Source organism: Lampris incognitus, chromosome 3 (genome assembly GCF_029633865.1).
Source record: "Lampris incognitus isolate fLamInc1 chromosome 3, fLamInc1.hap2, whole genome shotgun sequence".
Classification (NCBI taxonomy): Eukaryota; Metazoa; Chordata; class Actinopteri; order Lampriformes; family Lampridae; genus Lampris; species Lampris incognitus.
This window is the reverse complement of record NC_079213.1, coordinates 116,482,025-116,611,953: the sequence shown is the minus strand read 5'-3', so window position 1 is coordinate 116,611,953 and position 129,929 is coordinate 116,482,025. Positions and strand designations below refer to the sequence as shown.

General features: G+C 44.6%; 3 protein-coding genes across 3 annotated transcripts in view; 2 read left to right on the top strand and 1 right to left on the bottom strand.

Moving 5' to 3' along the window:
• Positions 1–19,768: 19,768 nt before the first annotated feature.
• On the bottom strand, positions 19,769–57,813 carry med16 (mediator complex subunit 16). The gene is made up of 16 exons (XM_056277280.1): positions 57,720–57,813; positions 56,979–57,178; positions 56,604–56,711; positions 54,318–54,487; positions 46,410–46,691; positions 46,132–46,281; positions 45,867–45,972; positions 45,621–45,776; positions 39,926–40,149; positions 38,805–39,011; positions 35,334–35,544; positions 24,695–24,828; positions 23,205–23,397; positions 21,691–21,907; positions 21,342–21,416; positions 19,769–20,062 (listed from the first exon to the last, which is right to left on the bottom strand). Exons 2-16 carry the CDS (start codon positions 57,115–57,117, stop codon positions 19,942–19,944), a joined length of 2,493 nt encoding a protein of 830 aa, XP_056133255.1. The 5' UTR covers positions 57,118–57,178; positions 57,720–57,813; the 3' UTR covers positions 19,769–19,941.
• A 316-nt stretch (positions 57,814–58,129) lies between these two features.
• On the top strand, positions 58,130–94,025 carry tmem259 (transmembrane protein 259). Its single transcript, XM_056277108.1, has 11 exons — positions 58,130–59,099; positions 61,346–61,651; positions 64,679–64,805; positions 65,818–65,928; positions 69,927–70,049; positions 78,693–78,793; positions 79,224–79,281; positions 79,756–79,839; positions 81,285–81,417; positions 86,590–86,689; positions 91,256–94,025. Exons 1-11 carry the CDS (start codon positions 58,887–58,889, stop codon positions 91,973–91,975), a joined length of 2,076 nt encoding a protein of 691 aa, XP_056133083.1. The 5' UTR covers positions 58,130–58,886; the 3' UTR covers positions 91,976–94,025.
• A 27,760-nt stretch (positions 94,026–121,785) lies between these two features.
• Positions 121,786–129,929, top strand: part of LOC130110698 (uncharacterized) — a 39,971-nt gene continuing 31,827 nt past the window's right edge. Inside the window, exon 1 of the mRNA XM_056277876.1 lies at positions 121,786–121,839. The gene's annotated coding sequence lies outside the window, so the exon portion shown is untranslated. The remainder of the gene's footprint in view (positions 121,840–129,929) is intronic.

The following is a 129,929-nucleotide window of genomic DNA, read 5'->3' as shown; positions in this document are numbered from 1 at the left end:
ATGAAGGTCAGGTGACTCAAAGACATGCAGGTCAGGTGACTCAAAGACATGTAGGTCAGGTGGATCAAAGGCATGAAGGTCAGGTGACTCAAAGACATGTAGGTCAGGTGACTCAAAGACATGTAGGTCAGGTGGATCAAAGGCATGTAGGTCAGGTGACTCAAAGACATGTAGGTCAGGTGGATCAAAGACATGTAGGTCAGGTGACTCAAAGACATGTAGGTCAGGTGGATCAAAGACATGTAGGTCAGGTGACTCAAAGACATGCAGGTCAGGTGACTCAAAGACATGTAGGTCAGGTGGATCAAAGGCATGAAGGTCAGGTGACTCAAAGACATGTAGGTCAGGTGGATCAAAGGCATGTAGGTCAGGTGGCTCAAAGGCATGTAGGTCAGGTGACTCAAAGACATGTAGGTCAGGTGGATCAAAGGCATGTAGGTCAGGTGACTCAAAGACATGTAGGTCAGGTGACTCAAAGACATGTAGGTCAGGTGACTCAAAGACATGTAGGTCAGGTGGATCAAAGGCATGTAGGTCAGGTGGATCAAAGGCATGTAGGTCAGGTGACTCAAAGACATGTAGGTCAGGTGGATCAAAGGCATGTAGGTCAGGTGGATCAAAGACATGTAGGTCAGGTGGATCAAAGGCATGTAGGTCAGGTGGATCAAAGGCATGAAGGTCAGGTGACTCAAAGACATGTAGGTCAGGTGGATCAAAGGCATGAAGGTCAGGTGACTCAAAGACATGCAGGTCAGGTGACTCAAAGACATGTAGGTCAGGTGGATCAAAGGCATGAAGGTCAGGTGACTCAAAGACATGTAGGTCAGGTGGATCAAAGACATGTAGGTCAGGTGACTCAAAGACATGCAGGTCAGGTGACTCAAAGACATGTAGGTCAGGTGGATCAAAGGCATGTAGGTCAGGTGACTCAAAGACATGTAGGTCAGGTGACTCAAAGACATGCAGGTCAGGTGACTCAAAGACATGTAGGTCAGGTGGATCAAAGGCATGTAGGTCAGGTGACTCAAAGACATGTAGGTCAGGTGGATCAAAGGCATGAAGGTCAGGTGACTCAAAGACATGCAGGTCAGGTGACTCAAAGACATGTAGGTCAGGTGGATCAAAGGCATGTAGGTCAGGTGGATCAAAGGCATGAAGGTCAGGTGACTCAAAGACATGTAGGTCAGGTGGATCAAAGGCATGAAGGTCAGGTGACTCAAAGACATGCAGGTCAGGTGACTCAAAGACATGTAGGTCAGGTGGATCAAAGGCATGAAGGTCAGGTGACTCAAAGACATGTAGGTCAGGTGGATCAAAGACATGTAGGTCAGGTGACTCAAAGACATGCAGGTCAGGTGACTCAAAGACATGTAGGTCAGGTGGATCAAAGGCATGAAGGTCAGGTGACTCAAAGACATGTAGGTCAGGTGGATCAAAGGCATGTAGGTCAGGTGACTCAAAGACATGTAGGTCAGGTGGATCAAAGACATGTAGGTCAGGTGACTCAAAGACATGCAGGTCAGGTGACTCAAAGACATGTAGGTCAGGTGGATCAAAGGCATGAAGGTCAGGTGACTCAAAGACATGCAGGTCAGGTGACTCAAAGACATGTAGGTCAGGTGGATCAAAGGCATGAAGGTCAGGTGACTCAAAGACATGTAGGTCAGGTGGATCAAAGGCATGTAGGTCAGGTGGCTCAAAGGCATGTAGGTCAGGTGGATCAAAGGCATGAAGGTCAGGTGACTCAAAGACATGTAGGTCAGGTGGATCAAAGGCATGTAGGTCAGGTGGCTCAAAGGCATGTAGGTCAGGTGACTCAAAGACATGTAGGTCAGGTGGATCAAAGGCATGTAGGTCAGGTGACTCAAAGACATGTAGGTCAGGTGACTCAAAGACATGCAGGTCAGGTGACTCAAAGACATGTAGGTCAGGTGGATCAAAGGCATGTAGGTCAGGTGACTCAAAGACATGTAGGTCAGGTGGATCAAAGGCATGTAGGTCAGGTGACTCAAAGACATGTAGGTCAGGTGACTCAAAGACATGCAGGTCAGGTGACTCAAAGACATGTAGGTCAGGTGGATCAAAGGCATGTAGGTCAGGTGACTCAAAGACATGTAGGTCAGGTGGATCAAAGGCATGTAGGTCAGGTGGATCAAAGGCATGTAGGTCAGGTGGATCAAAGACATGTAGGTCAGGTGGATCAAAGGCATGTAGGTCAGGTGGATCGGCTGGCCCTGTGTGTTGGCCTGGCGGCCTGTCCAGGGTGTCTCCCCGCCTGCCGTCCAGTGACTGCTGGAATAGGCTGCAGCATCCCCGCCACCCTGAAAGCAGGATAAGCTGTTCGGATAATGGATAATGGATAATGGATAATGGATAATGGATAATGGATGGGTGGATGATTCTATTAATGTTTTGTCGTTTAGAGCGGTTGAAGTGAGCCACAGATAGACTACTACTGCTACTACTACTACTACTACTACTACTACTACTGCTAATGCTACTGCCACTACTACTGCTACTACTACTACTACTACTGCCACTACTACTACTACTACTGCCACTACTACTACTACCGCCACTGCCACTACTGCTACTGCTGCTGCTGCTGCTACTACTACTACTGCCACTACTACTATTACTACTACCACTACCGCCACTACTACCACTACTACTGCTACCACTACTGCTACCACTACTGCTACTACTGCCACCACTACTACTACTACTACTACTCCTACTGCTGCCACTACAACTAGTGCCACTACTACTACTACTGCTGCCACTACTACTACTACTACTGCTTCCACTACTACTACTACTACTACTACTACTGCCACTACTGCCACTACTACTACTACTGCCACTACTCCTACTACATTACATTACATTACAGTCATTTAGCTGACGCTTTTATCCAAAGCAACTAATAAGAGCATAATTTCCCATAGTCAAGAGAATTACTAGTCATCAGAGGTCATAAGTGCGTCTTCTCTCTAAACAGGCATCTAAGAGCAAAACTACTACTACTGCTACTACTACTACTACTACTGCCACTACTACTACTACTAGACTAATAGACTGCATGAATAATCTGTGGGGGACAGAAGTTAGAGTGTGTCAGGGTTTTATTTGACCTCGTCAGAAGCAGAAGCGTTGCTCCGGCGGGTTTTCCAGCAGGAAATGGTGGGAATATGTTCTTTTACACCAGAGTTCAGCTCGTCAGGTAAACCAGGCCCACCACACTCTACTGTAGACCATGGGACTGTCTCCTCATTCATCTCCTGTGGTCAAAGGTCATGTCAGATTTAATTTCTTTGGTCTGATTAGGCAACGTATCCCAGGTGAGCTAAAAACCATAGCAACAGGATGTGACGTCACACAGACTCAACACGGAAACACTCCACCGGCGTCACGCTTCAATTCATGGGTACCAAATACGTCACTTCCGAAATGCCCGCCGCCATATTTGTGTCCGTGCGACTTCACAGTTTTCTACTGTGACCGTCATTGCCGTCATGACCGCCAAAACTGCACATTTGAATGAGATAGAAAGAGAGCGATGTTTGGAAAAAGCATCAATTATTGGTAGCGATCCCTATTTATTACCTTCAGCTTTATTTTGTCCCTTAACCTCTGCGAAGCGTCTGCCCCACCTTACTTGTCCTGACATTTATATCTACACAGTGAACCACCAGATCCTCCTCTCTACCCTCGAGGGGCTGGGTGTCACAGGCTCTGCACTCTCAATGTTTGCAACCTACCTGACGGGTTGTTCCTACCCGGTGACATGGAGGGGATGTGTCGGAGCCTCGCAGACTGACTACAGGCGTTCCACAGGGTTCGGTTCTGGGTCCTCTCCTTTTCTCCCTGTACACGACATCCCTGGGTTCTGTTATTCGCTCGCATGGCTTCTCTTACCATTGTTATGCCGATGACACCCAGCTGATCTTGTCCTTACCTCCCTCTGACACACAAGTAGAGACACGCATTGCTGCGTGCTTGACTGACATCTCGGAGTGGATGGCGACACACCACCTGAAACTCAGTCTGGACAAGACAGAGCTGATGTTTCTCCTGGGGAAAGGTTGCCCGCACCGAGACCTGGCCATCACCATTGACAACACCGTGGTGATGCCAACTCGGACTGTGAGGAATCTGGGTGTGATCCTGGACGACCAACTGTCGTTTGCTGCAAACATTTCATCGGTTGCTCGCTCCTGCAGATGTCTCCTCTATAACATCAGGGGGATTCAGCCATTCCTCACCGACGAGACGGCACAGGTGCTCATCCAGGCTCTGGTCATCTCCCGGCTGGACTACGGCAACTCCCTCCTTGCCCCTGGAGGTTAGGATACTGGCGGCTAACAGTGGGTGGGACCGCACAGCGCTTAGGAATGCGTACAGGAGGGGGCTCAGCGATTCCATCAAGGATCTCATTGTTAGAGACCGGCCCTCTTCCTTCAACGAGCTCGTCAATCTCGCTCTCTGGATGGATGAACGGTTGCAGGAGCGGCATCTGGAGCGCGCTCAATGCACCGGAGTCTCCCATAGACCTATCCCCGACCCAACTACCGGTGGGTCCCCTGTTCCAGCATCCCGCAGCCACTCTCCGCCCTCTCAGTACCCCATGCTACCCCCAGCATCATCTGCACCCAGATTGGAGGAGGAGCCTATGCAGTTGGTGTAATGTCCGTAGACGCCTTGTCTTACTGACATAAGAATAATTCAAGAACGAGCCGACTTCGTAGGTTCTTAACTGTGTAGCTTTTACTAGCGTTCATCCGACATACGTACAACCTTCATAACATGCGCTTCTCTAACTTCCTGTATACGTCACACGCACTGCACGTACACCCGTGAGTAGGTCAAGTTAAACACGTGACCTTTCATTCATTACATCTCCCCCTCTAAGATGATTTTCTAACCTGTATATCACCCCCCTTTTCACAAAAAAAATAAAAAATCCCCCACAGTACACAAGTCCATACGCCTCACAAATCCAGCCGGATTGCCGGCTTGCTCACCCTGCCAGAGCGAGTAACATATGGTGTGGAAGTTGGCATTTCTGCTGCTCGGGACTCATCCGTGTTTCCACTCTCCCCTGGAGTGACATGGTCAGGATCCCTGCTGACAAAGGTGAGTGTTTTAGGTGTGGCCAACAGGTGGCGCCTGTTCCTTCTGTAATGTTCACCTTGAGCTGTCTCCACTATGTAGGATCTGGGAGTGGAGCTCTGACTGTGAACAACTGCTGGCATTGTCCATGTTTTCTGTCCATCAAGTTTGGTGAGTACTGCGTCACCCGAGTTCAGTGGGCGCAGTGTCCGCACGCCGTTCCTGCGGTTGTAGTAGAAAGCCTGCCTCGATTTGGCTGCGGCGTCAGCGGTTTTGATCAGTTCCTCTTTAGGCCAGGCCGGTTTCAGGTTATGCTGCAATGTGGGTAAGGTGGTTCTGAGTCTCCTACCCATGAGCAATTCCGCTGGACTGGCTCCAGTGGAAGAAGAGGGTGTAGCTCTGTATGTCAACAGGGCGAGGAGAGGGTCTTCCTGCCTTAATATGCTTTTGGCTATCTGAACAGCCCTCTCTGCCTGTCCATTACTCTGGGGGTAGTGTGGGCTTGAAGTCACATGGATGAAATCATAATCCTCACTGAACCTCCTCATCTCTTCTGAAACTAGCTGTGGCCCATTATCACTAACTACAATTTCAGGGATACCAAAACGTGCAAATGTAGCCTTCAGCCTAGCTACAACCTGACTGCTAGTAGTTGTTGGTAGATTTAGGATCTCCAAAAACCTGGAATAATAGTCAGACACTATCAAGTAGTTTTGCTTTTTGTGCTCACACAGGTCTATGCCAACTTTCTGCCATGGTCTGCATGGGAGCTCACTTGACATTAAAGGCTCTTTTCTCTGTGTGTTCTTGTGTTCTCTGCAGAATTGACATTGGTGTATCTTTGTTGTAATGTGCTCTGTCATTTTGGGCCACCACACTGACTGGCTAGCTCTCTCTCTGCACTTAACTATCCCCTGGTGCCCGTCGTGTATTCTGTCTAAGATCACCTCCCTCATCTCTGTGGGAATGACGATACGACTGCCTCTGATGACTAAACCATCTACCTCAGATAACTCCCCTCTCACCTGATAAAAGTCTCTGACTGTCTCCGGCACTTTATCGACATACTCAGGCCAGCCGTGTCTGATGAAGCCCAACACTGTCTGGAGCTGCAGATCCCCATCCGTGCTCTGTTTTATCTCCTGCATCCTTTGAGGTGTGGCAGGCACCTGGCACACGATGGCATCAATGTGCGCTGCAACATCATCATGAGAAGCACCATCTCCGTAGCGCTGCTCTGGGCCTCTGGAGAGTGCATCAACCACAGCTAAAGTTTTGCCTGGTGCGTATTCAGCCACTGCATTGAAACGCATCAGCCTCATTAACAGTCTCTGGCACCTAATGGGCACATTATCCAAGTCTTTGCTGTTCATGAGAGGCACTAGTGGTTTATGATCGGTGACAAGTCTGAAATTGTCAAGCCCAAACAAGTACTTCTCGAACCTTTCACATGCCCAGACGCTGGCTAAGCACTCTTTCTCGATCTGTGCGTACCTTGTCTCTGCGTCACTCAGCCGTCGGGAGCAGTAGGCCACGGGCTTCCAGTGTTCCCCGTGCTGCTGGAGCAGAACGCCTCCCAGCCCGTAGCTGCTGGCATCTGCTGACACCACCGTAGCCTTAGTGACGTCGTAAAAGGTGAGTACCGGGGCGGTGGCGAGTGCTGCTTTAAGGTCTTGGAATGCTGTGTTCTGTGCAGGTCCCCACAGCCACTCTGTCGTTGCTTTAAGCAGTCCATAAAGCGGCTGACCTACAGTGGACAGCTCTGGGACGTATTTTGCCAAATAGTTCACCATCCCGAGGAACCTCTTGAGTTCCGTCACGTTCTGGGGCTGAGGAAAGTTCTCTATTCCGGCCACTTTGTCCGGGTCAGGTCTGATGCCTGCCTCGTTGATGATATGACCAAGGAAGCGGACTTGTTTCTGTTTGAACTTGCATTTCGCTTGGTTCAGTTTGAGACCTGCTGTTTCAATGACCCCCAGCGCCTCTGCTAGGCGCCGGTCATGGATTTCCTCAGTCTCTCCATGTATAAGGATGTCATCCATGTACACCTCTGTGCCCTCTAGCCCGGTCAGAGTTTCCGGCATCTTTCTCTGGAAAATCTCTGGAGCACTCGTTATACCAAATGGAAGGCGGCAGAAAGCATACCTCCCAAATGGGGTGATGAAAGTGGTGAGCCCCCTGCTGTCTTCATGCAAGGGGATCTGGTAAAACCCACTTGCTGCATCCAACGTTGTGAAGAACTTTGACCCTGCGAGCCTTGGCATTATTTCCTCCATAGTGGGCCGCACGTATTTCTCACGTTTCACCGCTCGATTCAGCCTCCTGAGGTCAGCGCAGCAGCGAACCTCTTTCTTGTTCGGTTTCAGCACCGGCACCATAGCGGCGCACCATTCTGTGGGCTGAGTCACTTTTTCCAATAATACCCTCATTTTCCATGCGCTGCAGTTCTTTCTTAACCAGTGGTACAAGTGGCAGCGGTATCCGTCTGGCTGTATGCACCGCGTATGGCTGGGCACCCTCCACCAGAGCTATTTTCACTGGGTCTGTTTTCAGCAGTCCACTTGAACCGAAAACTCCACTGACCTCATTCATCCGCTTCACTAGACCCATCTCCACTGCCTCTGGACGACTCAGCAGACAGCTGCCTCTCCCCTTGATCACATACACTGGAAAGGAGTATTGTTTCTCCTTGTAGTTGGTTGTGGCTTGAAACTGTCCTATGCAGCTGATGTTTCCACCTGGGCTTATGAAGCATGTGTCAGGAGGTCCCAGTTTTATGTTTGGCTTCAGCTTTTTAAATGTCCCTTGGTTGATAACAGTAGCGTCAGCCCCCGTGTCAATTTTAAAGGTTATTGGTACATCACTTATTGTTAAACTAACAGTCCAATCTTCCTGACTGCTCTCTTTGCCAACTTCTCCCAGAAAGTACAGCTGTTTAACCTCTTCAGTGACTTCTCTCACCGCTTTAGAGTGACATACACGCTCCCAATGTCCCTTTTTATGACACTTGTTGCACTTACTGTTCGTTGCAGGACACTTCCGCTCATCGGTGTGCTGCGTCTTGCCGCACCTCCCGCATTCCTCTACTTTGTTGGTTGCAGGTCTGCTGCCACCATGACGCTGTCCGCCCTTTTTGTTTTGGCGTCCGTCCCGCCATCGGACAACATTGACGTTAGCCAGCTGGGCCTCTGGTTGGTTAGCTTGGAGGCTGAGCTGCTTTGTTATTGCCTCCGCCTGGCGCACTTGTTCAATGACTTTCACCAGAGTAAGGTCCGCTGTGAGCTGGAACTGACGGGAGAGCACCTTATCTTTTATGCCCACTACCAGACGATCTCTGATATGTTCATCCCTCTTGTCCCCAAACTCACAGTGTTCAGACAGCTCATACAATGTCCGGATGTACATCTCCGCTGTCTCTCCTGGCTGCTGGCTACGTTGATAGAAGCCCGCCCTCTCATGGATGATGTTACGGCGGGGAATAAAGTAGTCGTCGAACCTTTTCAGTACGATATCATAGTCCACTTTATCACCCTCCGCCGCGAAGTCAAACGAGCTGAATATCTTTTCAGCCTCGCTGCCCATTGCATAAATCAGCGAACTCACTTGAATCTCCCCGTCGTCTTTATCCAGCTGTGTCGCGAGCCTGAAGCGCGAAAACCGTTGTTTCCACTCCGGCCATTCAACGGGGCAGTCAAACTTGAATTCACTCGGCGGATTAAACTTCGGCATGACCGCTCGTGTTCCGATACACAGACTATTCTGACACCATGTAATGTCCGTAGACGCCTTGTCTTACTGACATAAGAATAATTCAAGAACGAGCCGACGTCGTAGGTTCTTAACTGTGTAGCTTTTACTAGCGTTCATCCGACATACAACCTTCATAACATGCGCTTCTCTAACTTCCTGTATACGTCACACGCACTGCACGTACACCCGTGAGTAGGTCAAGTTAAACACGTGACCTTTCATTCATTACAGTTGGGTCGGTCACGGCTTCCACTGGAGGAGCGATAGCAGAGGATGTGTGACCGACTCTGCCTCTACTGTGGGGAAATTGGGCCATTACATCCGAGCTTGCCCGACTCGCCCACAAAGACCAGACTCACTAGTGGGTGGGTGGGTGAGGGGGGGTGGTCCTAACGAACTTGACCCCCCCTGCCCCAGTCCAAAAAGAAGCACAACCGGTTGTTTCCTGTCACTCTCACCTGGGATAAGGAATCACTTTCTGTCAGCGCACTGTTAGATTCGGGGGCAGAGGAGTGTTTGATTGAAATCTCGCTGGCCCGGCAAGCCGGCATTCCACTCGTCCCCCTTGACTCCCCTCACAGCCAAAGCCTTGGATGGTCGTTCACTCGGTAGGATTACGCACAGCACAGCTTCTCACAAGCTCACTCTTTCGGGTAATCACGTAGACTCCGCGTCTTTTGGTCTTGCCCACCCCTGCAGCGCCCCTAGTGTTAGGTAGACCGTGGTTGGACAGGCACGATCCCCACATTTCATGGTCCACTGGGCGCATATTGAGTTGGAGCGTTGCGTATCATGCCAACTGCCTTCGCGCCGCTCTCTCCGTCCAGTGGCCCCAGCCCCGGCTCTCTCCCCAGGATCTCACTGGTGTATCCTCTGTCTATCACGATTTAGCTCCCGTGTTTAGCAAAGACAGTGCACTTTCCCTTCCCACTCACCGTCCCTATGATTGCGCCATAGACCTTATTCTGTCCCTCATTATATTTTCATATTCGTTAGTTTGTTTATTGATAGTTAAAATAGATTTGCTCTACCGGTGTCAGGAAGCTGAGGTTATTTCCAGTTCTGTGGTCAATACTCCCACCTAGTGGTAGAAAAACTGACGTTACAAGTAAGTTGTGTTTTGGTAGCCATTTTGATTTGAGCATAGAGTGGACGGATAGTGATACATGTGTCTGTCTTTTCCTTCGTGTACTGCTCTTGACACGGGATAATCTGTAAGTTCACTGCCAGATAATGAAGTTTTGTTATATATTCTAGCTTTATGTAGATAAATGACTCGAGTTTCATCCTTTTATACTGCATGCACATGTTCGGATAGCATGAGCTAACTGATTGCTAACTTACCGTAACCTAGAATGTCATTAGATGTTAGCTGTGCGCATAGCAAAATTATTTTACCGTTACATCTTTGACGTACCTGTTATTAAGAAAATGGCTTCTATTGGTTATGGAGAAGAATGTAATGATCTGATGTGGGGTTTATGTATGTCTACACAGAGTAGTCTGTTAAAATATCTTTATTTTTTCTGTCTGTTACAGTTTTGCAAAATATGGTTTCGCAGTAAAAGCTCTAAAGAACTCAACACGGTCTCCCGAGTACTTACTGGGGCCATTTGTTTAGCTCGCTGTCTAGGCTATGTAGAGGCATATATCTGAGGGCAGAAGAGACCTCCTCCCGGGGCCGCCCTTCCCACCGGTCGGTTGTATAACCTCTCCGTCTCGGAGAAGGAGTCTATGCGCAATTATATTAGAGTTCCTGGCCTCAGGAATCATAAGGCCCTCGTCGTCCCCGGTTGCAGCGGGCTTCTTTTTTGTGGTGAAGAAGGATGGCAGCCTAAGGCCCTGTATAGATTATTGTCAGTTAAATGACATCACTGTTAAAAATAAGTATCCACTTCCCCTTATGAGTTCCACTTTCGAGCCACTCACTCACGCCATGGTGTTCACTAAATCAGACCTACGCAGTGCGTATCATTTGGTGCGTATTAGGGAGGGTAACGAATGGAAGACGGCCTTCAACACGCATCTAGGGCATTTCGAGTACCTCTTCATGCCCCTTGGCCTCACCAATACCCCGGCCGTCTTCCAAGCGCTGGTCGACAAAGTGTTGCGGGACATGCTTAACACGTTTGGGGTGGACATCCTCGTGTTCTCCAGGACAGAGGAGGAACACCACCAGCACGCCCGCCTGGTCCTCCAACGGCTGCTGGAGAACAGGCTGTTCGTGAAGACCGAGAAGTGCGTGTTCCACTCCGCCTCCGTGGAATTTCTCGGCCCCATTGTGGTGAAGGGGCACATCCGCACCGACCCCAGGAAGATCCGAGCGGTGGAGGAGTGGACGCGTTCTACCGACAGGGCGCAACTCCGGCGCTTCCACGGGTTCGCCAATTTTTATTGGCACTTCATCAGGGGGTTCAGCCGAGTGGCTGCCCCCTCACTGCACTAACCTCCACCCTCCGCCCCTTCTCTTGGACCCCGGAGGCGGAGCCCGCTTTCTCGGCCTTGAAGGGACTGTTTACGATAGCTCCGGTTTTCTCTCTCACCCTGAACCGTCCAAGCAGTTCATCATGGAGGTGGACGCATCGGACATGGGAATCGGAGCTGTCCTCTCCCAGCGGTCGGAGGAGGACCATAGTTCCCCCATGCGCCTTCCTCTCCCGGTGTTTCAGCCCAGCAGAGAGGAATTATGACATCAGCAACAGTGAGTTGCTGGCGGTCCATGCCGCCCTGGAGGAGTGGAGACGCTGGTTGGAGGGAGCGAAGCAGCCGTTTGTTGTGTGGTCAGACCACAAGAATCTGACCTACATGCGAACGGCGAAGAGGCTTAACTTACCTCGGCAGGCGCGCTGGGCTGTCTTTTTCAGCCGGTTCAACTTCACCTTCACCTTCCACCCGGGTTCCAAGAACGTCAGGGCAGACGCCCTCTCCCGCCTGTTTCCAGAGGAGTCCCCTGATGCACCGGACACGCCTGACACCATCCTTCCCCTAGCCCGGGTGGTGGTTGCCTTCACCCGGGCTATAGAATTGGTGGTGAGAAGAGCTCAGCGCGCCCAGCCCAACCCAGGCAACGGACCCCGGAATTGCCTGTTTGTGCCGTCCACCATCCGGTCCCAGGTGCTGGAGTGGGGACACTCCAGCCGGTTCGCCTGTCATCCCGGCGTCCACCGGACGGTGGCCCTCATCTGCAGACGCTTCTGGTGGCCCACTATGGAGGCGGAAACAAAGAAGTTTGTGGCCGCCTGCCCCACCTGTGCCCACAGTAAGGCTACCCATCGCCCGCTGGTGGGTCTCCTGCACCCCCCCCCCTGTCCCCGGTCGACCTTGGTCACACATTGCCTTGGATTTCATGACTGGCCTCCCTGTGTCCGAAGGTAATGATACTATCTTGACCATTGTTGACCGGTTCTCTAAGGTTGTCCATTTTGTCGCCCTTCCCAAGATCCCCTCTGCGGCTGAGACGGTGGACCTCCTCGTCTCCCATGTTATCCATCTCCATGGGATCCCTCAGGACATAGTCTCCAACCATGGTCCCCAGCTCAATTCTAAGGTGTGGCAGGCCTTATGTAAGGGGATTGGGGCCACGGTCAGTCTCTCCTCCGAATACCATCCCCAGACCAATGGGCTGGCGGAGCGGGCCAACCAAGCCCTGGAGGCGGCCTTGTGTTGTCACCACCAGCAACCCCACCTCCTGGAGCAAGCATCTACCCTGGGAGGAGTATTCCGAACACCATGGAGAGTTCTGCTACTGGTTTGTCTCCCTTTGAGTGCTCCCCCGGTTACCAACCCCCTCTGTTTCCCTGTCAGGAGTTGGAGGTGGCGGTCCCATCCACCAGGGCCCATCTCCGCTGGTGCCATCACATCTGGAAGACTGCCCGGGCCGCTATGTTGTGGGCCACAGAGTGGTCCCAGCGTGGTGCCAACTGGCAGAGGGTGCTAGCCCTGGCCTATCGTCCTGGCCAGAGGGTGTGGCTGCTGGCCCAGGACCTCCCTCTCCTGACACTCTCCCAGAAGCTGGCCCCTCGCTACATCGGTCCCTACACCATTGACCACATCATCAACCCCTCCGCGGTACGTCTCATCCTCCCTACCTCACTTAAGATCCATCCTGTGTTTCATGTCTCTCACCTCAAACCGGTAGCCTCCAGCCCCTTGTCTCCCCCTGTCCAAGCTCCTCCGCCTCCCAGGGTCCTCCACGGGGGCGATTTGGTCTGGGACGTCAACTGACTGCTCGCCGTTCGCCACCAGGGCCGGGGTTACCAATACCTGGTGGACTGGGGTGGTTACATTCCCGAGGATTGCAGCTGGGTGCCCTCATCCTACGTGGCCGACCCCGCACTCCTTAAGGAGTTCTATTGGGCCCACCCCAACGCCATCGGACGGTTGCCCGGTGTCTCCCGTAGGAGGGGGGGGGGTCCTGCTGTGGTTACACCATCCCGAGCTGCCTCCCCGGCACGTTCAAGCCACTCCCCCAGCTCGGACGTGCCGGAAATATCCGAGCGCTCGGTTTGCGCTCTGAGGAGATGAGCGCTGCACTGCACCAGGTGTTTTCCATCATCTATCAGGCAAGCCTGCGGCCATCGGGCAGCTCTCTACAGGAAGCCTCCCAGAACACCTCTCTGGGCTTTGACATACTGAACCCTGCGACCCTCCCTCTGCGACTTCCACGGCTCCTCCGCTCCTCGTCCCCAGCGACCTTCACGTTTTCCCCGGACCTCTCCAGCGATCTCTCTCCCTGGACCCCCTCCCTTTGGACTTGACTTCCTGGATCTTAGACCTGGACTTCCTCGGACAACCCCTCGCTCTACGGATACGGACTTTGGTAGCAAGGCGCGTGCACATCGTCACAACAACCCCCACCTGAGATTCCTCTGTTATCATCCCTGTGGCAGTGTTGTTTATTTTCCTGCATTAAAATCGCCTTTGTGTTTTCTCGCTGCTCTGTGTTTGTCTGTCCTTTGGATTTCGCTACACTGGCCTCTGGTCTTCATTCATTATATGTAACAGTTTAGGTTGCTTTTGTATTAAAAGTAAACTCTATTACTGTTGGTTCATTTAAAGCCAAATACAGTAAGTCCACAGGTTACAGTAAAGGTCACATTTATTACCTTGATGTATCAGTTTTACATGCGACTACTGCCTGTCTATTCTGTGGGGACCACAGGTGGGCAAATATTACAAAGAGCACAGCAAACTGTTACCCTCTTGTCAAGGGAGGTAGGTTGTCCTGGAGTGGCTGCTTGGCAGAGAGACAGTGGAATGGTGGTCTGAAGGATGGTGTACTTGTTCCTGACCAGGCTGATGACTCTTTCCACATGGATCCTAATGGCAGCCAGTCCCCTTGTTGCTTCTAGTTCCAGTGGATGCAGTTGCTGCTTGCTTTTGGTGAATGCTGGTATTTTCAACTGTGCACAATACAGGCCAACCGTATCTTTGACACTGAAGCCTCTATCTGTAAGAACGACATCTCCTGGTGACAGTTTCTCAAGATCTCCAGTTTTCTGTGATGTGCTTGTCGCTTGTGTGTCCACCCCAGCCGTTTGACACAAAGGATATAACACCCTGTGGTGTTGTTGATATCAGGTATTTTACAGTGTTGTGATGCTTGTCCTGAGAGCATGTCTGTGCACGAGCTCTCAAGTCCTTTGGCTTCTCTATAAATATTTCAAAACAGTCAATGAAAGAAGTGCAGTTGCTATAGTTATCCCTGAAACAGATGGGCAGACTGACCTGAATTTGTTCTTTTGATGGCCAAAATATTAGCAGCGACAGTCTAACATACATGACATCTAATGTACTATTAAATAGTCTGGCAACACTTGTCTTAGACATACGAAATAAATAGACAAAAAATAAATAAAAAATAGCGGTAAATTGAGCCTCATTCTCATCAATGTTAAAGCTATGAAAGGGAGTCAGTCTTGGACTAGCTTTCAGAAATCCTGACAGTTAAAGACAACCATTAATTTAGCATAGCTTGGAAGGCCGGTGAGTTCCTGTACCATTTCATAATTTCCTTTAAATGCCTCTTCGTTAAAAGAAAGCAGATCCGCGTTGTCCTTTAGACTATGAACCTCTGCTCTAAGTCGAGCACACTCATTTGGTAATGCTCTGACTGTAGCTTTGCAGGCTGCATTTGAGCATGGTGCCACGATGCCTGGGCTATGAGGGGCTTGAGAGCAATGGTGCTCACAGCCTGCCTGTACTCCCATGGTGTTGTTGGTGTCATCACTGGTGCTGGAAGGGGCCATAGTCTCGTGGTCAGTGTCACTGCTAGGGGCCAAAGTCTCAGTCCTTTTCCATTTCATCTGCTGGGTATGCTCAAACCTACTGTTGGCATGGATGTTTTTCTGCCGCTGTCCAGCTAAAGTGTGTGCAAACAGGCTGGGTACATAATCAGGGCTTGTGGGGTTGTCATTTTTTCTTTCTAAGCAGACAGAGAGGCAAGAATGGCAGAATATTACATGTGTGCATACCATCAAGATATTGACCAACCTGAGCAAGGTACTCTCCCTTTCATCTTTTTCTCTCAGACATTTTTCTCTCTTATTCACCTTTATGCTGCAGGTAAGTACTGTAATGTATATTTAACAAGAAGGGTGATCTCAGCACGCATCTGCTGATCGGCAGTCCGGTGCTTCTCAGTGAGGACAAGCATCAAGGTAGAGAGGAACACTGGAGCAACCCGGGCAGTTGAAGCCTTTTTATTAAGGAGCAAGTGAAAGAAGGTGCTTTCACTTGCTCCTTAACAAAAAGGCTTCAACTGCCCAGGTTGCTCCAGTGTTCCTCTCTACCTTACTGTATATTTGACCAAGTGCAGCGGTAAGGAAGGGTAGAACTACTGGGTTTAATAATACTTTCCATTTTAAAAAATAGCTGGGCAAGTTATTAGTGTAATGAATCTAACCATTACTTCTTTTCCCTCACATGGGCAAGATAACGTTAGCTAGCTTACTACACAATTTGAATAGTTAGCTAACATTAGCATAATGTATGCAAAGAAAAAGCTTATGTTACTGATGTAAGCCTTTTCCTGGCAAAGGGGGCTAAAAGATATAAATAATAATTATCTAAGTTAAAGGCAAACGTAACTTACCGGTGACAAAGTGTTGACTGCACAATCTGGACTCAGATCTTGGCTGCCAGTGGTCCCTTCTGACTGAAGCCAGCCATTTATTCTTCTGACTGAAGCCAGCCATTTATTCTTCTGACTGTTTTTGTAGTTTGGTTAAAGAACACATCTAACCAAACTACAAAAGCAACAAAACTACAAGAACACGTTTAACCAAACTACAAGAACACATTTAAAAACTACAAGAACACACTTAACCAAACTACAAAAACACAACCAAACTACAGGAACACAATTTATAACCAAACTACAGAAACACAACCAAACTACAAGAACACGTTTAACCAAACTACAAAAACACAACCAAACTACAAAACCACATTTAACTAAACTACAAAAACACAACCAAACTACAAAAAAACCAAACTACAAGAACACATTTAACCAAACTACGAAAACACAACCAAACTACAAGAACACATTTAACCAAACGACAAGAACACATTTAACCAAACTACAAGAACACGTTTAACCAAAGTACAAGAACACGTTTAACCAAACTACAAGAACACAACCAAACGACAAGAACACGTTTAGCCAAACTACAAGAACACATTTAACCAAACTACAAAAACACATTTAACCAAACTACAAGAACACATTTAACCAAACTACAAAAACACACCCAAACTACAAGAAAACATCGAAACTACAAGAACACATTTAACCAAACTACAAGAACACAACCAAACTACAAGAACACATTTAACCAAACTACAAAAACACAACCAAACTACAAGAGCACGTTTAACCAAACTACAAGAACACAACCAAACTACAAGAACACATTTAACCAAACTACAAAAACACAACCAAACTACAAGAGCATGTTTAACCAAACTACAAGAAAACAACCAAACTACAAGAGCACGTTTAACCAAACTACAAAAACACAACCAAACTACAAGAACACATTTAACCAAACTACAAAAACACAACCAAACTACAAGAGCACGTTTAACCAAACTACAAGAACACAACCAAACTACAAGAACACAACCAAACTACAAAAACACAACCAAACTACAAGAGCACTTTTAACCAAACTACAAGAACACAACCAAACTACAAGAACACAACCAAACTACAAGAACACAACCAAACTACAAGAGCACGTTTAACCAAACTACAAGAACACAACCAAACTACAAGAACACAACCAAACTACAAGAGCACGTTTAACCAAACTATAAGAACACAACCAAACTACAAGAACACAACCAAACTACAAAAACACAACCAAACTACAAGAGCACTTTTAACCAAACTACAAGAACACAACCAAACTACAAGAACACAACCAAACTACAAGAACACAACCAAACTACAAGAGCACGTTTAACCAAACTACAAGAACACAACCAAACTACAAGAACACGTTTAGCCAAACTACAAGAACACATTTAACCAAACTACAAAAACACATTTAACCAAACTACAAGAACACATTTAACCAAACTACAAAAACACACCCAAACTACAAGAAAACATCGAAACTACAAGAACACATTTAACCAAACTACAAGAACACAACCAAACTACAAGAGCACGTTTAACCAAACTACAAGAACACAACCAAACTACAAGAACACATTTAACCAAACTACAAAAACACAACCAAACTACAAGAGCACGTTTAACCAAACTACAAGAACACAACCAAACTACAAGAACACGTTTAGCCAAACTACAAGAACACATTTAACCAAACTACAAAAACACATTTAACCAAACTACAAGAACACATTTAACCAAACTACAAAAACACACCCAAACTACAAGAAAACATCGAAACTACAAGAACACATTTAACCAAACTACAAGAACACAACCAAACTACAAGAGCACGTTTAACCAAACTACAAGAACACAACCAAACTACAAGAACACATTTAACCAAACTACAAAAACACAACCAAACTACAAGAGCATGTTTAACCAAACTACAAGAACACAACCAAACTACAAGAACACATTTAACCAAACTACAAAAACACAACCAAACTACAAGAGCATGTTTAACCAAACTACAAAAACACAACCAAACTACAAGAGCACGTTTAACCAAACTACAAGAACACAACCAAACTACAAGAACACAACCAAACTACAAAAACACAACCAAACTACAAGAGCACGTTTAACCAAACTACAAGAACACAACCAAACTACAAGAACACAACCAAACTACAAGAACACAACCAAACTACAAGAGCACGTTTAACCAAACTACAAGAACACAACCAAACTACAAGAACACAACCAAACTACAAGAGCACGTTTAACCAAACTATAAGAACACAACCAAACTACAAGAACACAACCAAACTACAAAAACACAACCAAACTACAAGAGCACTTTTAACCAAACTACAAGAACACAACCAAACTACAAGAACACAACCAAACTACAAGAACACAACCAAACTACAAGAGCACGTTTAACCAAACTACAAGAACACAACCAAACTACAAAAACACAACCAAACTACAAGAGCACGTTTAACCAAACTATAAGAACACAACCAAACTACAAGAACACAACCAAACTACAAGAACACATTTAACCAAACTATAAGAACACATTTAACCAAACTACAAGAACACATTTAACCAAACTTATAAGAACACATTTAACCAAACTACAAGAACACATTTAACCAAACTACAAGAACACAACCAAACTACAAAAACACATCCAAACTACAAGAAAACATCGAAACTACAAGAACACATTTAACCAAACTACAAGAACACGTTTAGATTGACTGTCGGACTTCCGGCTGCTAGCTAGCCATTAGCTTAGCCTGCCCCGCTTCATGGGCTAGCCGTTTGCTTAGCCTGCCCTGCTTCCACGTCCTGTCAGAATATATTCTTTATATTCTGGTGATTACTTGCACTAAATCTATGGACACATATACACCATCAACAGCATATAATTACAACATTTTACTTCTGATGTTGAAAAAGAGTCAAAGTATTTTGTGTATTGTAGGGTTTATGCAGATGTCAAGTAGAATTCCTGGTCACATGTGAACTTCCCTGGTGGGAAACAAATATAATGAAATAATGTGACAAGAGGAACACAAATAAAACCTCATTAGTGTTAATTAACCAGAACAGGAAGTTCAAATGACTGACAGGTGACCGCTGTGCTGTGTGGAGCAGGTTTGGTTCTGGACCTCCATGATGCAGCCTGCCTTTCTGACTAGGATAACACAAGTAGAGGAGCTTTTAGTCACAACTGGATCCAAAAAGTTTAGAGCCATAATCTGAATCCATTCTTACCCATGATAAACCGGTTTAACTTGGTGCAGGAAGTGGTTTCGAAAGAACACGTGCTGAACAAGGTGTGGTCACGTTTAACCCGTCTCCAGTCTAAATGGCTTGAAAAGGATTAAAACCGACCGAACCCCACATGCAGACACCAGAAAACTGCACGGTTCTCTTTCTCCAAGAGCTCTTGACAGACGTGTGTTGGCCCTGTGTGATGGCCTGGCGGCCTGTCCAGGGTGTCTCGCCTGCTGCCCAGTGGTTGCTGGGATAGGCTCCAGCATCCAATGACCCTGACAGCAGGGTAAGCGGTTAGGATTATGGATGGATGGATGGAGACTGATCTAACCATCATCCGACCAGCAGCTCTGCTTTTCCACTGCTGGCTGTGGTGCCAACTTGCCCACAGGAAGACTTTTCCACAGCTCACCTTTACTGGACGACTTCAGGTTTCCTCTCGACAGTCACACACTCAAACAACACACTCCAACAACAGGGCTCAGGTCAACGTTTACTTTTTTGAAATTGATTTTACTCCAAAAACATCTCACAAGAAACGGCTGCTATTTACATGTAACAACAAAGGCTAAATGTGTGTGTGTGTGTGTGTGTGTGTGTACAGAGCTGGGCAGGAAGCCGTGTTGTGTGCACAGGTGGAAGGAGTGTGTACTGTCAGGTCAGTGGGGGGGTATTCTCCTCCACAGACCCCCACACAGACAGTTCTTAATCCAGCGCTGCTCCCACTGCTTCATGGCATTGGTTTTATTGGGAGAACGCAACATCGTCACACAGCCACACCTAGAGAGACAGAAACAGACACAGAGAGAGCGAGAGAGAGGGACAGCGACAGAGAGACAGAAACAGAGAGAGAGACCGAGAGAGCAAGAGAAACAGACAGCGAGAGACAGAGACACAGAGAGAGAGAGAGGGACAGCGACAGAGAGACAGACAGAGAGAGAGACCGAGAGAGCAAGAGAAACAGACAGCGAGAGACAGAGACACAGAGAGAGAGAGAGGGACAGCGACAGAGAGACAGAAACAGAGAGAAAGTGAGAGAGAGAAACAGACAGAGAGAGAGAGAAACAGACAGAGAGAGAGAGACAGAGACACAGAGAGAGAGAGAGGGACAGCGACAGAGAGACAGACAGAGAGAAAGTGAGAGAGAGAAACAGACAGAGAGAGACAGAGACACAGAGAGAGAGAGAGGGACAGCGACAGAGAGACAGACAGAGAGAGAGACCGAGAGAGCAAGAGAAACAGACAGCGAGAGACAGAGACACAGAGAGAGAGAGAGGGACAGCGACAGAGAGACAGAAACAGAGAGATAGACCGAGAGAGCAAGAGAAACAGACAGCGAGAGACAGAGACACAGAGAGAGAGAGAGGGACAGCGACAGAGAGACAGACAGAGAGAAAGTGAGAGAGAGAAACAGACAGAGAGAGACAGAGACACAGAGAGAGAGAGAGGGACAGCGACAGAGAGACAGACAGAGAGAAAGTGAGAGAGAGAAACAGACAGAGAGAGACAGAGACACAGAGAGAGAGAGAGGGACAGCGACAGAGAGACAGAAACAGAGAGAGAGACCGAGAGAGCAAGAGAAACAGACAGCGAGAGACAGAGACACAGAGAGAGAGAGAGGGACAGCAACAGAGAGACAGAAACAGAGAGATAGACCGAGAGAGCAAGAGAAACAGACAGCGAGAGACAGAGACACAGAGAGAGAGAGAGGGACAGCGACAGAGAGACAGACAGAGAGAAAGTGAGAGAGAGAAACAGACAGAGAGAGACAGAGACACAGAGAGAGAGAGAGGGACAGCGACAGAGAGACAGAAACAGAGAGAGAGACCGAGAGAGCAAGAGAAACAGACAGCGAGAGACAGAGACACAGAGAGAGAGAGAGGGACAGCGACAGAGAGACAGACAGAGAGAAAGTGAGAGAGAGAAACAGACAGAGAGAGAGAGAAACAGAGTTTTTTTGTTTCCTTCTGTACACTACATCCATTCTTATAGTGGGGGGGAATGGACTGACCAATCAGACTTATTGGAACGGGGGGGGGGGTAAGAGGGGGACACTGACCTGGTACAAGCCTTGCTGTCCTCGGTTGGACACACCCCCATATGGAGACATCGCAGGTTATCCATCTTCTGACTCCTACACACACACACACACATACACACACACTTCCTTAATAACGGTACCATGTTCTTCTTCCCCGGTCAGGAGACTAAAAGCTGCATCTTTCTGACCTGGGTCATCATCACTCCCCACTCCGTCTATTTTACAATAGAGACACTCTGACCTTTAACCCCATCGGGTTATTTCTGAGGTAATGCAGCTGAGTTCAGGCTGCATGAACGAACTGACAGGGTATACATTTCAGAAGACCCTATCATCCATCGTCCTGCTCTCTTGCTGTGGTGTCTACCTGGAGAAGATCTCCACCTGTCCCATGGAACTCAGGCTGGGTAGGGAGTACGGTTTTCCAAACTGGAGTCTCAGTGGGTGCTTCCCCTGTAGTTTGGTGATTACTCCGTCGTTGACAGGAAGCCAGTCCATACTGGGGACCAGTAACTGACTGGGCAGCAAACAGCACTCATCGACCAGACTTTCATCAGGCTCCTGGGGGGGGACCTCATCCCGGGCTGACAAAGGAGCACATTCATTTCAATTCACACTGACCAGACAGACACCAGAATGAATCAACAACCACAGTGTGGTCCATGATGGGTCATCTCCACGGCTCCATCAGAGCAGCAGGAAGGATGAACCCAAACACAGAGACAAGCAGACAGATCATTTAGACAGACAGACAGACAGACAGACAGACAGACAGACAGACAGGAAAAACCTTCAGACAGACACAATCTTTGACCCGGGATCAGACTACAGGATATTTTTGTCTTTCACGATGGTCACCATGTCAGATTAAGTAATCATGGTGCCATAAGTTCTTGCCGTGTCTTGTCTGGGAGACTGGCAGTACTACAAGTATGACCCGGACTAATCATACATGCTGCCTTCCACCATCTTGCGCGAGTTCATAGGTCGTCGGGGAGGAGGGTCAAGAAATGGTCAGTCATGGCCACAGAAGCGCTGTGTGTGATGCTCGTGGTCTTGTGTTGTGAAAAGAAAAAAAAAGGATTGTGGATGCTGTTGCGGCTAGTGCTACCACCTAGCTTAGCTTAACCAGCTGCTCACCAGGTTGCTGAAGTTCTTCCTCTGCTATTTCTCACCAACATTTATCTTTTTTGACTCTGTCATGGTCCTCCCTCGAGGAAACGTCAAAAGGGCAGGGGTATTGTTGCTTCTGTTCCACAAACTTTTCCTGGGTTTCGTCGCTCCACCTGACAACAGCAGCAGCAGCCCCTCTTTCTCTTGCCATGTCTACATGTGGGCACCAGAGGGCACTCTGTCATCCTACTGGTCAGCGTCAAGGAACACGTCACAGAAGACGTCAGCCTGGGCAGGAAAATACAAAGGATTCTGACATGCTACACTTTCCATCGGGGTGTGGTGGGGGGTCCCAGATGCCACATGGCTGTTCTTTGGTTATGTCCCACTACACAGGGTAAAGACCCCCGTTCATCATTCCCCACATTCATAATCGGGACTGAGGCTGGAAATTGGTCGGTGACGTCAAAATCGGGTCAAAATCGGGCTGAATTCGTGTAGTCTGATCCCGGCATTAGACAGACAGAACCTTTAGAAAGAGAACCTTTACACAGGCAACAGAACTTTCAGACAGACTGACAGAACCTTTAGAAAGACAGAACCTTTAGACAGAGACAGAACCTTCAGACAGACAGAGAGATCATTTAAACAGACAGGACCTTTAGACAGAAACAGAACCTTCAGAAGAACAGACAGAACCTTCAGAAGGACAGACAGAACCTTCAGACAGACAGACTGACAGACAGGCAGTGGTTTCAGTCTGCTTACAGCAGAGCCAGAGTTTGGTGAGCAGGCGGAAGAGGAGAGACATGCTGTCCTGGCTGTCGGAGGTGGCCACATAGATGGGCAGGCAGCCTGGCTTCAGCAGGCCCCAGATGCGGATCATCACCATCATTTCTCGGAGCATGCCCAGAGAGGAGCCATCCCGCAGGAAACCGAAGCCTGGACGCACCATGGAGCCCTGAGGAACCAAACAACCATCCAGTGAGGTGGCCATCACAATGGACATGTTTACAAAGTGAGGCCTGCTGTACTGCTTTGTTCCTGATCCCCTTCACCATGAACACGTTTGGCAGTGGCGCTGTCTTGTTGCTAGGCAGCAACAGACCCACCTGTCAAACACCTGTGTGCCAGAGCTGGTGATGAAGTGGATCAGCCTACATATCTCCCCCCCCTGGCTTATATCATTAATTCTTACTGTTGTTAAAAAAGACACCTGCAGCATGGAGCGGGAGGACACACGCTCTTAGCTCTCCTGCAAAGTACAAGTAGGTAAACCACTGATGGACACCGCCTCCGCCTGCTTTTCTTTACTGTAAACAGCTAAGCCCCGCCCCTTCCCCCCTCTCATTGGATAGCAGAGAAAAAGTGGTGGTGACGTCGGAAGCTTTCCAGCTCAGGTCAATATTTTTAACTTCTGCCACTCAGGTCATTTCTCCAAAAACCTGATGCACAAAATGTGTGGCGCTCAGGGCACATAAATGGCTAGCAAAATGTTCTCACACCCGTAGAAAACCATTAGACAAGGCACCGCTCACTGCCAAAACACATCCCGTGTGATGGCAGCCTCAGAGGTCCTGCTGTTTCTGCACCGTGACTTTTCTTCATTCTAATCCACCCAGCACACACGTCAGGACAGACACTTGTCACACTTCCTGGCGGCTTCACTGCCATGACTGACACGAGCGGCAAGCTCAGTGAGCTGGTCCAATCACAGCTTGGGAGGCTGAGCATGTGGTTGACACACAAGATGGTGGAAAAAGTCAAGTCAGTTTTATTTGTATAGCCCATATCACAAATTATACATGTGCCTCAGGGGGCTTTACAGCAACACAACATCCTGTACTCAGACCCTCACATCGCATAAGGAACAACTCCTTAAACCCTTTAACAGGGAGAACAAACAGGAAGAAACCTCAGGGAGAGCAACAGAGGAGGATCTCTCTACCAAGACGGACAACGTGCAATGATGTTGTGTTTACACAATTTACACAATACAACATTGAAAGAGGATAACTCAGTTATAATGGAATTATAAAATATATGAAGAATATGATGAGGAGGATGCCAAGCAGTGTCCAGAAGCCACCGGAACAACCCGGGACCCGAGCCACACGACCAGCATCAGCAGCTCTACGAGCTCCTCATCACCTGGCCAGTACCATCAGCAGGTACACAAAGTTTAAATGTTTGACACCAGCTGGGATTTAGCGAGCATTGTTTCAGCAAGCGGGGCCCAAGCACGCTGACACACTGACCTGATTGGGCAGGTTGGCCAGCAGGTAGAGGACAAAGTCTCCCACCCACTGGATAAGCTGCTGCAGAGACTGGAGCGGCGGGCCATCCAACACAAACTCCTCTGTTTTCAGGTTGATCATCACCTTGTCAATATCTACGGAAACACAGAGCGGTCAAGACACAAACATGACTTCAGTAAAAGTGGACGAGGTCATTCCCTGTAGAGGACGTCTGAGGGGCAGCTGCTCAAATATACATGTAGGCACAAAGGCAAGAGACAGAGGAAAAGGGCTGTTGCATCTTTCTTTCTTTTTTTTTGGATTTTCCCTTTTTCTCCCCAATTGCACCTGGCAAATCCCCCCACTCTCTGAGCCATCCCAGTCTCCACCCCCTCTGCCGATCCGGGGAGGGCTGCAGACTACCACATGCCTCCTCCTGCCGATCCGGGGAGGGCTGCAGACTACCACATGCCCCCTCCTGCCGATTCGGGGAGGGCTGCGGACTACCACATGCCCCCTCCTGCCGATTCGGGGAGGGCTGCAGACTACCACATGCCTCCTCCTGCCGATCCGGGGAGGGCTGCAGACTACCACATGCCTCCTCCTGCCGATCCGGGGAGGGCTGCAGACTACCACATGCCTCCTCCTGCCGATCCGGGGAGGGCTGCAGACTACCACATGCCTCCTCCTGCCGATCCGGGGAGGGCTGCGGACTACCACATGCCTCCTCCTGCCGATCCGGGGAGGGCTGCAGACTACCACATGCCTCCTCCTGCCGATTCGGGGAGGGCTGCAGACTACCACATGCCTCCTCCTGCCGATTCGGGGAGGGCTGCGGACTACCACATGCCTCCTCCTGCCGATCCGGGGAGGGCTGCAGACTACCACATGCCCCCTCCTGCCGATTCGGGGAGGGCTGCGGACTACCACATGCCTCCTCCTGCCGATCCGGGGAGGGCTGCAGACTACCACATGCCTCCTCCTGCCGATCCGGGGAGGGCTGCAGACTACCACATGCCTCCTCCTGCCGATCCGGGGAGGGCTGCAGACTACCACATGCCTCCTCCTGCCGATCCGGGGAGGGCTGCAGACTACCACATGCCTCCTCCTGCCGATCCGGGGAGGGCTGCAGACTACCACATGCCCCCTCCTGCCGATTCGGGGAGGGCTGCGGACTACCACATGCCTCCTCCTGCCGATCCGGGGAGGGCTGCAGACTACCACATGCCTCCTCCTGCCGATCCGGGGAGGGCTGCGGACTACCACATGCCTCCTCCGATACATGTGGAGTCACCAGCCGCTTCTTTTCACCTGACAGTGAGGAGTTTCACCGGGGGGACATAGCAGGTGGGAGGATCACGCTACTCCCTCCAGTTCCCCCTCCTCCCCCCCAAACAGGCGCCCGCCCCGACTGACCAGAGGAGTTGCTAGTGCAGTGACCAGGACACATACCCACATCCGGCTTCCTACCCACAGACACGGCCAATTGTCTGTAGGGACGCTCGACCGAGCCGGAGGTAACATGGGGATTCGAACCGGCGATCCCCGTGTTGGTAGGCAACGGAATAGACCGCTACACTACCTGGCGGCCCAAGTAATTGTTTTTAAACATTTCAATAATTTCTCCACAGTTCAAAGACATGGAGGTCAGGTGAATCAGCCACACTAAATTGTCCCTTGGTGTGTGTGTGTGTCAGCCCTGTGATGGCCTGGTGATGGACTGGCGGCCTGTCCAGGGTGTCTCCCCACTTGCTGCCCAATGACTGCTGGGATAGGCTCCAGCATCCTGCAACCCTAAGTAGGATAAGCGGCTTGGATAATGGATGGATGGATACTTTTCTCATGCATTTGTTGGAAAACTGGTGCTCCTCGGCCCATCTTTGCTCCTGAAGGAGCAGGCCTTCCTGGTTACTGCTTTTGCACCAAATCATAATTACGTCACCTGTTGACATCACACGTTTCAAATCACACCCTTATTTAATAATCAAATAAAGATGAGGTAATGAGGATGACGTAATGAGGTAAAATAATTATTCATTCATCTTCACCTCTTCTCCGGGGTGGGGTCGCGGTGGCAGCAATCTAAGTAGGGCACTCCAGACCTCCCTCTCCACAGCAGCGCCCTCCAGTGCCTTCTGGGGGATCCCAAGGTGTTCCCAGGCCAGATTGGACATGTAGTCCCTCCATTGAGTTCTGGGTCTACCCCAGGGTCTCCTCCCAGTTGGCCGTGCCCGGTAAACCTCCAAAGGAAGGTGCCCAGGGGCCATCCTAATCAGATGCCCGAACCACCTCAACTGGCTCCTTTCAACACGAAGGAGCAGCGGCTCTACTCCGAGCTCCCTCCGGATGGCCGAGCTCCTCACCCTATCTCTAAGGCTGAGCCCAGACACCCTACGGAGGAAACTCATTTCAGCTGCTTGTATCCACGATCTCACCCTTTGGTCACTACCCAAAGCTCATGACCATAGGTGAGGGTTGGAACGAAGATTGACTGGTAAATTGAGAGCTTTGCCTTCCGGCTCAGCTCCCTCTTCACCACAATGGTCCGGTACAACGTCCACATTACTGCTGATGCTGCACCAATCCACCTGTCAATCTCCTGCTCCATCCTGCCCTCACTTGTGAACAAGACCCTGAGATACTTGAACTCCTTCACTTGAGGCAACAACTCATCCCCAACCCGGAGGGAGCAATCCACTATTTTCTGGTAGAGAACCACGGCCTCAGACTTGGAGGTGCTGACTCTCATCCTGGCCATTTCACACTCAGCTGCAAACCGCCCCAGTGTGCGCTGGAGGTCGTGTTCTGATGAAGCCAACAAAACCACATCATCTGCGAAGAGCAGAGATGCAATTCTGAGGTTCCCAAAACAGACACACTTCTCACAAATACTTTTACCTCAGTACGAGCTCTAAATTACCCCATCCCCAAATGGCAGGACTGGATGTTTACATTTACAAATGAAATGAGGCTGACCAGACAAAACAAGACATATCTTGTGTTCATACAAGTCAAAGTACATTAAGAAATCACTTTTTTTTTTAATTTCCATACCGTCCCAACTTGTCTGAATTGGGTTTGTAGTTCCAGTGACAGGGTCTACATAATGTATTCTGTAATATTACAATGAGCCGCTTTGGTCCATGAGGGCACGAATGAGTCCAGAACACCCTGGAGTCCAGAACACCTTGAAGGTGAATTCAAGTCCTGTTGTGTGTAATCTGACCTGTGTTGCATTCTGCTAGTGTATGTTACTGTATTGTGTTGTGTTCTGGTAGTGTATGTTACTGTACTGTGTTGTGTTCTGGTAGTATATGTTATTGTACTGTGTTGTGTTCTGGTAGTGTATGTTATTGTATTGTGTTGTGTTATGATAGTATATGTTATTGTATTGTGTTGTGTTATGATAGTATATGTTATTGTATTATGTTGTGTTATGATAGTATATGTTATTGTATTGTGTTGTGTTCTGGCAGTGTATATTACTGTATTGTGTTGTGTTCTGGTACTGTATGTTACTGTATTGTGTTGCGTTCTAGTAGTGTATGTTACTGTATTGTGTTGTGTTCTGCCAGTGTATGTTATTGTATTGTGTTGTGTTATGATATTGTATGTTATTGTATTGTGTTGTGTTCTGCCAGTGTATATTACTGTACTGTGTTGTGTTCTGGTAGTGTATGTTATTGTATTGTGTTGTGTTATGATAGTATATGTTATTGTATTATGTTGTGTTCTGGTAGTGTATGTTATTGCATTGTGTTGTGTTCCGGTAGTGTATGTTACTGTATTGTGTTGTGTTCTGGTAGTGTATATTACTGTACTGTGTTGTGTTCTGGTAGTGTATGTTATTGTATTGTGTTGTGTTCTGCCAGTGTATATTACTGTACTGTGTTGTGTTCTGGTAGTGTATGTTATTGTATTGTGTTGTGTTATGATAGTATATGTTATTGTACTGTGTTGTGTTCTGGTAGTGTATGTTATTGCATTGTGTTGTGTTCCGGTAGTGTATGTTACTGTATTGTGTTGTGTTCTGGTAGTGTATATTACTGTACTGTGTTGTGTTCCGGTAGTGTATGTTATTGTATTGTGTTGTGTTCTGCCAGTGTATATTACTGTACTGTGTTGTGTTCTGGTAGTGTATGTTATTGTATTGTGTTGTGTTATGATAGTATATGTTATTGTATTATGTTGTGTTCTGGTAGTGTATGTTATTGCATTGTGTTGTGTTCCGGTAGTGTATGTTACTGTATTGTGTTGTGTTCTGCCAGTGTATATTACTGTATTGTGTTGTGTTCTGGTAGTGTATGTTACTGTACTGTGTTGTGTTCTGGTAGTGTATGTTATTGCATTGTGTTGTGTTCCGGTAGTGTATGTTACTGTATTGTGTTGTGTTCTGGCAGTGTATATTACTGTACTGTGTTGTGTTCTGGTAGTGTATGTTATTGTATTGTGTTGTGTTATGATAGTATATGTTATTGCATTGTGTTGTGTTCCGGTAGTGTATGTTACTGTATTGTGTTGTGTTCTGGCAGTGTATATTACTGTACTGTGTTGTGTTCTGGTAGTGTATGTTACTGTATTATGTTGTGTTCTGCCAGTGTATGTTACTGTATTGTGTTGTGTTCTGCCAGTGTATGTTACTGTATTGTGTTGTGTTCTGCCAGTGTATGTTACTGTATTATGTTGTGTTCTGCCAGTGTATGTTACTGTATTGTGTTGTGTTATGATAGTATATGTTATTGTATTATGTTGTGTTCTGGTAGTGTATGTTATTGTATTGTGTTGTGTTATGATAGTATATGTTATTGTATTATGTTGTGTTCTGGTAGTGTATGTTATTGTATTGTGTTGTGTTATGATAGTATATGTTATTGTATTGTGTTGTGTTATGATAGTATATGTTATTGTATTGTGTTGTGTTCTGGCAGTGTATATTACTGTACTGTGTTGTGTTCTGGTAGTGTATATTACTGTACTGTGTTGTGTTCTGGTAGTGTATGTTACTGTATTGTGTTGTGTTCTGGTAGTGTATGTTACTGTATTGTGTTGTGTTCTGGTAGTGTATGTTACTGTATTATGTTGTGTTCTGCCAGTGTATGTTACTGTATTGTGTTGTGTTCCGGTAGTGTATGTTACTGTATTGTGTTGTGTTCTGCCAGAGTATATTACTGTATTGTGTTGTGTTCTGGTAGTGTATGTTACTGTATTATGTTGTGTTCTGCCAGTGTATGTTACTGTATTGTGTTGTGTTCCGGTAGTGTATGTTACTGTATTGTGTTGTGTTCTGCCAGAGTATATTACTGTATTGTGTTGTGTTCTGGTACTGTATGTCAAGGCGGCCCAGCATATCACCGGTACCCAGCTCCCAGCCATAAAAGACAATAATCACAAACGCTGTCTTCAAAGGGGTCTGAGCATCAGCAGAGATCCCACCCACCCCAACCATGGACTGTTCTCCCCCCTGCGCTCTGGGAGGCGCTACAGGAGCCTCAGAGCCCGCACTACCAGGCTCAAAAACAGCTTCTTTCCACAAGCTGTTGCCCACCTGAATCTGGCTACCCACTGAATGTCTGTAGATATTTTTAAATATTTTGTACTCCAGCTCTCTTTTTTAACTTATTTTTAGCTTTGGTCCTCATGTGTGTATATCTTATACTGTGTTTGCTGTGTTTGTCTGTGTCTGTCTTGCACTGATTGGTGAAGCCACAGCCCTCATTTCATTTTTAACATGTGCCTGCACATTGTTTTTAATGACAATAAAATTTAATTGAATTGAATTGAATTACTGTATTGTCTGTGTTGTGATAGTCTATGTTACTGTATTGTGTTGTGTTCTGGTAGTGTATGTTACTGTATAGTGTTGCGTTCTAGTAGTGTATGTTACTGTATTGTGTTGTGTTCTGCCAGTGTATATTACTGTATTGTGTTGTGTTCTGGTACTGTATGTTACTGTATTGTGTTGCGTTCTGGTAGTGTATGTTACTGTATTGTGTTGCGTTCTAGTAGTGTATGTTACTGTATTGTGTTGTGTTCTGCCAGTGTATATTACTGTATTGTGTTGTGTTCTGGTACTGTATGTTACTGTATTGTGTTGTGTTCTGGTACTGTATATTACTGTATTGTGTTGTGTTCTGGTACTGTATGTTACTGTATTGTCTGTGTTCTGATAGTGAATGTTACTGTATTGTGTTGTGTTCTGGTAGTGTATGTTACTGTATTGTGTTGCATTCTAGTAGTGTATGTTACTGTATTGTGTTGTGTTCTGGCAGTGTATATTACTGTATTGTGTTGTGTTCTGGTAACCCAGCCACTGAGGATGCACAAGCCAGTGCATTCTTAGTGCCGGTCCCAAGCCCGGACAAATGGGGAGGGTTGCATCAGGAAGGGCATCCGGCGTAAAATCTTTGCCAAATCAAATATGCGGATCATAAATAAGATTTCCATACCGGATCAGTCGAGGCCCGGGTTACCAACAACCGCCACCAGTACTGTTAACCAGCAGGGTGCCGGTGGAAACTATGCTACTGTTGGGCGAAGGAGAAGGAGAGGGGGAAGGCATGTCCAGAGGCAGCTAGAGAGGAGGAAGGGTAGGGTTTGTGGAGGTGAGAGTTGGAACTTTGAATGTTGGTACTATGACTGGTAAAGGGAGAGAGCTGGCTGACATGATGGAAAGAAGAAAGGTAGGCATACTGTGTGTGCAAGAGACCAGGTGGAAGGGGAGTAAGGCCAGGAGTATCGGAGGTGGCTTCAAACTCTTCTACCATGGTGCGAATGGGAGGAGAAATGGGGTAGGGGTAATTCTGAAGGAAGAGTATGTCAAGAGTGTGCTGGAGGTGAAGAAAATGTCAGACAGAGTGATGAGTATGAAGCTGGAAATCAGAGGTGTATTGCTGAATGTTATCAGCGCATATGCCCCGCAAGTTGGGTGTGAGATGGACAAAAAAGAAGAATTCTGGAGTGAGTTGGATGACGTGGTGGAGAGGGTACCAAAGGAGGAGAGAGTGATGACTGGAGCGGACTTCAATGGACATGTTGAAGGGAACAAAGGTGATGAGGAGGTGATGGGAAGGTATGGAGTCAAGGAGAGAAATGTGGAAGGACAGATGGTGGTCGATTTTGTGAAAAGCATGGAAATGGCTGTGGTGAATACATATTTCAAGAAGAGGGAGGAACACAGGGTGACGTACAAGAGTGGAGGAAAGTGCACACAGGTGGGCTATATCTTATGTAGAAGGCGCCATCTAAAAGGGATTGGAGTCTGCAAGGTGGTGACAGGAGAGCACATAACTAGGCAGCATCGGATGGTGGTCTGTAGGATGACTTTGGAGACCAAGATGAGGAAGCGAGTGAAGACACAGCCGAAGATCAAATGGTAGAAGTTGAAGAAGGAAGACTGTTGTGTGGAGTTCAGGCAGGAGTTAAGACAGGCACTGGGTGGTAGTGAAGAGTTGCCAGGTGGCTGGGCAACCACTGCAGAAATAGTGAGAGAGACAGCTAGGAAGGTACTTGGTGTGTCATCAGGACAGAGGAAGGAAGACAAGGAGACTTGGTGGTGGAATGAGGAAGTACAGCAAAGTATACAGAGGAAAAGGTTGACAAAGAAGAAGTGGGATAGTCAGAGAGATGAAGAAAGTAGACAGGAGTACAAGGAGATGCAGCGTAAAGCAAAGAGAGAGGTGGCAAAGGCAAAGGAAAAGGCGTATGGTGAGTTGTATGACAGGTTAGACACTAAGGAAGGAGAAAAGGACTTGTACCGATTGGCTAGACAGAGGGACTGAGCTGGGAAGGATGTGCAGCAAGTTAGGGCGATCAAGGATAGAGATGGAAATGTGCTGACAAGTGAGGAGTGTGTGCTGAGAAGGTGGAAGGAGTACTTTGAGGGGCTGATGAATGAAGAAGATGAGAGAGAGAGAAGGTTGGATGATGTAGGGATAGTGAATCAGGAAGTTCAGTGGATTAACAAGGAGGAAGTGAGGGCAGCTATGAAGAGGATGAAGAGTGGAAAGGCAGTTGGTCCTGATGACATACCTGTGGAGGCATGGAGGTGTTTAGGAGAGATGGCAGTGGGGTTTTTAACTAGATTGTTTAACACAATATTGGAAAGTGAGAGGATGCCTGAGGAGTGGAGAAGAAGCATACTGGCACCGATTTTCAAGTACAAGGGTGATGTGCAGAACTGTAACAACTACAGAGGTATAAAGCTGATCAGCCATAGCATGAAGATTAGGGAAAGAGTAATAGAAGCTAGGTTAAGAGGAGGAGAGGTGATGATCAGCGAGCAGCAGTATGGTTTCATGCCATGAAAGAGCACCACAGATGTGATGTTTGCTTTGAGAATGTTGATTGAGAAGTATAGAGAAAGCCAGAAAGAGTTGCATTGTGTCTTTGTTGATTTAGAGAAAGCATACGACAGGGTGCCGAGAGAGGAGGTGTGGTATTGTATGAGGAAGTCAGGAGTTGCAGAGAAGTATGTAGGAGTGGTGCAGGATACGTATGAGGGAAGTGTGACAATGGTGAGGTGTGCGGTTGGAATGACAGATGGGTTCAAGGTGGAGGTGGGATTACATCAAGGATCGGCTCTGAGCCCTTTCTTGTTTGCAGTGGTGATGGACAGGTTGACGGACAAGATCAGGAAGGAGTCTCCACGGATGATGATGTTCGCGGATGACATTGTGATCTGTAGCGAGAGTAGGGTGCAGGTGGAGGAGAGCCTGGAGAGGTGGAGGTATGCACTGGAGAGAAGAGGAATGAAAGTCAGTAGGAGCAAGACGGAATACCTATGCGTGAATGAGAGGGAGGACAGTGGAATGGTCAGGATGCAAGGAGTGGAGGTGACGAAGACATTTGAGTTTAAATACATGGGGTCAACTGTCCAAAGTAACGGGGAGTGAAGTAGAGAGATGAAGAAGAGAGTGCAGGCAGGGTGGAGTGGGTGGAGAAGAGTGTCAGGAGTGATTTGCGACAGAAGCGTACCAGCAAGAGTTAAAGGGAAGGTTTACAAAATGGTTGTGAGACCAGCTATGTTGTATGGTTTGGAGACAGTGGCGCTGACGAAAAGACAGGAGGCGGAGCTGGAGGTGGCAGAGTTGAAGATGATAAGATTTTCACTGGGAGTGATGAAGAAGGACAGGATTAGGAACAATTATATTAGAGGGACAGCTCAGGTTGGACGGTTTGGAGACAAAGCAAGGGAGGCAAGACTGAGAATTGCTTGGACATGTGTGGAGGAGAAATGCTGGTTATATTGGGAGAAGGATGCTGAATATGGAGCTGCCAGGGAAGAGGAGAAGAGGAAGGCCAAAGAGGAGGTTTATGGATGTGGTGAGGGAAGAAATGCAGGTGGCTGGTGTGACAGAGGAAGACGCAGACGACAGGAAGAAATGGAAACAGATGATCCGCTGTGGCGCCCCCTAACGGGAGCAGCCAAAAGTAATAGTAGTAGTAGTGTTGTGTTCTTGTAGTGTATGTTACTGTATTGTGTTGAATTCTGGTAGTGTATGTTACTGTATTGTGTTGCACCCGTGTTGTGTATGTTACTGTATTGTGTTGCACCCGTGTTGTGTATGTTACTGTATTGTGTTCTGTCAGTGTATGTTACTGTATTGTGTTGCACCTGTGTTGTGTATGTTACTGTATTGTGTTGAACCTGTGTTGTGTATGTTACTGTATTGTGTGGTACCTGTGCTGTGTACGTTACTGTATTGTGTGGTACCTGTGTTGTGTTCTGGTAGTGTATGTTACTGTATTGTGTGGTACCTGTGTTGTGTTCTGGTAGTGTATGCTACTGTATTGTGTGGTACCTGTGTTGTGTATGTTACTGTATTGTGTTGCACCTGTGTTGTGTATGTTACTGTATTGTGTTGAACCTGTGTTGTGTATGTTACTGTATTGTGTGTTACCTGTGCTGTGTACGTTACTGTATTGTGTGGTACCTGTGTTGTGTTCTGGTAGTGTATGTTACTGTATTGTGTGGTACCTGTGTTGTGTTCTGGTAGTGTATGCTACTGTATTGTGTGGTACCTGTGTTGTGTATGTTACTGTATTCTGTGGTACCTGTGTTGTGTATGTTACTGTATTGTGTTGTACCTGTGTTGTGTATGTTACTGTATTGTGTGGTACCTGTGCTGTGTACGTTACTGTATTGTGTGGTACCTGTGTTGTGTTCTGGTAGTGTATGTTACTGTATTGTGTGGTACCTGTGTTGTGTTCTGGTAGTGTATGCTACTGTATTGTGTGGTACCTGTGTTGTGTATGTTACTGTATTGTGTTGCACCTGTGTTGTGTATGTTACTGTATTGTGTTGAACCTGTGTTGTGTATGTTACTGTATTGTGTGGTACCTGTGCTGTGTACGTTACTGTATTGTGTGGTACCTGTGTTGTGTTCTGGTAGTGTATGTTACTGTATTGTGTGGTACCTGTGTTGTGTTCTGGTAGTGTATGCTACTGTATTGTGTGGTACCTGTGTTGTGTATGTTACTGTATTCTGTGGTACCTGTGTTGTGTATGTTACTGTATTGTGTTGTACCTGTGTTGTGGAAGTTACTGTATTGTGTGGTACCTGTGTTGTGTTCTGGTAGTGTATGTTACTGTATTGTGTTCTGGTAGTATATGTTACTGTATTGTGTTGTGTTCTGGTAGTGTATGTTACTTGTGTGGTACCTGTGTCTGTGTTCTTGGAGCAGATCTCGGTCAGTCGGTCTCCAGGACTCTTGTCTGGGGTGTTCAGGACGTGAGGTCGGAGGAGTGATTTGAGGGTGGAGCTGATGGCAATGAGGAGGAGTTTGGCATGGAAGTCACAGGCACGCGCCGCCGTCGCAGAGGACAGTTTACAGAGAGACGCCTTCACTGCCACAATCCGGGTGGAGAGAACCTGTCAGGACAGACACACACAGGCTGCTGACTGAGCCGGACATGTGTGTGTCTGTTGGTGTGACCGGTAACACTTAACAACACACACAGCTTCCACACCGTGCAGCAGAACCTTCCCTCCCTCTGGAGAAACCAGGAGAGGAGTATTCCCAGAAGACATCGGTACTCTGTTTTCCAGGACACATCCTGAATCTGCCGGTTTTACTGCGTGTGTGTGTCCCATAAGGCGAGTGTTTGAGCTCCATTCAAAGTGAATCAGTCGCCCAGTGCTGTGGTGTCAGCACCTTCCTCACCACCAAACAACAAAACCTGGCTGAACCGAGTTTTAGGATACTGCAACATGCAACTGTAGTATCTGTCGACTGTAGTATTGTAGTACCTGTCTACTACAGTACATGAGACAACAGTGCGTACATAGAACAGCCCTACCATGTACCTGTCGACTGTAGTATTGTTGTATCTGTCTACTACAATACATGAGACGACAGTGCGTACATGGAACAGCCCTACCACGTATCTGTCAACTGTAGTACTGTAGTATCTGTCGACTGTAGTACTGTAGTATCTGTCTACTACAGTACATGAGATGACAATGCATACATAGAACAGCCCTACCATGTATCTGTCGACTGTAGCACTGTAGTATCTGTCAACTGTAGTACTATAGTATCTGTCTACTACAATACATGAGACGACAGTGCGTACATAAAACAGTCCTATCATGTATTTGTCGACTGTAGTACTGTAGTATCTGTCTACTGATACCATCATCTTCTTCACAAATTTTATGTCCATTATAATTCTGTTATCCTCTTTCAATGTTGTATTACGTAAATTGCGTGAACACAACATCCATTGCACGCTGTCCGTCTTGGGAGAGAGATCCTCCTCTGTTGCTCTCCCTGAGGTTCCTTCCTAGTTTTTCTCCCTGTTAAAGGTTTTTAGGGAGTTTTTCCTCATCCGATGAGAGGCTCTAAGGACAGGATGCTGTGTTGCTGTTAAGCCCACTGAGGCAAATTTGTAATTTGTGATATTGGGCTGTACAAATAAAATTGATTTGATTTGATTTACTACAACAGTACATACATAGAACAGCCCTACCACATATCTGTCGACTGTAGTATTGTAGTATCTGTCTACTACAGTACATGAGACGACAGTGCGTACATGAAACACCCCCATCATGTATCTATCGACTGTAGTACTGTAGTATCTGTCTACTACAATACATGAGACGACAGTGCGTACATGAAACACCCCCATCATGTATCTGTCGACTGTAGTATTGTAGTATCTGTCTACTACAATACATGAGACGACAGTGCGTACATGAAACACCCCCATCATGTATCTATCAACTGTAGTACTGTAGTATCTGTCTATTAAATTACATGAGACAACAGTACATACATAGAACAGCCCTACCACATATCTGTCGACTGTAGTACTGTAGTATCTGTCTACTACAATACATGAGACGACAGTGCGTACATGAAACACCCCCATCATGTATCTATCAACTGCAGTACTGTAGTATCTGTCTATTAAATTACATGAGACAACAGTACATACATAGAACAGCCCTACCACATATCTGTCGACTGTAGTATTGTAGTATCTGTCTACTACAGTACATGAGACGACAGTGCGTACATGAAACACCCCCATCATGTATCTGTCGACTGTAGTACTGTAGTATCTGTCTACTACAGTACATGAGACGACAGTGCGTACATGAAACACCCCCATCATGTATCTGTCGACTGTAGTACTGTAGTATCTGTCTGCTACAATACATGAGACGACAGTGCGTACATGAAACACCCCCATCATGTATCTGTCGACTGTAGTACTGTAGTATCTGTCTATTAAATTACATGAGACAACAGTACATACATAGAACAGCCCTACCACATATCTGTCGACTGTAGTATTGTAGTATCTGTCTACTACAGTACATGAGACGACAGTGCGTACATGAAACACCCCCATCATGTATCTGTCGACTGTAGTACTGTAGTATCTGTCTACTACAATACATGAGACGACAGTGCGTACATGAAACACCCCCATCATGTATCTGTCGACTGTAGTACTGTAGTATCTGTCTATGAAATTACATGAGACAACAGTACATACATAGAACAGCCCTACCACATATCTGTCGACTGTAGTATTGTAGTATCTGTCTACTACAGTACATGAGACGACAGTGCGTACATGAAACACCCCCATCATGTATCTGTCGACTGTAGTACTGTAGTATCTGTCTACTACAATACATGAGACGACAGTGCGTACATGAAACACCCCCATCATGTATCTGTCGACTGTAGTACTGTAGTATCTGTCTATGAAATTACATGAGACAACAGTACATACATAGAACAGCCCTACCACATATCTGTCGACTGTAGTATTGTAGTATCTGTCTACTACAGTACATGAGACGACAGTGCGTACATGAAACACCCCCATCATGTATCTGTCGACTGTAGTACTGTAGTATCTGTCTACTACAATACATGAGACGACAGTGCGTACATGAAACACCCCCATCATGTATCTGTCGACTGTAGTACTGTAGTATCTGTCTATTAAATTACATGAGATGACAGTGCGTACATGAAACAGCCCTACCACATATCTATCGACTGTAGTATTGTAGTATCTGTCTACTACAATACATGAGACGACAGTGCGTACATGAAACAGCCCTATCACGCATCTGTCGACTGTAGTACTGTAGTATCTGCTGACTGTAGTACTGTGGTTTCTGCCTACTACACTACATGAGACGACAGTGCGTACACAGAACGGCCCTACCATGTATCTGTCGACTGTAGTATCTGTCTACTACACTACATGAGACGACAGTGCATACATAGAACAGCCCTACCACGTATCTGTCGACTGTAGTACTGTAGTATCTGTGTACTACAATACATGAGACGACAGTGCATACATGAAACACCCCCATCACGTATCTGTCGACTGTAGTACTGTAGTATCTGTCTACTAAATTACATGAGACGACAGTGTGTACATGAAACAGCCCTATCACGCATCTGTCGACTGTAGTACTGTAGTATCTGTTGACTGTAGTACTGTGGTATCTGCCTACCACAATGCATGAGACGACAGTGCATACATAGAACAGCCCTACCACGTATCTGTCGACTGTATTACTGTAGTATCTGTGTACTACAATACATGAGACGACAGTGCGTACATAGAACAGCCCCATCACGTCTAGCTGACCTGCTGTAACGCCTGGTTCTGCCTCATGTATTCTTCATGCAGCTTCTCCACCAGGTTGTGGACCATGCCAGGCTGCACGTGGAGCAACACGTCCCACCAGTCGTAGCCTGTCACCATGCAGTACTCCAATAGAAATAGTAGGTGGCGCAGTGTGGTGTTCATGTCCAACATCTGACCCATAGAGGGCGACACCCTGAGCATGTGTAGCTGTGGAAGAGAGACGAGAACATTGAGAGAATGGCTTCTGGTTGACAAGGATGAGAATGTCAGACCACTGCGAAGCTCCAGTCTGTCGTTTCTCCCTGAGAATTTACACCCAAAACAATGACCAGCAAATGTTCCATGAAATGAAAAATGTCTTTCTTACCTGCACTTACTTCACATCTATTCAAAACTATGCTCCAGGAGTTATCAAATATGTGGCCCCCTGCACTTGTGGATGTGCACTAACAAAAATGTCCAGTGAGTGATTGAATGAATGGAGTGACAGTGAGAGAAGACGAGTGATCTTCTATCACCAAAGTAAAATGAGCCATCAGCATATGGATGTCCCATTCTAAAAATGACTGGTAATTATTGATTATCAGTCAAATCAAACTCCCTCCCCTCACAAAATCCAACCTAACAGTTACCACATTCACAAACATCATGCTGCAAGAGTTTGCAGTACTCCAAATGCCATTTCATGGGACCTTTAAAACTATAAACACCAAGTACCGCCACCCTCCTAAAGCAGATGTAAAGCATTCAGAAATGATTTCAGCTGTGGTTGTGCCAGATGTTTCATAAAAATGACAACATGGATAGTCATCATCATCACCATCTGGGAGGTCAAAGTCCATATTTATGATGATGCGCAATCAAAGGCTACAATAATTTTCTTGTCCACGTTATGGAAATTACGCAGTGAAAGAAAACAATTTAAGCACTTATTTTGCTTTGAAAACCTGGACTAATCACCGGATTGGAGTCAATTACTTTTCAAAGTTAGCTCCATCAGGCCTGATCCATCTCCTGTGAAATTACATAACGCCTATGTAAATTCCTTCCACCTGGTGAAAAACCAGTTTCGAAGGACTAGCTGGGATTTATCTAAGCTGTGGTGTCTTCACATCCCCCACCTTGCCATGGTTGTCCACCCCAGTAAGAGCCAGGGAGGTCCAGGAGAACTGCAGGGCTTTGAAGTGGAGGGCAGGGCTTCCGGTTCGCTGGCGTTTGATGGCGGAGTCGTCGTTGGGTCGCTGGCCGGGTGCAGACGGCGAGGAGCCATAGAACACACCCATGGTGTGGAGAGAAAGACGATGTAGGATGTGGATACTACCATCATGGAAGGCCAGGGCTAAACCTTGGGGAGAAGAGGGGATTATGGGAATGGAAAAGTACCTGTAGTCTTGGTTTGGACAATAGTAGAGTTTGGAGTGATTCCTGGCTGCTTGGTGCGAACATAAAGATATGGGCTTCAGAATCTCGCTATCCATAAGCCAAGATAAAATGAGGACAAGTGTTATGGGCAAAAACTGCGACTGAAGACGGGCGTCATCCCCATCTTCTGATACTCTGTCTTAACAGAAGGCCTGGAAATATTGTCCTTGTGTGACAGCTCACGAGCAGTCTCGTTATGCCATTTCTCGGAAGCATGTGAGAGACAGACCAGAACCTCTTCCAACACCCCTAGTCTATACCTTACCCATCAGTCAGAGGCTCTTAAAGGCTGCGAGCTAAAACTAACAGAAGAATTAAAATCATCTCCAATAAGGTCTTGGCTCAGACAACATAGTGGATCCCCTATCTGACAGCTAGAAAACCATACTGGCTCACAAATACCAGTCCTTTTAAAGGTGCTATATACAATACGACATTCAGCACCAGCATCTCAGACCAACACACAACAACCCAAACCCTCCCTTCGCGTTCCACTTCCCTTCCCCCGCTCTCTTGGCTCTTTGGTTATTTCACGTTCTTGGCTATTTCTTTGGTTGGAATATTGGTTTTTACAGTAGTTATTTTATGAACATCAGTAATATATTCAGCTGGGTAAGGAGCTACTTCTTGGATCTGCTGAGTGAGCTAAATCCATAATGAAATTAATAGCTTGCTAGCTATGCTGCTAATACTAGCTTCCTCACATGCCCCAACTAAAAGACTAAAAAATACAACCACATCACACCAGTTCTTACATCTTTGCACTGGCTTCCACCTGGCCAGAGAGTTGAATTTAAAATTCTTTTACTGGTCATTAAAATGCTAAATGGCTTGGAGTCAAAATATCTCCTAGATGATCTTATTCTGTAGGAACCATCAGGAAGCCTTAGAGGCTGTTTACACCTGGCATTAACATGCGTCTTGGGTGATCCAGTCTCAAGCAGACAGCTCTAAGTACAGGTGTGAATGCACCCAATGTGTCCTCAACGCATCTTGAGAGCCAATCACTCAGGCCACATTCGCAGGTGGCCTGGGATGTATTGGTCCACATCGTGTTTGAAGTGTAAACCCACATGTGTCCCAGGCCACACTGAAGGACTGCCTAGTTAAAGCCTCTTCTGGGTTTCGTTTAGTTGTTTTTTTACCTCATCTGTAACTTCCGACGCACAACTATGGAAGAGCCCCCGCCCGCTTCCACATTCAAGTTCAACTTCAGGTTCAAGCTCATTTATCCACCACAGCACACAGCCCAACCCTCTCAATCCTGCTGGAATAATCCGAGTCTGAACTGACGTGATCGGTTCGAGCCTGACAGAGTTTGGTTTGAGAATTATAAACTCTGGTGTTCAAACATTTACATGTTCCCACATAACGAGTTTTAAGAATGACTTTCAACTTTTGCTGTGTATTTTGAGCACAAAATGAAAGAAGACAAACAACGGGAGCCGGACGCTCCTGATTCACTCAACACATCATTTGTCTCCATCTGCTGCGTCCATACCGTTGTAATAATGTGAAAATATTTACCCACAATATACTGTTTCTTAAATGCAACATATCAGGTCAGGGGTCTGAAGGCTTTCAGACAGATGTACATAATCATCATCATCATCATAACGGTAACTTTTATTTACAGTTTATTTACACAGCATTTTTTAAAAAGCTGTTGTGCGTCACAACAAAGTGGAATGGAAATAAAGAAAAGGAAAAGGTAAATGCCTGTTGTGTCCACTCCTCTCTCCTCACTGCAAATGTGTATGAAATGTGCTATATACAGTTAGGTCCATAAGTATTTGGACAGTTACACAATATTTGTAATTTTGCCCCTGTACACCACTACAGTGGATTTGAAATGAAGTATCTGAGATGTGATTGAAGAGTAGACCTTCAGCTTTAATTTCAGGGGTTGGATAAAAATATGGCATTAACTGTTCAGGAATTACAGCCATGGATATACTGGGTCACCCATTTTCATAGGCTCAAAAGTAATTGGACAAACAAACATCACTATGATTATAACAATTATATTTAATGTTTGGAGGAAAATCCTTTGCAATCAATGACTGCCTGAAGTCTGGAACCCATCAACATCTTCAAATTCTGTGTTTCCTCCTTTGAAATGCTCTGCCAAGACTTAACGGCAGCTGCCTTCAGTTGCTGGTTGTTTGTGGGTCTTTTGGCCGTTAGTTTGATCTTCAGCAAGTGAAAAGCATGCTCAACTGGGTTGAGGTCAGGCGACTGACTTGGTCACTGATGAATATTCCACTTTTCTGCCTTGAGAGACTCTTGGGTTGCCTTCTCAGGTTGTTTTGTGTCATTACCAATCTGCAGTGTGAAGCGCCGTCCTCTCAGTTTTGTGACATTTGGCTAAATCTGAGCACATGGTATATCCTTATAAACATCACAATCCATCCTGCTACTTCTGTCAGTAGTCACATCATCAATAAACACCAATGACCAAGTTCACCTGGCAACCATACATGCCCATTTCATAACACTATCTCCTATCTCCATCATGTTTGACAGATGATATGGTATGCTGAGAATCATGAGCTGTTCCTTTTGTTCTCCACACTTTTCCTCTTCCCATCCTTCTGGCACAAGTTAATCATTGCCTCATCTGTCCAAAGAACCTTGTTCCAGAACTGGGTAGGTTTTCAGAGGTTTTTAAACACAGTCTAATCTGGCCTTCCTGTTCTTAAGTGACACCAGTGGTTTTCACCTTGTCGTAAACCCTCTGTATTTATTTTCATGCAGGCGTCTGTTGATTGTAGACTTGGACAATGATACCCCTACCTCTCAAGAGTGTTTGTGACTTCACTAGATGTCGTGAATGTGTTTGTCTTCACTAGGGAAAGAATTCTGCGATCATCCACTGTAGATGTGTCCCGTGGTCTTTCAAGCCTTTTGGTGTTGCTGAGCTTGCCAGTGCATTCTTTCTTTTTAAGAATGTACCAGAATGTTGATTTGGCCACTCCTGAAGTGTTCGCTATCCATCTGATAGAGTTCCTTTGCTTTTTCAGCCTAATGATGGCCTCCATCACTTGTATTGGCACCTCTATGGACTTCATGTTGAGAGTTCAGATGAACAGCTACTATATGCAAATGTAAATACTTGGAATGAACCCCAGACCTTTTATCTGCTTAATTTGTCATGGACTAACGATGGAAAAGGTCTTACTTGCCCATGAAACCACTTGTTAGTCAAGTGTCCAATTACTTTTGATCCTCTGAAAATGGGGTGACCGTATATAAAACTGGCTGTAATTCCTCAACGGTTAAAGCAATATTTTTGTCCAACCCCTTAAATTAAAGCTGAAAGTCCACACTTCAATCACATATTGGTTAATTCATGTCAAATCCACTGTGGTGGTGTACAGGGGCAAAATTACAAATATTGTGTCACTGTCCAAATACTTATGGACCTAAATGTATATATATATATATACACTCACCGGCCACTTTATTAGGCACATCTGTCCAACTGCTCGTTAACGCAAATTTCTAATCAGCCAATCACATGGCAGCAACTCAATGCATTTAGGCATGTAGACATGGTCAAGACGATCTGCTGCAGTTCAAACCGAGCATCAGAATGGGGAAGAAAGGTGATTTAAGTGACTTTGAACGTGGCATGGTTGTTGGTGCCAGATGGGCTGGTCTGAGTATTTCAGAAACTGCTGATCTACTGGGATTTTCATGCACAACCATCTCTAGGGTTTACAGAGAATGGTCCGAAAAAGAGAAAATATCCAGTTAGCGGCAGTTCTGTGGGCAAAAATGCCTTGTTGATGCCAGAGGTCAGAGGAGAATGGCCAGACTGGTTCGAGCTGATAGAAAGGCAACAGTAACTCAAATAACCACTCATTACAACCGAGGTATGCAGAAGAGCATCTCTGAACCCACAACACGTCGAACCTTGAGGCAGATGGGCTACAGCAGCAGAAGACCACACCGGGTGCCACTACTGTCAGCTAAGAACAGGAAACTGAGGCTACAATTCGCACAGGCTCACCAAAATTGGACAATAGAAGATTGGAAAAACGTTGCCTGGTCTGATGAGTCTCGATTTCTGCTGCGACATTCGGATGGTAAGGTCAGAATTTGGCATCAACAACATGAAAGCATGGATCTATCCTGCCTTGTATCAACGGTTCAGGCTGGCGGTGGTGGTGTAATGGTGTGGGGGATATTTTCTTGGCACACTTTGGGCCCCTTAGTACCAATTGAGTATCGTGTCAACGCCACAGCCTACCTGAGTATTGTTGCTGACCATGTCCATCCCTTTATGACCACAGTGTTCCCATCTTCTGATGGCTACTTCCAACAGGATAACGCGCCATGTCATAAAGCTCGAATCATCTCAGACTGGTTTCTTAAACATGACAATGAGTTCACTGTACTAAAATGGCCTCCACAGTCAACAGATCTCAATCCAATGGAGCACCTTTGGGATGTGGTGGACCGGGAGATTCGCATCATGGATGTGCAGCCGACAAATCTGCAGCATCTGCGTGATGCTATCATGTCAATATGGACCAAACTCTCTGAGGAATGTTTCCAGTACCCTGTTGAATCTATGCCACGAAGGATTAAGGCAGTTCTGAAGGCAAAAGGGGGTCCAACCCGGTACTAGCAAGGTGTACCTAATAAAGTGGCCAGTGAGTATATATATACATATATATATATATATATATAGTTTTTTTTCCGAAATCGTCAATGGTGTTATTAGTGCTCAACTAATGAGCGGAATATCAACTCTCTCTCTTTCCTGTATGTGTTTATATATATATATATATATAAACACATATCAACACATATCAACACATACATACAACACACACACACACATATATATATAGGTTCCCTTGTCTGTACAGCAATGATGCGTGGGTCAGGGTTTAATACCCGCAGCCACCCGACCCGTTATGAAAGCCAATCAGCCCCGCCCAACCCACTAAAATACGCGTTAATTACCCACCCTAACCCGCCCTGCCCGCCTAGAGAAAGAGAGAGAGACAGAGAGCGGGAGAGAGAGCGCGAGAGAAAGTGAGAGAGCGAGACAGTGAGAGTGAGAGAAAGCGAGAGAGAGAGAGAGCGAGTTAGAGAGAGCGAGAGAGGACTAGTAATGCACAGCCTAGCCTATAGCACACAGTTTCTGTAAGTTATTTATAACTTACTCTGAGCACTGCTTTGTCACTTTTTGACCCACCCGCCCAGACCCATGATATTTTCTAGTGAGCTTACGCAAACCCGCCCGACCCATGGGTCGGCCTGTGCCATCACCACTGTACAGGCATTGTTAAAGCAGCAGTCCTAAAGATTTACATATAACACATGTCCTTGATGACACTTCCTGAGACAGGAGGCCAAGGTAGCGTCTCTGCTCCTTACCGAGCCCAGGGCAGAACTTGGTGTCAGATGCCACCTTCAGGTCAGTGTTGGAAATGGAGATGGGCAGTTTGGGCAGCGCCACAGCGGTTACTCGGTCCAGGTCGTTTGTGGCCGACAGGATTCGCCACTTCAGGATGGTCGGCTGTTTCTCACCAACTATAGAGAAGTAATCTTTCAGTCATATGAGCAGTGATACGATGGCTGAACTGGTTCCTGTAATGGCTTCACTGGCTTCACTTGACTTACCAACAGGTGAGCGGTGTTGGAAGATGTTGTTGACAGGAAGTCCCTCCTTCCTTAGGGACCAGCACTCCACAATACTGCCACTCTGACTGGAGGCACACAATAAGACCTAACACAAGTACATGCACACACACTAATTAAGGTTTTAATTTTATGCCAAAACCTGGCAAAACACAGCTCAACTTACTAACATTTGGCCACATACACACATACATGCAAACACACATACACACGCAGACATACACACAGGGGTTGGGAGAGGTCTGACCTGTTCAGAATTCTCTCTGGTCAGAAACTTGAGGTGTGTGACGGCAGGGTATTTGTCTCTCCTGACGGGGTCAGTGGTGCAGCGCATGAAGAGCGAGGGTAACAACTCGGTGTCGATCCTACACTTTTCATTAACCACACTGACAACTACCTGGATGGACACACACACACACACACACACGCGCACACATATTGTTTTTGTTAATCAGTGTGAATCTATGAATAACTGCAGATAATGTTTTCAGCTAGCACACGAGTTACATAAGTACCGGCTGTCACCTTGTAGAACTGCACAGGGGAGGAGCTGCTGCCATCAGTGGCTGCCACCACAATGTTGCCTCCTCCGGTGAAGGCGATGTCAGCCAGCGCCACGCGGCCACGCAGACGACACAGACTCTCGCTAGCACTTAGCAGGGCGCCGCTGGGCTTCAGTAGGGAGACGGTCACCAGTCCGCTGACTGTCACCGCCAGCCAGCCTTCCATTGGTTTCCCCCCAAATAAAGTGAGCGAGGGGGAGAACTTGACCCGTGAGAACTTCTCACCAAAGTTGGTAGAGCCTGACTGGAGTTTGGGAGAGGAACAAAAATGGATAAACACAAGGCATGATTAAAGTCTGTTGGTGCTAATGGGCAGGACATTGAAACCATTTTAAGGCTGACCTCTGACCTCCCCTGTAAGTGAGAAATTTCATGATTGTCATCGATGCAGGATCCTTTTCTTTCATTTCACTTTTTATCTATTTTTGGGTAGCTGAAATCATTAAATAATACTAAATAACAATACAAGTGGTAAATACAACTTTTAACAATGAGGGCAGGGCTGGTGGTTTCTGCTTGCCATCCGCAGCTCAGGTCCCATGACTGCGGGTGCGCCCTGTGCCTGCACCTAAAGGTAGGCGGTGGGGGTGCACCTCGGAGGTGTGGGCCCGGCTTGATCTTTTGGGAACTGGTTTGTGCTCCTTGGGGTGTCTGGGGCTGTTGCTCTGCAGGCTCCTGGCCCCCCTGTGGGCTTGGTGTTCCTCTACGGTTGCAGTGCCTTGGGCTCTGGCTGTTCTCTTGGTCGTGGGATGTCTGCACGACTGCGGGGCCTGTGGGTGGCTGCAGATCCCATTTGCTGCTTGGAGGCACTACGATAATTCACGGATCTCAGACACTAGAAATGATTGGGCTTAATTCCGTGCACTCACAGGTGGACACTTCACATACACATAGGTGGACTTGTCACATGCAGATACACACCACTAGCATCTGCTGTACATACTCCCTAGAACATTCTGGATTACATCCTTCTTAGTCCTCTCTCACCCTTTTCCCCCTCATCTTCTCCTCTATCGCTATAACTGTTATCCGAACTGATAAATTTAATTATGTTTTACCAAACATGTCAGCGTCTGTTTCTATGTCTATGTCTTATCAGATACATATTATTTTTCGTTTCCTTGTTTCACTTGTAGTGACTGTCCCCCTCTTCGAGAAGCGATGCTTATTGGTTGTTTAGCTGATCAAACACGATGAACAGGGGGACCAGTGGCTGCTACAAATCTTCTGGATCATCTTGCCCATCCCTGGTCCAGACGAACTGATTCAACTTTCTGAGAGTTGTCGATTGTTATTATTACTTGATGAAATTGGTGTCTGTGTCTAGCAGGGCCAACGACCAGCACCTCAGAAAATTGTGACATCCAATTTTTCACAGCACCCAAGCAGACTTCTAAATTAGTCATTTGAGAACAATCATCAGCCCTTATAGGCACATACAACTGAGTATCATCCCCATAGAAATGGAAATTTATTCCATGACTGCATATAATTTGGCCAAGAGGTGAAATATCAAAAGAGAAAAGTACAGGGCCAAGATCCGAGCCATGAGGTACACCATTTTTAACATCAGGGAATCAAATTTGAAGCATTATTGGCCTGTCCAGTTAATGTCAGCACAGATGTAATTGCCTCTCGCCATATCGGTCCCTCCACTGTAGCTGCATTTGGCCAGCAGCTGCCTGAAGTCTTGGCTCCTTTCACTGTGGTAAATGACTCTGTTGAAAATTTCACTAGTGACTTAAATGTGGCCCTCTCCAGTCTCCTCGATTCAGTTGCACCTCTCACTACCAGAGCTAGGGCAACTAAAGAGGCCTACACCCTGGTTTAATGACGAGACACGTGCTCTTAAGCGGACCTGCAGGAGACTGGAATGTAAATGGCGAAAATCAAAATTGGAAGCTTTTTACCTATTGTGGCACAAGTGTTTATTGAAATACAAGCATGCTTTATCTACTGCAAAAACATCGTATCTCTCTCACTTAATAAATATAAACATAACCCCAGATTTCTCTTTGACACTGTATCTAAACTTACTAAAAAGCAGTCGTCTATTAGCTGCTCACCATTCACAGCCCATGAATTTCTAGATTATTTCTGCAATAAGGTTGATGAGATCTAAAACAAAATTAGTTCTTTAACTCCATCTACTCCTGCAGATCCTGTCTTACTACATTCATATCTACACAATGAGTCACTGACAGTTCCAGTTATTACAGCTTTTGAGACTATCTCTCTGACACTCTGACTAAGTTCGTGTCAGCTTCTAAACCAACTGCTTGCCTACTTGATCCCTTACCAGCAAAACTTTTTAAAGATCTCTGGCCTTTTCTTGGGCCTACAATGCTAGACATTGTTAATTTATCTCTTACTACTGGCATTGTTCCCAGCAGTTTTAAGACAGCTGTGGTTAAACCTCTACTTAAAAAACCGCACCTTGATCCAGGGTCTTAATAACTATTGGCCAGTCTCTAATCTTCCATTCTTCTCTAAAGTACTAGAGAGAGTTGTGTATCAACAACTTTTGACCCATATAAAAGAAAACGATCTATATGAACCTTTTCAGTCAGCTTTCAGGCCCTGTCACTCCACTGAAACTGCTCTGACCAGAGTGGTAAATGATCTTCTACTGGCGATCGACTCTGATTACACCTCTGTGCTTCTACTACCGGACCTCAGTGCATCCTTTGACACCATTGATCACTGTATACTTTTAGATAGATTAAATTGTAATTTTGGTGTCTCTGGCTTAGCTCTCTTGGCTTAAGTCCTACTTATCTGGAAGAACACGTTGTGTCTGCTATAATAATATATCAAAATTTTCTGACATTAAATATGGTTTGCCTCAGGGCTCAGTACTTGGCCCTCTACTTTCCTCTCTTTACATTACACCTCTTGGCCAAATTATACGCAGTTATGGAATTAATTTCCATTGCTACGCTGATGATACTCAGCTGTATGTGCCTATAAGGGCTGATGATCATACTCAAATCCCTAACTTAGAGGCCTGCTTGGCTACTGTGAAAAACTGGATGTCACTTAACTTTCTGCTTTTAAATTCAGATAAAACCGAGATGCTGGTCATTGGCCCTGCTAGACACAGACACCAATTTGATCAAGTAACGATAACAATCGACAACTCTGTGGTTTCACAAAGTGTGGCAGCCAAAAATCTTGGGAGTTACGTTTGATCCCAGCCTTTCCTTTGATAAGCACATTAAAGAAATCACCAAGACTGCCTTTTTTCACTTACGTAACATAGCTAAAATTCAGTCTTTTCTCTCCATGGCTGACGCAGAGATTCTAATACATGCATTTGTTTCATCCAGACTTGATTTCTGTAATATTCTGTTCTCAGGTCTGCGACATTCTAGTACTAAAAGTCTTCAGATGGTTCAGAATGCTGCTGCTAGAATCCTAACTAAAACTAGGAAATTTGACCATATTACACCAATTCTTGCCTCCCTTCATTGGCTCCCTATCCACGTTAGATCAGAATACAAGGTGCTTCTGCTGACTTATAAAATCCTAAATGGGCTTGCCCCATCTTACCTATCTGATCTCCTTAAACCTTACATGCCATCTCGAGCACTTCGTTCTCAAAATACAGGGCTCCTGTGTGTACCCCAAGTTAAAAAGAAGTCAGCTGGTGGCAGGGCCTTTTCCTATCGGGCTCCATTGTTGTGGAATAACCTGCCTGCTGCCATCAGACAATCAGAGTCTGTTGAGTCTTTAAATCCAAACTTAAAACTCATCTTTTTGCCTTAGTTTACAATTAGTTGCCTTTAAGTTGGGTGCTTCACAAACTGTACTGGATGGAGGGTTGGTTTTCTGTCTCAATGAATTTACCAACCACTGTTCTGCCAACGAGATTATCGAGTATAGATTACAGAGTATAGATTATGACGAATTGATGACTTAATTGATTATGGCTAATGACTATTGCAAACTGTTCTCTTCTCTAACATGTCTTTTCTCTCTCTCTGAATGATGTCTTCTCCTTTCTCTTTTTCTGTGTGTGAATGGTGTCATGTGAGTCTCTCTTGCGTGCATGTGCAGTCGGTTCTCCTCCCAGGTCTCCGTGGTGATGGTGGCTGCCATTTGGATGCTGCCTGCCCTTCCTCTCCTCACATAAGTTTTTTTTTTATTACATGATGATGCTGGTCGCGTGACTTGGGTCCTGGACTGCTCCGTTGGCATGTGGACACTGCTTGGCATCCTGTGCATCATGTTCTTCATAAATTTTATGTCCACTATAATTCTGTTATCCTCTTTCAATGTTGTATTATGTAAATTGCGTGAACACAACATCTATTGCACGTTGTCCGTCTTGGGAGAGAGATCCTCCTCTGTTGCTCTCCCTGAGGTTTCTTCCTATTTTTTCTCCCTGTTAAAGGTTTTTTTTAGGGAGTTGTTCCTTATCCGATGAGAGGGTCTAAGGACAGGATGTTGTGTTGCTGTTAAGCCCACTGAGGCAAATTTATAATTTGTGATATTGGGCTATACAAATAAAATTGATTTGATTTGATTAGAGAATTTCGATGAATTATTATGGCAGACACAGTGTTCTTCCAGACAAGTAGGACTTAAGCCAAGTGAGAGCAAAGCCAAAGACACCAAAATTACAATTTATTCTGTCGAATAGTATACAGTGATCAACTGTGTCTGTCAGAGGCTGCACTGAGGTCCAGCAGTAGAAGCACAGAGGTGGAGTCCATAGCAAGTAGAACATCATTCACCACTCTGGTCAGAGCAGTTTCAGGGAAATGACAAGCCCTGAAAGCTAATAGAAAAGGTTCATATAGAAGTTTTCTTTTACACGGGTCAAAAATTGTTGATGCACAACTCTCTCTAGTACTTTAGAAAAGAATGGAAGATTATCAATTACGCTTCAATATCAACTCGCTCTTCAAAAAAAGGACACGCTATGTCTGCAGGCTTCAGTTAGGAGGAGAAACTCAAGAGTTAGTTGAAGAAAACCTGCCAGCGAGCAGGTTAGCTTCACAAAATATGTTGCCATAGTAACTGACTCAGAATTAAGCTGATCTGACTTTCTGAAACGAAAAACCCAGTTTCCTTCAACTCTGAGTCAACTAACCGAGTTTTCACAAAACCCGCTATCTGAAATAGGGTCCAGGGCCTTTAACTTTCCTGCTGTTCTGATTGCGCAGCAGACGCCTTACTTAATGCTCTCCAATCACAAAAGGTGGACTCAGGGGGGCTTCCACTGTAGGCAGACTCTGTTGGCAGATTGACGTTTTATCAAAAAAACAGTAGAATTCATTAAGTTAATCAGGAAGCTTGGGGTCATCATTACAGGCCAAGTGTTTGGCCTTATAGTTGGTAATTTGCCTTAAATTTAATTTAATAATTTAAATTATTCAATTTAACAGAATTTTAAAATCGATTCTAGTTTTGAAGGGGAGCCAACGCAGAGATCTAAGAACAGGTGTAATGTGTTCATACTTTTTTAGTTCAGGTGAGAACACGTGCTGCCGCCTTTTGAATTAACTGTAGTTGGCACACAACTGATGTTGGGAGGCTGGTGAATAGTGCATTATAGTAGTCTAGTCTACTTGTTTTAAAGGCATGGATTAATTTCTCACAGTTTGGATTTGATAGAAAGCCTCTTAGTTTTGAAATGTCTTTAAGATGGTAGAAGGCTGAGTTTGTGAGATGATTGATGTGGCTCTTAAAATTCAGATCACTGTCTCATGATTACACCAAGATTTCTAGCTTCACTTTTGCACTCCAGAGACAGAGAGCTGAGATGACCTGCAATTCTCCGTCTCTGAGTTTTTGCACCAAAAATAAGTATTTCTGTTTTGTCTTTATTCAATTGTAAGAAGTTCTCTGACATCCAAGGATTAATATCATCAATACACTGAGTTAGGGAATGTATGGGATCTAGGTCATCAGGAGATAGGGATAAGTACAGTTGTAAATCATCTGCATAATTATGGTAATTCACTTTGCACTTCCGTATTACATGTATGAGTGGGAGCATATACAGATTGCACACCAAAGGTCCAAGAATCGAACCTTGGGGTACCCCACACATTATACCCACTTTGTCCGAGAAAAAGTCTCCAATAGACACCAAGAACTGGCTGTCCTGTAAGCATGTTCTAAACCAGTTGAGGACTGGGCCAGAGAGGCCAACCCATTTTTTGTAATCTCTCTATAGCAAAATATCATGATCAACGGTGTCAAAGGCGGCACTGAGATCCAGGAGCACAAGAACATTATTTTTTTAGAATCCGTGTTCATATGCAAAAAACTTTGCAAATTTTGTGTATTGCATTCTCTTTTATTAGCTCTTTCAGTTAAGTGTTGACTGCCGACCAGAGAAGTGTGGGGGGGTACTATCCTGAGACTTGAGACTTTAGTATTACTTCCCCAGAGGGAGCTCTAGGCTCCAGGTGTTTTACCTGTCCAGGTAGTCTATATAAAGAAGAAAAAGATAGGTGTGTCTGTTCTCTCTCATTTTGTTTGTTGAAGCTGCCAAAGACAAGTAAAGCGGGGTGTCCGGGTAGCGTAGCCGTCTATTCCGTTACCTACCAACATGGGCATCTCCGGTTCAAATCCCCGTATTACCCCGGCTTGGTCAGGCGTCCCTACAGACACAACTGGCCGTGTCTGCGCGTGGGAAGCCAGATTGGGGTATGTGTCCTGGTCGCTGCACTAGCGCCTCCTCTGGTCGGTCGAGGCGCCTGTTCGGGGGGAGGGGGAACTGGAGGGAATAGCTTGATCCTCCAATGCGCTACGTCGCCCTGGCGAAACTCCTCATTGTCAGGTGAAAAGAAGCAGCTGGCTCCACATGTATTGGAGGAGACATGGTAGTCTGCAGCCCTCTCCAGATCAGCAGAGGGGGTGGGGCAGTGACTGGAATGGCTCGGAAGAGTGGGGTAATTGGCCAGATACAATTGAAGAGAAAAAGGGTTTAAAAAATAAAAGACAAGTAAAGCTAAAGAAAAGCTACTTCTGGAGTCCTGAGTCCTCATTGATATTTTTTTGGATACACTTTGTTAAGGTTCTTGTTCCGTCTGTGGACAAAGTAATGGTCTTCTTGTTTGAGTTTGGTAGCTTTCATGTGTCATATTACTGTAATCCCTGCACAGTCTCTGGAAGACAGTTTATGAGCGATCAATGTGTTTGCATCCGGGTGTTTTGAGTTAAATGTCTCGGTGCTATTGGGGGTGGGGTCGCGAACACCAACCTGATTATTCTGCAGGGTCACGACTTGAAAAGGTTGAGACCCACTGCTTTAAGTTATAGATTTAGTACCAGATTAGTAAAGGTTTTAGTGCTGAATTCTGATCTTGATAAGTACCAGCCCAGCGTGGCTTGGTGGCACAGTGCTTGCACTGTTGCCTTACAGCAAGAAGGTCCTGGGTTTGATTCCCGTCTGGGGCCGGGTTGGCACTGTGGGAGTTGCATGTTCTCCCCAGCCCTGTTGGTGTGCAGTGGCTGTTTGTGTGTACTCTGCATGTTCTTCCTGTGCTTAGGTGGGTTATCTCTTGACTAGGGGCCTTTCTGTGTGGAGTTTGCACATTCTCCCCATGCTCACATGGGTTTCCTCCAACATCAAGAAGAACCCCAATAAAAACATGTAGAACGCTCTACTGTCATGTCTCTGACCACGGCATGGAAGTCCACCTGGAATTGGTCCCCAGGCGCTGAAGAAAAGGGTTACCCGCTGCTCCTTTCTGCCCCTGGAGGAAGGACAGCAGGATGGGAAAATGCAGAAGGAACGTTTCTTCAGCCACCACTCCCTGCATGCGTGCATGTGTGTTCTAGCGTGTAGCTGTATGACGAATAGAGTTTCTCTTCTCGCGCTAAAGGATATAATAGCAGCAAAAGCGTTTACCATCTCCACATGCAGAGCCAGCTTGACTCCATTGTGCAGCCAGGACAGCGCTACGATGGGGTCTCCCTCCACTGAGCTGCCTAGATTGCTCTCCCAGCTGTTCACCAGGTGGTCTGCCATTGCCCAGCACTTAATCTGTCCATCTCCATCCGCAGAGAGCAACCTGGAGCCTGGAACACACACACAAACAAGCATGTATGTGCACATACACAGTATTATAAATTACAACAAAAATAATCGACTAACAAACACACAAAGGTAAATATAACTCTTAGGAATCACGGTCATTAAACATCAATTCATTAAAATGGCATGTTGTTTTCTAAAAAAATTAAACCAAGATAAATCATGTTAAATCTTTTTCCAACCTTAATGTGAAATTGCAACCTATAAAATTCAAGTGAAAAACAATCAAACATTTTAGGGGAGAAAAGAAAAACACAAAACTAACAATCACCTGGTTGCATAAATGTGCACACCCTTTTATAATCGGGGGATGTGGTTGTGTTCAGAATTAACCAATCACATTCAAACTCATGTTTAAATAGTAGTTAGTATACACCTGCCATCAATTAAAGTGACTGTGATTAACCCCAAATAAAGTTCAGCTCTTCCTGTAGGATTTTTCTGACATTTTCTTGTTTGCATCTAACTGCAAAAACCATGGTCCACAAAGAGCTTACAAAGCATGAATGAGACCTCATTGTTAAAGGTATCGATCAGGAGAGGGGTACAAAAGAATGTCCAAGTCATTAAATATACCATGGAACACAGCGAAGACAATCATCAACAAGTGGAGAAATTATGACACAATAGTGACATTACCAACAACAGGGCTTCTCTCCAATATTGCTGAGAAGACACAGAGAAAGCTGGTCAGGGAGGCTGTCAAGAGGCCTATGGCAACATTAAAGAAGCTGCAGGAATTTCTGAGAAGTACTGGTTGTTCCCTACATGTGACAACAATCTCCATATGTCTGGGCTATGGGGTAGGGAGGCAAGACAGAAGCCTTTTCCCACTAACAAAAACATCCAAGCCTGGCTAAATTTAGCAAAAAGACATAGTCTCCAAAAACCATGTGCTATGGTCTGATGAAGCTGAGGTGGAACTTTTTGGCTATAATTCTAAAAGGTATGTTTGGTGCAAAAACAACACAGCACATCACCAAAAAAACACCATACTCATGGTGAAGCATGGTGGTGACAGCGTCATGCTTTGGGGCTGCTTTTCTTCAGACAGAACTGGGGCTTTAGTCACGGTGAAGGAAATCATGAATAGTTCCCAATGTTGGTGCAAAACCTTCAGGCATCTGCTAGAAAGCTGAAGATGAAGAGTAATTTCCCCTTTCAGCATGACAACGATCCAAAGCGTACATCCAAATCACCCAAGGAATGGCTTCACCAAAAGAAGATTTGGAATGGCCCAGACCTGAATCCAAATGACAATCTGTAGGGTGACCTGAGGAGGGCTGTGCACAAGAGATGCCCTCACAATTTGATGGACCTAGAACGTTTTTGCAAGGAAGATTGGGAAAATCTTGTCATGTCAAGATGTGCCAAGCTGAGTGCTGTAATAAAATCAAAAGGTGCTTCAACAAAATATTAGTTTAGGGGTGTGCATACTAGTGCTGCACGGTAAACCGGTACTGAAAAAGTACTGCAGTAGAGACTAGACTTGAAGAGATGGCAGCAGCTTCAGCAACACCTGAACTTGTTGACAAAGAGGGGGCCCGAATTGGAATATGGAGAAATTTCAGCTTTAAAGTGGACGAAAAAGGTGAGCCCATAAACACAGCAGCGCCTCTGTGCAAGCGCTGTTTTAAAGTGTGTCTCGCAAAAGGAGGCAACACGTCAAACATCTGTCGGACAAACATCCCGACCTTTTCAAGGAATTCAAAGACCGACAGGTGATAGTTGATGAGTTCACTCCCCTGTTATGTCCATGAAAGAAATAGATTGAAAAGCCTCTCCACAGTACTAATATATATACTCATATATAGCCTACATATTTGTGTAGTGCTGAATGCATCGTCCATGATGTCATATGCAAATAACGGTGTCGGAGACACTGTCACTTAACTGCGGAGAGACATTTCGATCCTACATATGCACCAAGCTAGCAAGCCAGTCATCACAACATCCCCTGTACCCACAACAGAAATTAATTAATGCACACATGCATCTCTATATAGTGAAGTCACAAAGATTGTTTTATACAGAGAGATTTGGCCATTGCCAGAAAAGAGTCAGGTGCAACAGACATGACATGGGACATGCAAGTCCCACCTGCTTGGTCCCATTCCAGACAGGAAATGACCTCAGCATGCCCTGAGTTTATGGAGTACACATCCCATGGATGTTCGGTGTCAATGATGTGGATCATGTGGCTGACATCTGAAATAAAAAGAAATCACTATCAGAATAACTGGCACAGCCTTAATATAAGACCAGAACAGCAGAAGCCATCCTCTCAATTCTAAAGCACACAGCTGGGACACCAATCTGAATGTTTAAAAGAGAAAAGCTTCCAAATCAGTAACGATATCTCCATGTTACGCGACACATCCATTTTCCTATATCACTTTAAATTAATCTGGTAATATCAAGCTGTGACCTGAATTTAGGTTAGAGAAGCTATTCAACAGACTTGCAGAGTCATACCTTTGTCGTCCTCGTCATTTTTTAAGTCGGTGGTAAAGGCCACCAGGTTTCTGCAGGACCAGGCACACACCAGTGGGATGGATGGACAGTGGTTACTCTTGGGCCTTTTTTCCCACTCACACACATAGGCAACCTCCATCTTTCAGCCAGACGCAGGAAAATGTTCTGACAAGACAGTGGTGCCCTGGCCCCTAAACGCTCTTTTGTTAAAACAGACGTTTCATTTAGATGACTATGATTATCTTATTCCAGGAGTGTTCTAATGTATATTCAGCTATAGAATAGAACATTATACTTTATAGTTTACATTGTATTTCAACATCAAAATTGCTGATGTACTAAAATCTACATCAATACAAGCTAAATAATGTGAGCTACCTATAAGAAAAAATACTTAATCGTTTGGTAATATTTCGAAAAACACGAATCTACCCTTAAAGGTTTAACTCTATACATGCAGGATTTTGTCATTGTTATACAACCTCTAACTTGACCAACTAGCTAGTTAGTTAGTTAGCGAGACGTTGAAATGAACCTCTTTCTCACATAAAGCTGGTGGTAAGCTAACAATCAAATGTGCAGCTCAAACGAACCAAAGTGAAGTCTGAATATTTCAAAGAAACGTCCAGCGACAGCAGTCTGACCACTGCAGCTAAGGCCGCTAGCCTCTAAACTTTCCATAGCGGCAACTTATCAAAACACACGTCGGGCCGTAGAACATAACAAAGTAAACGTCCTTACTCAGCGACTAACTAGGCGGTTAGCTGTAGAGATGTCCGCGCACAGCTCCGCAGAGAGACGAAGAAGCGAAGCTTTCCGGACATCAAACACATCGCCCCGCTTCCGCTATTCATTGAGCAGAACGAGGACCCCAAAAAGCACATGGCTGTTTCATTAGGTGCCTGTATGAGTTGTTGTTTTTTCTGAAGTTGTCCAGTATCCGATAAAATGCTTTTTTGTTTGAATGCATGTATTATAGTTTCCCTAACATTATCAAAACAGTCCTCTTCATTCCAGAGCTTTTATAGTTTAATTTAGCGTCATATTAGAAGGCCCTTACAGACATTCCCCGGGAGGTCCTCTCCTGTCGCGCCGTTGTTTTTATGGACATCAGCAGTTAGCTTCTAGCTAGCTAGGCAGGTTCGTGTGTAGCTGGCCGAGACAAATGAATAACAGCGGACCAAAGAATTAACCACGCCAACCTGTTTGCATGAGTGACGAGCCTGAGATAAAACGGTTATGCCCCTGGAGGCTGAGTCTGGTTAAAGTCAGCTTCTTCCTCGTACGTTGCTAGCTAAACAGCTAACAGTTGAAGATCGACGTGTGTGCTCATTGAGAATCGTTAGTCTCAAACTAACTAACTTGTACTAATTAGTATGTAGTAAACCGTTTACCATGGCGCAAGGCAGCTGCACACAACCTAGGTAGTGTGCGTCTCCCATCAGGCGGGGTATAAATGTCATGTTATTAACTGTTGACTATTGATACAGGTTAGGTTTACAAAGGTTAACTAGGTGTATTAACTAGAGACAGGTTGGGTGAGGAGCAGAGGAGCAGAGTCGGCTGTTCAACACGCCAGACCTCCACCGAGATGTGTTGCACAGATCAAATCTGTAGTTGATTTGTGGACTACAACTCCACCGTGTCAGGCCTCGGTTTACAGACGGCATCGCCTCATCCCGGAGGACGCCTGCACTCCAGTTTATGGGGTCATTTACTACCTTCACCAACCTCCGTTCAAGCTGACAGCTTTATCTTTGCTTTTAGCAAACCTGCAGTTTGGTAAACCAATGCTTTCCGTCCGGGACATCCTTACCTGGAACTTGTAGTGCCCCTATTCACTACGGACCCAAATTAGCTGCGATAACAAGGTAGCACTCCTGACCACAGATAAAGCCTAGAGATAAAATGTCAGAAAATCAGGGCAACGGGAACAACAACGTTCCCCTCAACAATAATGTCGGGACGAACAGGATACGGAACCCCAACATCAACCAGAACCCACTCATCAATGTCCGAGACCGACTTTTTCACGCCCTCTTCTTCAAGATGGCAGTGACGTACGCCAGGTTGTTCCCACCATCTTTCAGGCGGATCTTCGAGTTCTTTGTCCTGCTGAAGGTAAGAGCTTCTCTCTGGGGAGCTACAATGCTCCCTGCATTTGATCGGGTTGTTGTTAGTGACAGATGACACATCGTTAAAGAAGGGAGGACGATATGGGTAAATGTCAGTTTGAGACATGTTCTGGTGGGGAATAATTGTAACATGGGGGTAGTAGCGAAATATGTGTGACTTGGAGACACTGCTGACATTAGCTCAAAGATTGATGTAAAGCGTTAGTAGAATTATTTGTAATGTATTAAAAGCTGATACCAGTACCAGCTAAATGCTGCTAAATTTTGCTGATCATACAGCTTTAGTTTTGCAGGAGGTGTGTTTCATTCATGTGTCATTGGATGTCATCATATGATGCTGTCCCCACTAGTGCATGTAAAATGCCAGTGCGAGTAGGGGTCTGTTTTCATGTGCAGATTAGGTGTTAACCAGTCCTGCAGAGTTAGCTGCTCGATCCCTGCCAGCTCATACTTGGGTTCAGCAGATTAGCAGAAGCCATACCTTGGGGCTTTTCTTTAGCCCTGCTAGATCAACAAAAACACTTGCAGCTGCCAGATTCAAGCAGCACAAAGATCAGTTCTATATCACAGAAAGTTGAATCAGTTCATCTGGATACATTTATTGAGAGAAACGTTTCATCATCATCTAACTGACCTCTTCAGTCTAAACTGACTTGCAGGTATCCCCACCCTTATAATTCAATTCAATAATTGCAGAGAAACCCAACTAAACCAGCCCTTTCAAAATGCTTTCTCTCAGTTATATCTGTTTGAAACCAGTTACATACACGTTCAATATGACTTCTGTGTTACATTTTGATCACCTGCAGAGTAAGCGCCCTAAACACCCATGGCCTCTTCAAGCTGGGGCAGTACTGTGGAAACAGAATCTTTCCTCAAGAAGAAAAGAAAGAAGAACGCCAATTTATTTTGTCTTAGTATGGTTACAACGAATGTGTTCTCTGCATTTAACCATCCTTTTGTATAGGAGCAGTGGGTAGCTCCAGCGCCCGGGGACCAACTCCAGTTCTTCTTTCCATTGCCTTGGTCAGGGGCACAGAGAGGAGTATTAACCCTAAGATGCATGTCTTTTTGATGGTGGGAGGAAACCCACGCAGACACGGGGAGAACATGCACAGAAAGAACCTGGGACGGCCGGGGGTTCGAACCCAGGACCTTCTTGCTGTGAGGAACAGTGCTAACCACTGTGCCACTGTGTTGCCCATGTGAACTAGTTAGACTTTGACTGTGGAACCAAATAAACAAATATTTTTAATCAATGAGAACCTCTTGGTGAGTGTTCTGAGTGAAGATGCAATCATGGATATCCTGCAACTTCACTCCCTCCTTCTTCTGACAGTCTGTACCAAACAGCTGATTCGAAATGAGGTGGAATAGAGCTTTGGAATCTCATCTCATCTCATCCTACCTCATCTCATCATCAGCTGCTTTTCCGGGGTCGGGTCGCGGTAGCAGCAAGCTAAGTAGGGAACTCCAGACGATGTCCCTCTCCCCAGCAATGCCCTCCAGCTCCTCCCGGGGGATCCCAAGGCATTCCCAGGCCAGTCCCTCCATCGAGTTCTGGGTCTACCCCGGGGTCTCCTCCCAGTTGGATGTGGCCATGTACCTCCAAAGGAAGGTGCCCAGGATACATCCTAATCAGATGCTCAAACCACCTCAACTGGCTCCTTTCGACGCGAAGGAGCAGCCGCTGTACTCCGAGCTCCCTCCGGATGTCCGAGCTCCTTACCTTATCTCTAATGCTGAACTCAGACACCCTACAAATCATCTGGAATCATTTTAATTTAAAACCACAAGTTCCATGTTCCCACCCAAACTCCTCGGAATGCCTTCACGTATGTTTTGGTGTTAATAAACAGCATGCATGCAGTTAGAGAATTGTTACATTGTGTTTTTTAGCTTGGGTGCCGGATCAGATCTTTTCCATTGAGGTCAGGTTAATGCGAATTTGTTATGGCCATTTTCTGAATCCTCTCTCTGTGTGACAGACATGAACTCGGTAGAGAGACCTGTGCACCTTAAAGCTCAGTTTTAATGTGGAGTTTCTGTCAGGCTCACCCTGTCTCACACTGGATACTGATGCTTGGCCAAACTGGGAAAAGCATAAAGGCTAAAGAGTTACAAAATCCACATTTACTTTTTCACCAGCTATGTCTAACTAATGTTTCTCTCTGGCCCTAGACATAATCTTCATCATGAGACTGTCTCTCTGTTTCTTTCTTTTTCCTTCAGGCTCTGTTTGTGCTCTTCATCCTGGCCTACATCCATATTGCCTTCTCTCGCTCTCCTATTAACTGCCTGGAGCCGGTCCGGGAGAAGTGGCCCCGTGACGGCATCCTGCGGGTGGAGATCCAGAGAAACTCCAGCCGTGCACCCATTTTCCTGCAGTTCTATGAGACCGATGGCTTCCAGGGTCTGGTGAAGGAGGCAGAGCGCGAGCTGGAGCAAGAAGGAGGACTCAGCCTGGCAGCACTGCAGCAGGAGGAGGAGGAGGAGGAGGAGATGACCATGGAGCTGTTTGACAACAGCTCCGTGCAGGTGAAGATGTTGAGATGCTGCCACAGGTCTATTACTGATAGAATCCTTTTCAAGTTATGTAAATATTCCAAAAAACCATCTATTGAACATTCAGAAAGTAATCCCTACCTTTTTACACTTTGCTTCCTGTGACGTCTCCAAATAATGCTTTCAAATAATTTTCCTTCTTAACTAAAAAAACGATTAACTCAACACATTTGTGAAGCAAAGATATCATTTGTTCAAAATTTGTAGTCTCCTATAACAATATTTACTGGCCATTAGCAGCAAGATTTGAGATTTCTTGTGTTTGTCCGTGGGTCGCCTGCTCTGCCGTTAGATTTTACTTCTTTTTTTTCTTCTTTTTTTTCATCTCTCCAAGCAAATTTGTTCCAAATCTGTAGCGATGGACAGTGCTATTCAGGATGTACCACAGATTTTCAGTGGGATTCCAGTCTGGGCGTTTGGTGGGCCATCTAATGCCCCTTTTCCACTACATGGTACCGGCTCAACTTGACTCGACTTTTTCATTTTCCATTAATGGAAAGTACCGGCATTTTGGTGACTGTTACCACTTTTCTGGTACCACCTTTGTCGAGGTTCCAAAAAAACTGGAGCGGGTACCAAAATCAGTGCAACCCAGCTACACTGAGGGGTACTGTTACGGTGATGGAAAATTACAATCTCCGAGTTGAGTCGAGCCGGTACCATGTAGTGGAAAAGGGGCATAAGAATTACAACCTAATTTTCTAAACAATTCCTTGTTCTTTTTTCAGGTGTGTATTCTTTGGGTCCTTGTCTAGTAAGGGTGTGACTATTCAGCCTGTCTGTAGCTCTCTTACAGACTGAAATAGGTTGTATGTATTTAGCTCCATCAACCTTAACTTTTATGGCAACAAGCCAGTCACTCCTGTTGAAAATTGAAACCCCATAACATGATTGCTGCAACATCTACTACTACTACTACTACTACTACTACTACTACTACTGCTACTACTACTTTCGGCTGCTCCCGTTAGGGGTGGCCACAGTGGATCATCTGTTTCCATCTCTTCCTGTCATCTGCATCTTCCTCTGTCACACCAGCCACCTGCATGTCCTCCCTCACCACATCCATAAACCTCCTCTTTGGCCTTCCTCTTTTCCTCTTCCCTGGCAGCTCCATATTCAGCATCCTTCTCCCAGTATACCCAGCATCTCTCCTCCACACATGTCCAAACCATCTCAATCTTGCCTCTCTTGCTTTGTCTCCAAACCGTCCAACCTGAGCTGTCCCTCTAATATACTCATTCCTAATCCTGTCCTTCTTCATCACTCCCAATGAAAATGATTGCTGCAACATCAAATGTGAAAATTGTTACTAGTACTTTGTAAAATTTAAAAAAAATAGTGTTGTGACAACCCTAATTTGTATGGAATCCCTTGTACATCCACATGAAATATATGAATATTCCTGTATCATGAAAATAATAAAGGAAAGCCATCAAGTTTTCCATGGAGGCTTCAGAGAGGGCTTCCAGATTGCTCTGGACCAGAAGGAGTGATCTGTAGGCCAATGCTGCTGGGACACAAGCCAGGGGCTGATCAACCCTGGCTGGGTTGCCTGAGCGAGGGTGTATGATGTTGAAACACCCGAAACACCCGAGAACCTCAGCAAACATCACTGTGATGTGTCCCAGTGCATCCTAGCATGTATCTTCAAATCAATCATATGAAGAAATGTCGCCATATGCTTTTTAAATGAGCCAGTAAATTGAAATGATTCAGTTATAACATAGTACTGCATTTATTGAAGAATATCAGTTCAACATACTCATTTTCACAATGATATTATTACATTTAATTTGGTGTTTAGTTCATAATAACAGCTTTTCAGTATCACAGCCAGCTGTCCCATCATACTCTGTGTGTGTGTGGTTAGCCATCTCTTATTCACAATGAATGAAGGCTTCAAGCATGGCGTCACCTTAATTTGTTTAGGAGAGGAGCATTGATGCTCCAAACGATGGAAACACTTTTAGGTCTTCACCTGCTGTTCTTCTCTGGACTAACAGGTCTAGCAGTGTGTTGGCAAGGGGTTCACATTCCTCTTTTTGGTGCTTCATATGGTCAAGTTCACGCTCAGTGTGGCTATGAAAGAGACTGACAGCTGCAGTCACTGACTCCCATAATCCCGCTGGACAGCTAGTTTTTAGATGTGCACCTTCACCTGTTTGGGATCTGGGAGCAACCCAGATGTTGTGCTGCTGTAGTACGAATCTTTTTACTGCCAAAGCACAACACCTTTCTCCTCGGCTCAGTCATGGTGGTATGATTTGTACTGTTAGGAAATACACTGGAATATTGGTTTACTTGCTAACAAATGCTGTGCCTGCGGTCTCATCAAACTAGCTTACATTGTATGCTGACCCATAACGCTCACCCGCATCACCACCTCAAAGCAGCGTTACACTCCCTTCGCTTCAGCCGTCGGTGGGCGGTGCCCAGTCTGACCATCTCATGACCATGCACGTAAATAACAGCAGCTTTATGATGTGTCACAGATGATCAGCAGATAAGAGCCATCCTGCTGTCATGAAGACCAGAGGAGTGGTTGTGGAACTTCAAGATCAAGTTGTTATGGGGGGGGGGTGTTATCAAAAGACTGACAAAGATTTGAAACTCTCGAAGAAGAACTAGTCATACAATTTAATCCATCAGGTTTCAGTTGTATGACTTGTTTCTGAAGGCTTTCCAACTTTGTGTGTAGCTTGTTAAATGTTCAGTGTAACCTGACTATACGAGGCCGTTTAAGGTTCTGGTGCTGCCTTCCTGCACAGGAAACTGAAACCTGACCGCTTAGAGAAACACACATCTGTACATGAACGTTTAAGGTTCTGGTGCTGCCTTCCTGCACAGGAAACTGGAACCTGACCGCTTAGAGAAAGACCCATCTGTACATGAATGAACTTCACAGGAAATGTAGGCTAACCTTTTGCTTTCCTGCTCCGCTCATTCTCTCCCCCTTGCCCCCCCCTTCTTCCTCTCTCGCTTTCTCTCTCGGCCCAGTTTGAGCTGGACATTGAGCCTCGTCTGAAGCCACCTCTGATTGGAGGAGGAGCCCGAGGAGCAGCAGGAGGAGGGGGAGGTCTTAATGACAGCCAGGACCTCTCCTTCGGTCAGGCCCCCACTAAAGGTATGAGACCGTGGAGGTAAACCCAGTACGCTCCTCCTCTTGCTCCTGCCTTCTATGTCTTCCCCAGACTCAGTAACACTCCATCCTCCACCACACTGTCATCAGCTCCTGACCTTTGAACTCCAGCAGTCTCTCGCAGGACTATTTCAACGTTTGTTCAAACACTTGAAAATGTCAAGACGATTCACGATATTCTCCACCTCCAAACAGTGTCAGGAGTATGGCTATCTGACACAACAGTACCTCTAATAGTACTAACATAGTACCACAGTACACACTGATACACATGCTACACAGACGACAGTACCTCTAACAGTACTAACATAGTACCACAGTACACACTGATACACATGCTACACAGGCAACAGTACCTGTAAAAGTACTAACATAGTACCACAGTACACACTGATACACATGGTACACAGACAGCAGTGCCTGTAACAGTACTAACATAGTACCACAGTACACACTGATACACATGGTACACAGACAACAGTACCTCTAACAGTACTAACATAGTGCCACAGTACATACTGATACGCATGGTACACAGACACCAGCAGGTTAGGACGATCAAGGATAGAGATGGAAATGTGCTGACAAGTGAGGAGAGTGTGCTGTGAAGGTGGAAGGAGTACTTTGGGGGGCTGATGATGGGCCGGGGGCTTTGTGTGGTTTGGCAGATTTAAAACCTTACCCATGTCAGCCTCTGTCCCTCGATGTCTTAACTCGTTGAGTGAGTGCCCATCAAGGTTCGGTGTATTGTGTGGTGGTCCTGAGTCACACTCAAAGCGGCCATAGAACCTTTTCAGGTCATCCGGGAGTGAAGCGGTGGTGTTGGTAAAACTGCCCGGCTTGGGTTGGTAGTACGTTATCGCTTGCAGTCCCTGCCTGCACCTGGAGTCCCCACCATGTACTGCTGTTCTACTTTATCCTGGTGTTGTTTTTTGCCTGACTTGACGGCTTTCTTAGCGCATACCTGGATTCCTGTGTGTGTGTGTTTGAGTTACAGTATGGCCTCAAGAGGAGTATATCGTAGAATATTCTCTGGAGTATGGCTTCCTGCGTTTGTCTCAGACCACCAGACAGCGTCTCAACATCCCAGTCATGGTCGTCACCCTGGGTAACTATACAACTAGACACTATATAGTTCTTTACAGTTGGTAACCAAGTAATTATTGACAGTATGACTTTAATTATACAACTAATTACTATATACATTTTTGTTTAATTAGTAACTGTTTAACAAGTAGCTCTTGCTTGCTAGTACTTACTAGTTACTGTAACTATTTAACTAGTAAACAAGCCTTTAAAATATAACTAGTAACTGTGAATCTAGTAACTGTATAACCACTGTATAACAAGTAACTATATATCTAGTAACTATTTGACAAGTCTTACTATATTTACTAATATTAATCATCCTGGGTACCTATAGACCCTTTTCATCATCACTGTATAATTAGTAACTAAACATAGCACAAAAGTAAGGAAATGTGTGTTTGGTAGATTATCTCTTTGTTGTAACGATGCTTCTTGGCAATAAATCTTCTATCAGGCAGCTGATTGTCAACACCTGGGGTACCAGAAGCTCAAAACAAGAGTCAGTAGCGACAGCAAAATAAGCTGTTTGGCATTGGCAGAGAAGATTTGGCAAAATTTTCATGGGCGCAACCCACATACTCAGCTCTGGTGCTCATCCCACAAATGCATGTTCCTTACACATGTGGCCCCATTTAAAAGGGAATTAAACAGGCTTTCCAACGGTATAAGATTTATTGCCAAGAAGCATTGTTACAATAAAGAAATAATCTACCAAACACACATTTCCTTACTTTTTGTGCTAAGTATATGTGATGGCAGCTTCAGAACTAGTAACTATATAACACGTAGCTGTAGAACTTGTAGTTATTAGTAACTATATTTCTATGTTTTGTATGACTGGTAACTGGATAGGTTAACCTGGGTAAACCACAGACCTTTTTCACCATCACTGTATAACTAGTTGCTTTATAACAGTGCTCTGAAAAATTATTTGCCCCCTTCCTGATTTCCACCATTTCTGCATATTTGTCACACTGAATGGTTTCAGATCTTCATAAAACTTAATATAGAACCTAAGAAGACACAAAATACAGGTTTTAAGTGATCATTTTATTTATTGAAGGAAAAAGGATATTCAGCACCCACATCACTCATGTGAAAAAGTAATTCCCCCCTGAACTTAATAACTGGTTGGGCCACCTTTTAGCCGCAACAACAGCAACCAAATGCTTCCTATGATTGGAGATCAGTCTGTCACATTGCTGTGGAAGAATTTTGGCTCCCTCTTCTTTGCAGAATTGCTGTAATTCCGTGACACTGGAGGGTTGTTGAGCATCAACTTCTCATTTAAGGTCCTGCCACATCATCTCGTTGGGGTTCTAGTCAGGACTTTGACTAGCCCACTCCAAAACCTTAGTTTTATTCCTTTTGAGTCATTCTGAGGTAGATTTGCTCTTGTATTTTGGATCATTGTCCTGCTGCATGATGCAATTACACTTCAGCCTCAGATCATGGACTGATGACCAGACATTCTCCTTCAGAATTTTCTGGTAGAGAGCAGAATTCATGGTTCTTTCAATGGTGGCAGGTCTTCCAGGCCCAGAAGCAGCAAAGCATCCCCACACATCACACTACCACTACCATGTTTGACAGTTGGTATGTTATTATTGTGAAATGCTGTGTTTGCTTTACAGCAGACATAACGAAAGCCACTTTATTTTGTTATGGTACAGTTACAACGATTGTGTTCTCAGCATGTAACCCATCCTATTGTATAGGAGCAGTGGGCAGCTGCAGCACCCAGGGACCAACTCCACTTCTTTCCATTGCCTTGCTCAGGGGCACAAGCAGGAGTATTAACCCTAACATGCATGTCTTTCTGATGGTGGGAGGAAACCGGAGCACCTTGAGGAAACCCACACAGACAAGTGGAGAACATGCAAACTCCACACAGAAAGGACCTGGGACAGCCTGGGGTTTGAACCCAGGACCTTCTTGCTGTGAGGCAACAATGCTAACCACTTGGCCACCGTGTTCCCAGGACGGGACCCGTGTCTTCTAAAAAGTTCCACTTTTGACTCATCGGTCCACAGAACATTATCCCAAAAGGCTTGGGGGTCAGCAATGTGCTTTTTTGCAAATGTGAGATGAGCACTAATGTTTCTCTCAGTTAGCAGTGGTTTATGCCTTGCAACTCTCCCATGAATTCCATTTTTGCCCATTCTTTCTTATTATCATTGCTACTCTCTGTTTTCTGGTCTTCCAGCTAAACAATCCATAGATTACAACTTATTCAGAACTCAGCTGCACAAGTTCTAACCAGGACAAAAAAGAAGACCCGATAACGCCAGTCCTCTGAAACCTTCATTGGCTACCAGCGCTTTCACAATACAATTCAAAATCCTCAAAGCACTCGCTGGTCTGGCTTCTCCGTACATTTCAGACATGCTGTCAGTTTACAATCCCAGCAGATCTCTGCGGTCACAAGGTGGAAACCTTCATGTGCCAAGTGCATTTTCAAAGTCTGCTGAGATGGCATTCAGTGTCTGTGCACCTAAAGTCTGGAACAGTTTGCCTGCTGATGTGGAACTTGCTCCAATACGGTTCTCTTTTAAAACCAAACTAAAGACCTTCCTTTTCAGTCGAGCATTCTCTTAAATGAACACACCATATTTGTTCAGTTTGTATGCTGTGTTTTTGCTGTTTTCTTTTTTATGTAAAGCACGTTGGACTGCTTTTGTATGAGGTGGTGCTATACAAATAAGATTTTAAAGGAATTATAGTTGAATCATGAACAGTAACCTTAGCTGAGGCTAGAGGCCTGCAGTTCTTCAGATGTTGCCCTTAGTGTTTTAGTGACTTCCTGGATGAGTCGTCGCTGTGCTCATGGAGGAATGTGGTAGACTGGCCATTCCTGAGAAGATTCACCACTGTTCCAAGTTTTCTCCATTTGGAGACTATGGCTTTGTAACCCTTTCCAGACTAATGTATCTCAACAACTTTTTTTCTCATCTCTTCTTGAATGTCTTTTGATGGTGGGATAGTGTGCTGCTTGTTGAGAGACCTTGTAGCCTCCTTCACCTTGATGGTAAGCCTCCTTCACCTTGATTGTGATGTTCCTTCACATTGATGGTGAGTTTCCTTCACCTTGATGGTGAGGTTCCTTCACATTGATGGTAAGGTTCCTTCACATTGATGGTGAGATTCCTTCACATTGATGGTAAGGTTCCTTCACATTGATGGTGAGGTTCCTTCACATTGATGGTGAGGTTCCTTCACGGTGATGGTACGGTTCCTCCACATTGATGGTGAGGTTCCTACACAGTCATGGTAAGGTTCCTTCACAGTGATGGTGAGGTTCCTTCACAGTGATGTTAAGGTTCCTTCACATTGATGGTGAAGTTCCTTCACATTGATGGTGAGGTTCTATACAAGTCGTGTTTACATTCAGCAGGGCTGGCAGTCATCAAGCCTGGGTGTGTCTGCTCTAACTGAAACCAATGATCAATTAAATTTGGCTAATTGGTTGATTGAGTAACTAAGAGGGCAATATTTTTTCACCCAGGGTCAGTTAGTATTGGATAACTTTTCAAAAACTGAAATTTGCATTCAGTCGGGTTCTCCGTCTCATATTACATTTTATACAAGGCAAATTTGTCATTTGTGATATTGGGCTATACAAATAAAATTGATTGGATTTGATTTTGATTTGATTTGATTTGATACAAAGATCTAAAACAAGTGTGACAAACATGCAGAAATATAGACATTCAGGATGGGGAAAAGTACAAAATATGTTTTCATGACACTATGTTAACTGCAACAGTGCCAAACATATAACTTATTCATTATGAAACTAGTAACTATAGTTTAAATACTGTAACACCACAGCTACAAGCATTTAACCAGGAAATGAACACCGTTCTGCAGCAGAAAGCAGGATGTGTTTCACATGTTTTTGTCTGAAGACAGTAAAGATGAAGAGCATTGAAAAGATGGGTGCACTAGCATTCTCACAACTAATGCGATCGGTTCCCCAGGCTGAGGTTCACTGGTGTACTCTCTTGTTCTGTGCAGATCCCATGAAGGACCAGTGCTTTGGAGATGGCTTCAGCCGCTTCCTGCTGGACGAGTTTTTGGGATACGATGACATCCTGATGTCCAGTGTAAAAGCCCTGGCTGAAAGTGAGGAGAACAAAGGTATGTGTGTGTGTGTGTGTGTGTGTGTGTGCGTGCATGTGTGTGTCTGATATAGTATATATATTATAAAATGTCATCACCACCTGAGGACAAGTTTGTAGTTTAGTTATGATTGGCGAACGCCCGTCCTGTCACCACTCCACTTTGACTTTGGACGCTGTCGCTGATAAAAATAATACAATACAATAAATAAATCCCCGCTTCTGGTGCGAGAAGGTGGCGGCGCGAATTCACGTTTACAGCGGCCTCGTCCAGTACCAGTGTAGGAGGATGGCGGCGTGAACTTATTTTTTGGCAGCCTCACCCAGTACCGATGTGGGAAGATGGCGGCACGAATTTATTTTTTGGCGGCCTCACCCAGTACCGTCCATGCAGTGTCTTTGTCCACGTCTGCGTCTAAGTTTGTTTCTTCATTTGATGGCTGGGAGAGTTGGCGCTGGATCAGCTGGAAGAGCTTGGTCTGCTGCATCCTGTGGGCCCAGGAACCACGGCCCTGCCCAGAGCTGCACATGAAGAGGAAGCACCGAGGGTGGTCTGACAGGACGCAGAAGCGGGCCAGGCTAAGCTAACTGCTAGCCCATGCAGACCAACAGTCCAACAGTCATCCTGGCGTTCGCTCTCTTGGACAGTGAATTTTTTTATTCTTTTTTTTTGTTGATATGTTGGATATGGGCGGCACAGTGGTGCAGTGGTTAGCGTGGTCGCCTCACAGCAAGAAGGTTCGGGTTCAAGCCTTGAGGTAGTCCAGCCTGGTACTCTGTGCAACCTCTAAACTGTGCACAAAAGTTATTAGGCTGACAGGCCCAGAAGTATGCGAGATTAGCATCAGACAAGCACAAAAAAAAGTGTTTATCCTGCCATTATAAGACTTTTTGGAGCACCCAAGTCAATTGAATGGGAAATATGTGCTTAAGTTAAAAACTTTACCTAATAAAAACATTTTGCCTGCCAGTCTGTGGATGTGCAGCCTCCTAGGTGGACCCTCGCACGAATGTGACCGAATCTGATATGAACTGACACTTTTCAAAAAGAAAAGATTTGCTATGCGACCATTTTGGTCTAAACCTGTCTTTATTTTCCTAATATAATAAAACTGGGTAAACCGTTTACCCTCGCACATGCACGTCTCACATATACGGTTGACTCAGATCAGGCAGCAACAAGAATATGCAACACTTCCTGTTTTGACTGTAACCTAGAGGAAGGTGTTCCTTTATAACTTTAGCATTTTTTAGATTATTGGAATTATTTTAATAACGTTTGATCATATCGCTGCTGGATCTGAGTCAACCGTAGATATGAGTCATGTATGTGCATGGTTGACTCAGATCGGGCAGTGACGGAGAGCGGCGTTGGTCGAGCGAGCTAGAAAGTGAATGAAGAGAGGGAGTGGCGATCGCGAGAACAAACATGTTTCAAAGATTTTGAATCACTGCAACAACGAGAGGTTGTTTCTCATACAGCCATAACTGTGCAAAAAACATTTTAGGCTGATGGGTCTAGTAGTATGCAAGATTAGCTGTGAACAGTAGATCCCTCTACTGATCCCCAGAGGGGTTGGAGCAGTGACCAGGACGGCTCAGAAGAGTGGGGTTATTGGCCGAGTGCAATTGGGGAGAAAAATGGGGGGGGGGGGGGGGGATTGGCTGTGAGGGTCATTGAAGGCAGCTTAAAAAGTTTGTGAAGCTTTTAAAAGGAAATAAAAACCAAGAAAACTTCCCCCTAAAGAAAACTGGTTTGATGATGGCACAAAACAAGACAAACTTTTAACAGGATCAGCCAGGAAACAAAGACATAGGATGAAGATATCAATTATTATTATTATTATTAGTCAAAAGTGAAAATACTAGAATTGGCTATTTATCTATGAAAAATAATCAGAATCCTTGAGACTTCCCAAGATGAACCGAGGAATCAACACGGCCCATCAAATCTCCTGGAGGTCCTGAGAGCACATTCAGACCAGGAGCTGCAGAGGCCAGGACTCAAACCATTTAACCTGCTGTGTGTGTGTGTGGGGGGGGGGGGGTGTCCAAACTGGTCCATGACACTTAAGTCCAGTCCACTGCTGTTCAGTACTGGATGAGAATGGAGCCGGCTCGCCATATATAGTATACATATATAGTAAGTATACATATACACTACCGTTCAAAAGTTTGGGATCACCCAAACAATTTTGTGTTTTCCATGAAAAGTCACACTTATTCACCACCATATGTTGTGAAATGAATAGAAAATAGAGTCAAGACATTGACAAGGTTAGAAATAATGATTTGTATTTGAAATAAGATTTTTTTTACATCAAACTTTGCTTTCGTCAAAGAATCCTCCATTTGCAGCAATTACAGCATTGCAGACCTTTGGCATTCTAGCTGTTAATTTGTTGAGGTAATCTGGAGAAATTGCACCCCACGCTTCCAGAAGCAGCTCCCACAAGTTGGATTGGTTGGATGGGCACTTCTTGCGTACCATACGGTCAAGCTGCTCCCACAACAGCTCAATGGGGTTCAGATCTGGTGACTGCGCTGGCCACTCCATTACCGATAGAATACCAGCTGCCTGCTTCTGCTCTAAATAGTTCTTGCACAATTTGGAGGTGTGTTTAGGGTCATTGTCCTGTTGTAGGATGAAATTGGCTCCAATCAAGCGCTGTCCACTGGGTATGGCATGGCGTTGCAAAATGGAGTGATAGCCTTCCTTATTCAGAATCCCTTTTACCCTGTACAAATCTCCCACCTTACCAGCACCAAAGCAACCCCAGACCATCACATTACCTCCACCATGCTTAACAGATGGCGTCAGGCATTCTTCCAGCATCTTTTCATTTCTTCTGCGTCTCACAAACGTTCTTCTTTGTGATCCAAACACCTCAAACTTGGATTCATCCGTCCACAACACTTTTTTCCAGTCTTCCTCTGTCCAATGTCTGTGTTCTTTTGCCCATCTTAATCTTTTTCTTTTATTGGTCAGTCTCAGATATGGCTTTTTCTTTGCCGCTCTGCCCTGAAGCCCAGAATCCCGCAGCCGCCTCTTCACTGTAGATGTTGACACTGGTGTTTTGCGGGTACTATTTAATGAAGATGCCAGTTGGGGACCTGTGAGGCGTCTGTTTCTCAAACTAGAGACTCTAATGTACTTATCTTCTTGCTCAGTTGTGCAACGCGGCCTCCCACTTCTTTTCTACTCTGGTTAGAGCCTGTTTGTGCTGTCCTCTGAAGGGAGTAGTACACACCGGTGTAGGAAATCTTCAATTTCTTAGCAACTTCTCGCATGGAATAGCCTTCATTTCTAAGAACAAGAATAGACTGTCGAGTTTCAGATGAAAGTTCTCTTTTTCTGGCCATTTTGAGCGTTTAATTGACCCCACAAATGTGATGCTCCAGAAACTCAATCTGCTCAAAGGAAGGTCAGTTTTGTAGCTTCTGTAACGAGCTAAACTGTTTTCAGATGTGTGAACATGATTGCACAAGGGTTTTCTAATCATCAATTAGCCTTCTGAGCCAATGAGCAAACACATTGTACCATTAGAACACTGGAGTGATAGTTGCTTGAAATTGGCCTCTATACACCTATGTAGATATTGCACCAAAAACCAGACATTTGCAGCTAGAATAGTCATTTACCACATTAGCAATGTATAGAGTGTATTTCTTTAAAGTTAAGACTAGTTTAAAGTTATCTTCATTGAAAAGTACAGTGCTTTTCCTTCAAAAATATGGACATTTCAATGTGATCCCAAACTTTTGAACGGTAGTGTATAGTATACATATACAGTAGACATATATGATACATATATAGTATTCATATATAGTAGCGTCTGAAATTAGTTTCCTCCGTACGGTGTCTGGGCTCAGCCTTAGAGATAGGGTGAGGAGCTCGGACATCTGGACGGAGCTTGGAGTAGAGCTGCTGCTCCTTCGCATCGAAAGGAGCCAGTTGAGATGGTTCGGTCATCTGATTAGGATGCCTCCTGGGCGCCTTCCTTTGGAGGTTAACCGGGCACGTCCAACTGGGAGGAGACCCAGGGGAAGATCCAGAACTCGCTGGAGGGACTACATGTCCAATCTGGCCTGGGAACACTGTAGGATCCCCCAGGAGGAGCTGGAGGGTGTTGCTGGGGAGAGGGACATCTGGAGTGCCCTACTTAGCTTGCTGCCACCGTGACCCGACCCCGGAAAAGCGGCTGAAGATGAAATTAGATTAAATATAGTATACCTATACAGTATACATATATAGTATACATATCGTCACCTTCTTAAAATAATGGCCTAAGTCATATTTTCAAGTTTTTCAAAAAACAGAATGAACTGACAAATTTTGTTTCAGTTTATTATGTTTTTTGAAAAACTTGAAAATATGACTTAGGCCATTATTTTAAGAAGGTGACGATATATAGTATACATACGTATATAGTATACATATACAGTATACATATATAGTATACATACGTGTATAGTATGCATGTACAGGATACATATATAGGATACATATACTGTATACATATGTATGTAGGATACATATATAGGATACATATACAGTATTATGTTGTTCGTCCGTCGCAGCAACGAGGATCATCTAGTCATCCTGTAGGGGCCAAATTCTGTGGATGCGAAGATGGCTGGTTAGTCTAATCTGCGCCATGAATGTTCTTTGGCAGTGTGGGCATGGGATAGTGGGAGTAGCTGGAGGGTTGCTGGCATGGTCTTTCCTGGCCTGCCTGCAGCTCTCTGCTGCAGCAATCCTGGCAGCTTCATATGTGTTTGCACCATTTCGGACAGCTGCACGCCACTCTCCTCTGTTCAAAGCTTTCTGTTCCCATGTGTCGTAGTTGATGGTGAAGGCCTTTAACGAAACCTTCAAGGTGTCTTTGAAACGCTTTTTTTTTACCACGATGGGAGCACTTGCCTTGCTTGAGTTCGCCATATAACAGTTTCTTTGGGAGCTGGTGGTCTGGCATGTGAACTACGTGGCCCACCCAACAAAGCTTAGATGCATGAGGATGATGTGTATACCCGGCAGTCTTGAGCGAGTGAGGACCTCTGTGTCAGGGATCTTGTCATACCACTTTATGCCAAGAAGTTTTCTGAGGCATGTGGTGTGAAAGTGGTTTAGTGTTTTTGCATGGCGTTTGTAAACTGTCCATGTTTGTAAACTGTACATATACAGTATACATATATAGTGTATATATACAGGATACATATACAGTATACATGTATGGTATACATATACAGGATACATATATAGGATACATATATTGTACACATATACAGTGTGTATGTATGTATGTGTGTGTATGTATATATATAGGATACATATACAGTATACACATATAGTGTACATATACGGTATACATATGCCATTATACATGTACAGTATACATATATATGGCATGTATATAGTGTGCATATACAGTATACATATATAGAGTACATATACAGTATATACATACATATGATACATACATATATCATGTAGATATACAGTATACATATATAGGATACATATATAGTGTACACAGGCTCATACCCACTAGCCTGCGCCTGTGTACCACAATGAAAGGACATAGAGCAGACAGAATCATAGAGAAGGCACAGAATCAACTCCTGAATGAACGAGTGAGACAGGTCCATTTCACTATTGAAGGGCTGAAGGAGAAATCTGACCAACTACTCCAGCAAATAACATCCCACTTGCCTGGTGCAGTCTTGGAGAGGATCACTGAGTTCACCAAGCCGAACTATCTCAACACCACAAAACCAAAGAAAGGCAGACAAGGAAGTTTCAAAACTTACAGCGACGAACCAACAACACTAGCCAATCAGATATACTTACCTGGAGACAAAAGACAGAACATCCCACACGAAACAGAACGCAGAACAGATGGATCAAGAATCTGTCGGACAAGGTACTTTCACAATCAGAGAAGGAGGTCTTAGCCAAAGGACTGAACTTCGCCATGACACCCAAACAACTACCTATAGTTGACCTCATCACATCCACAGAATCAGCCATAAGGAAAAACAAGCTAACGGAAACCGAGGCGGAACAGCTTAGGTTAAAGGTATCAGCAGCTCTGTCCAGTGCGAAACTCCCTCCTTCCAACCTAACCATGGAGGAAAGGAAAGCCGTGAAGCCCTGAGCAAGGACGAAAACATCACTATCCTTCCAGCAGATAAGGGGAGATGCACGGTTATCCTCAACACAACAGACTACCACGCCAAGATCACGTCATTACTCAGCGACACCGACACCTATGAACCTCTGAGACGCGATCCTACTAGTGGTTACAAGAGGAGAATAATAGAATACCTACAGAAACTACAGAAAGGAGGAACCACTGATCGGATACAATACCACCGTCTCTACCCACAAGATAACATTCCATGCATATATGGACTCCCTGAGATCCATAAAGATGAAACCCCCCTCAGGCCCATCGTCAGCAGCATAAACTCGGTCACGTACAACATTGCCAAACATATAGCCAACATCTTGACCCCTTTAGTGGGCGAAACACCTCACCATATCCAAAACTGACTTTGTGGACAAGGTCCAAGGTGTAAAACTGGAACCGGATGAAACCATGGTATCCTACGACATGACCTCGTTATTCACCTGCATCCCAACCATGGAGGCTTTGGAAACTGTGAGGCAACGTTTGCTACGGGACGACACCCTCCACGATAGGACCAACCTCAACCCAGACCAGATTTGCCAACTACTGGACCTTTGCCTGAACACTACATATTTCCAATTCAGGGGTCAGTTTTACAGACAGAAACACAGCTGTGCAATGGGCTCACCAGTATCTCCCATTGTGGCCAACTTATATATGGAAGAGGTAGAACACAGGGCCTTGAACTCCTTCAGAGGAACACCTCCGAGCCACTGGTTCAGATATGTGGACGACACATGGGTCAAAATCCAAACACAAGAGGTGCAGGCGTTTACCAAACACATCAACTCAGTGGACAAGAACATTAAGTTCACAAGGGAAGACGTAAAGAACAACAGTTTGCCCTTCTTGGACTGTGACGTCCACATTAGGGAAGACAGGAGTCTCCACATTGGGGTTTACAGAAAACCTACACACACAGACCAATGTCTGCTTTTCGACTCACACCACCCTCTGGAACACAAACTGGGCATCATCAGAACTTTGCAACACAGAGCTGACAATGTGCCCAGCAGCACTCAGGCCCAACGAGAAGAACACAAACACCCCTGAGGGGAGCTTTAAAAACCTGCGGCTACCCCAGTTGGACCTTTGTGAAAACTGCAACACGTTCCAAAAAGACCAACCAGGTGAGCGACGAGGAGAAAAGGAACAGAAGGAAGAGCACAGTCATCCCGTATGTTTCTGGGGTCTCCGAGAAACTCAGGAGAATTTTCAACAAACACCGCATCCCGGTATACTTCAAACCCAGCAACACACTCCCACAAAGACTGGTTCATCCCAAAGACCGTGTACCACACACCCGGAAAAGCAATCTGGGGTATGCTGTACAATGCAATGAGGATTGCACTGACCTATACATAGGAGAAACCAAACAACCACTACACAAACGGATGGCCCAACACAGAAGGCCAAACTCCTCAGGACAAGACTCAGCAGTCTATCTACACCTAAAGGAGAAGACACACTCCTTCCAGGACAGCAACGTACACATTTTGGACAGGGAAGATAGATGGTTTGAAAGAGGGGTGAAGGAAGCCATCTATGCGAAACTGGAAAAACCATCCCTCAACAGAGGAGGAGGTCTGCGACACCACCTATCTCCCACTTACAATGCCGTCCTTTCATCTCTACCCAGGAGACTCAAGAAGCCTAGCCTCCAAGACCAACAGTCGCTCACTAACGGCTCCAACAACTCTCATGACCACTGAACAAGGAAGTCGAAACTAACACCCCCAACCACCGTCGCTGCTAAACAAATGCAAATCCATAGCTCCGATGGCGATGGGCGCGGCTGGACATCGGAGCACAGGAGAGCCACGCATATCAATAGCTCCGATAACGACGGGCGCGGCCAAACATCGGTACACAAAAGAGCCACTCATATCTATAGCTCTGTTAGCAACAGGCGTTGGTAAACATCGTATCACACATCTATAGCTCTGACAACGACTCCTAGAGGATAAATGCTGAGTCTCATCAGCAGCCAGTCAGACTAGCTTGGTCTAGTCAGAAAGGCACCAACTGAGGAAGCCTCTTGGATGAGAGGCGAAACGTCTTCACGGATATATACCAAGTCCAGTTGCACTTGATTCAACTCCTTTGGATAACCATGACCTGGATGAATGAGAGCATTCACAGACATACCAAGTCCAGTTGCACTTGATTCAACTCCTTTGGATATATAGTGTACATATACAGTATACATCTACAGTGTACATATATAGGATACATATATAGTATACATATATATTGGGCTTGTTGTAAGACATTTTTTAAAAGCGTTGGCCTGTATGTCTTTAAAAGAAGAGGCCATATGTTCCATGAATTGCAGCCAATGACAATCAATCATTCAATCAATCAATCAATCACCTTCATCTGTAGCACATGTGGGACATGAACGTGTAATGTGATGTGCTTTACATGAGAACAAGTAAAACTGAACATCCTCCTTGTCATTGCTGCAGGGTTCCTGAGGAACGTTGTGTCAGGAGAACACTACAGGTTTGTCAGCATGTGGATGGCTCGCACCTCCTACCTGGCTGCCTTCGTCGTCATGGTGATATTTGTAAGGAGGATTTCTCTGCCAGCCTCATTTAAACAGCTCCCAGTCAGGATTTAACTAGTAGCCTTGACTCCATACTGGGGATACCATGACAGCCAGCAACACAGTGAACGACAGTCCGTTTTAATGTTATGTTTCACTATCATTCATGTACAGGAGGTGACATATGAAGATGGTTTCCCCTCATGTTTTACTGGACTGGTAGAAAAGAATGAGAAGTGATTTTCACAATGACTTTATATATATGTGTGTATATATATACGTATATTCTAGTGTTGTCAAGAGAGAGAACAGAGGACAGAGAGAATGGTTTAGTCGTAAAATAGATGAGACTGAGGCGGTGTGTGTGTGTGTGTGTGTGTGTGTGTGTGTGTGTGTGTGTGTGTGTGTGTGTGTGTGTGTGTGTGTGTGTGTGTGTGTGAGAACTCTGCAGACTCTTTCAGTGTCCATGCTGCTGAGATATTCTCACCATCAGATTTTTGTCTTCATCGGTGAGCTGACCCTCCTTACATGACCTCATTTTACTGGTATACCACCTGTTTTAATCAGTCATCATGGTGACCAGGAGACAGACTGTCTTGACGGTGTCATCATGGTGACCAGGAGACAGACTGTCTTGATGGTGTAATCATGGTGACCAGGGGACAGACTGTCTTGACGGTGAGATAGGCTGTCTTGATGGTGTCATTATAGTGGCCAGAAGACAGGCTGTCTTGATGGTGTCATCATGGTGACCAGAAGACAGGCTGTCTTGACGGTGTCATCATGGTGACCAGGAGACAGGCTGTCTTTACGCTGTCATCATGGTGACCAGGAGACAGACTATCTTGACGGTGTCATCATAGTGACCAGGAGACAGACTGTCTGACGGTGTCATCATGGTGACCAGGAGACAGACTGTCTTTATGGTGTCATCATGGTGACCAGGTGACTGACTGGATCCTGACTGTGTTCTCTAATCTCAGTTGACCTGCTGCAGATGTTAGAGATGAACATGACCATCGCCTTCCCAGCAGCCCCTCTGCTCACTGTCATCCTGGCTCTCGTTGGTAAGCCTCGCTTCTTGTCCTCCTTCAGGCAATCAACCAGTCAGTCAAACTTTTTTCATAAAGCACATTCTTTTTTAAATTTTCCTTCTGTGAAATTCATCAGAAAAGTTGCTGGCCTCGACATGGCCTCGTCTTTATCATTTGGCTTTCAAGGTTTCTTCATGTTTCAGACAAACCGGTTTGTACAATGCGTAATTTCACCACATCAGACTCATGGTTTCGGTCATTTATACCTTTATCAAACTTGCTCAGTTTGAAGGTGTGGTGAGAAGCTGTCCGTCATAGAGAGGGGTGGGAATAGAAACAGTAAGTGTTTGTAGTTGCAACCTAAAGAGTCGAAGAAATGCAGATAAAGACGAGCACTCGAGTTTTTTCTCCAAGCTGTTCGTGGCAAGCGGTGATTGGTGGTGTAAGTAGCTGTGTGAAGAGTGAAGAGAAAGAAGGTGCTAACCTCTTGAAACACTGCTGTCTTCACACCTGAAAACACCTGCTGTCGTTTACATGTGCTATAACCCCGCCCCCCTTGCGTCCAGTCGGTCTTTCCTGAAAATGTTATAACGCGGAAGTTGCAGAACAGCAGATGAGGAGTTATCATGTGGCCAAGTTTCTGATAAACAGAGGAAATCTAAGTTGGACTCTAATAACATAAGATTTATCTGATCACTTTTGGGTTTTAAGCTTCGTATATTTAGGTGTCCACATAATATACCCTTTGGCTTTGCTCTCTGATCCCAAATAATTCTCGCGTTGTTTACCCTTTGAAAGACTTTCCACTTCCGGTTCATTCAGATTGCCCTGTTTACTGACCTGCACTTGTTTTTATTGTTCATGTGTTTGTGAGGGGTTGTCCTACAGTCATTACCACTCAGTTGGACATTGTATGGGCTCACATGTTTACAGCCACTGTTGTTGCTCGTTGGAATCGCTGAAGATGTTCTCGTTCTTGCCACATCAAGACCACTGATGTGTCCTGGTCGCTGTACTAGCGCCTCCTCTTGGCGGTCGGGGTGCCTGTTCAGGGGGGAGGGGTATCTGGGGGGAATAGCATGATCCCCCCCAGCGCTACGTCCACCTGGCGAAACTCTTCACTGTCAGGTGAAAATAAGCAGCTGGTGACTCCACATGTATGGGAGGAGGCATGTGGTAGTCTGCAGCCCTCCCCGGCTCGGCAGAGGGGGTGGAGCAGAGACCGGAAGAGTGGGGTAATTGGCCAAGTACAACTGGGGAGAAAAGGGGGACCCCCCCCCCAAAGAAAATATATATAATAGGAGGTATCAAAAATTAGATTTGTGGAATGTAAATCTTCAGGTAGCTTCAAATCCTGATCCTGTAGATATTTACACATATTGAATCATAAAATGTTTAATAATGACTTCTTAATGAAATGGATTCATATCATTTTAGAAAAAGTGATCATTATGAAAATTGTTATATGCTGTGTTCAGGCATGGAGGCCATCATGTCCGAGTTCTTTAATGACACCACCACAGCCTTCTACATCATCCTCATCGTCTGGTTGGCTGATCAATATGATGCAATCTGTTGCCACACCAACACCAGCAAACGCCATTGGCTGAGGTAAGTCCTGTCCTCCCCCACAACACCATCAATTACAGACAGGACTGACTAAGATGGAATCTGCCACCGACCACAGAGGAGGCTGAAGAGAACCTGGATTCTTGACTGGGTTATCGATCAGAAATAGTCCGTCTGTTGTCTTGATGAATGCTCAGATGCATCCCAGACAGTTGAATCAGTTCATCTGGACACAAAGTTTAGTGGGAGAAACATTTCATCATCATCTAAGTGACTTCGTCAGTCTCAGCTGACTGTAAGTATCCCCACCCTTATAAACAGTACAGTAGCACAGTTGTTAGCTGACCGAAACTGGTCACCCAACACAGGTTTCATATGCAAATTGCCGTGACCATTAACTAGAGTTTCAATGGCCATGTGTACTATTCACAGAGGGTTGAGGAATAGTTGCAGTCACGGCATTATAAGATGGTGACAGATGTACTCTTAGCCCCCCCCCCCCCTCGGTTCAGGGATGGTCGTTCCCTCTTTACATATTAGATGGCCTCTTTGACTCCTCATTCAAACCAGTGTTCCTCCCTATCAAGGATGGTCACATCCTTATCTCTGAAAGAGTGGCCACTGGCCTGTAGGTGGTGTAGACTGTGGAGTCCTGGCCTGTAGATGGTGTACACTGTGGAGTCCTGGTCTGTAGATGGTGTAGACCAGTGTTTCCCAAACCAGTCCTCAAGGAACCCCTATCCTGCAGATTTTCTTTGCAACCCTGAATAGGTACCTGTTTGTAGTTATTCAACCAATCAGCAATGAATTATGTCAGCTGTTGCACACTTTGCAAAATTAAGTGCTGTGAGATGATTGGTTGAGTAAGTACAGACAGGGCTACCTATTGCAGGGTTACAATGAAAATCTGCAGGATAGGGGTTCCTTGAGGATTGGGTTGGGAAACGCTGGTGTAGACTGGAGTTCTGGTCTGTAGATGGTGTAGACTGTGGAGTCCTGGCCTGTAGATGGTGTAGACTGTGGAGTCCTGGCTGTAGATGGTGTAGACTGTGGAGTCCTGGCCTGTAGCTGGTGTAGACTGTGGAGTCCTGGCTGTAGATGGTGTAGACTGTGGAGTCCTGGCCTGTAGATGGTGTAGACTGTGGAGCCACTAGCCTGTAGATGATATAAACTGTGGAATCCTGGCCTGATGTGTTAGCTCTCCTGTGCTGTGTCATCCTCTTGGCCAGCGTCTGTTTAGTTTCCCCAGTGTACAAGTCACAACAATCCTCCTGGCACTTAACAGTGTACACTATTTTGCTCTGTTTGTGCCGGGGGACCTGATCCTTGAGGTGGACCAACTTCTGGTGCAGTGTGTTTTGGAGTTTGAAAGTAACTGAGACGCGTTTTTGGAAAATACAAGTCTCAACTTTTCCGACACTCCCACCAAATACAGAATCACCACTGGTTTACACTTAGACAGCTGTTGTCCTTCTCTCTTCGATCAGCTGGTGCACTGTTTGGGGTCTTCCTGGCTTTGACAAACGCCCAGTTAGGATAACCACACTTAACCAGGACCTGTTTAATGTGGGATTTCTCCCCTTCCCCGGCCGCTGAAAAAATGAAAATGATGACAGCAAAATCCAACCCAACACTAGAGAAATATTGCCCCCCCCCCCCAAATACAGTGGCTTGCAAAAGTATTCAACCCTCTTGATAGTCATCATTAATTTCTGGATTATAAAAGACACTCATACATCTGGTCCTGACTGTTCTGATGGCGTCTGGACACTGCTTGGCATCCTGCGCATCATATTCTTCATAAATTTTATAAGTCCATTATAATTGTGTTATCCTCTTTCAATGTTGTATTGTGTGAATTGCGTAAACACAACATCCATTGCACATTGTTCGTCTTGGGAGAGAGATCCTCCTCTGTCCCTGAGGTTTCTTCCTATTTTTTCTCCCTGTTAAAGGTTTTTTTTTAGGGAGTTGTTCCTTATCCGATGAGAGGGTCTAAGGACAGGATGTTGTGTTGCTGTTACGCCCACTGAAGCAAATTTGTAATTTGTGATATTGGGCTATACAAATAAAATTGATTTGATTTGATTTCCTGAACAATATTGTTTTTGTGAACCCATAAACTCTACCAGCACGTTCCCACAGCCAAAATAAGTTACGTTTCACTGACTTTATGTAAATAAATTAAAAAGTAAAATATAGTGCTTATAATATAGAAATATAGTGCTATAAAATAGAGATGCTGGGTGTATTGGGAGAAGGATGCTGAATATGGAGCTGCCAGGGAAGAGGAGAAGAGGAAGGCCAAAGAGGAGGTTTATGGGTGTGGTGAGGGAGGACATGCAGGTGGCTGGTGTGACAGAGGAAGATGCAGAGGACACGAAGAGATGGAAATGGATGATCCGCTGTGGCGACCCCTAACAGGAGCAACCGAAAGTAGTAGTAGTACTAGTAGTAGTAGTGGGGGTGGTAGTAGTAGTAGTGGTGGTAGTAGTAGTTGTGGTAGTGGTGGTAGTAGTAGTAGTAGTAGTAGTAGTGCTTGCATAAGTATTCAACCCCTTGTGCTCTGAAAGTTCCAAGTTTACACAAATGACAAATTATTCCTAAAATAAACCCATCAGGTAAACACAATTGGACCTAATTAGTGTGCAGCTGTAGATATTAAAGTACCGGTCTGGTTTATGGGTATAAAAGCACTCTGTTTAAAGTTCATTAGCCAGGCGTGAACTCCATCAGAACATGAAGACAAAGGAGCAGAATACTGAAGTAAGACACAAAGTGATTAAAATGCAGAAGGTGGGAAAGGGATACAAAACAATATCCAAGTGTTAGGATGTCCCATGGATCACTTGGATCCATTGTCAGAAAGTGCAAGTTGTGTCACACCACCCAGACGCTTTGTAGGACAGGCCGTCCCTCAAAGCTAAGTGTCCGAGCAAGACGTGGGCTGGTGAGGAAAGCCACAGATGATCCTGCAGTCACTTTGAAGGCGCTCCAGAGGTCAGTGGCTGAAACTGGAGTAAATGTGCATGAGTCAACCATATCACGGCTCTCCATAAATCTGGCCTGTATGGGAGGGTGGCAAGAAAGAAGCCGTTGCTCAAAACTGTGCATATAAAACCATGCTTGCAGTTTGCTACCAAGCACAAGAGACACCCAGTTAGGATGTGGGTAAAGGTTTTGTGGTCAGATGAGGTGCTTTTTGGCCAAAACTCAAAGCGTTATGTGTGGCACAAACCTAACACTGCTCGTGCCCTAAAAAACACCCTCCCTACAGTGAAGCATGGCGGCAGCAGCATAATGCTATGGGGTTGCTTTTCAGCTGCAGGCACTGGGAACCTTGTTCACATTGAGGGAATAATGGATGAAGCTAAATACAGGGACATATGGAGGAAAACCTGTTGCAGTCTGCCATAAAACTGATGCTTGGGAGAAGGTTCACCTTCCAGCAGAACAATGATCCTAAGCACAAGGCTAAAGCAACAATGGCATGGCTCAGCAACAAAAAGGTGAAGGTTTTGGAGAGGCCAAGTCAAAGTCCAGACCTCAACCCAATTGAAAATCTGTGGCACAGACAGAAAATCGCAGTCCAGAGGCACCATCCCACCAACCTGCAAGACCTGTTCAAATTCTGCTAAGAAGAAAGGGCAAAAATTACTCCAGAAGAATGTGTAAAGCTTGTACATACTTACCCCAAGGGAATCATGGCCGTTACTGCAGCAAAAGGGTACTCTACACAGTATTGATATGTGGGGGTTGAATACTTATGCAAGCACTATATTTTAGTTTTTAATTTATTTACATAAAGCCAGTGAAACATAACTTATTTTGGCTGTGGGAACATGCTAGTAGAGCTTATGGGTTCACAACAATAATGTTGTTCAGGACCAGATGTATGAGTGTCTTTTATAATCCAGAAATTACTGATGACTGTCAAGGGGGCTGAATACTTTTGCAAGGCACTGTATCTGTACAGGGTGTAGAGGTCCAGTAATCATTACTGTTGGCATTTGAATCATATATATTTAGGGGCGTCCGGGTACCGTAGCGGTCTGTTCCATTGCCTACCAACACAGGGATCGGCGGTTCGAATCCCTGTGTTACCTCCAGCTTGGTCGGGCGTCCCTTCAGACACAATTGGCCGTGTCTGCGGGTGGGAAGCCGGATGTGGGTATGTGTCCTGGTCGCTGCACTAGCGCCTCCTCTGGTCGGTCAAGGAGCCTGTTTGGGGGAACTGGGAGGAATAGCGTGATCTTCCCATGTGCTACGTTCCCCTGGTGAAACGCCTCACTGTCAGGTGAAAAGAAGTAGCTGGTGACTCCACATGTATCGGAGGAGGCGTGCGGTAGTCTGCAGCCCTCCCTAGATCAGCAGAGGAGGTGCAGAAGTGACCGGGACGGCTTGGAAGAGTGGGGTAATTGTCCGGATACAATTGGGGAGAAAAAGGGTGGGGGGGAATCATATATATTTTGCTGTTTTACTTTCAGAGTTAAATCATACATGTTTTCCTGTTGAGCGTTTCAACATGGCTGTTCTGCTGTCAGCATTTACGTCCCTGACCAGGAAGAAAACGCAGTGCGGGAGGCGAGCTGGCTGGTCTTATTGGATGATGTTCTTCTTGAAAGAAAATGCAGCGCGGGAGGCAAGCTGGCTGGTCTTATTTGATTATGGTCTTCTTTAAAGGATGATTTCATTTTTTACAACCCGGGTCTTGATTTCATGTCAGTTACGATGTCATTTTACTCACCCGGCTTCATTCTGTAGACTTTGGACATGGGACCACCACTGGACTCAGCTTTACAACATGAGCATCAGACATGTTTCAACAAGTTTAACCCAATTATCGAAACTACGTATTTGAGAGTGAAAACCGAAACGAAAGTTAAAAGTTATTACCTGAAGTGTGCAATACTACCAAAGCTGAGTGACATGTGTGATTGTCTTGATGCTCAGTCTGGGTAAGAACATCTGCAGGTATCCCCACCCTTACATACCCGCAGTCAGCTGAGACTGACGAGGTCACTTACATGTTGCTGAAACGTTTCTGTCAATCAGCGTTGTGTCCGAATGAACCGAGCCACCTTTCTGTCACACACAGACACACGTCCCACAACACACCGTTGTAAAGAGTTCTGTGTACTTGGTTGGTTCTGATTGGTGAATGTCTTTATGAATCATCTGACGGGTTGTTTTATTCCTGTTGCTCTACTGCAGATTCTTCTACCTGTACCACTTTGCCTTCTATGCCTACCACTACCGCTTCAACGGCCAGTACAGCAGCTTGGCCCTGGTCACCTCCTGGCTCTTCATTCAGGTCAGCCCATGTGACTTCCGTTAAAGAACACAGCCATCCATCGGAAAACAGGACCAGACATTAGACAAGACCAGCCATTAGACCGGACCAGACATAAGACAGGACAAGACATTAGACCAGACCAGACATTAGACAAGACCAGACATTAGACAGGACCAGACATTAGACAGGACCAGACATTAATAATAATAATAATAATAAATTAAACTTATATAGCGCTTTTCTAATACTCAAAATCGCTTTACAATAAACGGGGTGAAACAAGACGACAGATAAACACAACGCAGACATACAGGGGTGGGTGGGAAGGAGGGCTACGAGAGGGAGAAGTGGCAGCCACACACAACGCCAGCAGTGCTCTCCCACTTGGACAGATACAAAAGGGAAAGAAAAACAAACATCATAAATCACAGATGAACTCTGAAGAAGTGAGTCCCGACCAATGACCTGAATGTGGGCAGACCGCAGCAGTGTCCGGTGTGCTTGGGGAGGGAGTTGAGGAAGGGGGCAGGTCGAGCACTCGGTCCCCAGCCTGCCCCAGACCAAGGGTGGACGAGAGGACAGGGGGCACGAGAAAGCAATGGAGAAAATGTGTGTCTTGAGACGGGATTTGAAGAGTGAGAGGGATTCTGAGTCTCTAATGATTTGGGGGAGTGAGTTCCAGAGCCTGGGAGCTGGCCTGGAGAAGGCTTGGTCTCCAAAGGTTTGACCTGGGGGTAGAGAAAAGGGAGGCTGAGGTGGATCTGAGGGACCGAGAGGGTTGGTAGGGGGTGAGGAGGTTGGTATGGTATGGGGGAGCCAGTTTGTGAAGGGCTTTATAAGTATCCAAAGGAATTGAATCGAGTGCAACTGAATTTGGTATATATCCGTTATAAGTAAGAACCAGGATTTTGTAATTGATCCGGTGGGAGATGGGTAGCCAGTGGAGGTCTTTTAGGACTGGGGTGATGTGGTGCCAGGATTTGGTGAAAGTTAAAAGTCGGACGGATGCGTTCTGGCCCCATTGGAGTCTGTTGATAGAGCCAGCACTGATGCCATAGAGGACTGAGTTGCAGTAATCAAGGCGGGAAGAGATGAAGGCATGGATCAGTATCTCAGCAGCAGGGTCGTGTGAGAGAGGATCTTATTTTCGCAATGTTATGAAGGTGGTAGAAGGAGGATTTGACCATTTGGCGGATATGTGGCTCAAGGGAGAGGGTGGGATCAAGGATCACACCAAGGTTGCATGCCTGGGAGGAAGGGGAAACAGTAGTGCCATCAATGGTGAGTGCAAGGTTGTTGATTTGGCTGAGAGTGGACGTGGAGCCAATGAAGAGGACTTCAGTTTTGTCACTGTTGAGTTTGAGAAGGTTTTGCTGCATCCAGACTTTAATTGCAGACAGACAGTAGTCGATGTGAGAGAGGGGTGGATTGTGAGGGGATTTGGTGCTGAGGTATATCTGGGTGTCATCAGCATAACAGTGGAAGTCCAAGTTGAAATGGCAGAGAATCTGACCAAGAGGGAGGATGTAGATGATGAAAAGGAGTGGGCCGAGTACAGAACCTTGGGGAACACCTTATGTGACTGTGGATGGAACAGAGGAGTAGTTGTGAAGTGAGATGAAGTGTGACCTGTTGGGGAGGTCGGACTGGAGCCAGCTTAGTATGGTGCCTTCAATACCGACATCTTTCAATCTGGTGAGCAGGATGTTGTGGCTCACAGTATCGAAGACTGCACTCAGGTCGAGAAGGATGAGGATATTAAGGGCTCCAGTATCAGCAGAGGTGAGGAGGTCATTAAGTACTTTAAGGAGTGCAGTTTCAGTGCTGTGGAGTGGGCGAAAACCAGACTGGAGGGGTTCGAGTAGGTTGTTGGGAGTGTAGGTAGGTTTGGAGTTGTGTGGCGACAATGCGTTCCAGGGATTTTGAGAGGAAGGGGAGGTTGGAGATTGGCCGGTAGTGGTTGAGGCAGGATGGATCAAGACCGTATTTCTTGAGAATTGGGGTGACAGCGGTAGTTTTGTAGGCAGTGGGGACAATTCCATGGGACAGTGAGGAATTGAAAAGGTTGGTGAGGTAGGGGCATAGGGCAGGGAGGCATTTCTTCGGTAGGGGGGTGGGGAAGGGATCAAGGGAGCAGGTTGTGGATTTTGATGAGCTGATGAGTTCAGAGATAGTGGTAGGGGCAACTGGAACAAACCGGGAGAGGCGGCGATCAGGGGGAGGGGTATGTAGGTCAAGAGGAATCGGGAGAAGAGGGGCCGGAGTAGGTGCTGCTGAGTCAGATGCAGGGGACAGTGATTTGTTGATAGCGGCGATTTTGTCTGCAAAAAATTGGAGAAATGAGTTGCATTCTTCAGCAGTAGAGTTGGAGAGGGCATCGGCATGGGGCTTGAGGAGGTTGTTTACGGTGGCGAAGAGGGTGCAGGGGTTACGGTTGGAATCATTAATGTTGGTGGAAAAATAGGCAAACTTGGCGGCAGTGAGGGTATCCTTGTAGGCAGAGAGGTGGAGGTTGTGGGCTTCTTGATGTACAGAGAGAGACGTTTTCTTGACGAGTCATTCCAGTTGGCGGGCAGTCTGTTTCATTGTGTGGAGCTCAGGTGTGAACCAGGGTGCAGAGGTGTTGAAGGAGACTGTTTTTGTTTTGAGAGGGGCCAGTGTGTTGAGGGAGGCAGACAGAGTGGCGTTGAGGTGATTGGTGAGATCATCAGGTAAGGTAGAGGCTGGTTCCAGGGGGAGAGCAGTGGAGAGCAGATCAGAGAGTTGAAGGGGGTCAATAGATTTAGTATTGCGGAATGTTATTTCTCTGAGGAGGTGTGGCCGAGGGGTTGTGGATGGAATAGTAAACTGGATGAGATTATGGTCTGACAGAGGAAATGGGGATGAATGGATGTTGTATACCAGTAGATTGACAGCGCAGACCAGGTCAAGGATATGGTCTTTGATATGGGTGGGGAAAGTGACGTGCTGGGTGAGGTTGAACTTGTCCAATAGAGTGATGAATTCTGATGCAAACTTAGAGGGGGGTAAATTAATGTGGATGTTAAAATCACCAAGCAGTAGTAAGTGTGAGGAGAGAGATGAGGCTATTGTGAGGAGTTCAGAGAGGTCAGACAGGAAAGATGGATTTGGTCTGGGTGGCCGGTAGATGAGAATGACAACCATTGAGCAGGTTTTAAAGGCGAGGAATTCAAATGATGAGACGGTGGGGAGTGAAAACTCAGTGGTCCTGAAATTCCGATTGAATAAAACATCAAGACCACCTCCACGACAAAAGGGACGGGGTCTGCAGATGTAGCCAAAACCAGGGGAGGATGCTTCGTTGAGGGAGAAAAAGTCGGCAGGTTGTTGCCAGGTTTCAGTGAGCAGGAGAAAGTCAAATGAATTATCAGTGATTGTTTCATGTAGGATAAGGGCTTTGTTATTCAGTGATCGGGTGTTAAAGGAGGCAAGGTTGATGGAATGAGAGGGCAACGTAGTGGGGGCATGCTGGAGAGGTCTAAGGTTGTCCAGGTTAGCAGTGCGGGGAGGTGCAGTGGAGGTGGGACGGTGGGAACATAGGGTTTGGATTTGGGATATCGTATCGGGGTTAGTGGGAGGATGTAGATGGCGGGAGTGTCTGGGGCCGCGATGAAGATATTGGCGGCAGTGGAGGATGCCAGCATGGAGGTGCGTGCAATAGAGGATAGCCGGTAGTTTTTGTTGAGGGACAGAAGTTCATCAGGAGAGTAGTGTAAGGGAGGAGGAGGGAAGCTAATAAAAAGGGAAAACGGTATTCTATGTAGTCGTAATAAGGGGGGTAACGTAAGTAAAAACAGAAGAGGGCAGAGTGTTGGTTCCATGAGACGGGTGGGTTAATAACATTGGAAACGTAAGCGGGATAGCGCAGAGTACGGATGGGATGGGGCTAGCTACTCATGATAGGAAGGGGAGTGCCGCCAGGGATGGTGATGTCCAGATTACGCTAGTCCCAATTGATGATGGTCCAAAGAGGGATAGTGTCCAAGGTAACTGAAGGCAGAGACAAAACACCACAAAGGTATTGTTGTTCGACGTGTCGCCTTGTGGCCATCTGATGAGGATCGCGGCTTTTGAGCAGTGCCAGGCCAACTGATGGCCAGACATTAGACCGGACCAGACATTAGACAAGACCACATTAGACAGGACCAGACATTAGACAAGACCAGACATTGGACAGGACCAGACATTAGAAAAGCCCAGACATTAGACAGGACCAGACATTAGACAGGACCAGGCAGGACCAGACATTAGACAGGACCAGGCAACAGACAGGACCAGGCAGTAGACAGGACCAGTCAGGAGACAGGACCAGACATTAGACAGGCCCAGGTAAGGAAAGGCTCTCCTTTTGGTCCTTGGTTCATAAAGTGAAGTTTGTGATTTCTGTCATAACAGTTTAATTTGAAGTAATCTGGTTGGTTTTGTACAAATCGAACAAAGATTTATTTGAAAGAAGTGCTGCAAGAGACAAACACAATCATTATTTAGAAAAGCATGTCCAAGATATCTGTCTATCCCCCCCCCCTCTCTCTGTCTCCCCCCTCTCTCTGTCTCTCCCTGCAGCACTCTATGATTTACTTTTTCCACCATTATGAGCTGCCAGCCATCCTGCAGCAGATCCGGATCCAGGAGATGCTGCTTCATAACCAGCAAGGGGCGCATAACAACCTGAACAACAACAACGCCGCCCCCAGCAACTCCTCAGCTGCCCAGGCTGCGGATCCCTCACCTGCAGCCCAGCCAGAGGTAGGCAACACCCAGGCAGACCCCCAGAGCGACCCTCAGGCCTCCATCCAGAGCCAGGCCCTGGTGCCAGCCCAGCCCAGCAACCTGCTGGCATCCTCTGCTGGTGAGGAGGTCCGCTCAGAGCTGGACTTGATGGCCCAGACGGCAGCCATCATCACCGAGGCCCTGTCCTCCTCAGCCCCCAGCCCCATGACAGAGAGAAGCGACGGGGCGTCTGCAGGGGTGTCAGCAGGGGGGGAGAGCTCTGCCATCAGCGTTGTGGCTGAGATCAGGGTCGGGGGGCCGGTGGAAGGAGGAGAGGGGGGCGAAGGAACAAACATGAGTCTAAACTTAGTGGCAGAAGAAATGAAATCCACTGGAGGCTCCAATAACAGAAGCACAGATGATTCAGCCACGCCTCCTCCACCCAGTCCTCCCATCAGAGGGCTTCAAGAAGCAGGGGCATGTCCTCAAGCTGTGAGCCCAGACTCCTTCCAGACAGACTGCCCCCCCCCACAGATCCCTGCTACAGACTGGGACCCCTGCCCCCCCTCCTAATACCACACACACACACACACAGGTTGCAGTAGAGCGGGGTGTGGGGCAGGGAAACGAGTAACAGGACGCTTGAAGCAAAAACGTTTTTCTTTTTAGTTTTCCTGGCGGAGGAGAGGAGGCTGCATCACTCCGCCATGCTGCCGTGTTCTGTCACTACGCTAAAACTTTTTTCTTTAGTTTTCCTGGCAGAGGAGAGGAGGTTGCATCACTCCGCCATGCTGCCGTGTTCTTTCACTACGGTAACGGCTGTTCTCCCTGAATACCTGACGAAGATGTGAAACATGGAGCGGGTATCAACTCCTCCTCAATAAAGAGGGATTGCATGATGTGTGAGTGGAGGTGTGTGTGTCTGTGTCCGCGTGTGTGTGTTTGGGGGGGGGGGAATCAGCAGAGATGTCTCCATCACTGGTCCACTTTACTAGCTGTTAGCTTAAAATTAACTCAAGCAGTCCAATCTTCCTGCCTTTAGCTAGGTAGTCCACTTACCACCTGTCATCTTAACCACTGGACTCCCTGTCAGACAGTACCCTGCCAGACATCACCCCGCCAGACGTTACCCCGCCAAACATCACCCCGCCAGACGGTACCCCGCCAGACATCACCCCGCCAGGCGGTACCCCATCAGACGTTGCCCTGTCAGACGGTACCCCGCCAAACATCACCCCGCCAGACGGTACCCCGCCAGACATCACCCCGCCAGGCGGTACCCCATCAGACGTTGCCCTGTCAGACGTTGCCCCGTCAGATGGTACCCTGTCAGATGGTACCCCTGTCAGACGGTACCCTGTCAGATGGTACCCCGTCAGACGGTACCGTCAGACGGTACCCCGTCAGACGGTACCCCCGTCAGACGGTACCCTGTCAGGCGGTACCTCCCTGTCAGATGGTACCCCGTCAGCTAACCAGACATCAACACACATTCTCTCCATTCTAAACTCTTGGGTGTAAGCCAGTGAGACTTAGCCCGTCTCTGGTAGTTCTGGTTTCTCTACAGACCAGCTGTGTTAGCCGTCTGTGGTAAACAGGAAGACAGGATCTCTTATCGAGACCTCACTGTCAGCTTGTGGACTCTCGAGTCCAGCTTGTAAAGCTTCCACAATCTGGTCATAGGTAATTCGAGTTCATGAACACGCTGAAAGTACTTGGCCTTGTGGGAACAGCTGTAGCGTAGTTAGCGTTAGCTCTGTCAGCGTTAACAAGACGCCACGTGTCCTCACGCTGATGCCGAAAATATATGTCCTTGCGGGAACAGCTGTAGCATAGTTAGCGTAGTTAGCGTAGTTAGCGTTAGCTCTGCCAGCGTTAACAAGACGCCGCCTGTCCTCACGCTGATACCGAGTTTCATGTTTCACTTCAAAACCGACACGTCACATCCAAACACCATGCAGTTTGACTTTTCAGGTGCGTTGCCAGCCAGTCCAGCGACACACATAACTTCATACGAGCAGGTTAGGAAGCAACTCAGTGTGTGTGTGTGTGTGTGTGTGTGTGTGTGTGTGTGTGTGTGTGGTCGTCATGTGCTTTGGATTTGCAGAAGTGGATTCTTATTGTTTGATATTCTGGTAGGTTTGCCACAGCAGCCAGAGTCAAGTGTCTCTGATAGAGAGGGCAGCACTGACAAGGGATGACTCTCTTTCCCTCTCTGTCTCGCTCTCGCTCCCTCTATGTCTCTGTCTGTCTCTTTCGCTCTCTGTCTCTCGCTCTGTGTCTCTCCCTCTCTGTCTCTCTCTCTCTCTTTCTGTCTCTCTTGCTCTCTCTCTGGCCAGACAACTTATTTTGAGAATGCCTTACATAGATTTTTCCAGACTCTATATGTAACATCAGAGTCCTGACCGGAGACCCAGGAAGGGTTGTTGTACTGCAACACAGAGGATTATGGGATATTTCACAGACTTGGTGACAGAACTAAACTCCATATATGAATGTGCCTCCGTGCTGCTGTGTGAAAGGAAAATAAATCAACAGTCGCTTTCATTCATTGTTGTCGATATAAAGATGATGAGCCCCATCAAACTGTATTTAACCGTCAGTAAACACATGCAGAAAAGAATGTGCCCGTCTCATCATTTCTGGGTTTGTGTGTCAATCATTGGAGAACTTGTTTTATAATGCTGGTCTCTGTGATATTCAACTTTCAATAAAGAACTGGTTAAAAATCCAGATAACATAACCAAGCATGTAGAGGAGCAGACTTAAGGATAGCAGGGGATGCCAGTCGACTTACTGTCAGGACAGCTGAGAATGGAAGATGAAGTGTGATGGGGGCCCTGTATTTTATTCCTTTCTCACCCACACCTCACACAGGTGTGGTGGGGGCCCTGTATTTTATTCCTTTCTCACCACTACACCTCACACAGGTGTGGTGGGGGCCCTGTATTTTATTCCTTTCTCACCACTACACCTCACACAGGTGTGGTGGGGGCCCTGTATTTTATTCCTTTCTCACCACTACACCTCACACAGGTGTGGTGGGGGCCCTGTATTTTATTCCTTTCTCACCACTACACCTCACACAGGTGTGGTGGGGATCCTGTATTTTCTTCCTTTCTCACCACCACACCTGTGTGAAGTGTGGTGGGGATCCTGTATTTTCTTCCTTTCTCACCACCACACCTGTGTGAAGTGTGGTGGGGATCCTGTATTTTCTTCCTTTCTCACCACCACACCTGTGTGAAGTGTGGTGGGGATCCTGTATTTTCTTCCTTTCTCACCCACACCTCACACAGGTGTGGTGGGGGCCCTGTATTTTATTCCTTTCTCACCACCCACACCTGTGTGAAGTGTGGTGGGGATCCCGTATTTTCTTCCTTTCTCACCACCACACCTGTGTGAAGTGTGGTGGGGATCCTGTATTTTCTTCCTTTCTCACCACCACACCTGTGTGAAGTGTGGTGGGGATCCTGTATTTTCTTCCTTTCTCACCACCACACCTGTGTGAAGTGTGGTGGGGATCCCGTATTTTCTTCCTTTCTCACCACCACACCTGTGTGAAGTGTGGTGGGGATCCCGTATTTTCTTCCTTTCTCACCACCACACCTGTGTGAAGTGTGGTGGGGATCCCGTATTTTCTTCCTTTCTCACCACCACACCTGTGTGAAGTGTGGTGGGGATCCCGTATTTTCTTCCTTTCTCACCACCACACCTGTGTGAAGTGTGGTGGGGATCCCGTATTTTCTTCCTTTCTCACCACCACACCTGTGTGAAGTGTGGTGGGGATCCCGTATTTTCTTCCTTTCTCACCACCACACCTGTGTGAAGTGTGGTGGGGATCCTGTATTTTCTTCCTTTCTCACCACCACACCTGTGTGAAGTGTGGTGTTGATCCTGTATTTTCTTCCTTTCTCACCACCACACCTGTGTGAAGTGTGGTGGGGATCCCGTATTTTCTTCCTTTCTCACCACCCACACCTGTGTGAAGTGTGGTGGGATCCCGTATTTTATTCCTTTCTCACCACCACACCTGTGTGAAGTGTGGTGGGGATCCTGTATTTTATTCCTTTCTCACCACCCACACCTTTGTGAAGTGTGGTGGGGATCCTGTATTTTCTTCCTTTCTCACCACCACACCTGTGTGAAGTGTGGTGGGGATCCTGTATTTTCTTCCTTTCTCACCACCACACCTGTGTGAAGTGTGGTGGGGATCCTGTATTTTCTTCCTTTCTCACCACCACACCTGTGTGAAGTGTGGTGGGGATCCTGTATTTTCTTCCTTTCTCACCACCACACCTGTGTGAAGTGTGGTGGGGATCCCGTATTTTCTTCCTTTCTCACCACCACACCTGTGTGAAGTGTGGTGGGATCCCGTATTTTCTTCCTTTCTCACCACCACACCTGTGTGAAGTGTGGTGGGATCCCGTATTTTCTTCCTTTCTCACCACCACACCTCAGTTGGAGCATTGACCACATTTCAGACATGGTGGATGTCTTCAGTCAAGACATCTGTCTTGTGCAGCATCACGTCCGCTGATGTGTTGAGGTGGAAGGCTTTTTTAAAGGACTGGTCCTCATGACTGGAAGCAGACTCCATGATAGTCCGTCACCTTTTTATAGCACGTGAGGCCTACAACGGTTGTGTCTTCTGCATATTTTATTATTTTCACAGAGCTACCCGTAGATGTGAGGTGGGTGGTGTAAAGTGAGGAGAGCCAGGGGGAGAGAACACAATCCTGAGGAGCACCTGTACTGAGGGTAAGAGGGTGCGAGGTTAGGTTATTAACCTTCACCCTCTGTGGCCTGTTCCACAGGAAGCTCTGAATCCAGTGGCATATGGCTGGGTCAATGTTCATTTCCAAGAGTATGGTTAAAGAGTTTGAGTGGTTTGATGGAGTTGAAGGCGGAACTAAAGTCTATGGACAGGATGTGTGTGTGGGTGTTTGGTGATTCCAGGTGTTGCAGGGCATGGTGCAGGGCTCAACAGACCGGTTGGCTTGATAGGCAAATTTGATATGGGTCCATCATTGGGGAGGTGCAAGATTTCAAGTGTGACAGAATGATGCGCTCAAATGCTTTCATGGCCACAGAAGTTAGGGCAACTGGTCTGAAGTCATTAAGGCAGGTGATCTCTGAGGACTTTGGCACAGGATTGATGGTAGGGAGTTTGACGCACTGTGGGACTGTACATTGACTTAGAGAGGTGTTAAATATGGTGGAAAATATTGGGGCCAATTATGCTGCACAGTGGCTCAACAAAGCAGGACTGATGCCGTCTGGCCCTGCTCTTTCCTAGTGTTCAGCTTCTTGAATGTTGCTCTCACCTCATCCTCCTGGAGGCAGAAGGGTGGCATTGGAGTAGGAGTAGGGGGGAAGTCTGGTGGAATAGGTTTTTCAAACTTTGCATAAAGTTATTTAATTTCTCTGGGGGGGATGGTCATTATCTGCAGGGGAGCAAGGGCGTTTGTTGTAATCTGTCATTTCCTTGAGTTTTTTCCCATATTGCTCTGGAGTTACTGGAAGAGAATTGTTGTTCCAGTTTTGTTGCGTAGCTGGACTTTGTTTTTCTTATTGCAGCACACAACCTATACTTGGCTGCTCTGGACTGATCCCAGTTTCCGTTTTTGTGCGCCCAGTTCTTTTCTTTGTCTAGGAGGTGTGATTGTTTGGGGAACCAGGGTTTTTATTGCCGTACAATGTCAGGGCTTTGGTAGGGATGCACATTTCCTCGCAGAACGTGGTGTATGACGTCACTGTGTCAGTGAGTTCATCGAGGGAGTCGCCAGCTGCACTAAATATGTTCCAATTAGTGCAGTCAAAGCACCCTCCAAGCGTTTCAGTGGCGTCCATGGACCAGGACGTGGCAGGTCTGGGGGGTTTCTTGATGGGTTAAGCTTGTGTGTGTATTTCGGGATGAGGAGTAACACGGCGTGGTCGGACCTCCCAGGGGAGCCCTCGGGAATGCACGGTAAGCGTCTGAAACGGAGATGCAGCAGCGACCCAACGTTTTGTTTTCTCTGCTATGGCAAGCGGCTTGTTGCTCCTAGCTCGGTAGTTCGAGGGACAGGTCCGTATGGTTGAAACCCCAACCCTCACACGATGACAGACGTGTGAGGGTTGGGGTTTCCACAGGGGAAATGTTGGCTAATGGCTGCGTCAGCACCGGCTTGGGGTGGGGGTAAACACCACTAACACGGTGGAGGTGAACGGTGTGGGGAGGTGACGTGGTCTGCGTTGGTCTCAAGAGCAGCAGCGAGGAAGGAGTGTTGGGTCGTTACACCAGCGCTGATGACCACGAGACAAACACCTCCACCTCGCCACTTGTGAGGAGGTGGTTTGCCCGACCTGTGGCTGTGCAGAGAGGGAAGCCGGGGGGGGGCGAGGGGGTGCCGCTGGACCAGGGCCCGGTTGATCCAGCCATGTCTCGGTGAAGCAGAAGGCTGAGCAGTCTCTGTCGGTCTGTGTTAATGACTAAAGCGCCTCCATTTTATTTGTGAGGGATGGCACGCTGGGCAGGATCAGTGCCGTAGTGGGGGCCGATAGGGCCGCCTCCCGAACCTGGACAGAACCCCTGTTCTCCGTCTCCCTGTGCTTGGTGTATTTCCCCAGGGTGGTGATCCAGTGTTGTTTACAACCAGTATGTCCTCTGGACTGTTGGCAGGTAGTCCCAAATGTAGTCCTCCTGATGTACAGCAACTCCTCACGGTTGTGTTTCCATACACGCGATGCTTTTCTGACATAAAACACTGACGAAAGTGCAAGAAACAGCAGCAGAGCAGGAACCGGGCAAGCCTGATGGCGGCCATCTTGATGACATCCTTCTCCCAGTATACCCAGCATCTCTCCTCCACACATGTTCAAACCATCTCCATCTTGTCTCTCTTGCTTTGTCTCCAAACCGTCCAGCCTGAGCTGTCCCTCTAATATACTCGTTCCTAGTTCTGTCCTTCTTCATCACTCCCAACGAAAGTCTTATCATCTTCATCTCTGCCACCTCCAGCTCCACCTCCTGTCTTTTCATCAGTGCCACTGTCTCCAAACTATACAACATAGCTGGTCTCACTACCATCTTGTAAAATGTAATAACCTCCAAGAATGAAATAGTGAGACCAAGGTGAGGGGTAAACTAGGAATATGTTTACTGGGGTAACCGGCAGACACATACAGGGTATGACTATACTCTTCGCTGGCCTAGAGTGTTCTGACTTCCTTACTAAGTCACACTGGAATTAGCCTAGTGCTCCACCTAGTGGTTGAACCAGAATATAACATTCCCTCCCACTTGAGATAAAACATAAGAATTGTAAGCAAAACTACCAGTTTCTCTAAGCTAAAACAATAAAAGAAAAACAAAACTCTCACATGGCCTATACCTTGTCTATCTCCTTCTGGTTGATTTGAACTAAACAGTCACCATTTACCACGCAATTCGCTAACAATGATGCCACCTTAAAACAGGTATTATCTCCACATGTAGCTTAGGTAAATATCACCAGGTACGCATCATTTATTGTCAGTCTTTCAGGTGGCTTGGCAGCTTTGTGAGTCTTTTTGTACGTTGGACACTTTGAGTGGCATCACTGCCCCCTTTCACTTGTGCAGTATCTGGTGGCTGCCTCTGGGCACTGACCTAAGTTTCTGACTCAGAGCTTGGATTTCCTCCAGTGGGTTGTGGTTGCCCAGGGAGATCCACTGGTTGTGGTGACGCCACAATGGCAGTACCGGGAGCATGGGTGCTGGGCTCCTCGAATACATCCAGCCCTTCTGCTGTCTCTTCACGCCTGGACAGGATCTGGTCAACATGTCGGCGAACCACTCTACCATCTCCCAGCATGACCTTATATGAGACAGCACCTGTTTCTGACACAATGAATCCTGGGACCCACCTCGGTCCGTGGCTGAAATTCCTTGTCATGACAGGGCTTTCTGTTTTCTTTGTCTGGTTTCTATTTTCCTGTTTAGGTCTGGGTGTAATAAGTCCAGAGTGGAGCGCAGCTTCCTCCCCAACATCATCTCAGCTAGGGAGAGACCTGTGGTGGACTGAGGTGTTATCCTGTAGCTGAACAGGACCCCTGACATCTTAGCTGACAAGCTGCCCTCAGCGTTTTTTTTTTTAAATCATCTCTTTAAATGTTTGAACAGCCCGCTCGGCCAGTCCAGTTGACAACGGGTGGTAGGGAGCAGCCGTCACATGCACTATTCCGTTTTTTCTCATGAATTCTTTAATTTTGGTATGAACAAAACGTGGCATTGTCACTCACCACCATTTCAGGGATGTCCTGGTTGCTGAAGCTCTGGCGCAGGCAGTCTATGGTAGTGGTAGATGTGACGCTGTTCACAGGATACACATCTATCCAGTTGGGGTGTGCATCGATGATTATGAGGAACATTTTCCCCATAAATGGTCCTGCATAATCCATATACAGTCTCCTCCTGGCTTGTCAGGCCACTCCCAAGGGTGGAGAGGAGCGGCTGCTGGTGCCTTTCTGTGTGCCAGACGTGCTGCATGTTTTGACTAGGTTTTCTATGTCCGCATCTAGCTTTGGCCACCATATATAGTAACTCCGTGCCAGGGCTTTCATCTGGGAGACCCCAGGATGGCTTTGATGAAGCTGCTCTAAGGCCATTTCTCTGGCTGGCTGTGGAATAATCACTTGTGTTCCCCACAACATGCACCTATCCTGAACGCTGAGTTCAGCCCCTCTCACCTTGTATGGTGCAAAGTCCCCCTCTGTTTGATGTGGCCACCCCCTTACCACATATTCACGTACTCTGGCTAGTACTGGATCTTTACTTGTCAGTGCCTTTTCCTGTTCGGCTGTCACTGGTGTTGTGCATCAGCACTCTGTCCTCCGGCGCAGTGGTGATGGGCATGTGCTGGAGGGGCAGTCAGCTTAAAGCATCTGCGTTGTTGTGGTCTTTCCCCACCTTGTAGACAATGGCATATTCATATGCCCTCAAGGTCACTGCCCACCTCTGTACTCGTGGTGTGTGGAACAGCCTTTACTTCACTGAACAGGGAGAGCAGTGGCTTATGGTCTGTGCAAATGGTGAACTTACGACCATAGATGTATTTGTGGAACTTCTGCACCCCAGACATTACTGCTAAACCCTCTCTGTCCAATTGGGAGTAATTTCTTTCCGCTGGTGTCAGAGTTCTGGACATAAACCCTATCGGTCCCTCTGTTCCATCTCTCATTTTGCGAGACAGCACCGCTCCGACCCCATAGGGTGATGCATCGCATGAGAGGATGAGCTCTTTCTATCTGTCGTAGTGCACTAGCAACCTGGAAGACTGCATGAGTTTCTTTGACCATTTGAATACGTCCTCCTGGTCTTTTCCCCACTCCCAGCGTGCGTCTTTTCTCAGGAGTGAGTGGAGTGGTAGTGGTGCCAACGCTGTTGACAAGTTGGGCAGAAACCTGTTGTAGTAGTTCAGCAGTCCCAGGTATGCCCTCATCTCTGTTACATTAGTTTGTACCGGTGCTTCCTGGATTGCTTCTACTTTGTTTTTTAGTGGGTGGAGTCCTGTTGCATCCACTCTGTGACCCAAGAATTCAACCTCTGTTCTCATGAAGGAGCATTTGGTCCTCTTTAGACGCAGGCCTGCAGCATCCAGTCTGTGCAGCACTTCTGCCAACGTCTCCAGGTGTTGTCGGTCATTGCAGCCTGTCAGGAGGATATCATCTAAATACACTGCCACGTTTGAAACCCCCCTGAAGCACTGATTCGATAGTTCGCTGGAAGATAGCTGGGCTGGACGACACTCCGAAAGGCAAGCGTGTGTATGTAAACAGCCCCTTGTGTGTGTTTATGGTCACCAGCTTCTTTGCTTCCTTATCTAATGGAGTTTGTAAGTATGCATGGTTCATGTCTAGCTTTGTGAGTTTCTTTCCTCCTGCCAGATTGCAAAGAGATCCTCCATCTTCGGGATTGGGTATTGCTCTAGCTTGGATACTCTATTCACCGTCAGTTTATAATGGCCACATATTTGGACTGAGTTGTTGGGTTTCTGTTCTGGCACTATGAGCGCTGCGAATTCTGCATATTTGACTGGCTCAATGATTTTCTCTTTTAACAGCTGGTCTAACTCTGCTTCAACTCTCGGTTTCATGGCATATGGCACAGGTCTTGGTTTGAAAAATCTTGGTGTCGCCTCTTTGTGTACATGGATCTTAGCTGGGGGCCCTTAAATGTACCGAGTTCCCCCTTGAACACATCCTCGTGTCTCGCCAGCACCTCCTGTAATGTCAGCTGGTTTCCTTCCCCGACCTGATTTACTGCCACCCTCCAGTCTATGTTCAGGTCTTTTATTCAGCCCCTGCCTAACAGGTTTGGTCCTGTGCCTGAGACTACAATGACTGGGAGCTGTTGTGTGACACCCCTGTGTTGTACAGTGACTTTGGCAACCCCTAACACCTCTACTCTGGCTCCTGTGCAAGTTTTGAGCTTCAGGGAACATTTCTCTAATTCTGGAACTTTTGTGTTGTTGTCCCATATCTTTGAGTATTCTGACCTTGTCATTAAAGTTACACTGCACCCCGTGTCAACCTCAAAATGTACCTCTGATTTATTCAACTGCAGCTGTAATTTGATGGGGGGCACTTTTGGTATTTTCTCCGAAACACTGAACATTGTGAACACTTCCTCTTCATCCTCTTCTTCTGCTTCCCATGTGTCAGCTTGTCCACTAATGTGATGTGCTCCATGACTCATCCTTACTCCGTTTTTGGTTCCCCCCTTCCCTTTGAACTTGGGTTTCTCTGGGGGTGAGGTAACCCGACACGCCCTCCTTATGTGCCCTTGTTTTCCGCAATTATGACACTTGTCATTTGCAAAGCGACACTCACTTGCCATGTGGTTTCCCCTGCATCTGTAACACAGCCGCCGTTGTTCGTTCCTGGAACGAGCGTGTTTACTTTGTGCACACTCGTCTGGGCTGAGCCTTGCTTCCCGCTTCCATCAGCACTAGTAGTGTCTACACATTTCCCTTGCAACTCACCGACATCCTTCTTTGCGGTCTCAATGGCTCGAGAGAGGGTCAATGCTTTCCCAAAGGTACTAAGCTCAGTCTCGGATAATAATCTACGTTGGATGCAGTCATCATTCACGCCACAGACCAGCCTATCCCTTAGCATTTGCGTCAGATTGTCCCTGTAATTGCACTCCTGAGCTAATGAGCTAAACTTCGTAACACTGCAACAAAGTCCATAAGTGACTCACCCTCGTGCCTGTTGAATTAAATTTAAACCGCTGCACGATCTCTGATGGCCTGGGTTGAAATGCGCTTTCAGCAAGTCCACAATGTCCTGGAACGATTTCCCCCTGGCAACACCGGACTGAGGACATTTCTCGTCAGACTGTATGTTTGGGCACCCATGGAACTGAGCAAAATGGTCTTTTTGATGGCTCCATCGGTAATCTTATTAGCAATAAAAAAAAATGTCCCAAGATTTCCACATATTCCTACCATGACTGAGACTCGCTCTCAAAAGCAGCAACCGTTCCCACCGTCGCCATGTCCCGTCTCACGTAGCGGCAGCCACGTGCTAGCTAGCCGACTTCACTGGGTGCTAAAACGTCCAGGAACACCGGATATCCTTGTTTTTCCAGGATTCCGTTTACCTCGTCGCCAGATGTAATGACCTCCAAGAGTGAAGTGGTGAGACCAAGGTAATGGGTAAACTAGGAATGTGTTTACTGGGGGTAACCGGCAGACACGTACAGGGTATGACCTTACTCTTCGCTGGCCTAGAGTGTTCTGACTTCCTTACTAAGTAACACTGGAATTAGCCTAGTGCTCCACCTAGTGGTTGAACTAGAATATAACATAAACCTTCCCTTTAACTGTTGCTGGTACCCTTCTTTCACAAATCACTCCTGACACTCTTCTCCACCCTGCCTGCACTCTCTTCTTCACCTCTCTTCTGCACTCCGCGTTACTTTGGACAGTTGACCCCAAGTATTTAAACTCATACACCTTCATCACCTCTACTCCTTGCATCCTCACCATTCCACTGTCCTCCCTCTCCTTCACACAAATATCCTCTGTCTTGCTCCTACTGACTTTCATTCCTCTTCTCTCCAGTGCATACCTCCACCTCTCCAGGCTCTCCTCCACCTGCACCCTACTCTCGCTACAGATCACAATGTCATCCACAAACATCGCAGTCCACGGAGACACCTGCCTGATCTCGTCCGTCAACCTGTCCATCACCACTGCAAACAAGAAAGGGCTCAGAGCCGATCCTTGATGTAATCCCACCTCCACCTTGAACCCATCTGTCATTCCAACCGCACACCTCACCACTGTCACACCTCCCTCATACATATCCTGCACCATTCCTACATACTTCTCTGCCACTTCCGACATCCTCATACAATACCACACCTCCTCTCTCGGCACCCTGTCATATGCTTTCTCTAAATGGGCGGCACGCTGGCACTGTGATTAGCGTTGTCGCCTCACAGCAATAAGGTCCTGGGTTCGAACCCCGGGGTTGTTCAACCTTGGGGGTCTTCTCAGGTCGTCCTCTGTGTGGAGTTTGCATGTTCTCCCCCTGTCTGTGGTGGGGTTTCTCTGGGTGCATCGGTTTCCCCCACCATCAGAAAGACATGCATGTTAGGGTTAATACTCTTTTCTGTCCCCTGAGCAAGGCAATGGAAAGAAGAACTCTATGGCATCAGTGCTAGCTCTATCAAGAGACTCCAATTGGTCCAGAACGCATCCGCCCGACTTTCAACTTTCACCAAATCCTGGCACCACATCACCCCAGTCCTAAAAGACCTCCACTGGCTACCCATCTCCCACCGGATCAATTACAAACTCCTGGTTCTTACTTATAAAGCCCTTCACAAACTGGCTCCCCCGTACCTCACCGATCTTCTCTCCCCCTACCAACCCTCTCGGTCCCCCAGATCCACCTCAGCCTCCCTTCTCTCTACCCCCAGGTCCAACCTCCGCAGCTTTGGAGACCAAGCCTTCTCCAGAGCAGCTCCCAGGCTCTGGAACTCACTTCCCCAAATCATTAGAGACTCAGAATCCCTCCCACTCTTCAAATCCCGTCTCAAGACACACCTTTTCTCCATTGCCTTCTCGTGACCCCCCCCCCCCCCGTCCGCTCATCCACCCTTGGTCTGGGGCAGGCTGGGGACCGAGTGCTCGACCTGCTCCCTCCCCAAGCGCATCATACACTGCTGCGGGCTGCCCACATTCAGGTCATTGGTCGGGACTCACCTCTTCAGACGTCATCTGTGATTTATGACGTTTGTTTTTCTTTCCCTTTTGTATCGGTCCAAGTCGGAGAGTACCGCTGGCGTCGTGTGCGGCTGCCGCTTCTCCCTCTCCTAGCCCCCCTTCCCATCCCCCCCTGTATGTCTACTCCCCCTTCCCATCCCCCCCTGTATGTCTACTCCCCCTTCCCATCCACCCCTGTATGTCTACTCCCCCTTCCCATCCACCCCTGTATGTCTGCCCCCCCTTCCCATCCACCCCTGTATGTCTACTCCCCCTTCCCATCCACCCCTGTATGTCTACTCCCCCTTCCCATCCACCCCTGTATGTCTGCTCCCCTTCCCATCCACCCCTGTATGTCTACTCCCCCTTCCCATCCACCCCTGTATGTCTGCCCCCCTTCCCATCCACCCCTGTATGTCTACTCCCCCTTCCCATCCACCCCTGTATGTCTGCTCCCCCTTCCCATCCACCCCTGTATGTCTACTCCCCCTTCCCATCCACCCCTGTATGTCTACTCCCCCTTCCCATCCACCCCTGTATGTCTGCTCCCCCTTCCCATCCACCCCTGTATGTCTACTCCCCCTTCCCATCCACCCCTGTATGTCTGCCCCCCTTCCCATCCACCCCTGTATGTCTGCTCCCCCTTCCCATCCACCCCTGTATGTCTACTCCCCCTTCCCATCCACCCCTGTATGTCTACTCCCCCTTCCCATCCACCCCTGTATGTCTGCTCCCCCTTCCCATCCACCCCTGTATGTCTGCTCCCCCTTCCCATCCACCCCTGTATGTCTGCCCCCCCTTCCCATCCCCCCCTGTATGTGTGTGTGTGTGTGTGTGTGTGTGTGTGTGATGTGTATGTGCTGTCTGTCTTGTTCCACCCCGTGTACTGTAGTGGGAGAGAAGCGCCATGTCAGATTCGTGTGTTGTTAAACAGCTGGTAAGCGGCGGGCAAGCAGCCAGTAAACAGGCAGTAAGCAGGACATCAGCAGCAGGTAAATTGATAAATCGTGTGAATCAGAAAGATGAAGGGGTGCGAGTCAAAAGACCCAAAAGTTTGATTGTCAGAGATGTTAGCTTGAACATAGTGATTTAACAAAAAGAAGTAAGCCGTCCCCCCATGGGAGCTAGCAGCCAATCACATCACGTCACGTCACGTCACGTGACGTCACGTCACGTCACGTCACGTCACGTCCCTTTGATTTGTACAGCCCAATATCACCAAGTACAAATGGGCCTCAGGGGGCTTAACAGCAACACGACGTCCTGACCTTAGACCCTCTCATCGGATGAGGAACACCTCCCTAAAATAAACCCCTTTAACAGGGAGGAACACTAGGAGAAACCTCAGGGGGAGCAGCAGCAGAGGAGGAGGAGGAGGAGGAGGAGGAGGAGGAGGAGCTCTCTCCCAAGACGGACAGCGTGCAGTGGATGTTGTGTTCACACAGTTTACACAACACAGCACTGAAAGAGGAGAACAGAATTATAGTGGACTTATAACATTAATGAAGAACATGACGCACAGGACGCCGAGCAGTGTCCACGTGCCAACAGAGCAGCAGTCCAGGACCCAAGCCACGTGACCAGCATCATCAGGTAAAACCGGGTTAGCCAATAAGAATGAAGGAGGGGTGGGACCAGAGGGGTCTACTTTGACAAAGCAAAGAACCAACCAACAAAGTGAACGGGCACGTGTCATCAAGTCCAGTTTAAGCCAGTTATCTGAACCAGGTCTGTGGAAGTGGAGGTCAAAGTTGAGACGTGACGTGTCCAGTATGATCGATGGTGGATGACGTTGCTGATCTACTTGCCGGTTCCGCCTGCAGGAAGTAGCAGCCTATACTTACCGTACGTAGTAGTGACATCATAAACTAGCCGGCCGGGCCAGCACCACAGAGAAGTCCTAGATGATGGACACAGTCTGACTGACACACTAGGGGGCGCTGTTGTTTAAACACTTGTCTGATAGGACGCTGCTGTGAAGCTGAGCCCAGCGGTGGTCCATGCCCAACACCTCCTGAAGGAAGCCGTGAGTAACATGAGACCATAACTGACATGAGTGATGGAAGAAACTATGACCACAACACCTTGGCTGCAAAAAACGAGAAGGAAACCAGAAGAAAACCCCCAGCTAAACCTAAACGCAGACTCGTGCTCTGAGTCACGCTTATCCAGGCGGCTGTGACGTCAGAGCTGAGGGGCGTCGCTGACCTGCTACAGGTTCCCTCCCTTCCATTCATTAGGTCGTGACGCCTTGTCGAGCTGTACCTTTACCTTCCAAAGGAGCGAGGGAGGTGAGAAAGGAGCCCGGGGAGGTGAGAAAGGAGGGAGGGAGGTGAGAAAGGAGCCCGGGGAGGTGAGAAAGGAGCCCGGGGAGATGAGAAAAGAGCCCGGGGAGGTGAGAAAGGAGCGAGGGAGGTGAGAAAGGAGCCCGGGGAGGTGAGAAAGGAGCCCGGGGAGGTGAGAAAGGAGCGAGGGAGGTGAGAAAGGAGCCCGGGGAGGTGAGAAAGGAGCGAGGGAGGTGAGAAAGGAGCCCGGGGAGGTGAGAAAGGAGCCCGGGGAGGTGAGAAAGGAGCGAGGGAGGTGAGAAAGGAGCCCGGGGAGGTGAGAAAGGAGCGAGGGAGGTGAGAAAGGAGCCCGGAGAGGTGAGAAAGGAGCGAGGGAGGTGAGAAAGGAGCCCGGGGAGGTGAGAAAAGAGCCCGGGGAGGTGAGAAAGGAGCGAGGGAGGTGAGAAAGGAGCCCGGGGAGGTGAGAAAGGAGCGAGGGAGGTGAGAAAAGAGCCCGGGGAGGTGAGAAAAGAGCCCGGGGAGGTTTTAGCGGCTGCTGCTGCTGCGTCAGTGAAGGTGGCGGAAGGAGTCGAGCGCGTCATCAGAGTTCAGCAGGCCCCAGCTAATGTAGGCTTCTCCCTTCCGTCATTTCAGTACGAACATGTTGTAGAAGATGACTACACCTGACGGGGTGAAAGGTCACCTGTCACTCCAGTTCTGACACCAAACCACTGACACGTCACCGGTACAGGCACTGTCATGTCCCGACAGCAGTATCTCTAACAGTACTGACATAGTACCACAGTACACACTGACAAACATGGTACACAGACAGCAGTACCCCTAACAGTACTGACATAGTACCACAGTATATACACATGCTACACAGACAAAAGTACTCCTAACAGTACTGACATAGTACCACAGTATATACACATGGTACACAGGCAACAGTACCTCTAACAGTACTGACATAGTACCACAGTACATACACATGGTACACAGACAGGTCACCATCAGAAACATCATATCAGAGATGGTTGATGGTGTTCATTGTGTTTTCTGATAGTTTTACTAAAGTTTAACAGACATTGCAGCATAGTATGATTATAGTAATAATACTTACAGTATAGTGTGATTATAGTAATCATACTTACAGTATAGTGTGATTACAGGTTGCAGTATATATAACTATAGGTTACAGTATATATAATATGTTGCAGTATATATAACTATACGTTGCAGTATACATAATTATATGTTGCAGTATATATAACTATAGGTTGCAGTATATATAATTATAGGTAGCAGTATATATAACTATAGGTTGCAGTATATATAATTACATGTTGCAGTATATATAATTATATGTTGCAGTACATATAACTATAGGTTGCAGTACATATAACTATAGGTTGCAGTATATATAATTACAGGTTACAGTATATATAATTCTAGGTTGCAGTATATATAATTATATGTTGCAGTATATATAACTATAGGTTGCAGTATATATAATTCTAGGTTGCAGTATATATAACTATAGGTTCCAGTATATATGATTATATGTTGCAGTATATATAACTACAGGTTGCAGTATATATAACTATAGGTTCCAGTATATATAATTATATGTTGCAGTACATATAACTATAGGTTGCAGTATATATAATTATAGGTAGCAGTATATACAACTATAGGTTCCAGTATATATAATTATATGTTGCAGTTGCAGTATATATAATTATATGTTGCAGTACATATAACTATATGTTGCAGTATATATAATTATAGGTTGCAGTATATATAATTATAGGTTGCAGTATATATAACTATAGGTTGCAGTATATATAATTACATGTTGCAGTATATATAATTACATGTTGCAGTATATATAATTATATGTTGCAGTACATATAACTATAGGTTGCAGTACATATAACTATAGGTTGCAGTATATATAATTACAGGTTACAGTATATATAATTCTAGGTTGCAGTATATATAATTATATGTTGCAGTATATATAACTATAGGTTGCAGTATATATAATTCTAGGTTGCAGTATATATAACTATAGGTTCCAGTATATATGATTATATGTTGCAGTATATATAACTACAGGTTGCAGTATATATAACTATAGGTTCCAGTATATATAATTATATGTTGCAGTACATATAACTATAGGTTGCAGTATATATAATTATAGGTAGCAGTATATACAACTATACGTTCCAGTATATATAATTATATGTTGCAGTTGCAGTATATATAATTATATGTTGCAGTACATATAACTATAGGTTGCAGTATATATAACTATATGTTGCAGTATATATAATTATAGGTTGCAGTATATATAACTATAGGTTGCAGTATATATAACTATAGGTTCCAGTATATATGATTATATGTTGCAGTATATATAACTACAGGTTGCAGTATATATAACTATAGGTTCCAGTATATATAATTATATGTTGCAGTACATATAACTATAGGTTGCAGTATATATAATTATAGGTAGCAGTATATACAACTATACGTTCCAGTATATATAATTATATGTTGCAGTTGCAGTATATATAATTATATGTTGCAGTACATATAACTATAGGTTGCAGTATATATAACTATATGTTGCAGTATATATAATTATAGGTTGCAGTATATATAACTATAGGTTGCAGTATATATAACTATAGGTTGCAGTATATATAATTATATGTTGCAGTATATATAATTATAGGTTGCAGTATATATAACTATAGGTTCCAGTATATATGATTATATGTTGCAGTATATATAACTATAGGTTGCAGTATATATAACTATAGGTTCCAGTATATATAATTATATGTTGCAGTACATATAACTATAGGTTGCAGTATATATAATTATAGGTAGCAGTATATACAACTATAGGTTCCAGTATATATAATTATATGTTGCAGTTGCAGTATATATAATTATATGTTGCAGTACATATAACTATAGGTTGCAGTATATATAACTATATGTTGCAGTATATATAATTATAGGTTGCAGTATATATAACTATGTTGCAGTATATATAATTATATGTTGCAGTATATATAATTATAGGTTGCAGTATATATAACTATAGGTTGCAGTATATATAACTATAGGTTGCAGTATATATAATTATATGTTGCAGTACATATAACTATAGGTTGCAGTATATATAACTATATGTTGCAGTATATATAATTATAGGTTGTAGTATATATAACTATAGGTTGCAGTACATATAACTATAGGTTGCAGTATATATAATTACAGGTTACAGTATATATAATTCTAGGTTGCAGTATATATAATTATATGTTGCAGTATATATAACTATAGGTTGCAGTATATATAATTCTAGGTTGCAGTATATATAACTATAGGTTCCAGTATATATGATTATATGTTGCAGTATATATAACTACAGGTTGCAGTATATATAACTATAGGTTCCAGTATATATAATTATATGTTGCAGTACATATAACTATAGGTTGCAGTATATATAATTATAGGTAGCAGTATATACAACTATACGTTCCAGTATATATAATTATATGTTGCAGTTGCAGTATATATAATTATATGTTGCAGTACATATAACTATAGGTTGCAGTATATATAACTATATGTTGCAGTATATATAATTATAGGTTGCAGTATATATAACTATAGGTTGCAGTATATATAACTATAGGTTCCAGTATATATGATTATATGTTGCAGTATATATAACTACAGGTTGCAGTATATATAACTATAGGTTCCAGTATATATAATTATATGTTGCAGTACATATAACTATAGGTTGCAGTATATATAATTATAGGTAGCAGTATATACAACTATACGTTCCAGTATATATAATTATATGTTGCAGTTGCAGTATATATAATTATATGTTGCAGTACATATAACTATAGGTTGCAGTATATATAACTATATGTTGCAGTATATATAATTATAGGTTGCAGTATATATAACTATAGGTTGCAGTATATATAACTATAGGTTGCAGTATATATAATTATATGTTGCAGTATATATAATTATAGGTTGCAGTATATATAACTATAGGTTCCAGTATATATGATTATATGTTGCAGTATATATAACTATAGGTTGCAGTATATATAACTATAGGTTCCAGTATATATAATTATATGTTGCAGTACATATAACTATAGGTTGCAGTATATATAATTATAGGTAGCAGTATATACAACTATAGGTTCCAGTATATATAATTATATGTTGCAGTTGCAGTATATATAATTATATGTTGCAGTACATATAACTATAGGTTGCAGTATATATAACTATATGTTGCAGTATATATAATTATAGGTTGCAGTATATATAACTATGTTGCAGTATATATAATTATATGTTGCAGTATATATAATTATAGGTTGCAGTATATATAACTATAGGTTGCAGTATATATAACTATAGGTTGCAGTATATATAATTATATGTTGCAGTACATATAACTATAGGTTGCAGTATATATAACTATATGTTGCAGTATATATAATTATAGGTTGTAGTATATATAACTATATGTTGCAGTATATATAATTATATGTTGCAGTATATATAACTATAGGTTCCAGTATATATAATTATATGTTGCAGTATATATAACTATAGGTTCCAGTACATATAACTATAGGTTGCAGTATATATAATTATAGGTAGCAGTATATATAGCTATAGGTTCCAGTATATATAATTATATGTTGCAGTATATATAACTATAGGTTGCATTATATATAACTATAGGTTGCAGTATATATAATTATATGTTGCAGTACATATAACTATAGGTTGCAGTATATATAACTATATGTTGCAGTATATATAATTATAGGTTGCAGTATATATAACTATGTTGCAGTATATATACACTACCGTTCAAAAGTTTGGGATCACCCAAACAATTTTGTGTTTTCCATGAAAAGTCACACTTATTCACCACCATATGTTGTGAAATGAATAGAAAATAGAGTCAAGACATTGACAAGGTTAGAAATAATGATTTGTATTTGAAATAAGATTTTTTTTACATCAAACTTTGCTTTCGTCAAAGAATCCTCCATTTGCAGCAATTACAGCATTGCAGACCTTTGGCATTCTAGCTGTTAATTTGTTGAGGTAATCTGGAGAAATTGCACCCCACGCTTCCAGAAGCAGCTCCCACAAGTTGGATTGGTTGGATGGGCACTTCTTTGAGCAGATTGAGTTTCTGGAGCATCACATTTGTGGGGTCAATTAAACGCTCAAAATGGCCAGAAAAAGAGAACTTTCATCTGAAACTCGACAGTCTATTCTTGTTCTTAGAAATGAAGGCTATTCCATGCGAGAAATTGCTAAGAAATTTAAGATTTCCTACACCGGTGTGTACTACTCCCTTCAGAGGACAGCACAAACAGACTCTAACCAGAGTAGAAAAAGAAGTGGGAGGCCGCGTTGCACAACTGAGCAAGAAGATAAGTACATTAGAGTCTCTAGTTTGAGAAACAGACGCCTCACAGGTCCCCAACTGGCATCTTCATTAAATAGTACCTGTAAATCTTATTTCAAATACAAATCATTATTTCTAACCTTGTCAATGTCTTGACTCTATTTTCTATTCATTTCACAACATATGGTGGTGAATAAGTGTGACTTTTCATGGAAAACACGAAATTGTTTGGGTGATCCCAAACTTTTGAACGGTAGTGTAATTATATGTTGCAGTATATATAATTATAGGTTGCAGTATATATAACTATATGTTGCAGTATATATAATTATATGTTGCAGTATATATAATTATAGGTTGCAGTATATATAACTATATGTTGCAGTATATATAATTACAGGTTGCAGTATATATAACTATATGTTGCAGCATATATAATTACAGGTTGCATTATATATAATTATAGGTTGCAGTATATATAACTATAGGTAGCAGTACATATAACTATAGGTTGCAGTATATATAATTACAGGTTGCAGTATATATAATTCTAGGTTGCAGTATATATAATTATATGTTGCAGTGTATATATAATTACATGTTGCAGTATATATAATTATATGTTGCAGTACATATAACTATAGGTTGCAGTACATATAACTATAGGTTGCAGTACATATAACTATAGGTTGCAGTATATATAATTACAGGTTGCAGTATATATAATTCTAGGTTGCAGTATATATAATTATATGTTGCAGTATATATAACTATAGGTTGCAGTATATATAATTCTAGGTTGCAGTATATATAATTTTATGTTGCAGTATATATAACTATAGGTTGCAGTATATATAATTCTAGGTTGCAGTATATATAACTATAGGTTCCAGTATATATGATTATATGTTGCAGTATATATAACTACAGGTTGCAGTATATATAACTATAGGTTCCAGTATATATAATTATATGTTGCAGTACATATAACTATAGGTTGCAGTATATATAATTATAGGTAGCAGTATATACAACTATAGGTTCCAGTATATATAATTATATGTTGCAGTTGCAGTATATATAATTATATGTTGCAGTACATATAACTATATGTTGCAGTATATATAATTATAGGTTGCAGTATATATAATTATAGGTTGCAGTATATATAACTATAGGTTGCAGTATATATAATTACATGTTGCAGTATATATAATTACATGTTGCAGTATATATAATTATATGTTGCAGTACATATAACTATAGGTTGCAGTACATATAACTATAGGTTGCAGTATATATAATTACAGGTTACAGTATATATAATTCTAGGTTGCAGTATATATAATTATATGTTGCAGTATATATAACTATAGGTTGCAGTATATATAATTCTAGGTTGCAGTATATATAACTATAGGTTCCAGTATATATGATTATATGTTGCAGTATATATAACTACAGGTTGCAGTATATATAACTATAGGTTCCAGTATATATAATTATATGTTGCAGTACATGTAAATATAGGTTGCAGTATATATAATTATAGGTAGCAGTATATACAACTATAGGTTCCAGTATATATAATTATATGTTGCAGTTGCAGTATATATAATTATATGTTGCAGTACATATAACTATAGGTTGCAGTATATATAACTATATGTTGCAGTATATATAATTATAGGTTGCAGTATATATAACTATAGGTTGCAGTATATATAATTACATGTTGCAGTATATATAATTACATGTTGCAGTATATATAATTATATGTTGCAGTACATATAACTATAGGTTGCAGTACATATAACTATAGGTTGCAGTATATATAATTACAGGTTACAGTATATATAATTCTAGGTTGCAGTATATATAATTATATGTTGCAGTATATATAACTATAGGTTGCAGTATATATAATTCTAGGTTGCAGTATATATAACTATAGGTTCCAGTATATATGATTATATGTTGCAGTATATATAACTACAGGTTGCAGTATATATAATTATAGGTAGCAGTATATACAACTATAGGTTCCAGTATATATAATTATATGTTGCAGTTGCAGTATATATAATTATATGTTGCAGTACATATAACTATAGGTTGCAGTATATATAACTATGTGTTGCAGTATATATAATTATAGGTTGCAGTATATATAATTATAGGTTGCAGTATATATAACTATAGGTTGCAGTATATATAACTATAGGTTGCAGTATATATAATTATATGTTGCAGTATATATAATTATAGGTTGCAGTATATATAACTATAGGTTGCAGTACATATAATTCTAGGTTGCAGTACATATAACTATAGGTTGCAGTATATATAACTATAGGTTGCAGTATATATAATTCTAGGTTGCAGTATATATAACTATATGTTGCAGTATATATAACTATAGGTTGCAGTATATATAATTCTAGGTTGCAGTATATATAATTATATGTTGCAGTATATATAACTATAGGTTGCAGTATATATAATTCTAGGTTGCAGTATATATAATTCTAGGTTGCAGTATATATAACTATATGTTGCAGTATATATAACTATAGGTTGCAGTATATATAATTATAGGTTACAGTATATATAATTATATGTTGCAGTATATATAATTACAGGTTGCAGTATATATAACTATATGTTGCAGTATATATAACTACAGGTTGCAGTGTATATAATTATATGTTGCAGTACATATAACTATAGGTTGCAGTATATATAACTATAGGTTGCAGTATATATAACTATAGGTTCCAGCATATATAATTCTAGGTTGCAGTATATATAACTATAAGTTGCAGTATATATAATTCTAGGTTGCAGTACATATAACTATAGGTTGCAGTATATATAACTATAGGTTGCAGTATATATAATTCTAGGTTGCAGTATATATAACTATATGTTGCAGTATATATAACTATAGGTTGCAGTATATATAATTCTAGGTTGCAGTATATATAATTATATGTTGCAGTATATATAACTATAGGTTGCAGTATATATAATTCTAGGTTTTAGTATATATAACTATATGTTGCAGTATATATAATTCTAGGTTGCAGTATAGTGTGAGGACAGGTTTTTCCTCTGCTGAAAGGAAGCTTCATGTGCTCTCAGGAAGCAGAGGTGCTTCACGGTAAACCACCAGTCAGTAAACCACCAGTCAGTAAACCACCAGTCAGTAATCCACCAGTCAGTACGCCACCAGTCAGGACGCCACACGGGTCACGTGGTTGGAAAACTTGCCATCTTGAGTAAACAGTACTTTCCATATTACCTCGCAACTTTTTCCATCAGGTCAGAGCTCAAAACCACCTAGCTGTGGCTTTCATCTGCATTGTGTCTTTGTGTCTGTGTCTTTATGCCTTTGTGTCTTTGTGTCCTTGTGTGTCTGTGTCTTTGTGTGTTTGTGTCCTTGTGTCTTTGTGTGTTTATGTCTTTGTGTGTCTGTCTTTGTTTCTTTGTGTCTGCCTTTGTGTGTTTGTCTTTATTTCTTTGTGTGTTTGTGTGTCTGTGTGTTTGTGTCTTTGTCTTTGTGTCTGCCTTTGTGTGTTTGTGTCTTTGTCTTTGTGTGTCTGCCTTTGTGTGTTTGTGTCTTTATTTCTTTGCCTTTGTGTGTCTGTGTGTCTGTGTGTTTGTGTGTCTGTGTGTTTGTGTGTTTGTCTTTGTGTCTGTGTGTTTGTGTGTTTGTGTTTTTGTGTCTTTGTCTTTGTGTGTCTGCCTTTGTGTGTTTGTGTCTTTATTTCTTTGTTTTTGTGTGTTTGTGTGTCTGTGTCTTTGTTTTTGTGTCTTTGTGTGTCTGCCTTTGTGTTTGTGTGTTTATTTCTTGGTTTTTGTGTGTTTGTGTGTCTTTGTGTCTTTGTGTCTGTGTGTTTGTGTGTCTGTGTGACCGTGTGTGTGTGTCTGTGTGTTTGTGTTTGAAGAGCAAAAGACAAAGAGGACTAAAAGAGCAGTTTGTCCACCACGATGACGCCCCTTCACATCAAACCACAGATCATCTCCTGCACCCATGAGAGTTGTTGTTGTTGTTGTTGTTGTTGTTTACGGAGTGTTACTGTTGCCCTGACAGGCGGCTGACAGACGCTGAGGGCAGGGCTGCCCATCACATGTGTGTTACACATACTACTTTATACATGTGTGTTACACATACTACTTTATACATGTGTGTTACACATACTACTTTATACATGTGTGTTACGCACACTAGTTTATACATGTGTGTTACACATACTACTTAATACATGTGTGTTACGCATACTACTTTATACATGAGTGTTACACACACTACTTTATACATGTGTGTTACGCATACTACTTTATACATGTGTGTTACTCATACTACTTTATACATGTGTGTTACACATACTAGTTTATACATGTGTGTTACGCATACTAGTTTATACATGTGTGTTACACATACTACTTTATACATGTGTTACACATACTATTTTACGTGTGTGTTACGCATATTAGTTTATACATGTGTGTTCCATGTAGTTATGTGTTACATGTATGTTACATGTAGTTCATACACGTGTGTTACATGTAGTTATGTGTTACATGTAGGTTACATGTAGTTTATACACGTGTGTTACATGTAGGTTACATGTAGTTCATACACGTGTGTTACATGTAGTTATGTGTTACATGTAGGTTACATGTAGTTTATACATGTGTGTTACATGTAGTTATGTGTTACATGTAGGTTACATGTAGTTTATACATGTGTTACATGTAGTTATGTGTTACATGTAGGTTACATGTAGTTTATACATGTGTGTTACATGTAGTTATGTGTTACATGTAGGTTACATGTAGTTTATACATGTGTGTTACATGTAGTTATGTGTTACATGTAGGTTACATGTAGTTTATATATGTGTGTTACAAACATTACTTTATACATGTGTGTTACACATACTAGTTTATACATGTGTGTTACACATACTAGTTTATACATGTGTGTTACACATACTACTTTATACATGTGTGTTACACATACTATTTTACACGTGTGTGTTACGCATACTAGTTTATACATGTGTGTTCCATGTAGTTATGTGTTACATGTATGTTACATGTAGTTTATACACGTGTGTTACATGTAGGTTACATGTAGTTTATACATGTGTGTTACATGTAGTTATGTGTTACATGTAGGTTACATGTAGTTTATACATGTGTGTTACACATACTACTTTATACATGTGTGTTATGCATACTAGTTTATACATGTGTGTTACACATACTACTTTATACATGTGTGTTGCACATACTAGTTTATACATGTGTGTTACACATACTACTTTATACATGTTTGTTACACACACTACTTTATACATGTGTGTTACACATACTAGTTTATTCATGAGTGTTACACATACTACTTTATACATGTGTTCCATGTAGTTATGTGTTACATGTATGTTACATGTAGTTTATACACGTGTGTTACATGTAGTTTATACATGTGTGTTACATGTAGTTATGTGTTACATGTAGGTTACATGTAGTTTATACATGCGTGTTACACATACTACTTTATACATGGTTTGTTACGCATACTAGTTTATACATGTGTGTTACACATACTACTTTATAAATGTGTGTTGCACATACTAGTTTATACATGTGTGTTACACATACTACTTTATACATGTCTGGTACACACACTACTTTATACATGTGTGTTACACATACTAGTTTATTCATGAGTGTAACACATACTACTTTATACATGTGTGTTACACACTACTTTATACATGTGTGTTACACATACTACTTTATATGTGTGTTACACACACTACTTTATACATGTGTCCCATGTAGTTATGTGTTACATGTATGTTACATGTAGTTTATACATGTGTGTTACATGTAGTTATGTGTTACATGTAGGTTGCATGTAGTTTATACATGTGTGTTGCATGTGGTTATGTGTTACATGTAGGTTACACGTAGTTTATACATGTGTGTTACATGTAGTTATGTGTTACATGTAGGTTACATGTAGTTTATACATGTGTGTTACATGTGGTTATGTGTTACATGTAGGTTACTTGTAGTTTATACATGCGTGTTACATGTAGTTATGTGTTACATGTATGTTATATGTAGTTTATACATGTGTGTTACATGTAGTTATGTGTTACATGCAGGTTATGTGTAGTTTATGCATGTGTGTTACATGTAGTTATGTGTTACATGCAGGTTACATGTAGTTTATACATGTGTTCCATGTAGTTATGTGTTACATGTATGTTACATGTAGTTTATACATGCGTGTTACATGTAGTTATGTGTTACATGTAGGTTACGTGTAGTTTATGCATGTGTGTTACATGTAGTTATGTGTTACATGTAGGTTACATGTAGTTTATACATGTGTGTTACATGTGGATATGTGTTACATGTAGGTTACTTGTAGTTTATACATGCGTGTTACACATACTACTTTATACATGTGTGTTACACATACTACTTTATACATGTGTTACACATACTATTTTACGTGTGTGTTACGCATATTAGTTTATACATGTGTGTTCCATGTAGTTATGTGTTACATGTATGTTACATGTAGTTCATACACGTGTGTTACATGTAGTTATGTGTTACATGTAGGTTACATGTAGTTTATACACGTGTGTTACATGTAGGTTACATGTAGTTTATACATGTGTGTTACATGTAGTTATGTGTTACATGTAGGTTACATGTAGTTTATACATGTGTGTTACATGTGGTTATGTGTTACATGTAGGTTACTTGTAGTTTATACATGCGTGTTACATGTAGTTATGTGTTACATGTATGTTATATGTAGTTTATACATGTGTGTTACATGTAGTTATGTGTTACATGCAGGTTATGTGTAGTTTATGCATGTGTGTTACATGTAGTTATGTGTTACATGCAGGTTACATGTAGTTTATACATGTGTTCCATGTAGTTATGTGTTACATGTATGTTACATGTAGTTTATACATGCGTGTTACATGTAGTTATGTGTTACATGTAGGTTACGTGTAGTTTATGCATGTGTGTTACATGTAGTTATGTGTTACATGTAGGTTACATGTAGTTTATACATGTGTGTTACATGTGGTTATGTGTTACATGTAGGTTACCTGTAGTTTATACATGCGTGTTACACATACTACTTTATACATGTGTGTTACACATACTACTTTATACATGTGTGTTACATGTAGTTATGTGTTACATGTATGTTATATGTAGTTTATACATGTGTGTTACATGTAGTTATGTGTTACATGCAGGTTATGTGTAGTTTATGCATGTGTGTTACATGTGGTTATGTGTTACATGTAGGTTACATGTAGTTTATACATGTGTGTTACATGTGGTTATGTGTTACATGAAGTTACTTGTAGTTTATACATGTGTGTTACATGTAGTTATGTGTTACATGTAGGTTACTTGTAGTTTATACATGTGTGTTACATGTAGTTATGTGTTACATGTAGTTATGTGTTACATGTATGTTACATGTAGTTTTTACATGTGTGTTACATGTAGTTATGTGTTACATGTAGGTTACGTGTAGTTTATGCATGTGTGTTACATGTAGTTATGTGTTACATGTAGGTTACGTGTAGTTTATGCATGTGTGTTACATGTAGTTATGTGTTACATGTAGGTTACATGTAGTTTATACATGTGTGTTACATGTGGTTATGTGTTACATGTAGGTTACTTGTAGTTTATACATGCGTGTTACACATACTACTTTATACATGTGTGTTACACATACTACTTTATACATGTGTGTTACATGTAGTTATGTGTTACATGTATGTTATATGTAGTTTATACATGTGTGTTACATGTAGTTATGTGTTACATGCAGGTTATGTGTAGTTTATGCATGTGTGTTACATGTAGTTATGTGTTACATGCAGGTTACATGTAGTTTATACATGTGTGTTACATGTAGGTTACATGTAGTTTATACATGTGGTACATGTAGTTATGTGTTACATGTAGGTTACATGTAGTTTATACATGTGTGTTCCATGTAGTTATGTGTTACATGTATGTTACATGTAGTTTATACATGCGTGTTACATGTAGTTATGTGTTACATGTAGGTTACGTGTAGTTTATGCATGTGTGTTACATGTAGTTATGTGTTACATGTAGGTTACATGTAGTTTATACATGTGTTACATGTAGTTATGTGTTACATGTAGGTTACATGTAGTTTATACATGTGTGTTACATGTAGTTATGTGTTACATGTAGGTTACATGTAGTTTATACATGTGTTACATGTAGTTATGTGTTACATGTAGGTTACATGTAGTTTATACATGTGTGTTCCATGTAGTTATGTGTTACATGTATGTTACATGTAGTTTATACATGTGTTACATGTAGTTATGTGTTACATGCAGGTTACATGTAGTTTATACATGTGTGTTACATGTAGTTATGTGTTACATGTAGGTTACATGTAGTTTATACATGTGTTACATGTAGTTATGTGTTACATGTAGGTTACATGTAGTTTATACATGTGTGTTACATGTAGTTATGTGTTACATGTAGGTTACATGTAGTTTATACATGTGTTACATGTAGTTATGTGTTACATGTAGGTTACATGTAGTTTATACATGTGTGTTCCATGTAGTTATGTGTTACATGTATGTTACATGTAGTTTATACATGTGTTACATGTAGTTATGTGTTACATGCAGGTTACATGTAGTTTATACATGTGTGTTACATGTAGTTATGTGTTACATGTAGGTTACATGTAGTTTATACATGTGTTACATGTAGTTATGTGTTACATGTAGGTTACATGTAGTTTATACATGTGTTACATGTAGTTATGTGTTACATGTAGGTTACATGTAGTTTATACATGTGTGTTACATACGCTAGAGTTTGCCGAAGGCTACAGGTGCTTGTTTGATTCTATTAAGAGTTTTTAATTTCCCCCTTTTCTCCCCAATTACATCCGGCCAACTACTCCACTCTTCCCAGCCATCCTGATCTCTGCTCCACCCACTCTGCCGAGCCGGGGAAGGCTGCAGACTACCATGTGCTAGTCTGCAGCCTCCTCCGATACAAACGGAGTCACCAGCCGCTTCTTTTCACCTGACAGTGAGGAGTTTTGCCAGGGGGACGTAGTGCATGGGAGGATCACACTATTGCCCCCAGTTCCCCCTCCCACCCAAACAGGTGTCCCGACCGACCAGAGTTAGTGCAGCTACCAGGACACATCCACATCTGGCTTCCCACCCGCAGACATGGCCAATTGTGTTTGTAGGGACATCTGACCAAGCCGAACGTAACTCGGGGATTCGAACCGCTGATCCCCATGTTGGAAGGCAACGGAATAGACCACCACACCACCCAGACGCCACCTATGGTGAGTTTTGTGATCAATGTTGCAGCCCTCAGAAATGATGCTGCCAAGGTATTTGAAAGATGGAACAACTGAGAGTGGTAGGTGTTCTATAGTGAAGACAGGCATATTGGGTGGGGGGCTGGACCTCCATTTGCACAACATCTTTGAGTTGGTGGTGTTGACTGATAGATCCAGCCTGCTATAGGCATTCACAACTGCAGCAAGGATGGTTTGCAAGTCTTCTGGTGTGTGAGCTATAAGAGCGCAGTCATCAGCATACTACAGCTCAAAGACCTGCTCTGCTGACAACTTGGTGGTTGCCTGGAACCCTCGGATGTTGAAGAGGTTTCCACCTAGCCTAAAGTCTATTGGGGGTCCCACTACTGTCTTCCAGATCTTTATGAAAAAGCTTTGTGACACATATGAGGAAAATGTTGAAGGGTGCTGGCACCAGCACACACTCCTGCCTCACTCCAGTCCATACATTAAAGGACGCCAACTCCTGTCCTCCTATGGCCACCGTGCCACTCTCCTATCATGGAACTGTGATAGAATGTTCACAAATTTGCTCAGCCAGCCAAACTGTGTCAGGATTTTCCAAAGTAGCTCGCGATTCACAGTGGCAAAAGCTTTGGAGGGGTCGACAAAAGCCACAAAAAGGTCCTGATGTTGTTTGCAGCACTTTTCTTGTAGCTGTCTTCCTGTGAAAATCATATCCACAGTACTCCTGTTCTTCCTGAAACCAACCTGTGACTCAGGCAGCAGATGTCCTGTCAAGTGGCATGGTGCGAATCACCCAACATCTCCCTAAATATAAGTAAAACAAAAAAGATGGTGACCATCAATGGCGCCACTGTGGAGAGGGTCAGTAACATCAAGTTCCTGGGAGTGCACCTGGCGGACGACCTGACCTCAACCATTAACACCTCGGTTCAACAGCAGCTCCATCCTCTCTGGAGACTTAAAAGGGCAAGCCTCCCCATTCCAGCCCTCACCACCTTCTACAGGGGCACAGTTGAAAGTATTCTGCCCTACGGTCTCACTTCCTGGTTCAGTAACTGCAAAGTGACTGAACGACACCGGCTGAACAGGATAGTGAAGACAGCTAGCAGGATCATTTACCATCAGCGCTGTGTTTGCAGAACCTCCAGCATCATTAAGGATCCCCACCACCTCTTAAATTAATCCGCCTCATTGACAAAGTCATTGAGAAACACAATCTGCTGACCACCAGATGGTACGGGTTTTGACCAAACGGATCCACATTTCTGGTGCTCATTGAATTAACTGAAGAAAAACTAATTGCATAGACCAAAAATACTTTGCTGTGGGAATATTTATAGATCTAAAAAAGGTTTTGACACTATTGACCACAACAGATTAATAGATACATTGGAAAGGTGTGGTATCAAGGGGGGGTGCAGAATTGGCTAAGAAGCTACATATCTAAATAACAGGCATCAGTTTGTAAAGACAGGTGAACATAAATCATCATGCATGGATATTACTTGTGGTGTACCCCAGGGCTCCGTTTTAGGTCCAAACCTGTTCATTCTGTACTTAAACGATATATAAAAGATGTCAAACACATTGAAATGTGTTCTGTTCGCTGATGACATGAATGTATTTTGTTCTGGTCAGAAAGTACAGCAGCTTTTGGAGGTGACCACAATACACATGGACAAATTACAACGGTGGTTTGACAAAAACAAGAAGATAAGATTTTCACTGGGAGTGATGAAGAAGGACAGGATTAGGAACGAGTATATTAGAGGGACAGCTCGGGTTGGACGGTTTGGAGACAAAGCAAGAGAGACAAGATTGAGATGGTGTGGACATGTGTGGAGGAGAGATGCTGGGTATACTGGGAGAAGGATGCTGAATATGGAGCTGCCAGGGAAGAGGAGAAGAGGAAGGCCAGAGAGGAGGTTTATGGATGTGGTGAGGGAGGACATGCAGGTGGCTGGTGTGACAGAGGAAGATGCAGAGGAGAGGAAGACATGGAAACAGATGATCCGCTGTGGCGCCCCCTAACGGGAGCAGCCGAAAGTAGTAGTAGTAGTAGTTTGACAAAAACAAATTGTCCTTAAATCTGGACCAAACAAAGTTTATGTTGTTTGGAAATTATAAAATAAATATCAAAGTAAAAGTAGTGATAGACCATGTGCCGCTAGAAAGAGCACATGGAAATAAATGTCTAGGTGTGATACTAGACCACCCAATCTGCTGGAAGCCTCACATAACATGTGTGAGCAAAGCTGCAAGGAGCACTGCATCATGGGAAAAGCAAGACACATTCTGGACCATAAATGACTCGACACTCTGTGTTGTTCATTTATTTTACCATATCTGATCATCTGTGTGGAGGTATGAGTAACACCTACAACACCACCCTGCACCCATTATGTATACTACAACACCACCCTACAAACATTATGTACACTACAACACCACCCTACAACCATTATGTACACTACAACAGTAACCTACAACCATTATGTACACTACAACAGTAACCTACAACCATTATGTACACTACAACACCACCCTACAACCATTATGTACACTACAACACCAACCTACAACCATTATGTACACTACAACACCACCCTACAACCATTATGTACACTACAACAACCTACAACCATTATGTACACTACAACACCAACCCACAACCATTATGTACACTACAACACCAACCTACAACCATTATATAACTACAACACCAACCTACAACCATTATGTACACTACAACACTAACCTACAACCATTATGTACACTACAACACCAACCTACAACCATTATATAACTACAACACCAACCTACAACCATTATATAACTACAACACCACCCTACAACCATTATGTACACTACAACACCACCCTACAACCATTATGTACACTACAACACCACCCTACAACCATTATGTACACTACAACACTAACCTACAACCATTATGTACACTACAACACCAACCTACAACCATTATATAACTACAACACCACCCTACAACCATTATGTACACTACACCACCCTACAACCATTATATAACTACAACACCAACCTACAACCATTATGTACACTACAACACCACCCTACAACCATTATGTACACTACAACACCAACCTACAACCATTATATAACTACAACACCACCCTACAACCATTATGTACACTACAACACCACCCTACAACCATTATATAACTACAACACCAACCTACAACCATTATGTACACTACAACACCACCCTACAACCATTATGTACACTACAACACCACCCTACAACCATTATGTACACTACAACACTAACCTACAACCATTATGTACACTACAACACCAACCTACAACCATTATATAACTACAACACCACCCTACAACCATTATGTACACTACAACACCAACCTACAACCATTATGTACACTACAACACCAACCCACAACCATTATGTACACTACAACACTAACCTACAACCATTATGTACACTACAACACCAACCTACAACCATTATATAACTACAACACCAACCTACAACCATTATATAACTACAACACCAACCTACAACCATTATGTACACTACACCACCAACCTACAACCATTATATAACTACAACACCAACCTACAACCATTATATAACTACAACACCAACCTACAACCATTATGTACACTACAACACCAACCTACAACCATTATATAACTACAACACCAACCTACAACCATTATATAACTACAACACCAACCCACAACCATTATGTACACTACAGCAAGAGCCATGAGGTCAGTTAATAATGTGGGATTTGGTGAACACACCAACAAGCTGTTTTTAAAGTCAAGCGTCTTGAAGTTCAGGGATTTAGTGGAATTTAACACACAGCACAAATAATGTTCACAGCAAGAAACGCTCTACTACCCAGTACTATACATCTACTACCCAGTACTATACATCTACCACCCAGTACTATACATCTACTACCCAGTATTATACATCTACTACCCAGTACTATACATCTACTACCCGGTACTATACATCTACTACCCAGTACTATACATCTACTACCCAGTACTATACATCTACCACCCAGTACAATACATCTACTACCCAGTACTATACATCTACTACCCAGTACTATACATCTACTACCCAGTACTATACATCTACTACCCAGTACTATACATCTACCACCCAGTACAATACATCTACCACCCAGTACTATACATCTACTACCAGTACTATACATCTACTACCCAGTACTATACATCTACCACCCAGTACTATACATCTACCACCCAGTACAATACATCTACCACCCAGTACTATACATCTACTACCAGTACTATACATCTACTACCCAGTACTATACATCTACTACCCAGTACTATACATCTACCACCCAGTACTATACATCTACCACCCAGTACTATACATCTACTACCAGTACTATACATCTACTACCCAGCAATATACATCTACCACCCAGCAATATACATCTACCACCCGGTACTATACATCTACCACCCAGTACTATACATCTACTACCAGTACTATACATCTACTACCCAGCAATATACATCTACCACCCGGTACTATACATCTACCACCCGGTACTATACATCTACCACCCGGTACTATACATCTACCACCCGGTACTATACATCTACTACCCGGTACTATACATCTACCACCCAGTACTATACATCTACCACCCAGTACTATACATCTAACACCCAGTACTATACATCTACCACCCAGTACTATACATCTACCACCCAGTACTATACATCTATCACCCAGTACTATACATCTATCACCCAGTACTATACATCTACTACCCAGTACTATACATCTACCGCCCAGTAATATACATCTACCGCCCAGCAATATACATCTACTACCCAGCAATATACATCTACTACACAGTAATATACATCTACTACCCAGCAATATACATCTACTACCCAGTACTATACATCTATTACCCAGCAATATACATCTACTACCCAGTAATATACATCTACTACCCAGCAATATACATCTACTACCCAGTAATACACATCTACTGCCCAGTAATACACATATACTACCCAGTAATACACATCTACTGCCCAGTAATACACATCTACTACCCAGTAATATACATCTACTACCCAGTAATATACATCTACTGCCCAGTAATATATATCTACTACCCAGTAATACACATCTATTACCCAGTAATATACATCTACTACCCAGTAATATACATCTACTACCCAGCAATATACATCTACTACCCAGTAATATACATCTACTGCCCAGTAATACACATCTACTACCCAGTAATATATATCTACTACCCAGTAATATACATCTACTGCCCATCATACATCCACCATGTAACCAGTCATACACCCACCAGTAAACCAGTCAGACATCCACCATGTAACCAGTCATACACCCACCAGTAAACCAGTCAGACATCCACCATGTAACCAGTCATACATCCACCAGTAAACCAGTCAGACATCCACCATGTAACCAGTCATACACCCACCAGTAAACCAGTCATATACCCACCAGTAAACCAGTCAGACATCCACCATGTAACCAGTCATACACCCACCAGTAAACCAGTCATAAATCCACCATGTAAACCAGTCATACACCCACCATGTAACCAGTCATACATCCACCATGTAACCAGTCATACATCCACCATGTAACCAGTCATACATCCACCATGTAACCAGTCATACATCCACCATGTAACCAGTCATACATCCACCATGTAACCAGTCAGACATCCACCATGTAACCAGTCATACATCCACCATGTAACCAGTCAGACATCCACCATGTAAGCCAGTCATACATCCACCATGTAAGCCAGTCATACATCCACCATGTAACCAGTCATATACCCACCATGTAACCAGTCATACATCCACCATGTAACCAGTCATACACCCACCATGTAAACCAGTCATATACCCACCATGTAACCAGTCATACATCCACCATGTAACCAGTCAGACATCCGCCATGTAAACCAGTCATATACCCACCATGTAACCAGTCAGACATCCGCCATGTAACCAGTCATATACCCACCATGTAACCAGGCATACACCCACCATGTAACCAGTCAGACATCCGCCATGTAACCAGTCATATACCCACCATGTAACCAGTCATATACCCACCATGTAACCAGTCAGACATCCGCCATGTAACCAGTCATATACCCACCATGTAACCAGTCAGACATCCGCCATGTAACCAGTCATACACCCACCATGTAACCAGGCATACACCCACCATGTAACCAGTCAGACATCCGCCATGTAACCAGTCACATACCCACCATGTAACCAGTCATATACCCACCATGTAACCAGTCATATACCCACCATGTAACCAGTCATATACCCACCATGTAACCAGTCATATACCCACCATGTAACCAGTCATACATCCACCATGTAACCAGTCATACACCCACCATGTAACCAGTCATACACCCACCATGTAACCAGTCAGACATCCGCCATGTAAACCAGTCATATACCCACCATGTAACCAGTCATATACCCACCATGTAACCAGTCATATACCCACCATGTAACCAGTCATATACCCACCATGTAACCAGTCATACATCCACCATGTAACCAGTCATATACCCACCATGTAACCAGTCATACACCCACCATGTAACCAGTCATATACCCACCATGTAACCAGTCAGACATCCACCATGTAAGCCAGTCATACACCCACCATGTAACCAGTCATACACCCACCATGTAACCAGTCATTCATCCACCATGTAACCAGTCATATACCCACCATGTAACCAGTCATACACCCACCATGTAACCAGTCACATACCCACCATGTAACCAGTCATACATCCACCATGTAACCAGTCAGACATCCAACATGTAACCAGTCAGACACCCAACATGTAACCAGTCATACACCCACCATGTAACCAGTCAGACATCCACCATGTAACCAGTCAGACATCCACCATGTAACCAGTCAGACATCCACCATGTAACCAGTCATACACCCACCAGTAAACCAGTCATACACCCACCATGTAACCAGTCATACACCCACCATGTAACCAGTCATACATCCACCATGTAAACCAGTCATACACCCACCATGTAACCAGTCATACACCCACCATGTAACCAGTCATACGCCCACCATGTAAACCAGTCATATACCCACCATGTAACCAGTCAGACATCCACCATGTAACCAGTCATACATCCACCATGTAAACCAGTCATACACCCACCATGTAACCAGTAATACATCCACCATGTAACCAGTCATACACCCACCATGTAACCAGTCATATACCCACCATGTAACCAGTCATACATCCACCATGTAACCAGTCATACACCCACCATGTAACCAGTCATACATCCACCATGTAACCAGTCAGACATCCACCATGTAACCAGTCATACATCCACCATGTAACCAGTCATACATCCACCATGTAACCAGTCATACATCCACCATGTAACCAGTCATACACCCACCATGTAACCAGTCATACATCCACCATGTAACCAGTCATACACCCACCATGTAACCAGTCATACATCCACCATGTAACCAGTCATACATCCACCATGTAACCAGTCATATACCCACCATGTAACCAGTCATACATCCACCATGTAACCAGTCATACACCCACCATGTAACCAGTCAGACATCCAGCATGTAACCAGTCATACATCCACCATGTAACCAGTCATACATCCACCATGTAACCAGTCAGACATCCACCATGTAACTAGTCATACACCCACCATGTAACCAGTCATACATCCGCCATGTAACCAGTCATACACCCACCATGTAACCAGTCAGACATCCAGCATGTAACCAGTCATACACCCACCATGTAACCAGTCATACATCCACCATGTAACCAGTCAGACATCCACCATGTAACTAGTCATACACCCACCATGTAACCAGTCATACATCCGCCATGTAACCAGTCATACACCCACCATGTAACCAGTCATACACCCACCATGTAACCAGTCATATACCCACCATGTAACCAGTCATACACCCACCATGTAACCAGTCATATACC

Bases quoted from the DNA above. Each gene is read 5' to 3' on its own strand.
- med16 (XM_056277280.1), bottom strand. From the start codon at position 57,117: ATGGAGGTTGCCTATGTGTGTGAGTGGGAAAAAAGGCCCAAGAGTAAC. The intron at 46,692-54,317 runs GTAAACGCTTTT...CCCAAACTCCAG, and splicing joins TGGCTCTGCATGTGGAGATG to TCAGGCTCTACCAACTTTGG. The intron at 39,012-39,925 runs GTGGGGGATGTG...TCTCTTCCACAG, and splicing joins GGGTGGACAACCATGGCAAG to CTACACATGCTCAGGGTGTC.
- tmem259 (XM_056277108.1), top strand. From the start codon at position 58,887: ATGTCAGAAAATCAGGGCAACGGGAACAACAACGTTCCCCTCAACAAT. The intron at 70,050-78,692 runs GTATGTGTGTGT...TCATTGCTGCAG, and splicing joins TGAAAGTGAGGAGAACAAAG to GGTTCCTGAGGAACGTTGTG. The intron at 86,690-91,255 runs GTCAGCCCATGT...CTCTCCCTGCAG, and splicing joins CCTCCTGGCTCTTCATTCAG to CACTCTATGATTTACTTTTT.